This window comes from Filicampus tigris, chromosome 6 (genome assembly GCF_054856515.1).
Source record: "Filicampus tigris isolate MCC_2025a chromosome 6, RoL_Ftig_1.0, whole genome shotgun sequence".
NCBI lineage: Eukaryota > Metazoa > Chordata > Actinopteri > Syngnathiformes > Syngnathidae > Filicampus > Filicampus tigris.
Genome location: NC_141222.1, coordinates 15996580 through 16118475, shown reverse-complemented (window position 1 = coordinate 16118475; position 121896 = coordinate 15996580). Strand labels below are relative to the sequence as shown.

The window sequence follows — 121896 nt, the reverse complement described above, 5'->3', positions numbered from 1 at the left end:
TCAGCTGGTTGAGTAGGCTTTTCCTGACATGTTTTTGCTTTCTGTCAGAAGTCTAAATGTTTTGTGCCAATACTGACGGCTATTTCAAACTGTTCATAATTACTTCCACCTTGTCTTGGGCCCCAGTTCCAGCTAAAGATTAACAGCCCCAAAGCAGAATGCTGCTGCTTCTGTTGGCAGAATGGTTTTGAATGGTTTATCCTTTGAGCACACTTTTGCTTTCCCTCTCCAAAAGGTAGAGCAAAATATAGTAATGTAAATTGTTCACAGTAATAGTGGAAAAAGTTTAGAAATGATTGGTATGTATTTTTTTTTTTTCGCAAAAACATGGCATTTGAACAGGGGTGTGGATACTTTTTATATCCACTGTGTGGCAATTAGAGAGTGGGGAGGAGTCTTGACTGATTTTGCTTCCGGAGCAGCGTTCCCTGGTTCCCTCTGACTGGAGACCGGAGGAAAAAAGCAAGACACGGAGGGGAGGAGAGCAGAGAGCTGGATCCTGAGAGCAGCGAGAGGACGTAAACGCACCGGAGAAGAGGTGAGTGACGATTTGACGCTTTAACAGTTGCCGACCGGTGTCGTTCTCTTCTGTTTTGGATACATTTTGCTCTGAAAATTGTAGAAGCGATAGGGGTGGGATATTCGCCCGTGGGCAGGTCGTGTTTCGTCTCTGAAGGGCCCGCAGTGCTGCGGACGCGGACGGAAGGGTCGCGGCCGAGAGTCGGGAAGCTGGAGCCTCAAGATGGGGCGTTCACGGACCCCGTTCTTGGGTTTTGTCTCATTGTCAACTCTGATTGAGTTTTCCCCCTTGAAAACAAGCGTTGAACATACCCGAACTCTTTCCTTGTATGCACGCAAAAATGTTGCTTAAATGACCATTAACCTGTTATATTTGATAAGCGCACGTTAAGCATTTATCTGACACATCATAATCAACTAGCGGGTGATGCTAGCTGTGAGTGAAGTTTACAGTTCACGTGAGCGAAATCCCAATGACTTTACACTACGCGTGGGGTCATAGATACTGGATGTCTATAATTTTTATATTATGATTGCTCTATCATCCATGCCATGAAGACAAAAATAAACGAGGCTATGTGACTTAATCCTTTCCAAGCATGTGACATTAGTTGTGAATATTTGTATTGTGTGCTTTAATATTCATCACGCCCAGTTTCAAATATTTTTTTGAGTCAGTTTATTTCAACACTATACGTGTAATTCATATTCACAGCAAATACAAGTCTTCTTTCTCATAAAAAATAGTAGACTGTACAATAATTTTAGTTTCAAATATTGTTTTGAGTCAGTTTATTTGGTTTATATATATATATATATATATATATATATATATATATATATATATATAACAGAATCTTCTATGTCACAAGAGTTGTTTAGTATTATTATTATTTTTTAGAATTATTGACCAATCTAAAATGTTGAAAGTGGCTCGCTCTCTTTGGCGATGCAGTGTCAATAATTGAACACACATGGTGTTTTTAGGCTCTCCTAAAAAGTGATAATTTTGGAGGTACAAGGATTCTGCCCGATGCTCGCAATATAAAATATAAATATATGGGATGGTGGTGGTGGCACAGTGGACGACTTGTTAGTGGTTAGCACACCCATCTCACAGCTCAGAGGGTGTAGGTTCAAATCCGGCCTCCAGCATACCTGTGTGTAGTTTCCATGTTCTTGTTTCTCCGGGTATTCACTTTCCTCCCATGTTCCAAAACATGCACGCAGGTTAATTGAAGACTGTAAAGTGTGCATAGGTTTGGATTTGAATGTGATTATGGCTGATTGTTTGTCTGGTGTACCCTGCCTCTCACCCATAGTCAGCTGGGATGGGCTCCAGCTCACCCGCGGCTGTGTCCGTGTTGTATTCAAAACAATACATTACACACTAACATTTCAACACATCTTGTGGTAGTCATCCAGACAGCGCGCAGCGGCCGTCTTGTCCCACGTACAACTCATGTGAGTCCAAACAAGGTCTTTGTGAAACAAACACAAAGTAGGACATTCTCTTGACTTTGCTCACATTGCTGTGTTCAGACTTCAGGCGTTTGTATTGGTGCTCAGTGCTGGCTAGATTGGACATTGCAAGCAATAATTGTTCTCAGCCTATCTCTGGCAAGCTTGACCCTTGAGAGAATACATAGTATTATGCTTCTTTGATTTGTCCACACATGGAGCCATTTACTTGTTTGCGTAATAGGAAAGGCTCCCCACAGTGCCATACTGCTTCTGACCCATGGGCCATAGGGATTGCCACTCCAGTTGTCGTAGGAGAAGGACGCTGACTTTGTTGACAATAACAAATATTGCCAAAGGACCTTATATTTATATAATTTTTTGGGAGAGTTCCGCTGAGGTTTTTCCTTTCCGTTCCCTCCTTGCGACATCAGTCTTGTGGTCTTGTTTTGCATCCAGCACTCATTTTTTTCAGCTTGCTCCAGACCTGCCTGCAATGTTTATGTGTGTGTGTGTTTGTTTGTTTGTATGTTTCCAAATATGCTATTACTAAATGCTCCGTGTTTACATCCCGTCCTTCTCCCTTTTTTTTTTTTTAACATCATCATAAAATATACACGCACAATGGCTCTGTAACATTTCTCTGCATCAAGACTTTTGCGGAAACAAAGTGCCTCAGGCGTTTACAAGCACTGCACACAGCTCTTTGCTGTCGTCTGATAAAAGTGCCTTTGTTTAATATAAAAAACATTTTAGTGTCCGACCTATATTGTGAAACAAAAATAGCAGTTTACCTCATGCCAGCTGCCACCCCATGAAACCTAAAGCATGTGAATGTATCTGCTCCTGCAATTTGGATGTAATTATGTTGACCATACTTTAAATGTGTGCATCTGTGTGGGTGGTTACGCTTGTGCACAGCAGCTGATGAGAAAGGAGTGTGTGTTTGCGCGCGCGTGTGTGAGTGTGTGTGTGTGTGTGAGTAATCAGATAACGAACGGAGATCTGTTATCGCTGCCCCGCTTCCCTTGTGAAACAATACGGCTTGTCCGCCCTTGACCAAACAAGTGTGTAGACGTGTAGCATGAGCATGTGAAGTCCCTGACCGGACTGGACAAATGAATGACAAATTAAAGACAGAAGATTGTAGATTCCTTGCAGGCTGTCAGCTTGGCAAAATGACCACATTGCAGTTTGTTGGTGCAGTGTGTTTCATTGACTCTCAATAGGCGTACTGTGTTAGCCACTGTTAGCCAGGCAGCAATATATGTGTGTCTGCATTGTTATTGCAGGGAGCAGACACCCGTGAGGTGTGTTTGAACAGAGAAGGAGCACAGAGGCCCCCCTTCATCCTGCAGGGTGGGACACTAAATGACAAGGGGGACCATTTTATGCTTCCATCTGCCTAATAGTCTTGTCCATTCTGGTAGTTTTCATCCTCATGCTCCTAATCGGTGCATTTTGCCCATCGGCTGCCTTCTGTTGTTGAGTTTTTCTTGTGAGTTGTTCACTCTGTCAGGTGGTGTTATTAAATAACTCATTCACTGCCAGACATTATCAGATCCTCTTTTACCCTAAGGTTTGAAACAAATTCCTGGGATTGAATGACTGGAATGTGAAAAGACTTATAAATTTGTCTTTGGCAATGAATGAGATGATAACTGGTGTTTGATAAAACCCCTTTTTTTTTTTTTTTAAATTAAACCACAAAGGAAATTGGACAAGACATTTGAATATACTGTAGTTTCACATATAATCAGGTCTATAAATAATGGGACATCAACTAATTAGTCATGTTTTTGGTTCTATACACCACCGCCATGGATTGAAAATAAAACAAACATTTTGTGGTTCAACTGCAGACTATCAGCTTTAATAAGAGGTGTCAAGTGTTCAGATTTGTCCGTATTTTGTTCCAGGCAGTTGCCATGCGTTGACAAGCTAGCGTGGCTAAACACGGTGCGCAGCCGCTCCTCTAAAAGTCAATCATCATCAGCGTCATGGCTGCGAGTAAACTACAATTCTGACAAATGTCATTATCACGATCATAAATCAAACTTGCACTTTTTAATATTTGGTTGCAAATCCTTTGCAGTCAATTACAGCTTGAATTCTAGAATGTATCGATATCACCAGATGCTGGATTTCATCAGTGATGATGCTTTGCCGGACCATTTGATCTCATGTGTCCATAGGATGTTGTTCCAGAACTGGAAAGGCTTTTTTTGGATGTTGTTTGGCAAACTTTAATCAGGCCTTCCTGTTTTTGAGTCTCACTAATTGTTTACATCTTGTACAGAACCCTCTATATTCACTCTGGTGAAGTCTTCTCTTGATTGTTGTTTTTGACACACTCACATTTACCTCCTGGAGGATGGTCTCGATATGGCCAACTCTTGTGAAGATGTTTTTTTTCTTCATCCTCCACAATTGTTTTCTGTCATCCTACAGGTCTTTAGGTGTTGCTAAACTCACCGGTACATTATTTATTTTTAAGAATGCTTCAAACTGTTGGGTAATGTTTTGAATGTGATTGAGCACATTGACAAACACACTGATGCGTTTGTTTTGCATTTCAGCCTACGGGTGGATTGATTCACAGATGGTGGCTGCTTTTTGGATCTCATATTGAGAGTTGATAGCAACAGTTTCCACGTGCAAACAGCACAATTGTAGACCTTTTATCTGCTCCTTGTAAATGGGATAATGAGGGAATAACACACACCTGGCCATTGAACAGCTGAGCAGCCAATGGTCCAATTACCTTTGGTCCCTTAAAAAGTTTGAGGCACATATACAAACTGTTGTAATTCCTACACCTGATTGCATGTACTTACTCTCAAATTAAAGCGGAACATCTGTAGTTAAATCACATCTGGTTGGTTTCAATTCAAATCCATTGTGGTGGTGTTTAGTCAAGGCAATTTGATGCGCATTTCATACACATGAAACACATGATGAGAATTTTGCCAATGTCCCAAATATTTGTGGACCCGAACATATTGTAGAACCTCCCCAAAAAAACCTAACCCTTTCACCTGCATACAATAATCTGACTTCAGATCAGTGGATTTTTAAAAGTTTAATTTGGTGTCTTCTTTTTTCTCTCTGGCTTTTTTTGTGTGGTACCACCAAACATAAGTGATAGAAAGGAGTAAAAGTGTCATTGATGACTAAGTAATGGAGGCATTGTGACGAAAAGTGTCTCTGTCCTGGCTGTTCATTACATTAAAGCAGTTGCGTTGACATTGATAATTGTGGGGCCAAGACTGCGAAAACAATAACTTCACGTTTAAGGGCACTTAGCACAAGAAGGTGACTCTTTTTGCTGTTATTTTTGTTAATCATTATATTCGATGGCCATAATAATCTACTGTTGAAAAATGGGTTTGATTGTGTGTTTTTTTTTATGTTACGCTCTCCATCACTCCCCATTCAGGCGCATATTTTTTGCCTCTTTGTGACCTTGCTCTCTAGTGATCCTACCACATGAAAGTGATGAAAGAATGTGTAAAGGCCTCAGGTTTGTCTGCAAATTGGCACTCCGCTGCATGTTGTTGGGTTTCTTCAACAAGGAGCTCCTCCTTCTCCCTCCTGTCTGTGAACTCCAGGAACATTTAAGCTGACTGGCAAATGTGCAGCTATTAATGGGCACCTCTAATGCATACAGAATCAGCAGGACTTTGGAAGTCGACCTTGCCAAATGATTTTCAGTACCCTGCTAATTAGAAAGTATGCAGGAGGCTATTTACTGTGTAGAATAGTGCATGGCATTTTGGCCTCCTGGCATCTTTTGTTGCTGTCTGGATGTTGTTTTGGTAAGCTCTGCATTAACGTGTGGGATCGAAGCGCTCGAAATATTTTTAAGTCGGTTTGATCGTTTGGACCACTCAATGCCACACAGTTGCACCGATGTTGCAAAGCCGCCTTTTTGGCATATTTTCACCTAGTTGATTTTGGTTTGCAAGGATAAACCCTGATCTGGCTTGTGTTTCCACTTTCCACTTGTGGGTTGGCAAAACTACAATTACAATACATAACATTACTTAGGGTCAACACAGTGTCATTCATCAATGAATTTGAATGTCCGCTAAGGGACGTGTGCAATATCACTCGCTAGACCTCAGTCCAGACTCCAACACGTCCAAGGATTAATTGTAGCCGTTTGATTTGAATGTGTTATCATGTAAATGTGTTTTGAAAAAACTTCACTTCGCGACCTATATTCAGACGTTTGTATTTTCATCTTCAAAAGTGGCATCATAAAGGAGTCCTCAATACATCTGTTATTCCATTAAGACTGACCTAAGTTTTAATTGTTTGTATGTCTTAACGTTGAGAGGGGAACTTAGTGATACATTAGCTTGACAGTTAAGAATGTTCAAATGTTACTCATAGTTAATTAAGGTCTTAAGACGGACACAGTTTAACTATGGATTATTTTGTATTTCCATTATTTACTGTGGGAAAAACAGTTTCTAAATCTAAACAAACAACAAAAACAAAGAAGGCCTCAATCGTGAGTGAGAGAACATTCTTGTTGGTAGAATGAACACAATAGGACTGAGAAATTATGATCGTAGTCATTTGGGTTTCTCACCACATTCATTTGTTGACTTGTCATATCCTGTGGTGGCGCAAATAAGTAGACTACCTCTGCCAAGGAGACGGTTTCATCAGTTTGTTTGTTAGTTACTCTGACTCAAAACCAGTTCACCCGATTGGCATGAAACTTTGTCAAGCGGTGTCCCAAGAGCCAAGTAAGAGCCTAAAACATTAGTTTTGTCCCCTTTCCCCTTGATTTCCGAGTGAACAACTCATGACTCAAAAGGTATTTGCAGAAGGTGAGCATCTGTGACTGTACAAACTGGTCATCATCCAAGTAGAGGTTGCTCAGCCGTGGCGGAGTTTTACGCTCTGCCGAGTTCCTTTCTGATAATTAGTCATACACCCTATTTTTTTATTTTACATGGATTTGTGTTAAAGCTACAGTAATTGGAATTTGACTTTCCACTGACAGGGCATCATATATGGGAAAAAGTCTTGAAGAATGCTTTGCTAGCAGTGATCGGATAAAAAAAAAGACGATGGTGGAAAAAGGAAAAACAAGAGCTGGGGGACTGGATGACTGAAAGCACTGGAGGGGGGGTGGGGGGGGGACCATTGCAGTGGTGTCTGTGGCTCCTCTGGCAACGACAGGACATTCCAATTCTGATGAGTCACCCTAGCGCTCTGATCCACTTTCTTCCCTCCTCACGTCTCGTTTTTAGTGTGGTACCCATTTTGATCGCCTCTCGTATCAGGACCTCCTTTGCCTTCTGTTCACGGTCGTGTCCATGCCGCAGCCGATCACATGAGACAAGTTTGCGCGAACGATAAAGCATTGTGACATTTCACACTTTCTGGTGAAATGTTGAAGGAAGGCAACATTGGGGACGCATAAATAAACGCAAACAAACACACAGTCTCAGATGTGCGTTGTTCATGCCCAGACTTCCTTGTCCCTTCGGACATCCTGTCACATTTCAGCTATATATAGGATATGACGATTCTTTGCTCTGCTTCCTCCCTCGCCTGCAATTTTATTCATGGACATGTTGGGTCGAACTGACCATTAGGTTTTCTTTTTTCAATCAAATTGTGCTTTTCCACGTGGAGTGAATGGATGTTAAAATTATCTTTTTCTTGAGAGAGAAACAGTCTGTTTGGCAAGATCACGGTGTGTGATCTTTTCAAGTTTGCACACTGGGGAGAGCCTGTGCTCATTTTTGTCACAGTTACATGCACGTTTGCATGTTACTATTTGTCATTAGAATGTTGGCTGTACAATATGTTGAACTTTGAGAACATGTGTGCAAAAAATGTGTGGCGTCTTTATTTGTGGAGGAAAAAACATTATTTGTAGTTGCTGTCAGATGGTGAACTACTGCCACCTGTTGGTCCGGAGACTTACTTACACCGACAAGTTAATGTTATTTTTTTTTACCTACTCCATGATTTTTTAAATTAGGGGAACAGTTTTGGGGAAGACACATTTCTGTTCTTGGCCTAATGATGCTATCACCTTATGTGCGCTGATGCCATTTCATGCAATGACAAAGACAAGGGTGACTTTTAAGACCTTGTACCTCCCCAGCTACATCTACTAGAGGAGCGCTGATTTTAAGGTTTTATCTAGGAGTGGAGGTGTCCGAATGTCAATTTAGTCAGGTGTGTTACGTTTTCAGGATTCTGATTTAACAAAATGCGCTTGATTCCCGACATGTGTTCTTGTCTGAACAGAAAATGTATTAAAAGCTTTTGGGTGGTTGTAGATTTCTCTTTACCCCAAAGGTAGGAAAACACGTTTTTAAAAACGTGGGCATGATCCCAAACTGTGACTTCTTCCTGTATGACTTTTTACACTGTTTCGCTTCTGTTTTTAATGACGGCTCTCATAAAGTAGCCGACTTAAATGGCTGGAGTCGGGACATCCTGTATAGCCGAATGTTTAGCTTGGTGTCAATGTGTTCATGGTGTACTTTTTCCTCAGCTTCCTTGACTTCCCCCCACCCTCCGGAAAGAGAGCTTGGCTAAAGCGTGGAGGAGGCCTGGAAAGGGTGTTTGGAGTTGGGGGGTTGGGGGTGGGGGGTTACAGCATACTCAAACCCTTTCTCACTTGCTCCCGAAGTTCCAAAATGCTGTAGAGTCTTGGCTTGTGTTTCACAAATGTCTCCTCCAGATGACCCGTTTGAAAATCTGGGAATGTGTGTTCTTTTAAGCCAGCCCGTTTGTGATCGAAGGACTTATCAGGGTCTCTCTGAAAGTAGCTCAACAACTTCCTGTGCCACAGGAAGGGAAGTGTTGAGACTACGGTACAATCCACAGTGACACATCATCATGCACTGATACAGTACCATTGCGCGTGCTCACAGTTAAATGCTCACAAATGGTCAGCCTCACCACTAATTCCCAGGACTGTATGTTAAACAATTATTTTCATGCCCTCCAGTCATCCCAAAAAAAAGGCATGCCATAGATTCTTTGGCACGCCCTGAAAATTCCCGCTTTTCTTTTTCTTTGTGGTCATTTTTTTCGCCAGCCTTCCCACCCACAGAGAAACCGCACCAGTGGAAGTGTAATGTATATAATACACACGCACGACGGTACATTCATGCAAACAAAGTCCTTGAGTGTTACTTTGAAGGTTGGTTATACAAGTCTATCCCTATTTTTGTGTTTTCATCACACTCGATATATCATATCGTGTAGCCAAGGCAGCATTCTTAACTGTGCGTGTGTACACGTGTGGTGGAAGTGCAGTTACACAAAATTACTTGTTTAGGCTTCAGTCTCAATCACAGTGCCATGTTGTCTCTTATTATTTCCTGTGATAGAAACAACAAGGATACACACATGCACACACATTTGTTGTGTAGTTGCTTTGTTGTATTGTCAACATTCAGCACTTTGGGAACATTTTTTTTCGTAAAAGGTTAGCTGTTTCCAAACTCAAGACGGTCCTGTTTTCTGATATGCGAAATTCTAATGACCATACTTAATGAATAATGTTAAACATATTGAGCAGTGTACCTCCCAAGATGTAATTTCTGTCAGTAGTCGTATCTGAATGTAGGACTGCACAATATATCATAAAAATATCGATATCGCGATATTGACTCATGCTATATGCATATCGCATGCAATTATTTTCTGATGGAATTGTAAGCTTTTATCTCTTTTTGACCAGTCAGACGCAAACTTAAATGTGCATTGCCACCAAATAGTTGAACATTATCTTGGTTAATTACTAGGGATGTCACAATATCGGCAATATCGCGATATTAAAATTGCCACGATATATCGTTGTCGTCATGTCACGATAGTAATAGCAGCAAATTTGTTTAAAAGCCCAATTTGTTTTCCATTTGTGCAGCTCCAGCACCCTCTGGTGGTTAGGTTATTAGTGCAGTTTAATTTGTTGCCACCTATGATTAAGACCCACGCTAATCGCCAATAGGAGCGCATGACTGGCCAAGTCTATTTCTTTGCGAATGCTGCTATTATGTACAAAAACAGAATATTGTTATTATATTTTTTAATATGAGCTTTTTTCACAATATCACGAGCGTGACATCCCTAGTAATTACAATTAATTAGCTAATAATACATTGAGCTTGTTTTTTTTGCTGCATGAAAATAATATATTTCTTTCATAAGATAATAAAAATGTAATTTCTTTAGGAACATGTTAAATATCGCAAAATATCGACATCGCTATATTCAGCAACCATATTGCATATCGCATGTTTTTCCAATCTCGTGCAGCCCTATCTGAATGACAGTGACAAATGAAAGTCTGTAAAAGAGGACATTATATACATGCGTGTTAAGTGTTTAAGTAGGCATGTAGAGTCGTCATATGTCAAAACAGTACTACTAGAAATGAAGGCTGTCATCGCATTTGTGCGTAACGCTCCTCCGTCAAAGTGTGCATTCCTGTCTTTTCACCTCTTCTGTATTCGGCTTGATTCATATATCACATAAAATAAATAATGGCCGCAAAAATGTTTTCATCTTAGCTTTATTTCCCCATCTTGTAGAGGATGTGGCATCCATCTAAATGTAGAGGAACCGGCCTTCGCTTCAGCCAATAAATACAAAGCCAAGAGTGATCTGGGAAGGTTGCCTGCTGTTGTGTAACTGCCTTTACACGTTAACATCCTAACTCAAAAGATAGAAAAACACCCCGCTGCATTTTTGTCAGCTGCATGCATGCCTTGCCTGCACACAGAAATTTCTCAGTTTGGACGTTTATGTCCTGGCCCGCTTCCTGCTCAGTTTTGCTTTCTTGTCCATCTTTCTGCGAGCAGATGGGCTTTGTCACGAGTTGCAAGGGGGAGCGGTGGGGGGGGGGGACTGGCAGCAACGAGACTGTAAATTAGGGTTGTAGAAAGAAATGGGTGGTTTTATGATAGTTTACAGACCTTCACTTTTAATGAGAAAGGAAAGCAATTCTCTTGTAGACAAAGGGAAGAGTTTATAGTCTGTTGGGATCAGCGGGAGAACTGGAATGACGAGAAACCTTGAGAGGGAAGGGCAGGAAGGAAGGATGGATGAGAGGCCGATCAAACTGCTGGCAGGGATCCACAAGCTCTTTGGATCTAAAAGCTCAGTTTACCATCTGATAAACGTCAGTGGCTACACTCTGCGCACATGTAAAATGAAACAAGAGGGAGGGGGGGGGGCGGCCATGTTGCAGCTGTTCCCTTCATTCGTGCGTGAGACGGACCCCCCAATTTACCAGCGACATTTGCACACGCACAAACAACAGCAGACACTTGCAGGCTTGGCGGAGGGGTCCAGAAGTCAGTCTTTGCTGTGACACAACCTGGCTCTGATTACCACCCCTCCCCCACGTGGCTGCCTTGCCTGCACATATAACTGTTTGGAAGTGTGCTTACGCGTCACCCTCATATTTGCAACGCTTGTTTGTGTTTGAACGCCAGACTGCCAGTGAGTCCATGCCCACAGCGGGGCCCTGTAATTTCAGCAAGACCCCCTTCATCCGCAGTAGAAACTACTAAGAAGGGGACTCAAATGGTTTTTAGAGCATAAATGCTGTTCTCCTGATGCGCCACTGTCACTCCACCCGGTTGCGGAAAGTTCTTTTCAGATTTTCTGTTTTTAAAAGCTGCAGTCATGATGTGGAAAATAGAGAGGAATCTGCAAGTGTTTAGTTGGTTTCACTTCACCTCTCAGTACTCTGGATTTGGACTTTCACCACAAACTACAAACTTTTAGCCTTAAATTTAAAGTGTTTACCCGCATTGGTTGAAATTGAAAATGTTTTATGCGTAGAAGCAAAGCCTCCAATTAGTCCCATAAAGATATGAGTTTAAATGTCTGCAAGGACGCATGGTACATAGAAGTGCAGCTTTTTAAAATGACATGCGTCCCGAGTCATTCCATCACTATTAGCACATAAGTTGCACTGATTTAGGATTCGGTGAAGCGTTTCACTGATCTTTAAAGATCTTTTTTCAAGAATATATTCTATGCAGGCCCACAAGTTGAAACAAGGCAATATAATTAATATGAAATATGAGTTAAGCAGAAAAATCCACTCGTTTTTAGCCATCTCAGGGGGCGGCCATTTTGTCACTTCACAGACCCTCAGGGCTCAGATATCGACCAATCCCGACTCACCGGTTTTCTGAATCTGAGCCATGATTGGAACTGTTCAACTTGAATGAAAATTTGCTCTCTATCAGTGCCTTTCTTTATTTCTTTTGAAACAAAAATTAGAGTTAATCTTAGCTTTTCTGGCAGATCCAGTATAAGTGCTCCAAGCTTCACTGTTGAATTTTGTTAGTAAAAGTCTGCCAAGTTTGCACTGTTTTGATTCCCTCCTTTTAGTTTCTCGCTACAGGAAGCACATGACTGCCTCCGGTCATGTTTATTTGTATAAAGGGCTGGAGTGTCACATCAGAGCCGCAACCTCGGGTCAGGAGCAATGTTTGCTTGGAAATGTTTAATGCTTATTGTTGTGTAGACGTGCCTATAAAACATGCTGTATGTTCTCACACACTTATGGTATGCAGACTTGTTGCAGCAGGATCCAAGGGACCACACGTGCCTTGTAATTTCAGTCCCAGAATGCAACTTTGGTTTGAATGCCAATATTTCAATTTTGTTTGCCTTGTGCGTTACACCAATGGGCTAGCGGTACAGCTGTGCACTCTAATGAGATCCAGTACAAGAGTTGGACTAATAGTGATGTCATCAAATCCATGAGGTGCAGGAGGTGTATAACTGACTAATTCGCTGTTGCTTGTTAAAAATACATTTAAATACAAGCTTGGCATTATAGTGTTGCATTAGTCTATCGACAGTTATTTTTCACCTGTGTGAACACTGAAAAAAAAAAAACCCCAGATGTTCCTCGTTTGTTGTTGTGTCAGGAGAAAGTGTCGACTATGTGCTTTGCTCACCCACACTTGAATCTATGATCAAATAGCCCTAAATACCATTGACAAACAAGAGTCCAGTGTCATAGTAGTAAGCACGGTTCTGATGTTTGTGTGTAAGAATGTTATGTAATCCTTGAAAATCATCATTCAGTCTTTGTAACTCCTTTTTAAGGGTCACATCTGGGTAATTTGAAACTGCTGCATTGGAATTTGTGGTTGGGAAATGGTTTCTGCCTGTGGCTTGATGTGGAAAAACAAAGCAAAAGTTTATTCCATGACACTCTATTATATTGGAATGACATGCAGCCAAATGCATTTTTCTTGCATATGCTCGGTGGGTATCGTAGTGAATGAAAATATAGTTTGGAACTAGACTATAAAAACAAAATAGAACTGTTGCAAATGTGCAGTGACACTGAAAAGTTTGTGCTCCACTGCTCGTGCTCGCCTCTTTGTCCAATCAGACGCGACAATATTCGATCACACCGTCGTTCACTTGTCGTTACTCGACATGAAACCCGGCCCGGTCGTCGCTTTGCGATGAGGGCACCGCCAGCTCGACCGGAGCAGAGCATTTGAAGAGCATAATTTGCTGTCGCCCAATAGTAGGGCTGCTCGATTATGAAACAAATATTAATCGCGATTATTTTGGTAATAATTGAAATCACGATTATTTAAACACTCATTTATTTTTTTGGATAGAAAACAAGAAAATGTTTAAAAGTAAAAAAAAAAAAAATGTATATAAAGACAAATCCATTTCTTTGAAACACTAAAATCCTGCAAGTTCCTTTTGCACCAAACTAAATTGATCAAATTTGTTTTAAAATAGAAAAAGGTGCAAATGTTTGATTTCCTTGTGTAAACAAACAGTGTATTGGATATAAATGCATATTAACAATTGTTTTTTATGATTATGCCAATTTTGTCATCGTGAAGTGTAATAATCATAATTGTAGTTGAATTTTGATTCATTGCACAGTGTTGTCATCTGTGCTTACCTTAAGTATCTCCACACTGCTGACAAGGCTCACACCTGGAAAATATGTCAGGCTGGTCATGTGGTATCAGTGTTTAGTATAGGAGCATTTATATGACCACCGGGTAATGCACAGACGTACAGTATCACATACGACGCAGTACCTGCTATCCCTAATTTCCTTGATTGATTATTGGCCAATTAACAATCTTGTAGAGATTATGAAAATGAGGTGAGTTGAATTAACAGATAATGCCTAACCCTAGTTTCGGCTTTGTATCAAACAGAGCATTTTTTCCCCTCATCCTTAGGTCAGTTAATGACATTTTTAAGAATGAATCGAACCCTGGGATTGTAAAACAGAGATTTTTAAAAAGTGAGTGCAGAGAAGAAAAAAATGACATCACAGCTCACCGTCTGCGAGTCTTCATGCTGAGAATCGGCATTTTGGTTTGTTGTTGGACTGAAGTTGGAAAAATGTGCAAGCAGTTACTAAACTTACTATAAGTAAACTCTTGTAATTTGTATGTTTCCTGCTATACTACATAACCTTTAGATGTGGTCAAACATCTTGTTGCCCTTCTGTACAGTTATTATTATTTTTTAGCTTCCATTACTTTTTACATCAACCCCAGCTTTTCATGTGGACATTTTTACAGTCCAACCAAACAGTAGGGTGTTGTTGTTCGAAATGTGTGTAAGTATAGTCTGCACTATGCGGTGTTGATTGTTAGGAAGCATTGCGGTGGAGAGGTGGTGGTGGGAGGGGCTGAGGTCACAATCCTCCTGTAACATCAAGTTTATGATAGTTCCAGTCAGTGAAGGCTCTGCAGCAAAGAAAGACACACTGAGCTTTATACATAAATGAGCCTTGTTTTCCCTTCACGCGGCCGCACGCAAACACACACATATTAATGTTTGATCGCGGCTGTGAATAATTAATGTATCTTTATTTGTCCCTCCGGTGTCCTGCAGTCCTTTCTGTCTCTCCTTTTCAGTCACCTCCCTCTTTCTTGCTTGCTCGTAAATCCCCTTTTTATGTTTGTCCCTCCCTCAGGACGCCACTGCCTCGCTTAGGCCGTCGTGATTGGATGAAGAGAGAAACGCAGACTAACCGGCATGGACGTGCTCCATTTATATTTCGCATAATGCCCGGCCACTGGTAAGTAGAGCAAATGTGGGAATGTTTTTAACGTGCAGTAGAAGTATTTCCTTGGGAACCATCAGTCACTGAAAATAAATATATACCTGAAGAATCCCACAACAGACAATCGGCAGACATTGGGCTCCTTACTCTGTTCAACAGCCTCATTGAAGAAGCAAATACATGTATCGATACCGATTCCAGTTTCTTTGCCGATACTGCACATCTGTACTTATACTCAGAAAGATTTTCTCTTACTACAACAATTAACACTGTATACCAGCCATACTCTTGGCAAGGGCTCAAATGTAAGTTCTTGTACTCCTACCCAGTCTGAAAAAAGTGGTATCGGTACATTCCTACAGCAGACACTCAATCTCCTCCATTGTCAGTTGTTTGTTAACACTTGTACAAACTTTGCCGAACACTATAATGATTGTAAAATGTTTATTTTGAAACAAGCTTTGTGGATGTTGATCATATACAGTACTGGGGAAAGGTTTTAGGCCATCTCCAGCTTTTATTTTAACTCATTCACTGCCAATGACGTATTTATTTGTCTTTTCACAGTCCAGACATTAAATCCCAGGGACTTATTTATATTTTTTTCAAATTTTTACAAACGTTAGGGTAAAAGAGGGTCTAAAAATATCTGGGAGTGAATGAGTTAATGACTTTTTTTCCACAGCAGTCATTTTAGGACAATTACTGGTAATGCATTACAGATTTCCATGAAAATTTGTTGGGATGATGCATATAGAGAGAATGAATAAGACATTCAATTTACGGTTTAGGTTAGGATAAAGATACAGGAAATTATTCATTTTCAATCGGTGTGCAGAATCATAATTGCACCACGCTTTTGTTCATCATCCTCCATTAAGACGAACGCAGCAGAGTGACGAACAAACAGAAAAACAATGCTCTGGGAGAGTGTTGTTTTCGTCAACGATGACGAAAATATTTTGTTAACGCCCCTATTTTCTTGACGATAATGAGACGGTGACGAGCTAAACGTGGCTCTATGATGACGAGAACATGACGTGACGTACAATCGTACATGCATTTTCGGTGACGAGACGAGACAGTACGAAATTGTTAGCGTGTGGTCTGTCAGACGTTCAAAATTCATGACATCCCTTCCTATTGTACACGTAATCTGTCTTTCAAAAAATTGCAATGCTGGTGCAACCTATCCTCGTTTGGGTACGCCCACCGCCGGGAGAGCACGCAGAGCGCACGCGTCGCACACAACATCACACACACCGTTGCACACACCGGCACAACAAAACACGAACAGGTCGCGGTCATTGGTCTCGGCTCCCGCACACTGACACGCTTTCTTTTGACGGACCATGGTGACAGTGACAGCAATGGGCTTGGTGGTCGGAAACAAAGGAAAGATATGGACATACTTTCTGTACAACCCAGCAGAAAGAACAACACAATGCATTGTAGACAGTGGTAACGGTGAATGTGGTCACAAACTAAGTGGAAAGAATGGCAAATCTCAAGCGACATCTGAGGGCTCACCACGCTGATATTTTGTCCCAACTCGTCCCGTTAACATATGCTGTATACATTTACTTGCACTCTGTTATTCAACAATCGGCTTGTGATCAATTTCATTGTGGTTAAAGTTTTCCACTTAACTTGTGGCGCAAATGGGTTGATTTTGAAGTTATTTTGGTTGAGCTAACGTCAAGGTTAATGTCAATTCATTCACTTGTTGTGTGTAAAGTCAAATATTAAAAGTAGATTAAGGCAGTGGTTCCCAACCATTTTTCTACCACGGTCCAGTTGGTCCGTGCTGGGGTGTGTGTGTACAATAATAAACGCGAATCCACAGGTTTTTTATTTCACCAATATTGAGTGAGTTTTTAGCCTTCGCAATGGCAGTTAGCCGCCAAAGTACTTACATTTTTTGACGAATTATTTAAAAATCTATGCCTGTATGTACGAAACCGAGTATGCCTGTTTTTAACTAAAACGGACAAAAACCTTTTTGAATTTTCGTAGACCAAATTTACGAAAAATAGACTAAAACATTTTTTGGGAGTTTCTGTCGACTAAAACTAGACTAAAACCTTTTTGAGTTTTCGTTGACTAAAGCTAGACTTAAACTATCACTAATAGGACTGACTAAATGTGATGAAAACTAATAAGCATTTTCGTCCAAAAGACTAAGACTAAGACTAAATCCCAAAAGCTGCAACAACACTGCTCTGGAACCAACACATCTAATCACAGGAAAAAAATGACATATAAGACTTTCACTACTCTGTGAATTCTTATTGAAAAGAGCCCTGATATTTGAAGGTGATTAAGCGTTGTGCCCTCTGCGGCGATTGAAAATAATTTCATTCCATCGCTCACAAAACATCTTTTTCTAAATAAGGCTTTTTATTACTTCCCGCGAGGAAAATGTTTAATTCATGCCAGAGAAATACACATGCAATACATGTTCAAATTGTAGGGAAAGGACAGAACGAGGAGGTTGTGCAGCTCTGTTGTTAGCATGAACGTTTGGGGGCTTGGGTGGTGCTCAGAAAACATTTGCGATTCAACCATGTCATGGTATGTAAGTGAGGTGGTCCACATGTCTGTGTTGCAAAGAAGTATCAAAACCAGTCTTCTGGTCCCAAAGTTATGTAATACCTCCATCCTTAGCCAATGTATGGCTAATAGTTACTAATGATAACAAATTAACTAATCTCACTCAACATGCCCACAAATGCACATTTACAGCTATTGATTTGTATTTACAAAGTGGCTCAAATGACCATTATACCACACAATGGTAGGAATGTCCTTGAAGGAACAAAATGAAAAGAATCCTCACTGTGTCAAAGTGGAAGTCAACACAAACATATTTTTTTCAAGAATATGTTCTGTGCAGGCCCACTAGTTGAAACACAGGATTCTGATTAATATTGCGTTTGTGGAATATGTGTTAAGCAGCAAAATCCACCCGTTCTTGGGCATCTCAGGGGACGGCCATTTTGTCAATTCTGTCGACTGAAAATGACATCACAGATGCTCAGGGCTCAGGTAATGACCAATCACGGCTCACCTGTTTTCTGAAGCTGAGCCATGATTGGTCATTATCTTAGCCCTGAGCAACTATGATGTCATTTTCAGTCCACTGAAGTGACAAAATGGCCGCACCCTGAGATGGCTAAAAACGGGTGGATTAACTCTTATCCCACAAACACAATATTTATCAGAATGCCTTGTTTAGTGGGCCTGCATAGGAACATACACTTAAAAAATATGTTTCGGTTGATTTCCCCTTTAAATAACATGTTCTTATATTATGAATTGTCTGCCTAGCAGCCTCCACTTTTGTCTTTGAATACAATGCACACTTTTGCCATATTGTGAGTGGAAGTGAGAAACTTTGCATTCAGTCACGCACCAGAAGTTGTTGTTGTGCACAATATGCAGAACAACGATGCAAAGAGGTCACCTTGGATTTATTGGTACTTTATCCTCTACATTTTTTAATGTGGTTTTAAGAGCGGCGGTGTCTTCTCCATAGAAACCTGCTGTCGTTGAGGTTTTAGCACAGATGAATTTGGTCTCTGAGGGATCCCTGAGACTTAAGGAGATTCTTCACATTCTTTTGCTGATCATTCCTTCTTTGCTTTTTTTTCACCCCCCCCTTGGCGGTGTTCAGACGCGCAGCTGAGTGTGCTGAACCCTGAACCGTGACCAGCGCATGCTCTATGACTGACCTCCTGTCAGGTACACAAGACAGGCACACACACACAGATGCATACTTGGCATACATGGTTTCACACATGCTGTGTTTGTGTTAGGGATTTAAATGAAATGAAAGCCTCCAGGCTCCCCCCCCCCCCCCCCCCCCCAACTGCTCAATGTTTAAGTATCCAGATAACGATTCAGCTCCAGGGTGCAGGGTGGCAGTACATCAACAGTTACTGGTACAAAAAGAGTCAATGATTTTGAAAAAAAAAAAAGACTTTCGCTATTACCTATATAATCTTAGACAAGTAAATCTCAACCTTTCAATGCATCTCTGGCTGACACTAATCATTCCTGCCACATATTGAACGCAATACACATGATTTTTTTTTACTCAAATTAGGGTTTTATGCAAAACTTAAAGTAACAAATACAATCATGTTTTCTTTTAATGTGTAAAATATTTAGCACACTGCATGGTTTGTATAAGAAATATGCACAATTCTGCGTAGTTTTGTCAGCACAGAGGCACACTTTAATACAACATTTGGGGGGGGCCAAATGCCAACATAAACCAAGTATGTGTTGCACAATGAAAAATATCAATATTGATTTAACAGGAGACAATAGTAATCATGTTCCTTTCGCAGTGTAATGCAATGCATCTGAAAGTAATTCGTGGTGTGTCAGAAAAGTTCCAGGACTAAATTATACTTTTAACACCAACTACAAATGACAAGTTTTCCCCTTCATTGTTGGTCAGAAGATCAGCCAGCGCATCTACAAACAAACACATCCTGCAGCGATTGCTTTATTCATTGAGAGCAAAGAGACAAGAGTTGTGGCAGGGCATCTCGTGGACGTTTCTCCAGGATGACGATCCTGCTTGCATTGCTCTGAGCCTCCGACAGTTCCCGACCAAGAAGATCTTTGCCATGCTGGAGCAACCTCCCCTACTTTCCCGATCTGGCTCCACGTGATTTGTCCATCTTTCCCATCATCAAGAAAGTCATCTGGTGGACCTGTTTGGAAGAACTGGATGACATCAAGATGGCCGTGATGACGGAGCTGCGGAGAATCCTTCCAGGGGTGCATAAAGATGTGGCAGAGGGAAAATTGACCTAACAGGAGGATTACTTTAAGAGGAAAACTTTTAGTTTGTAGTTGATATTTAAAATCTTATTTCGTGTGGAACCAGTCCTGGAGCTTTTGTGACACACCTCATATTACAATATTCCTGTCTCTGAACTGTAACGTGTTGCACTATGTCTGCATTACTTTGGAGTTTCTACAAAAAGACACGCTGTATTTATGTAAGGATGTTACTTTTGTTGTGCATTACTCCCCTAACTGCTTATTTTGTTGCAGAGTCTCAACTATTTATGGGTTTTAAAACACCTACTGGTGCACATTACTCGTCCCAGCAGGTTTACGAACTTGGCGACCCCTTAAATTTGATCGGCAACACCTAGTGCAAGAGATTTCTACACTCTTCCCCGCAGTACCTGGTGGATTTATTACCTCTGCCAAGGAGGTTATGTTTCCATTGAGGTTATTTATTAGTTAATGTGCAACTTCTTGCCTAGAGTTTTTGATACAATATATCAACATGGATTGTTTTAATGAATAAGTAATCTTCCAGTTATAAGAAGACTTTAGATATAGAGATGTAGTTTGGATGAAAATGAGAGGGTCTCGCACACAAGCCGTAATGAACCCCCCAAGTTGTTTTTATACTCCTTATAATCCGTGGGGATTGGGAAACACAACTCATGCTCTGTCTGCTGTGTATTTGTGTATCATATCAGGCAGGGAAACCAGATTACAAGAATACACACACTCTGTTTCTCTTTATCCAAGATGAGGCGTTTTAAAGTTGACGTTTACGTTGAGCATCTGGGGGAAGTCAAGAGTTGAAGAAGTTTCCCACCGCTGCTTCGTGACCTTTGTCCTTTTTATGATGAAAAACTCGGGAGGAAAAATAAAGTACCCCAGATAAAAATGAAGTGAATATTAAAAAGAATACCAATTGTAGATCTTGATTTGACCAAAATTTTGACATAAGTCAACCACATTTCCCATGAGCGCCAGCACGTAGTGTCGTGAAATCCTGAGCTCTCGCTGGCCTGCAAGTTGGACTGAATTACATTTCTATTTCCAGTGACTGTGTGAAAGATGAATAGCGATTAGGCAATGAATCTAATTTTGTTCAAACAATACTTTTGTTTTTTTGTTTGTTTTGGGGCTTCTGCCATGACACCAGTAGTAGCGCGTAGACGTTCCAATCGACTTCCGTCCTAGCGAAAGGAGGAAGTGAGTATGCCGTAAAGCAATTAAGGACATTTGTATTTTTTTTTTGTGCCAGGGTTGCTCCCATCCTCTTCAAAGTTGTTTAGTTCCAGTAAAAACGATACAGACCCCCCAGGGCATGATAAAATTCCCATTCAACTACTTGTAAGTCAATGTTTCATCGAAAGAGTTGTGAAAATGTTTTATTAAGGTCGAAATTTTGCTCAGTGCTGCTTTAATAGATAAATGAAGGTAACGCTCCATCCACCTTCAAGGGAACAACTATAAATGATTCCAGTGCAAAGTATCATTTTGAAAGTAGCAAATGTTTCAGCCATGGCGGGTGTTTTCTTCGAGTGCGTTCACTTTTGGCGTCCTTTCTCTTTCAGTGGATCTCTCTGACTGCCATGATGATGTCAGTAGACGTGACCAATCGCAATGGCCCCTCTGCCAAGCCTCCAACTTCACTCAGCCTGCGCTCCTCCCACAACCAGCTCCTCAGCAGTGATGTCATCAAACAGGGCTCATCCACACCGCCCAAGTGTCGCAAAAAGTACGCGCTCACAAATATCCAGACTGCCATGGGCCTCGGGGAGGCGGTGCCACCTTCATCATCACCCGCGTCATCGCCTTCCCAACTGTTGACCCCCAACAATCCCAAACTGGCCAAGAACGGGGTCAACCAGCTCCGTAAAGCTGGACAGGATCACAATAAAAATACTACAGACCTCAATGTAACCGACCTTGATGGTAATTCCGAAATCTTAACGGAGGATCTGAGCGTTAACACACCTGAGGAGCCTGAAGGTCACGTGGGGGATGTTGCCGAGCTGCAGCCAAACGGTAACGCTGACTCCGAGTCGGATCATAGGTCAGAATCAGAGAGCGGCTGTAACGTCAACGCGGCCGTTGACCTCAAACTCAACGGCAACTCGGGAGACATTGTTTACGACTTGAACATTGAGGCGGAGCAAAGCGACGACATCAACATCCTGTCTGAGAAGGAGCTAGAGTCCCTGATGAAGGCTGAGGACGACGAGGCAGCAGAGGAGCATCAAGATGACGAGAAGAAACCGTTATTGTTGATTAAGAGCGAGTCTCCGGTGAATACATCATCCAGTGTGGAGCTCATCTCAGACCTCCACTCTAAGGGCTCCCCTGTGCCCCCTCCACCTTTCCCACCCAGACGAGCCAGCCCAGAGGACACACCCCTACTCTCGGTGGCTTCCTGCTCCTCCTCTTCCTCATCCTCTCCGGAGACTAAGAAAGACAGACGGACCGGTGCAAAGACGGACTGCGCTCTGAACCGTATCCAGAATTTGAACCCCAGCGATGAAGAGCTGAGTTGGACCACTTTGTCCCAGGAGAGCAACTCCCCTGAGGAGACAGGTACACACGCCTTTTAATGTCGATTTCTGTCTTTGCGTTGCTTTAACTATCCCTTGTGCCCTTCATCCATTCATGGTGACTATTTGTGTATGTATGGCCAACTTGGGACATTGCTGAAACAGAATAACAAACACTCCAGTCTGCAGTAAATCCCCCACAATCCCTCTGGGACAGCAAGTTCTTCCATAGCCTCATGGGTGGCTAACCATTTGGGCTGCCTGCTGTTTCAGTCTATGTCCTGTTCCCTGCGTGTGTGTCTGCATGCACAACAGTCATGAGTTAAATCTGTTGCAAGCTTAATCTTTTTTTTTTTTATCTCAAGTGCCGCATGTCTTTTGTCTTATATTCCTGAGAGATGGGCTATTTTAGATCCTATAATCCTCATATCTTAATTCATTAATTTATTTTTTTTATATCGCTTATTTATATCCTTATTAGGGTCACAGGTGAGCTATCCCATCTGACTTTGGGCGAGAGTCTGTAAATCACATACCTTTATTCTTAACTTCTAATTATTCCTCAACTTTTTTTTTTTTTTTAAGAAATAAATTGCTGAGGCCCAATTTCTTGCTGCAATTTGGCTTTATATGCAGTTTTATCCCCCTGTAGGAATTAATTTCAAAAGTTGTTCTCTCTTGCCCATCTTGGTAAGGATTTAACCAGAGGTGGAATATCAACAGACTTCTTTTGTCAGTTCACTCCACTTTCTTCAAACTTTCGGGAATTAATTGTTCTTGGTATAGATAACGAAGACTTTCTGACCCAAGTGACAGCAGTAATTCAGGTCAATGGTCAGATTATTAGCTTCACGTTCCTTGTCAACTTCCTCTAACTTTTCTTTACTTTTCTTTCAAGGAAAGCAAGCAATTTTGACATTGAACTCTACTTTGAATGGTAGTTGATTAAGGAGGCCTGATATAGGTCAGGTCAGATTGACTTAGCAGCTCTCCTCTGATAATGAACCTTCTTGAATTTTGATTAATCAGATAATCAGATAAGTTTTTAATTGTCAGGTCTTGATGGATGGCTGTCTGACAAAGTTTCCTAAGTGTTGTTAATCAATTAATTATTATTATTATTCATTTGGTTTTAAATTATTTTTTTAATTCCTCTGAATGTTCTGACACCCTGTTTACATGAGTGTTGTTTTGAGCACAACAATATAATGCGGCCCTGGGGCGTGCCATTGTGAAGTTCTGCTTGGACCTCGCTCAATTGAACAATACAACAATAGCACAATAGTGAAAATGTAGCGGATATCAACACGAGCAAACCGAGACTGAATCCACAGAGCCACTGCTGGTTACAGCTAAACAGTGCACTCCATTTTTCCTTACAATTAACCCCAATCAATTACACAACATTCTTAATGATCAATTTATTGACTAACTGATTAGGATGCCTACCCCTAGTGGCCATTTAATCTATGAAATTAATGTGGATGACTGTAATTGAAAATGTTGACTGATTCATGTTTAGCTGCTTAAAGCTTTACTGCTTTCCTCTTCCAAAGGTCCGTCCATTCACGTTTGTCAGCGTTGTGTAAAAATCTTGCCGTTCATGTCATTTGGGCCTTTAAAAGCCTCTTATTGTTGTCGATCTCATCCATCTACTTCGGAGTGGCCTGTGACATGAGTGCAGCAGTACACCAAGCTTTCAGCCTTTCTGAGTTATGAGGCCAACTAGCTGTTTAATTTCCCCCAGAATACCTCTCATATTACCCTCTGGTGCCTCAGTGGGTTATTTTTCATCCAAGTGAATCACAAAATTTTGTGATGCCATGCAGTGGTGGGTAACTGGGTAACAGGATCATATTTGCTATGTCGTGCACATTAAAATGCTATCATGAATGGTGAATTGGACAAAAGTGGTCATTTTGTACGTATTGTTGTCGTTACGGTACTTAAATTAACCTAAAGTCAATGTAAAGTCTAAATAAATGTCTTCTAAATTTGACACACCACAGAGAAGAGTGTTGTTAACAACCCTGCAAAATTTGAATGTTTAAAAAAAAAATTAGTTCTGTGTATAAATTCTCTCCGCTGTCAAACGCTGTGAGCGTGTTGAAACCACAATGCTCAACTGTCAAATGTCAGTCAAATAACCTAGAAAACAGATTGTACTTCATGTCGGATCATTTTATGCTCACACCAAGTGTGCCCAAGTGTGAATGTTTTTAAATCCGGTTAAAAACGATGCTTTTTTTCCCCCACATACCAATGATTGAGGTCTTTTAAAAATCCCAAACTTTTTTCTTTCATTGTATGGTCTTTCAGTAATCTTAGTAAGATACTTTTTCTTTCTTTACTTTTTTTTTTAAATGTCAGAGCAGCTCAGAGAATGGATGGATGGATGTTTTGTCAATGCTTTTAATTTTAACTATGTGAAGCACATCGAGTTACCATGTGTATGAAATGCGCTAAATAATTAAATCTGCTTTGCCTTACATCGCCTACACATAACTACATATTTGAGCCACGAAATGGGCGTTTTGACTGTTGGTCAGTAATGCCACCATTTCAGCACAGACATAATACATTGTTCAATTATTCAGTATTTTCCTTTTAATCTGCATTTAATATTGTTGCTGTTTGTATGTATGAGCTTTTTCCTTTGTTTTTTGGAGCACAAACTAAGCGATGTGTTTAGTAGTGGGAAGGAGTCGTGTTGATATTGCTTTGGCTTTCTTCTATGTCTACTTTAGGGTAAATAAGACTGTGTCCTACCTCTCTTAACAAAAAGCGGCCAACTTTATTACTTTGTCGGTACTGATACGCCTCAGAGCTTTTGAGATTGTTCATTGCCTCAACAGCTGAAGTGAAAGAGTTCCGAAAAATGCAATACATTGTCATCCTCCTACTCCGCTAGCAGTAGCGGAGTAGGATTTAGGGATTGTAATGTTTTCTCTTTGAAGCTAGGACAACCGGTGTTCCCATGTGGTTTAAGTTTTTAATGCTCGTAGAAAGTGGCCAACAGTTACAATAACTCACAGCTCACCTGTTTTCTGAAGCTGAGCCGTGATTGGTTGTTACCTGAGCCCTGAGTAGTTGTGATGTCATTTTCAGCCGACAGAAGTGGCAAAATCTACGCCCCCAGAGATGGCTAAAAACAGGCGGATTAACTCTCATTCCTCAAAACGCAATATTAATCAGAATGCCGTGTTTCAACTAGTGGGCCTGCTGAGAACATATTCTTGAAAAAAAATGTTTGGGTTGATTTCTCTTTAAGAAGAAAATTACCTCCAATAGCTAAATTACCTAAACAACTAAACAAACAGCATTGTCCAGGCAGCTGAGATGAAAACTGAACTGAGCGGTTAAAAAGTAATATCTTTTCCTTCTGGGTTTCTTATGCAATCCCTAACGTTAAACGAAAACATCTTGGAACAAACTGACGATCCTGCCCCTCATGACTTGGAAACATCTGCAAATTGAATATCTTTCAAGTATACTTACCATCAACTTGGTTTGCTGCCTTGTTTTTGAAACAAACTAAATTGCTTCATTCTTCTTTCATTTTTCTCTGATGATAGTTTCTGGGGTCGGCTTATATGAGATCAATATGTGTCGTGCTGATGGAGTTGAAAGCAATGGGTAAACAGCGTTTTATTCTCCAAAATTCATCAGCCTCTGGATTGTTTTCTGAAGAAAATCTTTCTCAAATGTATGGACATTTAACTCACAATTGTCCGTACATCCCATCTGCCTGTCTGTAACGCTGACAAAGCAGTGCTGTTTTGGCAGGTGTGTGTCAGATTCCTCCCGGGATGTTGCGGTTTCGAGGGCCTGTATGACAGCGCTTTCGCACTAGGGAGCCAAAACACACAAGCACGCAAGCACAAACATGCGCACGCACACACGCGCACACAATCGTGCATGGCTTAACAAGAAGAAGAAAAAAAAAAAACCTACCAAGAGAACTCGAGTTCAGCATTTACGTTTACTGCTGTAAAACATGATTACATAAACAGAGTTTTTAATCTTCATCTCTGCTCCTCGACCTTGATTAGCATGAAAGATGACCTGAGGGTTGCTGGGGCAACCATGTGAGGTGAAGACTTTTGCAATCAACATTTCATGAGGATGAGTAAGAGTTTGTGAGTGCACGCAGGGCAAACTGACACATACAATAAGATGCGTCTTTTGCCATCTCTCTCGTTGGCTTCTCTCCCCCCTTCGTCGTGTCCTCCCTCCCTCGCCTCTCCAGTCCTCGTCACCCCCCTCTCTTGCATTGCGCCCCCCCCCTCACCGTCCTCTCTCCTCTCTGTCTGGGGTTGTGTGTGTTTGGCAACAGCTCTGGGTTTTCATGCCGTACAAGGCAGCTGGCAAACCACAGTATGATGCTGGGGAAAGACTACATGCTTGCCATTGTCATTGTCAATTACGAGGGTAGGTGTGTTTCTCGGTCTCTCCGTGACTGTGGGCTAGTTTGAGCTGCGCATGTGTGTGAGTGATTCGAAGTTTTATTACCAAGGCAGTTTTCTGAATGTCTGCCATTTGTGTGCGTGCTTTTGGTGTAAGTATGTCTTTGATGGGGTTAATGCAGTTTGTGTGTGCACGTGTTTGCATTTACCAAACATAACGTGTGTGTGTATATATATATATATATATATATATATATATGTATATCACATTTTTTTTCAGTTTTGCGACACAAGCTCTCCCCTCCCCCTTCCACTCAACTCGCCACAGAGCTGGCTGCATGCTAATGTGGCTAAATGGAAAGGAGCTCATATTTTTATGAGCAACACAGGTGCATGCTCACGGTTAGTCTCGGCGGCGTCATGCCAAGACTTCTAATCCTGTGACGACCCACATGGGGTGATGCTGCCCGAGGGTGACGGTGCAAACTTTGAAGCACGATGCAGCCTTCAACCAAGGCTGCCGGAGCTTTCTGTCTCTGACATTCTCTCTCTATCTCTCTCTCTCCTGAGTGTTTATGTGCCTAATCCACATCCACTTGTCTCCTCATGTCACACCAGTACCCTCTCTGCAGACACTTGTAGTTTGATGCTCTGACCTATTTTTCGCTTTAGATAGACTAATGCCAGAAGCTATTACTTTTACTCTGGCCGCTTTTCATGAATCCAAATCAACACAAGGTTGATATAGCCTCTTTTGATAGAGGATTTAAAGTCAAGAACCATGTTTTTGTGGCTGGAATTGATGTCCGGTAATCACGTCTGAGCATCCTTAGTTTCTACTAGGCTCGTGCTTGTAAAAATCTGTAAGAGCATTCGAGCGGGATTGGAGAAGACCTTGATGAACTTATGGCGAGACATTGTGGAGTGAATAATTTAATATGAAAGACATTTCAAGGTCTGCTCTGTCATTGATGTCCCTCATTTTTTGGGGGAACTGTTGAGTACTCCTGAGTGTTGCTACCAGGGTTCAAGTTATAACCAAAGCTTTGTGAGGGTCTCTGCAATATTAGTTGTAGTGCATGAAAGGACGTACTTGCATTTGTGCATGTCCGCATGTACGCAAATAAGACCATAACATCAGGAAGAAAGTATGACTGCATGGCGTAGTACATCATAACACTAAAGGGAAAAAATTCAAATCCACTTACCGTATTTTCCGGACTATAAGCCGCAACTTTTTTTCCTAGATTGTGAGCCATGCGGTTTATAGTCCGGTGCGGCTATTCTGTGGATTTTTCTTCCACCACTCGGGGCGCTCTAACCGGAATGACAGTACAATTCAATACAGTACATTTCCCATTGACTGGATGTGACTGCAGGTGGAGGAGTTCAACAGGCGAGGGCGCCATAGACTAGGTTATTGCATTAGGTGCTGTAATGCTTTGATTTGATGTTTTCCTAGAGGTGCCTGAAATGCACATGAATGCGATTGGCTGATGTGACGTCTGTTCTGTTGTTTCGATGTGAAATGCTATTGTTGATTTAGCACGTCGTGTGTTGGATTGGCTGACTTTATTAACATAAAACAAGACAGGTGCATATGTAGAATGTAGTAGAACAATAGATGGTGGAGTCAGGTACACACATGTACATTTACAGCTCATAATCGTTCTGTAAATGCAGTAAATATAAACGTTTTCAACATAGATAGGTGCGGCTTATATAAAGGTGTGGCTTATTTAAGTTTTTTTCTTCAAAATGTTCTAAAAATAGAGTGAGTGCGGCTTGTATAACGGTGCGGCGTGTAGCCCGGAAAATACGGTACTGGAAACAGTGTAGATTAAAGTTGTGGGTTAGTTGCAGTTCAGGAAATCATGGTGTAGTAAGTAGGGAATATGCTACTTTATAATCTTATATTTTACCTTATTGGTGATGGTGAGCGTACTTTACAGCAGCTGGTAGTTGGTGAAGAACTGTTAGCAATGCTGTCATACTTGAGTGAAAATATGCCTCATTAACATGAATAGTTCCTACATGGAAAATGCATTGCAATATTTTTGAACTTTGACCACTGAATTTCACAGATCAATTAATTTACTCTCATGGGAGCTGACTCCCACTTAACTCAAACCCTATAGTTTTTTCTTTGTGTTAGCATGTAAATGAGTTATTTATACACAAAGTAACATGAACATTGAGTCATGCTCAGTCAATTACCGTAATTACTGAATTAATGAGGGGCGAGACTAGACTTAATAGTTTCCCCTGAATATGAATTCTTTATCTTCCCAAGATATTGTAGACCACGGATGGGCAAGTGGTGGCCTGCACCCACACTTGGAGTGGCTCCTCAATTGATTTATGAACTATATGAATGTTTGTGATATGTTTCCTACCGCTTCAGTTCTGGATGACAGACATCACTTTGTAGCGCTCCTGGCACTCTATCTCTCTTAGTGAAGGAGAACACACTGATTCTGTATATCATAATGAAATGCTATGTAATGTTTGCTTTAACTAGGTTTGACTGTATTGCACACAAGTCACGGTTTTGTGTTTACAACGCGCAACTTGCATTTAACAGAACAGTTAAAGCGGAAGGCAACCCAAACATATATTTTTTAAGAATATGTTCTATGCAGTCCCACTAGTTGAAACACAGCATTCTGATTAATATAGCGTTTGTGGAATATGAGTTAAGCAACAAAATCCACCCGTTTTTAGCCATCTCAGGGGGCGGCCATTTTGTCACTTCTGTCGACTGAAAATGACATCAAAGTTGCTCAGGGCTCAGATAACGACCAATCATTGCTCATTTCCAGAAAACAGGTGAGCCCTGATTGTTTGTTATCTTATCCCTGAGGGTCTGTGATGTCATTTTCAGTCGACAGAAGTGACAAAAGGGCACCATCTTTTATTATTTTTGCTCCTTTCCACTTCCGAGTGACCTGCTCAATATTGTCCTGTATCATACAGGTGAGTGAGTCTCCCTCTTCATTTGGGGATATTGAACAACGTGCAGGACGAACAGTGTAATATTAAAATCATTGTGTGAGTTGATTTTTTGTGGGGGGGAAAATGCGCAAAATGAGTTGTTGCACTTAATGTTGGTTTGTTTAGCAGTTTTGTGCCGCCTTTGAATTTTAGTTTTTATGCCTGAGAGCCCTCTTCACTGGGAAAAAAAAATCACTGTGTCTTATTTTGTTATTGGCTTCAAACCCTGCACGGTCTTATGTGCCCCGTACAGATGAAAAATTGTGCCCCCCTCCATCATTTAATTTGCCTATCCGTGTGTAAGACAATTCTATGCTTCCCTTTTAAGACCCTTTTTTTTCCCAGTATGAATGTTACAATAGATAGCCAGAAAGAGGATAAATAGAATGAATGTCTTTAAACGCACCCAAATGCAATATCTAGAGCGCCAGGAGATGGTGTCGAGATCACGCGTACAATTGTTCATACCTCCAAGTGATTTCTTTGGTGAAACAACACTGAGTTAACTGACCACACTGGTTTGTGTGCAAGCAAGTGCCAACATTTCATTCGAGCCCAAGACCATTAAGGCCATCACTATGACATATCACCTGCTGTCGTGGACACGGCCCTTCAGGCTGCGTTTCATCAGCATGGTCAGCACATTAAAGTCTCTCTCCCTCACCCCCCCCTCCATCTCTCTCTCTCCCGCTCTTGCTCTCTCCCCCCTTTATAAAAACATTTGATAGAAGTTGTGTTGGATCTTATTTGATTGGTGTAACCAATAAAGTCTTGGATGAGTGTATCACTTGAGTGATTTGCCACCTTTTGGAGTTTTTACCCTCTTCTCGAAGTTCACTTGCACCAAAATCCTATAAACGGCTATGAGTGTGTAAATGTTGTCTGCTACTTTCAGACGAGGATACCTTTTTACTAGAGACGCGAGTGATTTAAAGTTTGCATTTCATCTCCACACTACATCAGTGTGTGCGTTTGTGTCATCTTGCTACCTGCTGTATTTCCTCCAAATGTGTCACTGTCAAATAAATTACATCAGCCATCTGCTCCGCGTTGTGTAGATGTGCTCTTTATGCTACTGAGATGTTTAAGTCTCAGTGTAAATTCTCAGCCTGCTCTGACATCTGCAATGAATCAAGCAAACTTTTTTGGCCATCCGAAAAAAGAAACAAATCAAAAAATAAAAATAACAGATGTCCTCTGCCATCACATGCGCCGCATTCAGGCTGCGGTTTGCAATAATGATGTCATTTCCTTTTTGCTTATTCTGGCAACTTTCACCGATGGAAAGAAATGCCGCACAAGTGAGAGCCCATGAGCGCGTAAAGAAATGTTTTCAAGCAGCGACCTTCAGTAAAACAAGCTTACGTCTGCTTTCTGCTTTTATTAGAAGTATATACAAATGACGTCTTGAAAGCATCACCGTGTTAGTTTGTTTTGCCATTAAATCAGTCTCAGCCTGGCAATTGCTAGCAATACAAACAGCTAATTTTCCATTTCCCCAAAATAAATGTTAGCCATAACTTTTAATATCGTCAGGCAAAATCCAACCCCTATAATATGATACAATAAATGTGTTTACACATATTTTTACAAAAATGACTTACAGGGGAAGTCAACCCAAACATATTTTTTACTAGTTGACCACAAGGCATTCTGATAAATTGTTTGTGGAATAAGAGTTAATCCACCCGTTTTTAGCCATCACTGGGGGCGGCCATTTTGTCACTTCTGTCGACTGAAAATGACATCACAACTAAACAGGGCTCAGGTAACGACCAATCACGGCTGACCTGTTTTCTGAAGCTGAGCCATGATTGGTCGTTACCTGAGCCCTGAGCAGTTATGATGTCATTTTCAGTCGACAGAAATGGCAAAATGGCCGCCCCCTGAGATGGGTGGATTTTGCTGCTTAACTCATATTCCACAAACGCAATATTAATCAGAATGCTGTGTTGCAACTAGTGGGCCTGCTGGGAACATATACTTGAAAAAGATATCTTTGGGTTGATTTCCTTTTTAAGCGTTACATGACAAGCCTGCTCAGTTGTTGCTAGCGCTTGTTAAGTAGTCAATTGCTGTCCCCCGCTATATTGAATTTCATTATTCGTGCCCCTGCCACACTTTTTAAAGTGATTGTTGTTTGTTTTTACAGTATACTTACTGACTGTAAAGCCCTCTCATGTAGGAGAACCACAGTCCCTGATACACTTTTTAGCTTTTTATTGACAGCAAGCAGAACAGCAAAGCTGCTGTTGGCCACATCTCCTCTCCCAACACACGGATGTTGCTAACCCCCACCCAACCCCACCCACCACTCTGCCTCTTAGAGGCACCTGCATGTACACATACACTATAATGCGTACAGTATTTTCTAAACATTTTATACATGCAATTAGTATTTTTCTCTTCAAAACCATTTACAATGCTTTAATACATGTAAATGTGTTTGAAACAATTAGCTTTCATATGGTCTCTCTTTATCACCTATTTTCACCAATCCACCATTTTGCTTATTCACTTGTTTGCCCTAATTGCTGTTAGGTAACGACGTTCCTTTTCTTAGCAGATATCTGGAATGAGCAGTCGTTCCAAACGGACCCGGACCTGCCGCCTGGATGGAAAAAGATCACCGACATGGCGGGTATCTACTACTGGCACATTCCCACGGGCGCTACCCAGTGGGAGAGACCCGCCACCCACCCTGCAGCCCCTGGACAGACGCAGCCCGAGACTCTGGGTGACCAAAAATGCTCGACGTCACGTAAACAGTCGCTGGGCTCACTCAGCCCCTCGCCGACTCCTGACCAAGAGGTGAGAGACTGCGGAATCCAAACATGTATGCCGAGTTAACCTTGTTTTCGACAATCCTTTCGTTTACCTCTCCTTTGTGCTTGAAATAATTATAATAACATCTGGTCTGAGGAAACATGACAAATGGAGCTTAAAGCTTACTTCAAACTAATGAGGACAGAAAATGGATCAGCCTTTGAGGAATATTAAAAGAAATGAGACAAATGATTGTCTTGTAGTTTTAGCTTCTGAATGTGATTAGTCAACATTGCATGCAATGAATTGAAAGTAGTTTCCAATATTCAGCATTCTTCCACCGCATAAAAAAAGAATATGTTCATCAGTCATAACATTAGGTACCCCTGCACAATCTAAGCTACAATGCAAGACCTCTATTAATCATGCTCCTATAAAGATGAGACGGTTGGTTGTAGGTTGCTCCACTTCATGTTACTGTCTTATATTTCGGTTTCCTTATTTAATTAATGACAGTGAACCCCCACCTTTTAGCGGTTTGCTATTCACGGATTCACCGTTTTTTCCCCCCTGTCACCTCTCCTCAACACTCCGTTAAAAAACGTACATATTTTCAGTTTTTGTCCTCTTTCTATTATTCCGCAAGAGGCCAGACTGTGACTACCGTATTTTCCGGACAATAAGCCGCACCTTTATATAAGCCACACCCACTCTGTTTTTTAAAAATAATGAAAAAAAACATAGGTGTGGCTTATATATGTTGAAAAATTTGACATTTACTGCATTTACAGTCCGATTTTGAACTGGAACTTTTAGCACAGCAGCAACTGCTGATTAAAACGAAACAGAACCAAGAGAAAATAAAGTACTTATCTTCATTTCACTGCCCGCTGCCACTCCAGTTTGTCAGTTTACGTCCACCTTTTATTGCTGTACTTCCGCATACCACCTAATTCATAACCTAGTGCATAGAGCTTGCGCCTGTTCAACTCCTCCACGATTCCGATTCCTTCCGATTAGACCGCCCCTAACGTTGGAAGAAAAATCCACAGAATAGCCGCACCTTTGTATAAGCCGCACGGTTCAAAACCGAGGAAAAAAGTAGCGGTTTATAGACCGGAAAATACGGTAATAGGAAAGTTAGTCATTTGTGTTAAGGAAATATGTTGATGTGGTACATCTTGGCTGATGATTTTTGTAGGTTGTGTAGGAACTATATTTAGCTCGGCTTCTTAGCGGAAATTGTGGAGAGTCTTTGCCGCATTCTGAGTGGCCATTAAAAAAGCTCAAGCTAACAAATGACAAAGGTCTTGTTAGTACTTCTAATTTTGAAGCGGTGACTTCCGGTGATTTTTCTCGGAATCAAATAATCTATAGACTTTGTATTTTTTACGGTTACTTTAAACTATCAATATAGACAATGACATTTTTTTTTGTTTTTAGGGGGCTTCAACCACTTGCGCAGGTCAGCCCCTACGCCCCACAAATAGCGACGATAGATTAGAGAGGCAACATATTCAAAACGATTTCTCAGTACTATTTCTGATACAGCCCTTCCATGTGATCCCTTCGGATCGTCCGGTTTTACTTAATAATTTGGTGAGCGTGTTTGAAGGCTTGACGGCAGCTATCCGCTCACATCTCACCACTTTTGCTTTTGCTTGTTCCCCCCTTTTGTCTATGTGCATCTGTAGTCATGTCAAGCTGAGGTCTTCTTCAGGGGCTCCACCCGCTCTGGGAGCACCACCTCCGACAGCTCAGTGGAGCCTCTCCACGAGCACATCCTGCCCACGTGCGGATTTGTCAACAGCTGCTATTTTGTAAGTTTCCCGCCCTCGAGAGACACACTCCGAGCACGCGGTGACAATTAGTCTTAACGACGTGATCTATAGTTCCCTGTATGCCCGACAACAAGAAACAACCTGACAAGACAGGCGAGCGATGAGAGCAAGGCGGAGAGAAGACTGTCAATAATCCAGTGGCGTAGTAGAATACAAGAAGAGTGAGACAATCAATCAGTCAGTCATGCAGAATGATGGATCGCCACGGAGGGGAGAGGAGATTGATAGAGAGGCGCGTCTGGTAGATCAAACATTGACTTGGACGCGATTGACTGATGTCGGCGGGTAGATGGGCCACGATCCGTCCGAGCACATCCATCTGGTGGAGGTGTCAATGTTTACTGCCTTGCATTTCCACTGTGCGTGCTACATGAAGCTGCTTCTTTTCACGTCGTTAGCATACAAACGTAATTCCGAAAGAAAGCGATTCAAAGGTTGTTGGTTTTTTTTTTTTTTACGATCGAGCTAATGCAATGGCTCGTTCGGTATAATCAGTATAATTCCACATCCCCGCTCTGTTTATGATATGCTTGACTAGCACGGGACAGAGCAGATAAATAGCGTATCTCGTTTGTATGCCTTGTTTTCTGTTCAGCCCCGATCTACGTCGCTACAGGGGATGTCAGATCAGGAGTGCACGCCCCAGCATCAAGAAGACAAAGACAAGGTGGGAAACTGCTGGAGTTCTCCTTTCAGCCCTTCTGCTCCAGCAAATGAAATTCTTGCCGATTGTCATGTATGTTCATGTTTTACTAATTCTAAATGGAAAGGTGAATGTTCAATAGGAGCAAGGAAGCCTCGCAGTTTTTCCTCGAGTTGCTCCTCATTGTAACAAACACCAGTGTGCAGTGAGCAAGTTAGTTAACAGCTTTGTTCTGTCTCTCTCTCTCTCTCTCTCTCTCTCTCTCTCTCTCTCTCTCTCTCTCTCCTCCCTCTCAACCTTGACCCAACTATATGTGCACTTGTGTTTTAAACGCCATTTGTAGAAACACATGTGGGGTGATTTTGGCGGAAAGATTGATAGTGAGGTGTGGAAGGCAAGTATCATGCATTCAATGAGCCTTATCGCCACCCCGAACTGTGAATGTGTGGATTAATTATCATTAGATGCTCCCCATTAACTGCCCGGACAAGCATGTGCGAGCTGAAGCTCTAACATCAACCAGCCGAGCACAGTAGTGTGTCATGTGCTTGATGAGCAGAACCATCTCGTGGCTGCAGCAACACGCCGAACTTCTTGTGTGTCAACTCAACCTTCCTGTTGTATATGAATGTGTTCTTTGCACAGACTGTTTTTACATACTGCGCGAACTTTCTTTGCTTGATGTCTGAGCATGTCCTGTTGCACATAAGCGCACCGTTGCCATCGCTCCATCCAGCCAGAGCACTTTGCTATGCACTTTGGATGCATGCTGGAATTTAGTGTTTAATGGTTTGTGACAAATTTGTGTCCTTGTAGCCCTTCCCCCACATGCGCACCGTGGCCTGTTGGTCAAAAGGGTTTTTTTTGCTGAAAATTCACTATTCAGCACATCGACTCAAGCACTCCGAAATGTCGTCATTGAATTAAAAAGTACCTCCCCTCAAATAAAGGCCTCCATTTTTCACTTCAGGAATATCGGTGCCACTAAGTGATGACAAGAGCAACATTTTTCACCATATGGTACAGTTATACTACACTCTTTGTTTACTGTAGTGTATCAACTGCAGTGGTGGATGCCAAAGAAGAGAAAAAGAAAGCACGACCTACAGACAATGCACTTCACCAAGGCCTTACATTTGTGCGACCAGTGCAAATTTTTAAGTCATGCACTCTGGCCTTGGTGACCAGGCAAGTGCGCATTTATCGATGAACAAAAAATGTAAGTAACTGCTAATGTGGGGCACATTTAAATACTCTGTCAATTAAGAGCAGTGAGTGTCGTTTACTACCGTCATTGGTTAATTATGCTGCTTCTATTATGGGTTATTGTAAGATGCATTTGTACAAAATTTAGGGATGTAACGATTAATCGAAAATCGACTTAAAATTGGTCCGCCCCGATTAATCGATTCGATTAATCGAAAATCAAGTTGAAAATGATGTCTTGAAACATCGTCATTCGAGATGCATAGCGGATTTTGAATGTGTAGATCAAATTATGCTTTTGCGCCAAACATCATTGCGTATTGTGTTTGTGGATGGCTACAGAACCACACTAGTGCACAGATACAAGCATGGTAGCAATTTTTAAAAAATGGAATAGAATCGAAAATCGGGAACTGAAAATCAAGAATCGAATCGGGTCTTGAGTGAATCATTACATCCCTAACAAAATATAACTCAAGTCCTCCTCAAATAGACACCTTATTTCTTGGTACTAACTGCAGTTGAGTAAATAAATCCGCCTGGCCACTGTTTGTGGGAATACCTTAAATACCACTGTTTTCATATACTACTTAAATTACAAACCAAATCCAAACACAATGATAGTGTGTGTCGTGCATAATAGGAATTTGACTTTGTTTTTGACATGCACTGACGAAATAGAACCACTCTTTTACATTATTTTGGTGGAAACCAGACTGAACAATAATTTTGGAAAGTATCTTTAAAAGCCTAAATGTTCTGTTGAACATCATGTTTGAGTTGTTGCGCAACAAAGTCCAGGAACATACAGGCCCGTTTTACACATCTAAGATGTTAACATAGAACCTGCCTGGCAGGCCCGCACTGAAGCCTGTAAGCATTCATGAAAAGTCCAAATCAATGACTTTGATGGAGACTTTCTCCCCTTTTCTAGGAAACTGCAAATTGAATTGAGGGAAGAAAACCATTCTTCCATTTTCTTTCTGCTTTTGTTTCTCAGAGATCTCATTGATAAAGTCTACTGTCCATAAAACGATACATACCAAAAAAAGCCTTTAGAAACCCTGGGGAGTGTAAGTGTGGGCGAAAGCAGAGAGTAGACCGCTGGCTATGTGTAAAAGTTTGACATGTACTATCCTACCAGAGCTTTTTTAATGGGGCTCGCATCAGTGGTTTGGGAACAGCCAGAGATGTAGTGGTGCGCCTTTGTGATGACAGATTTCAGCGCTTTAATGCTTTGCTAACTTTCATACACTCTCGGGATGGACGGGACTACCGGTAAATTATGCAGTACATAGGTTTATTAGCTCGGAGCCCCTTCCTCTTCTTCTTCCTCTGGAAAGGAGAGGAACGAAGATTAGCCGCATTAAAACAGAAAATAAATGCCTGAACGAGAGGGGTCGAGGAGTAGGCCGGAGGATAAAGGGGAGAGGAGTTAGCGAGGGCGGGGCACTTTATATCTTCACTTCACTCAGCTGTCCAGAGTAATGCTGAGTGTTCTAAGAAGGTAAAAGAATGGATCCAAGCAGGTTGGAATGGGTGGATGAAAGTTTCTGGTGTATGTGAGAGAAGAGTCTCTGCTAGCATGGCGGCGAAAAGACAGTGAGGCCCGTCCTTGATGTACAGCTTCCAGACAATGGCAGTGAAGAGACGACTGGAAGCAGAGCTGGAGGTGACGGAAATGAAGACGTTGAGGTTTTTCTTTCGGAGTGACCAGGTTGGCTAGGCTTACAAATGAGCTCATCAAAGGGACAGCCAAGGTTACATGCTTTGGAGACAAAAGCTAGCGAGAGCGGACTTTGATGCTTCGGACACATCCGGAGGAAGGATAGTGAGCGTATTGATAGAATGGTGATGAGGATGCAGCTGAGAGATGGTTGATGGATGAGGTGAGACGTGAGGGCAGTTCGCGTTAGCGAGGAGGACGAAGGAGGTAGGCGGAGAGGGAAAAGGATGAGCGACCTGTAACGAAACCAGCTCAAAGCAAAAGGTGATAAGAAAAAAACAATAACAGGCTGTTGCGTGATGCAGATGTTGGGAGATTGTCAGTTGTTGTTGCTGAAATGATGATCTCGCTTGGTGATGCCAGTCATGCACACTTGAAGAAGTCTGGGGACTCAGCGTTGTTCTTTTTGGAGATGTTTTGAAACATTGAGTTACTGTAACTTAGAGGAACGCCTCACTGTTTGTAGCGCTGTTTGCTTTCTTCCTTCGGACCAATAAGGTCTTAAAAAGATGAAATGCGCAAAAGTATGCCCCAATGTTTTTCAGAACTTAAAAAGCAATGTTTGTTCATGGCTTTTTCATTCAAGTAAATGTCGTTCATTCTTACATTTGGTTGCTACTGGTTTACATTGAGTGCTAACGTGCACGAAGCCCACATTCTGTCGTCTCTAACATCCTGAAAAAAATAAAAATAAATATATATTTTGAGGGAAAAAAAACCAAATGAAACGTCACACTCAAAGTGAAAATCTTGACTCAGGCTTTCTCAATTCGTGCACCCGAGCGCGAGGGGTGATAATGAAACCCGCTGACCTCACCACACAATATTACTGGTTCCATGTGTGAAGGGGGCTTTAAGGTATTATGTGTGTTTCGGTTGTTTTCCTCCATTTTCACTTCATTGTCGACACACACCAGGACTTGCAGGCGGCCACGGTGAACCCTGACCCCAGCTTAAAGGAATTTGAGGGCGCAACGCTTCGCTACGCATCACTAAAGCTAAGGTAAAATAACACATTACTTTTGCAAAGCCTCCCATCGTTTCAAATTCCCTCTTTGCTCTTGTGACTCGATTATCCGACGCTCCGCCTGCATCTGGTTAGTTTCCCCTATCTAGTGTTTAATCGCTGTTAAATAACTTCCGACGAAGCAGGAAATTGACCCTCCAAATCAGGAAATGGATGTCTGTTAGTTTGGTAATGACCGCTCTGGTAGATTTGCGCTCGGTGGAGCTATTGGTCGCCACAGCAACACTCCATCGCTAATCTTATAACGGCATCACTGTATTCCTTTTGATGTTTATTCCAGGAACCGTCCAGCGGTGGAAGAAGAGGACTCGAGCAGTGGCAACAGTGATCCACAATCAAAGGTGAACATTTTGTAATTGAACTGAGACTCAAATGTCGCGTTTGTGTTGGTTGGCAATAGATGTTTGATAGCACCGCCTAGTGGTGACAAAGAATTTTAGCCCGACTTGCTTCCTGTCTGCATTTATTTGCTCTTTCTGATTGTCCAACCTGTGCGGGACATGCAATCCACCTCTTAACGCTGCCACTATATTATCTGGTGCAGTTTAGACTCAATATCTTATCAAATATATTTGTCGGAGATGCTGATTATGATTATTAAATGTAATAATGTGTGCAGAGAAAGAAAAAATACTGGAGATGTCTTCTCAGATTTGAAATCTGCTTAGTTGAACAAACAGTCTCATTGATAATATTGTCCAGCATTGCTGATTCTGAAGGCCGCGAGTATAGATTGACATGGCAACACATGCAGGCTGAACACAGAGTGTGGGGAAAAAAAAAATCCACTTACACGTACTGGAAACAGTACAGACAAAATGCGATGATAGAATTGTTGGGAGTACATTAATAACATTTCATAGAATAATAAATATTACAATTTTGATTGTAAATCAATGTCAGTGCATCTGATAGTGTTGAAAGCTCATTATTGAGTATATTTAATATGTAATCTGTACTGCAATTAATTCCGCTATTTTATTTTATTTTTTAAACCATGAGGTACATATATGCGGTGAACTAAATCCGAGGATTGCGGTTTGGATCCAACAACTCCTCTTGATCTCCTGTCACCGTTTAGAACCGAGCCTTCCAATGAAAAAATAACCAATATCCAAGTCATTATACAACTTTATGACGGTCGAACAAGTTTAATTGAGCGAGTTGATGGACACTTACTAATAGTCAGAATTCACTGGGCTCGATCATAACAACCCAGAAGGCAAATGAGTGAGCAGAGAGCCAGCAAGAGCAGGCGCAGGAAGTCAAGGCAGGCCGACTCGAAGAAGGTTACTAGAAAAGCACGATCGGGATCATAAAGCAGGTTTATTTATTTACGCACCTTAACTCCTACTCTGGTGTCTATGAAATGCTTATTGGAAAGAAAGGCAAGTAGCGCCATCTGCTGGATACGGTGCTACACTGCCTCTTCCTGCTCCAAATGCAGAATCACCATGCAGCGACGTTCAACCGTCATTATATCTGTCAAGGTGGATTTTTTTTTTTGATGCGGTTCTTGTCCCGGATCTCATTATGAGTATATGTGCATTCCAAGGCTCGTCTTCGCCTTTTTGGCGTATTTGTGCAAGTCTACATCGCATACCTGCAATGATGTTTGAGTGAAGAGCGAGCCAGACACTCAACAGCCCCACTCGCCCAAACATCCCTGCATAGAAAATGTGGAGTGGACTTTGTGTTCCATAAATAAAACACATTGCTCTACTTTGGAAACTGGGTCAACCAGTGCACACTTTGCACAAGGTTCATATGGTCCATCCGTTGTGTTTGCATTTTCATCTTGTCGCTCTCCCGTCTGCAGTGATGTTTGCACTCGTCGCTTGATTGCTGTCAGGCTCATTTGAAGTGTTGATGACTGAAAATAATCCAGAGAAACGATGAGAAATTGCAAATTGATAATCTCTCTCGTTTGGGAACGTGGCTATTTGTTGGAGTGGGTTGGACAAGGTGACAGAGCCCTGTCGGAATAGGCAATAAATATTTGATGGAGACACGGCTCGCTCTGTTTGCTGTGTCCTGTCGGTATCAACCAAGATGAACATTTTTCTCCCGCTGATTACATTGTGGAATGGACACAAAATTTACAGGCTATAAAACACACCTGATTAAAAAATGCAACAGCAAAACTTTGTACATTTTTTTTTGGGCCGCTTTGTATTAATAGGTGTCCATGTTATAACATTGGATATTTGCAAAGAAAGAGGTCACAAAGATGGATTTGCAAAAACTTGTACTGACCATAAATACCGGTAGACGCTTTTTTTTTTTCCCCAAACAATGCAGAACGCAGTTAGTCACACAGCGGCATCCCGGAACCTTACTCAGTCACTCTTGTTGTCACACAAGGCCAATTTGTCGACGAGCTTCATCAGCTTTTATCAGACGGCAGCGCACATAAGTCCGTGGCAGTGCTGTCTTTGGAAAGCCGTTTGTTACGAGACGCGAGGGATGTCACTCCATGGTCAGAAATGCTGTCATCCGTAGCTAGCCGTTAGCACCTTTCGTCAGTTGCCAGCGATGGTGGGAGTCGGTCGCCTAATAAACAACAGCGAGACGGGGGTTGCACCGCAGAGATGGCTGTATTTATGGCACTCGTTCCCTATGCTCATTAAACTCAAATCATGATGCTTATTTTCGCTCTACTGTAGTCTATATATCTTCTATATTCGCTCCTACACAGCCACGTAAGCATACAGACTAGGGATGCTCCGATTGATCGGGCACCGATAATGATCGGCCGATTTTCGGGAAAAATGTTGCTGACCAACTCAAACCCATATCAGCGCGACAGAGAAAAGGCAACGCAAATAACCAGGAAAATAATGACATTTATCGGACTTGATGACCAACCATTCTCGGTGGTGGAAGACGCCGGATTCCGCCGTCTGCTCGCCCACTTCCAGCCTCGCTAGCTACGTGCTACCGGGATGCAAATACTTCACGGACGTAGCTCCACCATTCAGTGTATTGTCACATCGAAAGTTTCCTGAAAAAAGGCCTATTATCCTGTTTAAGTTTTACAAGTGTTAAATGGAGTTCGGATGTCAGTCCTGTGTCGATGTTGAGTCTAACAAGGGAGTTTTTCGCTCGCGTACTGCTTTTAATGACAATGTCCGAACGAGGCATATGTATTCCAAAATGTGTTATGCATGATGCGTTATTTTTTTCTCGTTGACAAATGCACAAGATAGTTTGTCTATGCACAAGACAAGAAACCAAGTTCCTGAGTCGTTTCAATTTAGGAACCTATTGAATAGTGTATTCGAGTGAAGCTTGCATGTGACTATTTTTTCTACTTTGATTATATTCTGAACCATGCAATGTTTAGGTGGCATGTCATTTATTTGACTTTTTGCATAATGAAGTATTTTGAGACTGCTGATTCTTTTGATCTGTTAAAAACTGTGTTACTAAAAGCTGGTTCTTCAATTATCTTTGTGACTGAGTAATTGTTGTATTGTGTCAGCAACAGTTTTGTATTTATTCATGCTTTTGAAAATATATAGAGATTTTCAGATAATATTGCATAATGGCAGTCACCATAAATAAATGTAAAAATATACAGGTATTTAGTGTGATTGGTATCTTGTATTGGCCGATCTCACTCATGCATGATCGTATCGGTGTCATAAAACCTGATGGAACATCCCTAATACAGACCTCTGCATTTCTTAGGCAGCCTGCGTGCGCACTCCAACCGCAAATGGCTGATGAGTATTTAGTGTGAGGGTGGACTCGGGACAGTTTCATTGGTCCACTGTGATGTGTTACGTAATTTCATCGGTCAGATGTGACGAGACTTTGGGTCATCTATTGACGCCTTGAAATTCGGCAGTAAAAATATGTGAATACACAAGCTTTCACATTATGTACCGGTGTATATTAAAAGTATCTTATTTTTGCTTGTGTGTGTGTGTGTGCCTCAGTGTTTTGCAGTCCGCTCTTTGGGATGGGTGGAGATGGCCGAGGAGGACTTGGCACCTGGCAAGAGCAGCGTGGCTGTAAACAACTGCATACGGCAGCTGTCCTACTCCAAAAACGACATCCGAGACACAGTCGGCATCTGGGGCGAGGTGAGGGCGAGAGAGGGAGAGAGAGAGAGTGTTTTTTTTGTGGCAGTGTTGCATTCACATTGAGAGCCGGAAGCCAACCAAACTAAGTGATGAAAAATAGGAGCAATATTATGAAGCCTTTTTATTCTCCGGGGTGCTTCCGCTTACAGGTAATTTGAAAGGACAGTCTTCTTCCATCAATTTCCTACTTTTTTTTTTTTTTTTCCTGAAGCTTGAGTATTTATTTTGAGGCCTTTAATAAAGGACCACGCTGACTGCATTACACCAAAAGGAACTGACAAGAAATGGTGCCTGTCAGAGAAAGAACCTTATTAATATGATTGAGCGGTTCAGAGAATGGATGGATTTTCCCATGCAGTTGTTAGTGTTCTGTCTCTATGTGGACAAAAGTATTGGGACACACGGCTTTTCAATGGAGTTGCTTCCCACTTTGTTTCTATTCCATTTTGGAGTACATCTATGGGCACATTCGAATTGCATCCATCTAACATGACTGATTAATTCGTAAGAGGCATTACGCAATAACTCCATATACTGTAGCTGTTACCCTTTGTGAACGTTTCTACTGCATGCTTATTAAATGTGTGTTTGTTCGTATTCATGTGCGTAGGGGAAGGACATGTACCTGTTGCTGGAGAATAATATGTTGAACCTGGTTGACCCGATGGACCGCAGTGTCCTTCACTCCCAGCCAATCGCCAGTATCCGCGTTTGGGGCGTTGGCCGCGACAATGGCAGGTAGGTTACCGTGGCAACATAAAGTGAACCTACTGTATGTTAGACTTAGGCTCTAATATATCCTACCACTGTGTTATCTTAATTGTGTCCTTTGTTGAACTTTTTTTGTCGACAATCGAGTACTTGAAGGTGTAAACTCAAGCCGGGTGACGTGACTCCAGGCAGACAGAGCTCATGAAATGATTGATGACAAAGGGATTTTATGAAAGCTTAATCCATCGTGACAAGCACTGCATGAAAGGAAAGGGGCAATTACCAGTTTAATTAATCACCGGTACTTATTCACCACACACCACAGACTAGCTGCCCTTCACTTCCGCCTGCTTTTGTTCTTTGCTGACCATCCTCCTTATTGTTAGAAGGAAAAGGAAAATCCAAACACTAACAAGGCCTGTAGCCAATCATGAGTAATCGACTCACCTGACACTGTGGCGGTGAACCAGTAGAGGGTGTTATGTCCCACAGGAAGAGACTGAATAGCTGTTTTTGAGCACAGTGAGCAGTAAATTTATGTCAATCTGCCAATTAATTCAATAACGTCGTTATGTGACGTAGTAGACGTAGGACAACAGCAGAGGGCGGGTTTGTGCAAAGAAGGGACATTCAATTAAAATTCTGAGGGGCTGGTTTCAAGGGATTTCCCAGGGAAAAGGTTCCGACCTTGAAATGTTTCGATTAACATAGCTGACCCATCAAATGATATCGAAATGGCACATTTCCTTTTCAGAGCATTTATTTGTGGATTTGCAAATACTGTACAATGTTTTGTTTTTCATGATAAAGCTAATATCTGTGTCCCAAAAATATTTTGATCATACTAAAAAGGAACAATGCATGAACATGAATAATGTCCAGTATTCCTGGAAGCAAAAAATACAAAGTGATTTTAAACACATATTTAACTCTTAACCCATTAAGGCTTAAAGCGCCTCGCTCAACATCTCCCCAAAACTTAAGGGCGCTTAAACCTGAGACTCTCCCAGAAATTGAACATCTACAAAATAATTGATACCTCTATTTTGCATGAACCTCTTTTGTAATCGAATTACTCAAGATATTTGAATAATTGATGAATGAAACCCTACATTCGAGTATGTGCCAGTTATCAAAACACCGCGGCTGTACTTAGATTTTGGCGTGGACATAATCGTGCTTCTGAATAGTCCGGCAGCAAGACCCTGGCCGTCACTTGAAAATGCCAGTTCTTACCCCAGCATGTCTGCCAAGTCATGGGTGGAGAAACTCAATGTGAGTGCAGTATAATACTAATTATAATGTAAATTTGTTAAAATGCAGAATGGCTCGCTTGCAGACGTTTTGGGGAAATAAACGGCTAAGAAATGGCTGCCTTGGTTGTTAAATTGTACACTTCACACAGACAACTATTTTCCATAACACATGGCCCCTTTAAGACAGGAGTAATCACCAATCGGTTCCACAAAATTGTCAGAATTCCTAATCAAAGAATCAATTCCATCATTTGAGTCGACTTTAAACTTGTGTGTTTAAAACTGTTAAAACAATGCAAAATGATCTCCTCCTCCTCCTTCATTGTACAGTTCCTGACAGTTTTTAGAAAACTAAAGCACTCTCACTCAGGGAAAAAAAAAAAAAAATCCACCTCAGATACTCATAGCAAGACATTCCATTTACAAATTTTGCCAGCCAGCTGTTTTTTCCCCCTATTTAGAACTAATTAAGCTTTGTTATGCAGTTATAGTATAAAAAAAACCCTGATGAGTTTTGATGTTGCCATGGCAACATTGCCACAACACTCAGATGCAAGACTCCGGATTTAGAACACACACACACATCAATACATGCTGTATTTAAAGGTGAGACGAATGGACCTTGTGCTCCTCAAGTACTTAACCTTTATTCGTAGCATTCTTTTTGGAGAGTTGATAACATCTCAGTCGGCTGCTTGCGGGAGGAGGAAGAGGCGTCTCACAGGCGAAGGATAGGGGAGGGGGTTGGCTGAAGAAGGGGAGACGGGGGGGATGAGGCTGAGAAGGGGGAGGTGGGCTTACTACTCGCTGGATCTGCAGCATGCAGCTTGGGGAGTGTGCGCTCACATGCAGAGCGTCTCAAAGATTTCTTCCTAAATCGGGGGAACAAAACCGCCGTGAGTATTTGCTCCACATTGTTTTTTTTTGTAATAGTAGCGGTAAGGGCCAAAATGATCCGCCCAGATAGAGTTTCTGTGCATGGAGGTCTTTTTGTTCTTCTTTTACAGGAATTTCTATGGGAATCATTGTGTTTGTTTGTTGTTCTGACAAATAGAAGATGCAAGTGATTTCTGTTGTAAATATTGCATTCGCAATGTGTGTGTGTGTGTGTGTGGCGCTGCCGCTCCTCCCTTGAGCCGCTAAATTCATTATCGCAATAGAAATGACTGACTCCCACATCAACCCTGACATTTTCGGGAGCATTGGCATGAGATGGTGAGATTGGATTGCAAATGAGATGCTGTACCCCACTGGCCCAGCACACATGCGCACGCACACTTCACTTTTATCTTTACTGCTCATCATTACACTTCACATCACTTTCAAAGGCGCTATAATCATATTTTGTCCCCTCTTGACTCACTTGTTCTGCGGCAGTAGTTCCCTTTGGAACCTTTTTCTTTTTCACTGCACAACTTTATTCCGGAGGATTTTTTTTTGTTTTGCCAATAAATTGCTCGGAGTGAGCTTGAGTTTTCCTTTGAGGGTGTTGTGTTATCGCAGGCATGTATTTATTTATTTGTTGTTCTTTGGTTTGCTTGTTCCCAACTTCTTTGAAATGTTCCTGTCGTTTCTTGGGTGCTACCACGCATGGATATCACATGGAAAAATGCGTTTAAAGGGAACATATTATGGAAAATGTACTTTTTACTCTTTTTTTTCCACACAAATAGTTGTTTGTTTGGAGTGTCCGCTGACCCAAAGTGTCAAATTAAACAACCAAGTGAATATGTTGTCCTTTTGACTATTTCTAAAAATGTCTACTGTGAGCGAGCTGTTCAGAATTTTATGAATTGTGCCATTGGATGGCTTTACACAAGCATGATTGATTTTTTTTAATCTGGGCGCAGATGGGTAAACATCTCTGAGTATCCCTGGCCCTAACTCAACCCGAGTTGTCATGGTAACATGGGCCATACTCCACATTTGCTTGAGAAAAAACTGCCCCCCAAAGCCGAGCAGTTTGAAGCAGAGTTTGACAAGTGTCGTTATGTATTTGGTGTAGTATTTTTGTGTGTGTGTTTGATGGAAGAATGACTGAGACCTTTTATTAAGATATTGGGATAAAAACTCATATGAAATAAGAGTATCCTCTATAAAAGTTGGTTTCAATAAAAAGTGCCAAAGTTTAATTCATTTGAACAAAATGTGATCAGGGTCAGAAGATGCATTTCTAAAGCGAGTTGCATGTTGTGAGTCAAACTGTCGTTGGCAGCAACTATTTTAAGATTGTAATTACCATCCAGATGCTTTTTCTTCTGTCAGATGACTCATTTTATGATTTGATTAGCTTAATATTTGATCATACAGTACGTTTTGGGCCTTTGGTTATTCCCATGATAAATGTTTGCCGCTCCTTTACTGCTTGAGAATGTAGTTTTTTGTTTTTCTATAAATTTGCTATGAAAATTCATGCCTGTTTGACAATCAATACATCATTTTACCCTGACAATTGGTCATTTAAAAACTCTTTACTTTCGACTAACCTTTTTCGCTCTCCCTCCTGGCTTCCGTGGATGCAGAGAGAGGTAAACGCATTCCTCTCCTCTTCTTTTGCCTCTCGATATCATCGTCGTCATTGCTTATTTTTTCATTTCCTCTCCGTCTCTTTCTGTCTACCCTCTTCAAAGCCACTGTGTATGAAATGAACACATCGTAGACATCTAGGAAATGAGGGTCTCCCCCCCCCCCCCCTCCCCCCCCCGTCCTTTTCTGCCTACAAGCATGTTTGAATAGTATGCACACAGACACTGAGAGAGAAATGAGAAGATTATCCCAGAGAAGCCAGACTTGTACACATTGGGAATTTAAAAAAAAAAAAAAAAAACAGCTCCCGGGAGGTTATTGTAATGCACCTTTGTTGTTGGCATGTTTGTGTGTTGGTCCAATTCCTTGCTCCCTCCTTTCTTTGACCTTATGATCATTTTCAGTGCTGCTGCCTGCTGTCTCTCTATTCATCTCGCTCTCGCGTCCCGCTGCGCTATTGATCTCTCGGCTCTATCGACCTGGCCAGTGTGTGTTCATACGAGTGTGTGAGTGAGTTAGTGGAATTTTCAGACCAATAAAGGTCAGCTCATCTCTCATCTGGCTCGAAGTGCCGTCAGTCCCACATGTTATGTTTAATATATTTGTATTTAATCTTTTATAACTTTTTTTTTTTACAAGCATTTCTTTGATACAGTTTTTAACTCTTCCTGTATGTACATTACATTTATTAAATCATTATTTAAAAATTGCTTTTTGTTTTATAAGCAAGAGTATTAAAGTTCAAACTTTAGAGATTTATAATAACAACATACTTTATACAAAAAATACATTTTAACAATAAAAAAAACCCTTTTTGAGGAACACATAGGCCTACTATGCAATTGCATTTTAATGTTGATCATGATGGCGGTACTTGTGGAGTGCCAAGTATTTTTTTTTGAGGCGATGTAAAGGTTTGAAAAGCACTAAAGTAGAACAGAGATTTTGACCCAAATGCCCGCCCTCAGATCAGTTGACGTCAATGATCTTGAAGCTCTCCCAACTGCGAATAAGAGATTCCATTTTATCTTCCATGTTTACCTCCTGTACGTGTGATGTTTCTTGTTTGACTGTTTCCACAAAAATACATTTTGTATTCTTCTTTTCTTCACAGGGATTTTGCATACGTGGCACGGGATAAAAATACAAGGATCCTAAAATGTCATGTGTTCCGCTGTGACACGCCAGCCAAAGCCATTGCCACCAGCCTCCATGAGATTTGCTCCCGGGTAAGGCATCGCATAGAACTCCAATTTCAATACAGAGTTTGGGATAATGTGCATTTTTATTTGATGAATGGCTATCTTTTAGCTGGAAATAACACATTATATTTGGAGTGTGAAGAGAAAGCATTTTTCATTTTATTTAAAATCTTTCAATTAATCAATCAATACCCTTGAATGAAAATTGTCAATACTGGTATATCCTGTTCAAAATGTATAGTTATTTACATTGTTCTATATTATGGGAGTTATCATAATCCAAACGAATGGTGCAAACAATGTATTTTCTCAAAATGATCCAACACAATCAGGGATATGAATATATATATATTTTTGAATGTAACAAATCAACCCATCCATTTTTTCTTTGTAGTGCATCCTTATGTAGTTATCCTAACATGCAAGTCTTGAGAATCTGTGGGGAAGCCACAAACCAATGAAGGTTAAATGTTTTTTCACTAATGTCTGTAACACTCTCTTCAAATCAGTTTTTTTTTTTTTTACATCCAATATGGCATTTAACCTATAAAAGGTATACTGTATGTATTATTTACCGGAGTAGTGCACTATATAAATTTACTAGGTATAAAAATAGTACCCACAACAACTCGAATCCACCCCTATGTTTATTGGATAATCAAATTCAAAAGTCATGTGAGGATAAGCGGTATGGATAATGGATGGATTTGCACTTATGTCCACGTCTTATTCCATATTGATATCAAATGTTTTTATTCACTGTAGAACACCAGCTAAACATTTAAATGGAAAATTTGTTATATAATAAAATTAGATACATAATAAAGATATATATTTTTTTAAAAGTACTGCATATACATTCCTGTTGAACACTCTGCTCCTTCACCATACCTCTGTTTCACCCTCCTCACCCTTTGTTCCCTCCCGACATCACCCCATCCCTCACCCACATTCAGATTATGACGGAGCGAAAGAATGCCAAAGCGATGGCAGGAGGTTCTCTCCAGGACAGGATTCAGGCAGGGCTGGATTTGCCTTTACAAGGTTGGTACTTGGTCAACATCCTCGCCACTCAGCAACGAACCATTTCCTCCAATTACCATTCAAAGCATTTAAATACCATTTAATTATCATTTTGGCAGAATTCCCTACACCAAAGACTGAGTTGGTTCAAAAGTTTCAGGTGCTCTACCTCGGAATGATGCCCGTTGCCAGACCGATAGGTAGGTGTTTCTCCCACCCGCAATTGCTATAGTTGAAGTTAGTTGAATGGTTCAAGTTTACTGTCAAACTGGCACATAAAACAAGAGAATTCAAATGTGTTTTTTTAAACACCAACACGTTTCACCAAACTATATGATTTCATCTAATATACAATACAATACAATACAATTTTGTTTATATAGTGCATTTCATAACAGCTAGAGCTCTAACAAAGCACTTTACAAACAATACAATAAATAGAACAAAAACAATAAAAGGCTATGATGCATGTATTCATAAATATAGACATAAATAATATATAATAAATTGACATAAAACACTATATACAATTGACACCGGAAAAGAGCCGAAAATTTCAGGTCTGATCAAAAGCCCGAGAAAAGAAATGTGTCTTCACCCGGGTTTTAAAAATGGACAGAGAGGGGGTTTGCCGAACAACCAAAGGCTCGATCCCCTCTGAGGCTCCGCCTGGTCCTCGGCACCTCGAGCAGCGCCTTGTCCGCAGACCCCTGCCTCTTCTTCTTGCTCTTAATTGCGCTGCATGTCTTCCAATACAGCTCAGTTTTGCCAAGCATATTGCAGCACAACGTCGCACTACACTGAAGGCCCACAATTTTAAATTCAGACTTACGGAAGTATTCCAAAATGTTTTAACCAAGACAGAAAAGTTTGTATGTCTAAAGTGTTTGTAAGGCTGAATGTTTGTAAGTAGTATTAAAACTGCAATATAGCAGGGTTCCAATGATGAACTGCGATATGGCGGTGGAGTACTGTTCTTAAAATGCGACCGTTATCCGTCTCGTTGTAGGCATGGACATACTGAATGGCGCCATAGGTAGTTTAGTAAGTTCTTCCAGCAAAGAAGACTGGACTCCAGTGGCCCTCAACGTGGCCGATGCCACAGTCACCATCAGCAAAGACAAGGTCAGTCACTCGTCTGACGTTCAAATATCCGACAAATTGCAGCGTTGCGCAATGAACCGCGCCGCTCACAAGAAACGACCGTATTCATTAAAAAATGACGGATTATGGATTTAAGCTGTATCACCAAAAAGCTCATTTGCTCCAGTGGTCCGATTTATTGAGAGGCCGCATTTTGTTTTACGTGACTCTTGACAACGTGTCACGCGTGTTCCCAAGCAGGATGAAGAGGAAGTGCTGGTGGAGTGCCGCGTACGTTTCTTGTCGTTTATGGGCGTGGGACACGACGTGCGTACGTTCGCCTTCATCATGGACGCCGGCAGCCATCGCTACGACTGTCACGTGTTCTGGTGCGAGCCCAACGCCGGCAGTGTGTCTGAGGCTGTTCAGGCTGCCTGTATGGTGAGTTGTTGGAGGAAATGATCACCTTGATCGTTCCGGATCAAAGCAGAGTTGGCGGAATCTGCAGCCCGTGGACGTTGCGCGGACCGTCAGCGCATTTTGTCCTGCTCACCAAGCAATTGTAAGGATAAATTAGCGGCGATGATTTCTTTTCCAAGGCAAAACTTTGAAATGATCAGCGAACTTGCTCCACCCACCTTGGATGGCATAGGCAAAAATAATTCATTCATTCAATGGCCTCGATAAAAACTGAAATGGCCTCTGGGAGAAAAACGTTTCAGAATGCTGCGAATGATCCTCTTGTTGATTCACGTAGTATTGCGTGGGAAATTTGTGGCTCTCATGATGGTGAACAATAAACTGCCCTTAGATTTTGTGGGTTCTTCCCTGATCTGGGTACCACCCCAACCAGCAGTGCAGTAGCTGTTCCTTAATTCTGCAAACAAACAATACAAACACCAATGAAAAAGCTAGCTGCTTCGTCTCTGGGCATATTTGATCTTTTTGCCAACTTTCTGCCCTGTGTGTAATGTACGGATGCGGAATGTGGGAGTTGACGTCAAATTGCAAATTTTCTGGCTTCCAATGTAGTATCGGGCAAGTTTAACAGTTTTGCGCCCCTTGGTGTACTTGAGACACGGCAAAGTCCCACTTTCTGTGAGTTGTTCGAAAGGGACAGGCGTTATTCCTCTCATGCGCCAATTTGCCGTAAAGGCAGTGTGAAAGTGGCTCATGCTGAAATTAAGAAGTTAAAAAGTTATCTTCCTTGTAGGGCTTTACCACATTCAGTTTATTGAAAGTAAAGGGAAGAACTGCATTCAAGTCAGGGGTGATGAATCACTTTAGATGCAAGGCGCGGATACAAGCAGCTGCCCTTGAAATAAGTGACAGACGGTTTTGTTGATTGGTAATTAAAAAGACCTTTAGAATCTTCTTCTCTCCAAGTTTCATGTATGTTGTTACAAAGTAAAAATTGTCTTAAATGTCAACATTCAGTGAGGAACTGAGGGATCTCAAGTAATGGATGGATTTGCATTTGAGGTCTTATCCCAAAACAGTTGACATATAGATGAGTGCTCACGACATCTGAGCCAGGGATGTCAAACTCATTTTTGTCTCGGGCCACATTGTAGTTGTAGATTCCCTTCGAGGGCCGTTATGACAATGAAACTATATGAATGTTAATTAAATCTTCATTTTATTACATATCCAGTACAAAACAAATTGATGGGTCACTAGTTTTGAAGTTGGAAGTCAAGAATAATGGTTTGTTCAAGTTACTGTTACTGTTACTGTTCGCAGTATCTCTTATTTATGACATTTTGAAATTTTGGGGCAGATTTCAGCAAGCATTTTGGAAGTTGACATGCTTAATTTGCTTTCACGGGCCACATAAAATGCGGGCCATTGAGTTTGACACGGGTGATCTAGGCGATCTTCAAGTCCTTTTCATTATTTTGATTATGACTTTCTAAGTGATTAAGTTAGGTGGTGCTTTGAGTAAATGTTGCTTAGAAGTGGCAGGCTTTGATTCATACTGCTTTAAAATGTCTTTTAGCATTATCCCACAGTGTGCGTGTGCTGCACCCAGTGGCATTGTCTCCCGCAATGTTATTTCCCGACTTTATACGGTGGGAACTTTATAGTCAAACTGAAACAAAGAAGCCATACTTTGCTATATTTAGTGACCTTTCTGAGCCCTTCATAAAAAAATAATGCTACTAGCAACAACTCGAGCACCTTCTTGTGGTGTTACTAGGGACCCCAAAACAGGAGTTCTTCACCCCTCAAAAGCAGGATTTGTTCAGCCCTCAGCATTTAGGCTTCAAATGTATGGTTCATAGTTGTGTACTCAAAGCCACCCCTGGCTAATTTATAGGGCTGGCCAAAAGTAACTAGTAAGTAAGTAATATACTATTTAAATTGACTAACTCATTTTTTACCAGGTACCATGAAGAATGGTAAATCTTTTGAGTCAATAACAAACAAAGTGGATTCTAAAACTTTATTGGACAGGTACTGAAGGAAGGAGAGAAGTGAAGTATTCAAGCAAAGGAAAAAAGACGGCAAAATAAATGGCTCTGAGGGAAGGAAGAAAGGAAGGCAGAAAAGAATATAGGAGGGACGAAAGGTAGAAAACAGCAGGTTTAAGACAGGTAGGAGAGATGTAAACATGCATGGAAAAAGAGGTGTAGTGTGGAGTAAGAAGGAACCATCATAAGGAAATAGGGCTGCACAATATATCGAAAAAATATTGATATCGCGAAAACGGCCTACGCAATATGCATATCGCAAAGACGTGCAATCATTTTCTTGTGTGCATTCCCTCCTCTTTCTCTCAGCTGCGGTACCAGAAGTGCTTGGTGGCGCGGCCGCTCTCCCAGAAAGCCTGCGGCTCGTCACCGCCGGGCGACTCCGTGTCCCGCCGGGTCTCGACCAGCGTCAAGCGAGGCGTCCTCTCCCTCATCGACACCCTCAAACAGAAGCGCCCCGTCACAGAGTCACCGCAGTGACCGGCAAAGCACCAGGCACTACCGATTTCCCCCCGGCCGTACCCTGCACCCCGTCGCCATGGTAACTACCCGCATCGCTGCAGAAAGTACCATAGACTCTTGTAACCATGGTAACAGCGAAGACCCTCCAGCGTTTGGTCTTGTTTTTCCCCCGCCTTGCCTAAAGCAAACCACAAGACTCAATCAAGCTCGCGAGCATCAGTGTGAGCGCGTTTTTCAATGTGAGACGGCTAATTGTGAACAGTGTACATAGAAGCGTCTCGCATCCCCCTCAGGGCGGGGCAACAAAGACAGCGCGCCGTCGATTAGTCGGCGTTATTGCACGCGCTGCAGCATGACCTCGCTCACTCGGCCAACCCCGTTTACGCCCACCTTGTCAGCGTTTAATGGCACCTCCCTAACATCAGTTTGACATAGACACCACCTTGAGCGCGGACTCGTACGTCGCCGCCCAATTGGATGTGGAAAGAGCGGCGGGACTGTGTGGTTCACTCATGAGGCACCTGGAAAAATAGTTTTCAAACACTGCTCAGGCGCACCGTTAATCCCGTCAATGCTGTCACGTCGTTAGAGCAGCAGCTGGTGGACCTTCCGTAATAAGTATTGAACAAACATAATAACATGAAGCACTTTATGTCCACCATGTTGTGACGTGTAGTTGATCCGCTCCTAGAAAATATTTTTTCGTTATTGATACTTTTCAAAATGCATGGCAGGGTCCATTGAGGCGCTTTAAAGGTAGGGGATCACCTACTCATAGCACTACAAAATGGCAGACTCGCTATATTGGGCGCTACAGTGAACCCCTGCCCATTCGTGGATTTCTTTTTTTTTTTCTCTGTTATTTACTGAAAAGTTCAACTATTTGCCGTTTTGGTGCTCAGCCCAAAGCTGTTGCTTTGGCACCATCTGGTGGCATTGCGGTGCCAAGGCACTATGTTGATGTGAGTTGAGAAATCCACATGACGCATCTAAATATCACAATCTTGGTCAATATATACTCAGACTAATTAATCAATATTATTATTTCAATATGTACCATAATCACAGCGAATGTGTTGCATTTACTGTATTGTTAGCTGCAAACACTCATGAAAACACACACAAGTTGGTTTGGTGCTTACATCCTAATTAAGTGAAAATGTATCATTATCAGATAAAAAAGTTATATTGTTCGATTTCTGAAATATGTTAGCTTGTGTGTAAATGACAGGCATTAACTTCATTAATTTATAGGTTGTTGCTTTTTGTTGCTTGCTAGCTAGTCTACGGGTCGATCTGCCACATCCAATATGGCCGAAGCGAAGACTTATTGTAGCAGCGGGACAACCCGCTCAAGGTGGTGTCTATGTACGTATGTCTACGGTCTCCCCCATTGCTCTCACACTTAACACGCAGGGGGCGGTAAAATGCTCTGGGAAAGGAAGAATGACCATAATGACTTCACTAACGAGGACATGAAAGAAAAAAAAAAAAAGTCTCTCGCTCACATGATCCCGCATGAAAGTTCCTTTCCGTAAACAAATAATACACTAGAGACACTATCAGTACACCACTGCTGCTTTTACATACTGAAGGAGTGAGGAAAGACAGATGCTGGGCCCGGATGGTCCAAAAAAAAAAAAAGCAAATAAAAAAACGAGCGGTGACCCTTCACCCGAAGCATCCCCTCACATACTCGCCATTTTGGCACCACTCGGATGATGACAGATGATAGCCATAACGGTGGAGGAATGAGTGGGGTGATGTTTAGCTCCCCCAGGCAGAAGAGAGACTGCTGCTTTCACACCCCGCAGATGTGGGCATGCTGCTGCTCTGTGATCCACAAGCCGGAGGAAGTGCTGCTGCTCAGCGTCAGGGCCCCAGCTATGTGCTTTTATACTTGTTGCTGTCATTTTATTCACATTGTGAGAAGGAAAAAAAAAATAATTCCGCCTTTTTTATTTTTTGTCTTTATTAGATTTAACTTTATTTATACCAACAAAAAATCTAAAAGCAACACACACGATGAGAAACGAGCACATTCTTACCATTGACAGGCAACAGTAAGTAGCCCTTCTCGCCACCTTTTGTCTGATTGAAATGTGAACGGGTTGACAAATGTATGTACATAGTCTCCATGTAAGGTAACATTTGCCATTTATTGTTGTCATAAGCTATTCCTTTCATTTTGAATGTTTTTACTTTTCTATTATTTTATTGAAATGCCTTTTTTTAAATTTTATTTTAGAACTCACCAAATGGCCAAAGTGTAACATACAACTTGTAGATACGAAAACGACAAAAAGCAAATAATGACTTCTTTTTTTTTTTTTTTCTCACAGTTGTCAATTAAGTTGACGCCTGATAAGTGATTATCTATGCATTCTTTTCATGGCAAGAGTCGTCACAATGCCTTGCATGCCCGAGGACGATCGAGAGGAAGACTGTATGTACTGAACAGAAATATTTTTATTTTATTTATTCTATTTTATAAAGGTATATACTGATTTTATTCATGGGGGCTGGTGAAGTCTCACTTTGAGTCATTGTTTCAGTGCTCGCAATGCTACAACAGGCTCCGCTTTGCAGAAAAAAAAAAGTGCAACTATACACCAAGAACTGGGAGTTCTCTGCTGGAGGAGGAAGAGGAGTGGCTGCAGAGGACTCCCAGTGTCTAATAAACAACAACAACACACACTCCATTTCCTGCCAATGGATGTGTAGGCTCCTGTTTGCTGCTCACTGATTTGTACACGTTATCAATGTAACCAATTGTGAGAATAAACAGCATCTTAAAACGGACTCATCTGTCTGCATCAGATCTGCAATTTGTGCGTAAACCACACTTGACTAGCAGTTTCACAAACCACACTTGACTAGCAGTTTCATTTTAAGATAATATTAAATCCCTCTCTTGAAAATGAAACTTCAGTTTGATTTATTCATTTATTTGGTTTTTTTGGGCAGTGGGGGGCTTAAGTATGTAGTGAAAGTGTTTGGTGCTGTATTTAATATGAAAATGGTAAGTGGTTTGTCATTTTTAAAATTCTCTCTATTTTAGAACGCCTTGAAACTCAAAGCCTGGAGGCTAAATCTGACCAACCATATCTGTTTGTGGCCGCTAAAGTAAAAGTATGTTTATACCGTGTTTCTTGCTAAATGTTTTTTCTTTTTTTCATTTTGGCAGAAAATCTGTACCCAAATTGTAATCATAACACATTACAAGCATGGTTTTGCACCAAATCACCTCTTTCAAAATCATATCCTGATCTAAAATCATTTTTTACTTTTCTAAATGAATGGAAATGTCAGTCAGTACCACGCCCACATTGTGCTCCTTCTATTATGCTTAGCAGGGCCACCAGGGGGCAGTATAATACAGAAGAATTTCATAACTGAATCAGTAAGATGCGGTAATATTGGTTATTTTACACAGAGGATAAAGAATATATGCCTGTGGGTGTTGCTATATTGTCTGACTACATGTGGGGCTGCACGGTTTGCATTTAAATATCCGTTGCTTAAGGCAACATCAATGCTAAGAATGCCGTTAATTCAATCACCCTTGTATGCCGTTTTGCGTTAGCTAGTTCCCGAATTGAGGAAAAATGCCAACTGCAAATGTACACCCACTCCAAAACATTGAATGGCCTTGCTTCTATCCATCAGTATTTGTTGAAATTGTCAAGCAGAGTCATGTTCTGCTCTGGTGGCAATGTGTGATTCTGTGTGTGAGAAATTACAATATGAGCAGTGTAATTGATGTTTTTCCTTTAAAATTTACATTTTAACGTGATTGGCCTTGAAATACAGTGTGGGTGAAAAAGTGGACAAAATACATTTCTTGACATTTAAAATGTATTTTTCTTTGCGATTACACTGTGAAAACATTGGACGTACTCAACATTTCAAGGCAACAAACTTTGATAACATTTTAAATTGGGCAGTTCAACGAAAAGTTTTGCTGTTGTGAAAATTGGCTTTCCTGCAGAAAGAAACTCGAGTTTCGAGGACGGTTGTACCTTGTATTGAACAGGAACTTGTATAACCCACGGCAAAATGATGGAAACAGCAGTCCAGGAAATGTTCATACAGTTTTGTGTCATGTCTGCGATCAGCTTTTTTCCCTACAAATTTAATCAACTGAAAATTCTATGAGGCTGGTGATTCCATAATCTGTGCCAGTCGTACAAGTAAAAACAACTTGCTTGCTTTGAAAGTCAGTCATTTATATTTAAAACGTTTTTCCCAAGGCCAAAAAAATACAAATGTTGCTTTTTACATGGTGGAATGTTTAATACAGTATTTAATAGATGCAGTTTAAACGTGACGAAGAGGAGGCTGATGATGATGACGACGAATGAGCCGTCTGCTTGAGGTACGTCTGACTCTGGCTGTTCCGGGAGCTGCAGGTGAGCGAGAGGACCGAATGTGACTTGATTGCCCCGTTGGTGGCCATCTCCTCCATGTAGCTCCTCATCGTACCTCCTGCTTTCCTCGTAGCCATCTGTAGTTTGCTTGCCTTTTTGGCCTTTGTGTTTTGTCCTGTTGGTCCGGCAGGGGAAGGGTCAGAGGCCGCCGCAAACACGTGGTTGAAAGGTTTGGTGGAGGATATCAGCGTGAGCGTCAAACGAGGGATCTTTCTTGCTTTATTCTTGACCACGCGCCTCTTGTGATGCGTCTGTGTTGTTACGCTCTTCTTCCTCTTCTTCTTGTGGCCTGTTGAATGTTGCTTGGAGACAACCTTGCCGTGTTTTGGCTTGATCTTACGTTTCCGTCTTTTCTTCAACCCTCTCCTCTTGCGTCCTACTCCCTTCCCGTCCTCGTCACCCTTCTCCTCTCCTTCACCTTTGTCCTCTTCCTGGTCTGAACGTTCCACCGTATTTTTTGGGGTTTTCTCCTTCTTCGCCTTCACTTGTCTAGGGAAAAGTGCGTCTAGAAGGCCTTTGGCCGCTGCCCTCGCCAGCACTTCCTGGACTGTTTCGACCTTAGTTGGATCCGCCTGGAAAGCCGTTGAGGATTAGATGTGAAGGTACAACTTTTTACTACACACAGGGGGGCGACAGAGAAACGAGATGTATACAAGCAAACGTGACACCGAACAAATGAAGCAGAGCTTTAAAGAAGCTTTAGAGGAAGAGGAGGGACAATAACTTTTGCTCCAGTCAGCATTTTTAACCCACACAGTGGAAAAAGTTAACATGGGGATGTTGAAACATCTTTAGTCAGCACAAAAATAAAGTGGTTTGATGGCAATTATTTTTCTTTCAGTCCACAATCCATCAAGATGCTTTCTATATTTTCATTATTGTGCTTTTGTTGATGCTTATTAAAACTTCCAGGCTCAGTTAGTAGAACTGCCATGTGTACAGTTTAAATTTTAAATTATAGTGTCAGTTTAATTAGTGAGCAGGCGTGCATGTTTTTTGAGTCGGATTATGCACTACATCAGGTTGTCAGAACGTTTTCCTCCGAGGGCCACGTGCAGAAAAATCAAAGGAGGAGAGTGCTACTCCGACTGTTTTTACCTTGAATTTATTAAATCTGCCCAAACCAATCAACCGAGCGATTACAGTATATCGTCGCTGTCATGTGAAAAACACTTATCTCCATTTTTTTTTCATTTTCTTATTTTTACATGAATCATGTTTCCGCGTTTTACACATTTCACATTTCCGCGTTACAGACATCGCATTAAAGTGAAAATTTTAAAAGTTTCCAAAATTGGAGATAAGTATTTTAAACAGGACAGCGACGATATATTGTTTGTATGTATATTATAGTTATGCATGTCTCTGACTAGAACAGATCCACTGCTGCTGTGATCAAATCTCCACATTGCAGAACCAAAACAAGACCAATCTGTATGACAATCTTTAAAATGGAAGTCAACCCAAACATTTTAGAACAAGAATATGTTCTATGCAGGCCCACAAGTTGGAACACAGCATTCTGATGAAAATTGTGTTTGTGGAATATGAGTTACTGTAAGCAACAAAATCCACCCATTTTTAGCCATCTCCGGGGGCGGCCATTTTGTCACTTCTGTCGACTGAAAATGACATGACACACCTTCAGGGCTCAAATAACGACCAATTATAGCTCAGCTTCAGAAAACAGGTGAGCCGTGATTGGTCGTTATCTGAGCCCTGAGAGTCGATGTCATTTTCAGTCGACAGAAGTGACAAAATGGCCGCCCCCGTAGATGGCTAAAAACGAGTGGATTTTGCTGCTTAACTCATATTTCATATTACCTTGTTTCAACTACTGGGTCTGCATAGAACATATTCTTAAAAAAAATAGTTTGGCTTGACTTCCCCTTTAAAGCAGTGTTTATTTGAGGATCACAAATGTGATATGTTCACAAATTGGACCTCGACACCAACCTTGAAACCATTTCTGCTTCTTTATTGACCGGACATTGTGAAGAGAAAAGTAGCTGCAAGGGTGGGTCGGTACCCCCATCTTTTTAAACACCCACACTTTTTATGCTAGCACCACCTGCGGTCTTGACTTCGGACAGCATGTACAGCACTACTGTTTAAATGGTGTATTTCCTTCGGTATTCAGCATTGTTTCATGTGTGTGTGTGCTGTAGAGACATCCGACCACCTAGCAGACTGACGGTAAAAAAGTGTCGCCTCAGCATCTCGCTCCCATCACCAAATACACACTCATGCACATGCTTCAGCTCAAGTCTACTCTGCTTGTTTCTCACACACACACACGCACACAAGCTCCACTGTTTACCTGTCGAGACAAACGGGCCAAAAAGCAGCCGTTGGTGAGCGCAGAGGGCTCTAGCCTGAAGAACTTGCTTGCTGTTGGGTCTCCCGACTGAGTGTCTTCAGGGAAAATGGGGCCATTCACTCTGAGGGAGCAACACAGTGACCGGCAGTCACGTGAAAGGTGAAAATACGTACATTCATCAGTGCCATAGAAGGATCCTGCTAAGGCTGTATTCCACACAAACCAATCATTTAAATCACAGAATGATTTAGATTTGGGGAAAAGCTGGTTTAAAAAGTGGTGACGAAAGAACATGTCGTCGCTCCCACATTCCAAAAAACATACTTGGTAGGTTATTTGCACTCTAAATTGTCCCTAGGTGTGATTGTGAGTGCGAATGGTTGTTTGTCTTTGTTTGCCCTGTGATTGGCCGGTGACCAGTTCAGGGTGTACTGCCCGAAGACAGCCGAGATAGGCTCCGGCACGCCCGTGACCCTCGTGAGGTCAAACAGTTCCGATAATGGACGGATAGAAAAATTTACTTTAGTAATATGTAGAAGGGCAATTCATACCTCATCTCTGTATTTATAAATTATTTCTTATGTCTTTTTTTTAAGCTCTGCTATAATCGTGATTTTTTTTTCCCCAATCATTGTACTGAATCTATGTAATATATTGGTACACTAATAGCGTATTTGCCTGAGACATTTTCGGACATTTTCAGCAAATGAGAAAAAAACCCCACAACCAATTAAAAAAAAAAAGAGGTGTGGATTCGCCCTGAATAAACGTTTGTAATTTACCATGACCTGGATGAGTGAAATCTACACAGACAAGAAAACATATTTTAGCAAGCCCACTGCTATTTTGTTTGATATCATGACAAAGTTAAAAATGACTACGGTAATAATTATCTTTGGCTATGAGCCTCACTTTGCAAGTTGAACTACTGAATAAAAAAGTGTTGCCCTATATTCCAAATTATTGATATGCGCCTACAGTATACTGTATGGTTACTACAGCATTGCTAAAAAAAAACAAAAGCAAACAACAATAACATGGTGACCAAAGACTTACTCAGCATTGTTGATCTGTCCACAGAATTGCATGGATTTATATACGGAAGCCACAGCATGTTTTCCCAGCATCTTGACATTAGACTTGTGTGCAATAAAGAAGAGAAAGCCCATCCTGCTCACTCTGACTATGTCTTTGGCAACATGGGGCACACGTTTTGGCTGCTTCACATATGTAGCGCAGGATGGGAAGAGTTGGCAGGAATTCAATCCAGCCAGACACACACTAAGGAGATTACTATAATGAATTTACTAGTAGTTAGTACGTCTGCCTCGCACTCAAGAGCACCCGGGTTCAAATCTTGCATTTGGAATTTGTTCTCCTGGTGCTTGTGTGGAGTTTCTCCAACCTCCTCCCACATTTCAGAAATATTCATGCTATGTTAATTGAAGACTTGAATTCGCAAGTATCAAACATCGAGTGCCGTGTTAGTTATGGTTGCCCTCAGGGGGCTGATCAAACTACGAGAATATACAGCATAGTACTTCCTCCTGTAATGCAATCTCACCATTAAATATGCCTCACGCAGTGGATCAGAGCCTTCACTCTCATGATGCTTTGGGGCACTGCCAGCTGTCACTGCTAGTTGCATTAGCAAGAACATCTGGCGACATGAATGCGCTTTGTAAATGTTTTGGTGCTCACAGCACTTTGGTTTCAAGTCAATGAAGTGCAGTGCACTTTTTAATACGACTACAACTATCACTTCATTTGGAAACACATTCCAAAAATGCGGTTTAACATCATGCACTGTGCCACATCAGTTGGAGCAGTTTAGAATTAATATTAACTATCAAGAACATGACCCAAAAAAAAAAATAAATAAATAAAAAAAAAACATACATCTGATGCTGATTGTTAAATTAGTTTTGCTCTGATCAACCAATTAGAGGATGGAAAAATGAGGACGTTAACTAGCGCCAGTGTCCTGTGAGGACAAATTTGAAATCAAATTTGTTAAAGAATCAGCCCCATTACTAATATATTATAGAACTACTGATTCTGAAAGGCAAATAAGATTCCCATGCCAGCACACAGCACACACTGATTGGACAAAAAAAAAATCATCGACTCGAAGCTGGCCAAGAGAAATGTTATGAAATGAAGAGAATAGTCTGTTGGTAATAGGAACAAATATTAGAATTGACCATCGTTTGTAGGTCAGTGCTTCTGATAATGTTTTGGCCAGCAGAGAAGACTTTCTTTTTACATTTGAATTATTAATGAAAAGCAGACATTTAGTCAATGCCACTTTAGACCACCAATAAATTATGCCTAGCGAGCAAAAGAAAAATTCAACAGTGTCCTCATCTCAACCACATTTGCTTCCTTGCCTTGGAGAAAGTCCATTAAGGTGACCGCCCCATCACTTTCAGTTGAACTACGTGGCCAATAGTTTTCTATTGAAGGCAAATTCATTGTGAGTGACAGAATCCAACTGGCCGTGAAATCACAATTACGCTGCTTGAACCAAATGAGAGGAAGCCAAAGGCAGAAGAGCCTCCCTGTCACATACTCACTTCAGTCAGTGAAGGAGGGAAAGCACATCTGCATTCAAACTGTGCTCGCTGCCTTTGGCCTTGACTTCAATTGTCTTTCTTCTACTAAATGCAACTTTTTCTTTGACCATTTTAGCTTTCAGCTCAAGCTGCAGCGTCTCTAGCACTCATACCAGGCGAGTGCCTACCACTGAACAAAAAGGCATTTTGTTGCCTTTGACAAAAGAAATGTTAAAGGTTTACTGACAGAACCACATGAGCGTGCGTATACCTGAATGGCAGCAGTTTGGAGGGAGGGAGTGTTTTTTCCAACACTCTATTCACCAGCTGCTCATTTTCCTCAACATACACTGAGCGTGTGCAGTAGAGCACAGTCTGAACCTGTGGGACTTATAGAGGGATTTCGTTCAATGGAGTTTATACCATTTGAAATAGAAGTCTAAACTTGCCAGTCACATGAAGAACAAATGAGGTGTTTTGTGCAAATGTCGCAAGCAGATCCTTTACAAATTAAAAAGTGTACGACGGCATATTTCTATGCGTATGAATGCTCGGAGAGAGGTTCTTTTCTCTTAAAATGTCCCATGCTATGTCAAACTGAGATGTTTATTTGGTGTGTGTGTGCGTACACACTCACAGGTTAAGGCGCGGGCCAGTAGTCTTGCTTGCTGAGTCGTTAGTTTGTTTATGTTGCTCTGGGACACTAAACCACGAGACAAGTCCTGCAGCAAATTCCAGTCTGTCGAGAAAAGGGAAATGTTCTTTTTTTTTTTTTTTTTTTTTAAATCACCAATGTACTGTATGCATTTGTGGTTCAAATTCCCCGTCTGCCAACAAAACTGAGCAAATATAATTAAGCGCATGGACATTTCTATCATCTAAGAAAGCCAAGCGTGGCGGCTAATTAGTTTTCCTTATCTCCGATTTTTAAAAAAAATAATCTTTATGATATCATCTCAGGTTAGGGTTATTCACGCTATAATGCTAAGTCTAGTTTAGTTACAGTTGTCTTATTTTATATTACACTAGCTGAGCTGAGGCAATCCTAGCTTTGCTTACCTTAGTTTAGCTCATTTTAGCATTATTTAGCTTAGCTCTGTGAGTTCCACTCATCACATTTTGTTGCTTCTATCCCTCCAATTTCTTTCCTCTATATTGTCAAGAGCTTCTAAATGAGAATCATTGCACACCTCCATGTTCACGGTGGATGTTGTCCACCGGATCACAGAGGGCAGACGAAGAGCACTGAGGAAAAACCATGATGACCTTTAAACGCTCGATTGCAGAGTCCCACTCATCCAGAGCGAAGAACGCTTCAGGCAGGATGCGCACATCTGTGGGGTTTGAAAGTCACATCAATGATAAGTTCATATTTATTTACACGTTCTGCCTCATTTGTTGCTCACTTTTCACATCCATTTGTTTCAGTAGCTCCTGTATGTCCTTAAGTTGTGATGTGCTGTGATCGCCGGCACACACCAGCACGCCGCCTGAAAAGGCAGCCGCCACGGTGGCCGCATGGGCCACAGTCAGCGCTGAGAAGGAGCCCGCCACCAGGACGTTGGCGCTTTCGAATAAGAGAGGGCGTAACGCACTTGCCGCCAAGCACGCGCTCCTGTCCTGCACGGTCACACAACAGTGTGGTGAGTACCGCTACAAACATGATAGCATTTACTTTTTTCACATTCCTCACCTAATCTCAAAATTCACCAGTAGCAATTGTCAAAACATGCTACTCATGATAAATGCCATCATGTCATAGTTTGCAGTGGAGTACAAATGTATTGTGAAAATGGATAATACTAACTCACTAATATCTGGTTACCTTAGCTACGGTAGATATGCAGTGCCCACCCTAATTATAGGCACCCCTGGTTAAGATTTTCTTTTGCTTCCAATCAATTCCGTTTTTTTGTTTCTCTAAATAATAGGCTATAGGACCAAAATAAAAATAAAAAGAGGAAAAATCCAACTCTAGAAGAAATATTCAGCAGCACTTCAAACTACAAAAAACAATAAGCATGTTATGTAAATAATTATTTTCTGCCATTGTCAATCAAAAGTGACCATGAACACTGGTGTCATTTTAAAGGTGCAATTTGGAGATTTTATTAAATGAAGCGGGTTCTTTTATTCTGATCAAAGTCAGCAAAGGTCTCAAATTTCTCCGAAAGATTATGCTGAGGGATTATCCTGTGGTGTAGGGCGTGTTATTTTTCTTCCCTGTTCTCCTGGTAAAAAAAGTCAGACAAACGTAAATGTTAAACCTGTTCAATATTTTCACTCATAAAATCCCTTTGTGTGTGGTCAACAGCGAGTAGGGCAGGGTAACAGACCCTGTGATTGTGGCATGAAACGGAATGATAGCCAAGTAGAAAGCGACCTGAGACACGCTTTGTTGCCTGACACAAATAATAAGCAGGTGGTCGGGTTGAGTTTTTGGAAACATATCTCCCATGTCATTCACCACAATAAAAATGACAGGAAGAGTTTGCCACCTCAGGTAGTTCTCACATAAGCTAACAGTTAGCTTAGCTACTTACAGTATATTTCTTATTCTTCTATACTTCTAAAACAAACTCGTTCTCTTTCTTTGTATTTCTAGCAGTCTGAAAGCCTTATGACACCATGCCGCTTCTTGTAGGTCCGATTTTTTTACTGCAAAGCATCTGGTTTTGGCAAGCAGGCTTAGTTAGGCTAGTAGCTATGAAAAGGGCAGTAAGCATACACTTGCTAATTTTGTTCTCATCGTGTGTGGGGTCTCTCATGTAAAAAACTGGTTAAAAAGTTCAAAATTGCAGCGTGTGTACCTCGCCTTAGGGTAACTTTGAGCTCTCCGTTACAAATTTGTAGCATATATTAACTCATATTTTTCAGTATTCCAATACACACACAATACCTGTATGTTAAGTGTGTATGTAGCAGTGAGGTGGCTGACTTGCAAGGAGGCAAGCAGCTTTTGGGGTAGGATGAATGTGTTGAGACAGAGGGGGTCTCTGCTGAATGCGGATTCACCGACTTCAGTCACGTGGTCCACCTCGGACATCCCGCTGAGCTGCAACTCCTCGCACACTTCCTCCATACTGTTAACGATCAAAAGGGATGATTGGGGCCATACATTTCTTTATGGTTCAACTCGATACGCAAATCTGATATCAAAGTCAAGTTGGACCTGGATTTGAGAGTGTTGACCCATGCATAAAGTGGAAGACGTCTCGCTTGCTGTTGTCTGCTCCTCACAGGCTCAGACAGGACGTGAGAAGCACTCCGCAGGCCGTGTTTGACCCTGCAGCGAGCCAGAGACGCTGCCAGCTTGGTTTTACACCTGGCATGCCCGCACGCACGCACACGTTAGACCCATTGTTGATTGTCAGATGTGAACGCTTCATTGCACACATACTTGTGTAGCCTGCTTTCCAGATCCCTCACTTCTTTCTGAGGTTCCTCCCCTTCCTCTGTTGAGCGCTCACGCGGCGTAAAGTTCCGATCACGGAAGTCGCACAGCATCACCATTGCTAGTGGCAGTAGGTCATTGGGCTGAAAATAGATTCAGTTTTAGTTGGACTCACCTTTGCATTCTCTGGACACAGAACGCTTATGCATAGTAAAGTTGGATAAAAATAAACAGATTTTTACCTTTTCATTTCTCATTTTTAAAAATGTGAGACCCCACATATGATGACTCATAGTGTGCGGTGGATGGGACGAAATCGGCCCACTTATCTGTATTTGCTAATCTTCTGCTTAATGAGAATAAAACAAAGCACTATTATCTTTTGTGAATATTTGTTCAAGAATATGTTCCCAGCAGGCCCACTAGTTGAAACATGGCATTCTGACTAATATTGCCTTTGTTGAATATGAGTTAAGCAGCAAAAGCCTCCTGTTTTTAGCCATCTCAGGGGGCGGCCATTTTGTCACTTTTCTGTCAACTGAAAATGACATCACAACTGCTCAAGGCTCAGGTAACAACCAATCACGGCTCAGCTTCAGAAAGCAGGTCATCCGCGATTGGTCGTTACCTGAGCCCTGAGCAGTTGTGATGTCATTTTCAGTCGACAGAAGTGACAAAATGGCCACCCCCAGAGATGGCTAAAAAATGGTGGATTCACTCTTATTCCGCAAACGGAATATTTATCAGAATGCCTAGTGGGCTTGCATAGAACATATTCTTGAAAAAAACATGTTTGGGTTTACTTCCACTTTAATGATACTATTTAATGAATACATCCACTCGGGTACATCGAGTACGTCAAGCCCAAAAAAATCCCCTTTGTTTTCTTTTCCGTGGTTCTGTGAAGAGTCACAATTTTTCTCTACTTTTACCTGCCTGGTGTGCTTGGTTGCCACTTTTATGCCACCAGACTAACGACCTGTCAGCTTGTTAGGTGTGTTTCACTACCCCCAGCACCCCCCCCCCTCCCACATTGCAGTCATTTGCACTAACACACATGCACGTTGTCTGTGTATGTGTCATCACAAATGTTTTATTGTGTCATTTACAGACTCCCAGTTGCCTCAGTTACCAATGCATCATTTGACAACCGTAACTGGGCTGACTATATGCACAGACGTGACTACAAATGGCCTCTTAAATCCACCCTTCTTCTCCCGCCATTCACCCATTTTCCGATAGAGCACAAGCATATGGCGGAGAACGCCGACACATGGCTACCTTACGAGACAGTTTAATGGTCAGTGAAAGAATCGTTAAAATTGTATTTGGACTCAGACAGGACTTTTTTGTCACACGGGATGGGACTCACAATATGCTGCGACATGTGGAAGCGGCTGTCCATCATCATCTCCTCCAGTAAATCTTGGTCTGGTAGCAAAAACAACATGTAAGTCTTTATTCATTAAAGTGCAGACACATACTGGACACAGCATTAGGTACAAATTTCAGATGCATTGCGCTCCAAATACAATAAAAGAGCTGAAGCAAGAATTCTGCCTTTACAAAGATAATGCTTTTGTTCTCAGATACTGAATTTTGGGTTAAGACCTATGTATGCTGTATCATAGCAACTGTACATCCCCTATAGCTCTTAACCCATCCCCCTCTCCCCACCCACAGTTATACTGTATTTACTGATAGAATATTGCGATGATCCTAATTTGCCGTACATTTGAGCGTGTTGAAGGCCAGCCGGAAGGCTTGTTGCTCACTTCTCCTGTCTCCGCTCTCGGGCAGAGACAGCGCGTCGGTCTTCTTCTCGTAGTGCAGAAACTGATGCCTTAGCGGTTTCTCCGAACGTAGATGTTGGAAGATGGCGGCTGCCTGCAGGAAAGCTTGATCTGATGGAGGAGGGATGTTGGAGGGATGGACAGAGAGAAAATCAAGAGAAAGATGAAGTGGTAGAAGAAAAGAGGATTGATGAGATGACAGGACAAGTACTTTTAGAGTCTTCACTGAACATGCATGTCTTTAGAATGTGGGAGGACAATGGAGAATTGGGTCAATTGGATCCTTGCTCTTTTTGATAGCAGATGTATGCTAATTAAATTATTTACTAATGCCATCTAGGCCTAAGTAAACTAAACCTTTTTTTGGTGCATTTTTTATACAATACAACAATATTGATCATATATAGCCATCCGTTTTCCATACTGCTTTTTCGATTCAGGGTCACGGTGAGCTGGAACCTTTCCCAGGTGACTTTTGGCGGAAGGGTTGCACTACACTCTGGATTGGTTGCCAGCCATGCTGTCAATCACTGGGCACATACAGTATATAACGGATAACCATTCACACTCTCATTCTCATAAATAAAACAAATGAAAAATAAATATTTCTATCGAGCACTTTATCATTGATCGTCACTGGATTTATGAGCGCCACCGCACTTCTCCACTTGCATATTTGATAAATGCTATCCATCAATAGCCATAGATCACATGTTGGTAGATTATACCGATAATTGGAGCGACAGTAAATATGAATTACTCTCAGCTAGATCTCACCAGTTGGAAGAGAGGTGAGTGCCTCCTTGTCCTCCATTATCCCTTGTCACGACTTGACTATTCCTCTACTTTCGCATCCTTGCTGCAGCCTTGTAGATGACAAAGAAACAACGTGGAAGGTGACTGCGAGATGTAGAACACTTCACTTTTACTAATCCCGGCCTTATTGAGCCGACTGAGCAATTACGACTATTGTTTGTTAAGTGAGCGAAACCCGAGGACTCCGATGATCATGGTTCAAATAATCCACCTTTAGTTGTTTGGAAGCGTGAGACTCAGGCTGCCGAAGGTAATAGGGCTCTTACTGTTGCAATTAAACACCCTCTCGGTTTGGAGCGGCATCAATAAGTAATGGGCAGCGGGTCCACCTCTTTGTGACCTGCTTCACTCATGACACACAATATTGATGACAGGGACTTGACAATGAGGATTAAATTCCAAAGACGACTCAATTCTGATTAAAGTGGATTAATATTAATACAGAGAAACATTGTGGGTCTAATCAGCTTTTACAGCTGGCAAGAATGGTTGGACTAGACCAAAAAACGTCCATAAAAGAGTCTGCATGTGCAAAAAGGAAACTGAATGAATATCAAACAGTTTTTTTTTTGTTGTGAATATTTCCAATGCTGCAGGAGAAGCTTTCGTTCTGGAAGAAAAGGCTACAGGAGATTAGTGTAATTTGCATAAATGATGATGGGCTATTTAAAATTCTATAGCAGGCTTTTTACCTTTGTCATCCACAGTCTTCTTCTCCTCCATTCAGCTGTTCTCTATAGAAGTTACCTTCGACATTTGTCGCAAAAAGTAGTTGAAAGTAGTTCCTTCGCCGCACTGTGCTGTTTCATTCTCTTTCTTTCCTCTGCTATATGCATGGTTGAGTGCTGCAACATGCTGGCGTTTATAATGCCATGGCAACAATATGATAACGAGCAGGTGACCCACCATCTCGGACAGAGACAACACAATACGTGATGAGCTTTATTTGTTTATTTTAGCAGGTAGAGCTTGGAAGCTTGAATTTATAAACACATACACACTCTTAATTTGTATTCCATTAAAAGGAAATATTGAGAATTCTGACTGATCTGTCATACTGTGGGACACACAAATCGATTGCATTTTTGGTTCGGAAAATACATTGATATGCCACATTGGATATTATTATAAAATCTTATGAGATAATACAGTAGAAAATCCATTAGGGTTTTCTGACATATTAAACATATGTCAACTTTTTTTTTTATGCTTATGTTGAGTTTTCAACTGTTACCCCGAATGTCAATCTACTGCAGTGTCCTTGGTTCTAGTTGTTTACAAATACGTCCAGATTTTACAGACATGTCTTGCCGCATTACACAATGCCACACACACACACATACGCAAAAACTTGCAGATTCATTTTGAAAATTATCCAGGACTCTCGCACGCCAACATTGACGTATTATGTGCGTATAAGCCTGCGTAGCCTATACCAAACATTATTTTCGGTGAGGCCGTGATTGGTTGTTGCAGATAAGACTGGCCATCAATCAAACAAAACTCCCACTACTGTTTCTTTATATTTTTAATGTCTAAATGATAAGCATTAAGCAACTCAACATTAGTACTGTATTTCACAGCACAATCACAGTATGATAAAACAAATAATATAATGATAATAATAATAATAATGTTTATTTTTTTAGAAATCCTCAAGCATCTTGGAGGGGAGGGGCGGGGGGGATGTGGGGTCGCAGCCCCCTATGGCCAATGGCATGTCACTCTCTTAATATTTTAACCATCCTAATTTTGCTGAAGTAAGACATGCTATTAGACCACACACCATATCCTGCTGTACAGTTCAGATAGTGTAACACCAAAAATTGTAAAAAATATTTTTGGATTACTGCATCACTGTTGGTGTAGATTATCTTTGTAAAGATCAAATTTTGTAGACAGCGTCTGTGTTGAAACTCTGCATGCAGACTTTGACAATCGCTCATTGAAGTGAGATGCTGCCACCTGTTGCCCATAGTCCCACAGCACACGTCATATATTTTTCCTGCACATACTTTTACATCAGCAAAATCTTACACAAAGTTCATCTACCTATATGGAAAGATCTTAACTAAATTTTATCACAAATTTACTTACACAGTGTTAAATCTTGGCATGTTTAGTTGAACGCAAAGCTATAACTGTGTTCTAGTGTATGGATGGCAACAGAGGGATACACAAGTTAATTGTACTTTCTACCTTCTACTGTATAAAGTTACTTCTTCTGCCTATCATTCTATGTAACTGGCATGGATTAAAGAGAGTTAGTTAAAACAAAAAATATCCAGTATATGTAGTAAACACTGTACAATACCATTTATTCAGTATCATGAGTATCATATTTCACAACTTTGACTTTTTCCATTTAATTCATTGCAGTAGAACATGCCTGGGAGGCAAAGCCTCCCTGAGGGGAAATTCAATTTACAATCGCATACAGTACAAAGGTCAGGCTACATTTGGCAACAACAACATCATGGTGACACAATTGCTTTTCGTAGTTCCTTCCAGCGTGGAGTTTTACATTAAAAAAAGGTCTACACACCCCTGTTCAAATACCTTATTTTTGTGACATAAAAAATTGAGCAAGATAAATCATTCCAAAGCCTCTTTCACCATTAATGTGACCTGCAATCTGTATAACTCAATTGGGATTTTTTCTTTTGGGGGGGGACTAAATAAAAATAAACAACTGAAATAATGAGCTTGCACAGGTGCACGCATTCACCCTCTAATGGTGGATCTTGGAATTGTGGCCAAAGAGTTTAACCTTGGTTTCAATATTGAGCAAAAACTCACGTGAACATTCACAAGGAAAAATGTGTTATTAACATGAGTTTGACTCTGGTTAATTCTGAACACAGCCACATCCCCTCTAAAGAGGGTGTGCACACCTCTGCAACTATATTTTCTATGTTTTTTTTTTTTTACATCACAAAAGCCTTGCAATTGAACAGGGGTGAGTAGACTTTTTTTTATCCATTAAGAAGCACCAGTAAACTTGTCACCATGATACCAGCAGGGAGAGACATTTTTCACTAGTGCTCCCTCACACATGAGCAACCACTAAGAATAGGCTACATAAGCAGTGATTTTTTTTTTTTTTTTTTTTTTGAGATGACATTTTAAATCAGTTTTTGCTATTTGCTGTAGTTTGGTTTAAAATAAGCTACAGTTACTCTATTGAAAACAAACAGCTTAATCAGTAAGTGGAAAAAACATGGCATGGTTTTCATCCAAATGAGCCTCATTTGTCCACGGGTGGGAGTCCAGCTGGAGAGATTATCCCTTCCAACACGCGTCATCAATGTCGCCTCACAACAGGACTCTGCTTGCTTTGTACAGTACGTGTTGTGTTTGTGTGTGGCCACTGGCCACATTTGTGTGTGTGCGTGTGTGTGTGTGCATGTATAACACCATATTCAATAATCGGCCCAGCTGGAGACGGCAGGTCGTGCGAGCTTAAGCCGACCTGGAATTTTCTCAATAAAAGTTTAATCTTTACAGGAAGCTGCTTTAATGCCTTCTTGCTTTACTTGGTGTACTTGTGCATCGTTCAACTGTTCACACTCTCGGGTTATATACTCACCTTATCTGTTATTCAATGAGTCAATTTTATGACCTTGATTTGTCTTGGAGTGCTACATGCAAAATCAAGGTCTCGACAAGATGTTGAATTTGATTTTCTAGAATACAGTAACTCCCAAACGCTGTGCCAATGTGCCACAGAAAAAGTAAATAAAATGTCTACTTTTTAGTACAAATAATGTATCTGTGTTCATCTATCTATGCCAGCAATGTAGAGTGACAGGTAGAACTGTTCAACACTCTTCCACTAGATGGCAGATGATACAATTAACCAATGCACACACCTGTTGCCATGCATGCATCGGAAATATTTGAAGAAATCCATTTATGAGTAAAATGAGATGAGATCTCTATTATTCCAGGATACGTATACCGGCATATGTTGTGTGACATTTTTGTTTGGTGCTGTGCTGTGAGATTTTTCGGATATAAAATACATTATGTGAACACTGAAGGACGAATCTGTAAGATTTTGCTCCATTTCAATAACAAGGGCAAACCTCATGTGTGTGCGTGTGCGTGCACGTGCGTGTGTTGGCGATATTAATCAGTTTGGATTTGATCTGTCTCACTCGTCAAAAGCCAATTACAATACATGAGACACTATACCAACACACACACACACATGCTCAGTGTGCCCTTCAAATGACTTTACATGGAGCCACACACTTAGTTACAGTTGATTAAGTGGAAAAGTACCAGGTAAGAACGTTGGCCTTATTCATGCATCACAGCTCATTTGTTGATTCTTCCTTGTATATTCATTTGTTTTACAAGAAATGGTGCATGACGTAGCAGAACAATTTTCAAACAAGGCCACAAACATTGATAAGAGTTATGACAATGATCATGTACACTGTGCACTTTTGCTCTTATCCTACCCCATCTGGTGGCTTGGTTGATTCCACTTGTTGCAAGTTGATGTGTCCACTAGCGCAGCACAACTGTTGGTACTCTGGAGCCTATATTTTCATGTTATACCCACTTTTATGTAAGTCAAGTTTGAAACTGTATGGTTTAAAAAAGAACCTTTTCAAACATGAACATGTATATAATTTTTTACGCTGCTGTGCTTATATGTTCAAAGTGCCTTTCAAAGAATGCTTTTTCAAGAAAGCCAGGAGTAACATAATAACTTTATGTTAAAGTACAGTAAAATGAAATATCAAAATTGCATATAGTACGGCTTCAAAGTACAGCCTGGACTGGTCGCCAGCCAATTGCATGGTACGTATAGCCGAACAATCATTCACATTCACATTCATACCTATTCAAATTGATCCTCTTCAATTAACCGTGGAAGTATGTGGCAGAAAGTCAGAGTATCACGAGCCCACTCAATCACAGCGAGAATACGCTAACTACACGGGAAAGATAAAGCCATACCTGTCAATTTGTACGTTTTCCCCGTATTTTATACGTTTTTTGATCATTTCAAATTGTGTACGCCGTATAACAATTTTTGTACGGGGAAAAAAAATATCAAAAACTCGTTTTTTGTTAGACCGATCTCATTTTGCCCGTTTCGGCTCTAATCCGGAGCGTCCGTTAGCGATTCCGACAGCAAACCTCGGCCGACTTTCACAAGCAAAGTTTCCCCCCCGTTGAGCGATAAACACTGTGTAAAATTAGAAATATCAGTTCCGTTTCCCCCACCTCTCCCGCTGAGCGACAAATACGGTGTAAGATTATATATAGATACTGTGTAAGATTATATACAGAAATGTACGGGCGAATTACAACTTTTGTAAGATTCAACACAGCCCGGGGTTGACAGGTATGTAAAGCCGAAATTTGAACCCAGAAACTCTGAACTGTGAGTCAGGCATGCAAACCATTAGCTCACTGTGCTAATTCGACACTACTAGTCTGACTCAATTGACGCTAGGTGGAGAGATAGCTAATACGAAATGCTACAATACAGGATGTATGAAATAGCCCATGGATCTTACAATTTCCAGTCAAAATCAACCAACAAAACCTGGCACCTGAGTAATCACATTGTTGGCAGTTTATTATTGTGGTTGATGCTAAAAATACAGTTAATATTCTGACACGAGAGGGTTTTTACTTCTCATTCCTTTTTTTGTACATTTCCCAAATACTGTAACTCCAGACAGAGAAGACAAAGTGACACATTTTCCACCAGACTTTCCATGCAAAACTACTTGTGAAAATAACAACAAAAAAACACTTTCTTAACCACTGTATTATAAAAGTCAGATTGAAGTCAGACTGTAATGCTATATGCTTTAGCGCCAAGCACTGTATACATATTGACTAACTAGCTAACGAAGTTTGTGTGCGTGCGTCAAGATGCTGATGTACTTAATAGCCCTGTACTCAGGTTAATTGCACCAATTGTAGTTCGACACTTGGCACCTTTGTTACTCTGTGAGCTTGGAGGCAAAGAGAAAACCAATAAAGTCATCATGATTCTCCTCAATAATCCTGCCCCTCCCATGAACTAAAACTACCTTTACCTCCTTTACTGTGACTACTGCGTTGTGTATAATCCTCTGTTATTCGAGACATGTTCTTTTAACAAAATTATATACTCTTCATACTAAATAATACATTAATGAAATGCACATGCCCACTAGTTGAAACACGGCATTCTGATTAATATTGCGTTTGTGGAATATGAGTTAAACAGCAAAATCCACCCCTTTTTAGCCATCTCAGAGGGCGGCCATTTTGTCACTTCTGTCGACTGAAAATGACATCACAACGGCTCAGGGCTCAGGTAATGACCAATCACGGCTCAGCTAAAAAAAAAAAGGTCAGCCGTGATTGGTCATTACCTGAGCCCTGAGCCGTTGTGATGTCATTTTCAATCGACTGAAGGGACAAAATGGCCGCCCCCGGAGATGGCTAAAAACGGGTGGATTAACTCTTATTCCACAAACGCAATATTAATCAGAATGCCTTGTTTCAACTAGTGGGCTTGCATTGAACATATTCTTGCAAAAAAAAAAAAAAAGAAAGAGATGTTTGGGTGGACTTCCCTCTTTGAATGGAATATGAAGCACAGTAATATCAAAATGTTGTGAAAGTACTGTATGAATGTATGACACTGACACTCTTTTATTAGTTTAATGATTACATTGTCTTGATGACAACTTGGGAGGGGCTGTTGTTTACTGGTCATGGTGTAAATTTAGTGTCATTACTCACATGCTTGTGCACACTTTTTGTATGGCCCGATAGATGTTTTGAGTAAATAAATATGTGTTAAGTAAGCATTTGTGCATTGAGCAACACATCCAACGGCCTCCTCCCAGCACAGAGTTCAGCCACTCTGTTGAAACGTTACTTCTCTGTGTGAGCACATCTGACTCAATCTCAGTTTCCTATTCACACAAGTTCCCTACTGCGTGCGCGCAATGTGTGTGTGTGTGTGTGTGTGTGTGCGCGCGCACGCTAACCTATGAATGTGTATGTGTGTTGCTGCTCCAAACAGAAATCCAGCTTCCTCTCTTTTATCTTCAGCATTGGCGGTTGCCTTAGTGCTCGGAGAGGCTCTGGCTGGCCTCATCTCCATGACGACAAGGTGTTTGCGAAGAGCTTGAGAGAAGGAAGAAGGAAGTGCGTGGTCCCGCCCCGCTTTAATTCCTGCGAGATCTTCAGGTAAGTAAGCACACACACACACACACACACACAGTTGAATGAAAGGGGAATGCTCTTGTGCAGTGAGTTGAAACTACTCTGCATGATCAAACACGCGCTATGACAAGATTAAATAGTGGGTGCGGAAGTGATGAAGAAAATACATATAAACGACAAGCATGGATGAACTCACCAATGGAGCCGGTAGTAGGATACAGTCAGAGCTGCCGCCAGCAATTTAGGCAATATTTGACCATCAGGGCCAGCAAGGCCTTCTCTGCTGGCCGAATCGCTATCAGATGGAATGGTCTACTTTTACAAACTAATTTCTAAAATTCGTTCCATGAAATTGTATTAATTTACTTCAACATCTCTTTGTTTCGTAGCATTTCTTTTGACGGCAGCGCATCCAGTATGTGTATGTGGATCTTCTATTTTTTCTGTTCTGATTTCAGCCTCTATGTGCTACCATGTCAAGCTAATCAACCCGGAGTCCTCACCATGTAACCTAAACTTTTTTTTTTTTTTGGGCAATGTGACACTCACTTTAACCAATGAGATTTGAAAATCGCCAGATTGCTGGCACCACAATAATGTCAGCATTTTTCTGTCTCCTGGTTGGTTAGTCAAAGCAAAACCTGTAACTTCGACTTGCAAAACACGTCTGCAAGGATCTGCAGGCATGAATCCATTTAATTAATAATTAGCATCTCTGTGGAGTATGTTGATTGATTTTTAGTTGATAAAAGTATAATGTACGTGACACAGTTGAGTACTGTCATTTTGTGTTTTTGTATTTTATTAATGGTTGCTATGATTGACTTGATAGTGGTGATGTAAAGAGATGTAATTAAGTCAAGTAAGTCGCTACTGAAGGGCCAGGTACCAAATACAGATACATGGTCCGCCACTTGATTTGGGGTCCCGTGGAAACAATTTTACTTATACTGCACAGGCACAAAGTCCTCAATATGGTTTACATCAAACATTTGGAACATCTGGCCGTAAAACCTCCAGGAAGTGAAAATTGATCAAAATACAGCCCCTCTTCTTTCGTATTGGCGGCTAAATGGGGGTTGGCGTGTGGCCATCATGCGCTGAAAAGTTGTCATGGACGGGCCGTCACGCGCCGAAACGTACGTCGGCGACTGGATGCGGCTGCTGACGGGCGTGACTTCAAGACCGGCCCAGAAATACACTGGCCGACATTCCCGATGGCCACCCCGCCCCTGGTTATACCGCATTTGCACAGTGCACCTTTTGTTGTTAGCTGGGATAGGCTCCAGTATAAGTACGGAAAATGGATGGCATTAAAGCGGAAGTCAACCCCCAAAAATTCTTTGCAATAATATGTTTTATGTGCCTTCACTTGTCAAAACACGGCATTCTGATTAATGTTGCATTTGTGGAATGTGAGTTCGGCAGCAAAATCCACCTGTTTTTACTCATCTCAGGGGGAGGCCATTTTGTCACATTTGTCGACTAGAAATGACATTGCAGTTTCTCATGGCTCAGATAACAACCAATCATGACTTAGCTTCAGAAAACAGGTAAGCCGTAATTGGTGGTTGCATGAGCCCTGAGCAGTTGTGATGTCATTTCCAGTCAACAGAAGTGCCAAAATGGCCGCCTCCTGAGATGGCTAAAACGGGTGGATTTTACTGCTCAAAGTGGAAGTCAACAAACATATTTTTTTCAAGAATATGTTCCCAGCAAGCCCACTAGTTGAAACACGGCATTCTGATTAATTTTGCGTTTGTGGAATTTAAGTTAAGCAGCAAAATGCACTCTTTTTTAGCCATCTCTGGGGGCGGCCACTTTGTCTTCTGCCGACTGAAAATGACATCACAACTGCTCACAACGACCAATCACGGCTGACCCGTTTTCTGAATCTGAGCCGTGATTGGTCGTTGTGAGCAGTTGTGATGTCATTTTCAGTCAACAGAAGACAAAATGGCCGCCCCCAGAAATGGCTAAAAACGAGTGGATTAACTCTTATTCCACAAACACAATATTTATCAGATTGCCTTGTTTCAACTAGTGGGCTTGCATAGAACATATTCTTGAAAAAAACATGTTTGGGTTGACTTCCACTTTAATGATACTATTTAATCAATACATCCACTCGGGTACATATTTGACGTCAAGCCCAAAAAAATCCTCTTTGCTTTCTTTTCCGTGGTTCTGTGAAGAGTCACCATTTTTCTCTACTTTTTCTCTACTTTTACCTGCCTTTGCGTTGACTTCCACTTTAACTCATATTCCACAAACACAATATTAATCAGAATGCCATGTTTCGACTAGTGGCATGCATAGAAAACTTTCTTCTTGAAAAAGAAAATTTGGGGTTGACTTCTGTAAAAAAAAAAAAAAAAAATGACCAACAATCAATCAAGATCATTTAATTGAGTCATAATCAATTAATTAAAGAATAATAACCATGTCATCTCTCATCTCAAGACTTTTTTTTGGGCCCGTTGCAGCTTTACTTGCTTGAAAATGTGCAGCAACCCTAAAGAAGGACTGAGAAACTGCCCATGTGAGAGTTTTCCCATCCCACCCCCCGACAGTCGTCGGCAGCCATCTTCTCCCTGGGATCACAACAGGGAGAGAGAAATACGAGAGTATGTGAGCTGTTATTCCTGAAAGTTGTCATTACAGCGGGAACTACGTCATGGGAGGGAACCCTGTAGTATGAAGGCATCGTGCGGTGCTGATCTCGGCGGTGTAACTATTAGTGAGTGTGTAAAACTCACCTGTAGACAAAAGCATTATGGGCATTGCGGTGGATGTGCTCCTTAGTGACGGCTTGTACTAAGGTGTGCTGCCCTTGGGTGGAATGTTGCTCTGGCGGCTACGATTCAGGTTTTGGCCGTTAAGCACGCACACAAACACACGCGCACACACCCCGCACACACTAGGACAAAGATTGGCTAGAGCCACACACACACACAAGGATAGCATTTCCCATCCGGAGCGATAGCAGAGAAGGGAGGGAGGGAGGGAGGGAGCGAGTCGTGTTGGGGGTTTGGGCCGTCCCAATTCTGGTTTGGTGAGTTTTGTGAAGGAGCTAGTGTGTACACCGTACACAGGTGCAAAGAGAAAGAAAGAGAAAGGAGGATCGAGGGGAGAAGCAGAAAACCGATGGACGGAGAGGAGTGAGAGCGGTGACGTGTGTCTATCTGACATCCACCTGAAAGCTGGAGTGACAAGTCAGCGATGGTGTGCTGTAAGGAAGGTTTTCTCCTCCCTGCGAGTGTTGGTGCTGCTGCTGCTGGTGTGTGTGTGTGTGTGTGTGTGTGTGGAAGGGTCCTCTGGTGGGTTCCTGGGGTTCATTAAGTGTGCTGGAACTTTCCCCCTCTTTTTTCCTCACCCTCCTTCTCTCTTCGGTTCCGAGGAATGCGGGGCTTATGTCAGTGAGAGTCAGGTACAAATTCACTAATTACCGCTGCCCTTACTCCCTCCATCCCTCCCACCGTCACCTTCTGTACTCCCTCTCTCCTCCATTCGGAAACCTGTGGGCTGTAATGCCCCCCTGTCAAAAAAAAAAAAAAATCTTCTGTTCTTGTCTCCTGCTGTTGCGTCTACAAGAAGTGCTGTCGTGACTGGAGCAGAGGCAAACAGAGGATCTGAGTCAGAATCCCCAAAAAACACCAAAAGAGGAACAGAAATTCTATCTTGTCCTCTTTTTCAGCGCGCGTGTGTTTGATAGCTCGCATGTTGACAGTGTCGGAGAACATTTCTGACTGTGGTCCTGGTGGCGGCGGGGGGGCCTCTCATTGAAGACAGGAGGCGGATTGGCAGCGCACGAGAGACCACGCAGAACCTGACGGACAACACCAAGGAGAAAACCACGAGGGAGTGGAGATGAGAACGTGAACCCTGGACTGTTGGTCCAAAAACCTCGGCAGAAGAACCGAAGCACGCGAGACAACGCCCTCCGTCATCCTCCAGGTTGGTGTCATGGCGAGATGTTCCGTTGAGCTTATTTAGAGTCGTGTCTGTTTCCTCACCGGGTTGATAGAGAGACACTCAGTGGGTATCTGGAAGGACATTTCTTCAGCTGGTCCAGTGTTCACACTGACCCAGCGGACGGCTCTAACCTTCACTCCAAGGTTATGGAACAGAGACTGTGTTTATTTGTGCAGAGGTGTGTGTGTGTGTGTGTGTGTGTGTGTGTGTGTGTGTGTGTGTGTGTGTGTGCGTGCGTGCGTGCGCGCGCGCGCGTGATTCGGTGTTGTCTTGTCTAGTCATCTTGTGTGTGCGTTTTCCCAAAACTGGTTACGCAGGGCGCCACTTTAGCCTTGGCCATCTTGTTGATGTACAAACGAGATTGGCTCGTTCTGTATGCGATGCCGCACACTTGAGGGTCACGGGGACATTGGATGTGGAAGGTGAAAGCAAAATATGTGACTTTCATGAAATGGCTGTCGATTTGGAGAAGTTTGTGTATCATAACGCAAGCTGCTCCATGCTGTCAGTTTTACATTGTGAAAATCATTTGTGTTCCTCATTTGATCAGACAATTTGATACACTTGCAAACACTCGCTCGTTAGTGCAGCAGCGCATGGACACGGAGTTTTTTGGGGTTGAAATATTAAATGGAGTCCTGAAAACAACATTTCTCCGCTTTAATTTCTCGTAACGCCAAGCGTTATAGTCTCTCTACTTCCTTGTATCACTCCCTTTTGTGAATTGTCTGTTATCCTTCATCCCAGCCAGCGTCATTGTGAATACTGTAAATAGTTCCAAAAGTTTAAGGTGTGTGCGCGTGTGCGTGTGTGTGCACGTCGGTTGTGCCGAAGTACTGGTCAGACCTGATGACAGATTATTTCATATGGAAACACAAACAGACTTAGTATCTCATCTCACAGGATCGCTAGTCTATTGCAAAATGGACACGGCCGTTCAAGACAGGAATTCATATCTCGTGTTTTTTCACCTTAGCGCCGTATCAGCAATTGCCTTCTAGCCATACCAAGTTTCACCACAAAAAAAAAAAAAAAAAAAGATCAGTTGGTATTAAAAGAAACTTGAGCGTGAAAGTGAGCGTATATACATTTTAAAGAGTTGTTATCATTCAACGCAGAGAAACAGCATAGCAGCTATATGTCACATGACTGTCACATGACCATCTCATGTTCACGGTGGGAAACGGAACACTAAGCCTGGTGTGTGCGTGTGTTTGAATGTGTGTGTGCATGCGTGTGTACGTGTGCGCCATAAAGCTAATCCGCTAAGAGTGCGGCAAAAGTTGCCCAGTAAAAGAAGAGCGTGACTACAAGGAAGGAACCTGTTGGTACTATTGTGCTGTTTATGAAATAGCTGTAAGAAGATCTGATGTCTGCTCACCACCACTCTCTCTTCTTGTCACAAACACACACATACCTGAAAAGCACAATGGCGGCATTCTCTCCCCTCTATTGGCCTCCCTTAGGAGCTCCTCTAATGTTCTACCGAGTATTAGACACTGGCGTGATGTGATACAAGAAATAACGTCGACTAGATAGGTCATTTTCCCCGTAGGAACATTTGGAAATGGCATTAAGCCGATCCAAATGAAACTGTTTTAAACATAAATTAACTGTGCAGGAAATGTCTCATGTCACATTTTCAAATTCTTAATTTTAAAGATGCAACAAATGAAAAATCCAATTTGATCAACTTGGTAAATGGAGTGCACTTATAATAGCGCTTTATCTACACCATACCGTGGCCAAAGTGCTTTTTAAAGCCTCACATTGTCTGATTTGAAACCATCTATTGAACCCAAGAGCACCGCGACGCATTTTGACAGCGGCTTCTAACTGTGGAAAAGTTATTGTTGTTTTATTCATTTATAATGACTTACTTTCACCACGATTACTCGCCGTACCGTGGCCAAAGTTAGAGCCCGGTTTGTTTTTTACCCCAGTTGGTGCTGTGAATAAATCCTTGTTGGTTCGGACAAGCTGCAAGGTAGCTAGCTAGCGAGGTAGCTAGCGAGCTAGCTATCTGGGGAGGCGTCTGTCTGAGGTTGAACTTGGCTAACTCCCTTTGCTTGTTAACGTGTGTGACGGAGTGAGTGAGAAGCCGGCAGGCCAACTAATGACAGAGTGGCAAATACCATTTTTTTGAGTCCAACATGCTTGAAATACAGAGGGACTAACATTTTTATTAAGGAGGAAATCAACCCAAACATATTTTTTTCAAGAATATGTTCTCTGCATGCCCACTAGTTGAAACACGCCATTCTGATTAATAATGCGTTTGTGGAATATGAGTTGAGCAGCAAAATCCAACCCTTTTCAATCCATCTCTGGGAGCGGCCATCTTGTCACTCCCGTTGACCAAAAATGACATCACAGATGCTCAGGGCTCAGATAACAGCAATCATGGTCCAGCTTCAGAAATCAGGTGAGCTGTGATTGGTCGTTACCTGAGCCCTGAGCAACTGTGATGTCATTTTCAGTCGACAGAAGTGACAGAGATGGCTAAAAACGAGTGGATTAACTCTTATTCCACAAATACAATATTTCATAACATTGCGTATGTCAATATCATCATTCATCCAGGTCATAATGAGAATCATGTTCTTTTACTTTTCTATGATGTCCTTGTAAATTCTGCTGTTATTGCACAACCTCCGGCCTGCATGCGATGCAGCATGCGCGTGTGTAAACAGGTGACATCCAACCCATTGCGAAGGCTGCATCAACAGTCCTTCTCTGCACGTGCCCCTGTCTTGCATCGTGCCACCTTTGACCCCCATGCAACCTGGGCCACCTACTGTGTGGTGACACAGCTGAACCCCCTTCTTCTCTCTGCTCTTAGCGCTACCTCTGTTATCATGCTTCATTTCACTGTGTGTTTCTTTCGTCCTCCTCCTTTTGCCCCCTTTGGATGGGGAGGGATTTTTTTCCCAATAGTTTTAGAGCAAGAGAAGACATATTAGCTTGCTCGTTTGTGCACACGCGCATGCTTGATGCACCTGATTGAACAATCTCTTTGCCGCATACCTGTTACTACACACAATGGGATAGTTGTCCGAATTGCAGGTGTGGGAATGTGTGATGGTCAAGATACTACTCATACAGTACATACTGGTAATGTTCATCCTGGTACAAACGTGTGCTAACTTCATTAAAAGCGCTCCAAATCCATTAGGTTGCCAAGTTTGTACTTGTCAGCAGAGTGTGACTTCTGAGCAAATGTTTGCCCATACAACACCAGGAACACATATCAGACGACCAATTTAGTAAACCCGTTTATCACTGAAATCCTTCATGGGTCTAACAATCGTGATATCTATCTATTTCTATTGAATTGTTTGCCCGAGAGCATTTATAGAGGACTACTGAGACCAAAGGGAAACAGTGCAGTGGACTTTTCCGTATTGGGTTTCACTAAAGACTCGAATCGCTACGTTATGTTACCGTTCATGATTGTTATCCTCAGTCATCCTGGCTGCTAGGCGACAGAGGTGTGCTTTGTGACGCAAAGGTTGGGTGGTGGAAAGAGTCTCTGGAAGAAGTTGTCTGTCGACTTGATCGTCTTGTTTAACAGCTCAGTTTGGTCTGAGAAAACACAAGTTATTTTATGCCTTAAAGCAATAGTCTTACTCCTTAATGCAACAATAGGTAATAATTAAAGTATGCATTAAAATCGTTTTGGCCGTGGGTTGTAATTTAGTGTTGGACCCGCCAGGACACCTCTCAAACACATAATAAAACAATAACAAAATGACAGCAAATTAAAAAAATAATAATAATAAACTTAAAATTTACACAGTAAACAGAGTTAAATGTGGGAGTAGAATATTCAGCGCAAAATTTATTCTGAGGAAGAGTAAAATATTCAATGCAAAATTCTCAGAGTAAATTTTATTACAATAGGTAATAATGGCGGAGAGTAAAATATTCAGCGTAACATTTACTCTGAGAATTTTACACTGAATATTTAACTCTTTCTCAGAATAAACTATTCTACTCTCACATCTTACTCTGTTTACTGGGAACCAATATAGTCTTTTTAGAGTAAAATGTACTCTACAAAATTTACTGTGTACCATTGCCCAAACTGAGTTTCTTTGGAAAACCACACAAACATAAACCATCACCCACATTCTTGCTCCTGCTTTCTGAACAGTTTCAGTCCAGCCTTCACAAGCTGGAGAACAGGTGGAGCTGTTTTTCATCTTTTTGTTTCTTGTCATAAAATCCCTGTTTCGTGACACCGCTCAGCAGCTTAGTCATTGTGTGTTTAGGAATCTGTATTTGGACGGTGTTAATACCGCAATCCAACCGGCTTATTTTTATCCTTCTCGCTTTGCCAGAGTGTGTTTGTGGGTGCGACTTTGTGTGAAAAGAACAAATCGTCTCTCAAATAAATAAAATATTTAAAGTTGAAGATTGGTTGCCACCTTACATCACATCACAGAGCTTACTTTCACAGGGGATTAAAAAAAAGTGGCATTCTACTGACGGGGAACACTTAATGATCTTAACCTGGAACATTTTATGGGCCAAATACAAATTTACTAAATTAGATGAAGCCAAAAGCAAGGTCATAAGGTCACTACATTGAATAGAATTGAAATAATATATCATTAAACTAAAATATTGTAATCGTACTTGAAGCACCATACAGTACAAGTACTTCAATATACATATGTAGGGTTAATTATAAACGTCCCAATACCCCAAGTGCTCTGTAGAACACAACCAATCACGGCTCAGCTTCTGAAAACAGTGAGCCGTGATTGGTTGTTACCTGAGCCCTGAGCAACTGTGATGTCATTTTCAGTCGGCAGCAATTGACAAAATGACCGCCCCCTGAGATGGCTAAACACGGGTAGATTTTGCTTCTTAACTCATATTCCACAAATGCAATTTTAATCAAAATGCTGTGTTTAGATGAGTAAAGGGTGCATAGAACATATTGTTATTATTATTATTATTATTATTATTATTTATTAATTTATTTATTTCTTAAAGAATATGTTCTATGCAGGCACACTAGTTGAAACATGGCATTCAGATTAATATTGTTTTTGTAGAATATGAGTTTAGCAGCAAAATCCACCCGTTTTTAGCCATCTCCGGGGGCGGCCATTTTGTCACTTCTCTCGACTGAAAATGACATCACACACCCTCAGGGCTCAGCTAACAACCTATCATAGCCCAGCTTCAGAAAACAGGTCAGCTGTGATTGGTCGTTATAATAGCCCTGAGCAGTTGTGATATCATTTTCACAACAGAAGTGACAAACTGGCCGCCCCCAAAGATGGCTAAAAATGGGTGGATTTAGCTGCTTAACTCATATTTTATAGTAATCATATTACCTTGTTTCAACTAGTGGGCCTGCTGCATTGACCATATTCTTGAAAAAAAAAAAGTTGGAGTTGACTTCCGCTTTAAACCTTAAAATATCCCTCTGCCATACTGTAATAACTTTGAGACTTGTTTAAAAACAATAAAGTGGAGGATTACTGTTTCCGTAATAATATGATGAGGTGATTATACATTTGTGTAATTTTCACCGTGAATAGGGCTCTGTGTGAAATCATATGGCTCATGATCAAAAGAAGTTGACGTCCTTACTATGGAGGGTTTAAAAGACTTCATTAAAGTTGTCTCGAGTGTATAAAATGTCCCATCTTATTTTACACATGCGCTGCTCGCTTGAATGTTTGTCCCAGCGTTACACAATTTGTCCTCCAGTGCAGTTTAGAGTGTGTTGTGCAAATAGTGACGCCACTGTTTCGTGTCGAAACTGTTAGAATATGTGGTACAACCGCCATGTCGCGTCAGCTCAGCTTTTCATTGTCTCAAAGCTCGCAGACTCTCACATGACTGTCCTCCGTATTGACGCCGCAGCGGTTAACTGGTCGGTGGTCAGACGAGTCATATGCGTTTATTTGAGTTTATGCTTTGTCTGAGTCATTTCGCTAGCTCCCCCAACTTGTTATTTTTTTCTCTCTCCTTCCTTGTCCTTGACCTTGCATTGATTGTGCTATTGGTTAGCTGCAAACCACATGACTGGAGTGTCAGCTGACAAAGGAGTAGGCAAAAGAGGACTCGACTCACATCAGGACGAAAAAAAAAAAAGTTAGATCCTGTGTGTGTAGGCTGATCAGAGAGAGAGAGAGAGAAAGAGAGAAAGAGAGAGAGTGTGGGGCAGAAAGGCACTATGATTGTGCTGAGTCCTTTTTGTTAATGATAAGCGGGACATTGCGATTGGCTGACTCTCGTTTCAGGATGTGAGGTGAAACCTTTGAATGAGGAAGTGTTACAACTGAACACACGTTTCCCTTTTGGGAAATGTTGTTTTACTGACAATGGCTTTTGGGCATCAGCAGATTTTTTTTTTTTTTTTAATCTCTGTGTAAACGTGTATGTATATGGAGCTGCTTGAGCGTAATGAGAATCTTGCAAAATCACATTGCCGTTTAAATGCAACAAAATGCTCAAAAGCCAATACACGTGAAGTACACATGAACATGGAAAAGACTATTTGGAGTTCTTCTTTTCACACACACACACCACTGGATTTCGCCTGCTGTGTGGGTCCACAGCAGACCTGTATGGCCAGTTCCCCCATGTATGATAACCATCACCTCCATACCTGTGTCTCATCCACCTGTTTGCATATGAACTTCTTACATTTGCTGCTCAGGAGGAATTTGCCACTTCTCTTGCTCTCCTAAAAAAAAATAATGTTTTTTTTAAAGTGTGTGGTGTTACTCTACACATGAGCTTGTCTTCTGATGTGTATTCCTGCTATTTAGCATGTCTGAATTGGGCTCTCGTCCGCCTCTTAAATGGCTTTATGGCTTTGCTTGGCCTTCACTCCCGATTCCACCATGTTGACGGGACCACAGATTTTGTCCGTTTGCAAACTTTGCTCTGTCTATCTGTGTGTGCGTGCGTGCGTGTGTGTGTGTTTGTGTGCCAACCAAAAATGGAGAATCAGTCATGGCTTGTCCTTCATTAACAGAGCCATTGGTTAATGTATCACTTGTACAATGACAATTGCACCGCACGTGATAACAGTGTTGGGCTTGTTGTGCACTACAGATTTTTTTTTTAAGTTTGCGTTTAAGCTTCCACACATCCCTTGTGTGTGTCTGACAAAAATGTCCGGAATGCCTTGTGTTTAGTCTATATCGCAGACTGTTTTGTTTCATTGCGTGTATAAGTGTGGCAAAGTCTAGTTAGCGCTGAAAGTGAATCGTCAAAATCACTTTGGCTATCTAGCCCGTTTATGTGTGATCATTGTGGTCTAGCAATGATCCACATCTGAAAAGTGGATTTAAGGACAAGCCTGGTGGTGCATTGACAGATTTTAACTTGAGAAAGAAAATAATTGACGGTATTGCTCATAACTTATAGTGGACACTAGTTTGAAATGGTCAAAACTGGGATTTGAAAAAATGCTTGTTGACAAGCTCCAGAGCTTTTGAGAGCATGTCCTTTGGACTGGAGCTTTTTGTTTGTATGTGTCGAAATAAAGAACACAAAGAAAACAACACTGTACCCACTACAAAGAAAAATGTTGCTCATGTTCTATATCGGGCTATTTTGTGTCGTGAATCTGTGCAGGGTGCAGCGAAATCTCGAGATTCTGAAGGCATTCTAGAGAGAAATGTCAGAAAGCTCGTCCTTAGCCACTAGTCGTAGGTCCTCGTACAGAATGAAGGGCCAATGCACACTGATCTGAATTCTGTTCAACATCTGTGGAAGAAGCCAAAACATGCAAGTCTGTAGAAGGCACTCTCGTAACATGAGGCATCTGGAGCTGGGAAATACTGTTGCTGTCTGAATGAGAGTTACAGAAATGATTTCCTCGGATGTATGCAACATGATCTTAAGGGTACCATCACTTTTGTCACTTTTTTAATTTATTTATTTATTTATTTATTTATTTATTTTGAATGATTCTGTTAGAACGCAAAAAAACAATCACTGATGATTTTTGTGTGTGTGAATTATCAGTAATTGTTGAACGTAACTTTTGTCAATTTCTAGTTATTTCAGTGGCCATTGTGGGTTTTTCTGTCTTTAGCATGAGGACAGCAATTACATTAGTCAACAGCTCATTTTAATCTGAAATGGTAAGCGTATTTTTTTTTTGCATGCTAATTAAAAAAAATGGCTTTACATTTTTTCTAGCACATCATGGTTTAGAGAGATATTTTTATTTTTTGTTTATCTTACCATGTGTTGTAATTTATAACTATGAAGCTTCAGAAAAAAAATTCCAACTGTTGCTGAACCTAACCCTTAATTCATAAATATTCCTAAATATTACCGGAGCTGGGTATCATTCCTACAGTATGTGACGTACCAGTCTGTCTATCCGCCTATGACGGATGCCCATTTTGTAGGCTTCTATTTTTGCGGTGAGGCTTCAATGGCCAAGGCGCAGTTTCCGTTTCCCGTTGGCCGCAGCCGAGGCTTCGGGGTCCTAAAAGGAGTCGAATTTAGTCCGGCAGGGGTTGAGGCTTCCATGTCATGGTGAGTCTTTCATTTCAAATATCGCTGGGGTGGGGCGGTGCGAGTGGAAGTTGGTTGAAGTTTGTAGACGGAAACGCAAACGGAAGCCCATTTAAAATGATAGGTGGGCCAGCCTATAGGCGATTACTATTTGGTCCAGCTGGACAAAATGGCGGATAGACGGAGAGTGGAAGGGTAGCCCGGCTGTAGGCGGAAGGCGATATACGGACTGGAAAATTTTAGTAAAATGCCCAGCTCTGATTATTACATATTATATTATTGTTACATTACACTCTAAAAATACTTGGTTTAAAAAGAATACAATTTTGGGTCAAAAATGGACCAATCCACAAATGTCCTTTTTGCGTTGTTATGTACAAAAAAAAAGGTGGGTATTGTTGTACAAAACTACCAAAATTTGGGGTTGTTTTCTGCAACAACAACCCAGATCGGATCCATTTTTGACCCCAAATTGTGTTATTTTGAACCCAACTGTTTTTTTTTTAGAATGTGTTATTATTAAAACATGATACGCAAGAGAAAACATGAGGGCGGATTCGGAATCAGAGCAAACAAATAATCGAGTAAAGTTTCATACATTTTTGTTGACCTGTGATATTTAGCCTACATATTTAATCATTTTACATGATACTATTGACCTTGTGAAAGGTTTGTCTTTACTATCTATTTAAAAATGTTTACCATTTGGTTCAGATTTTGTCCAATGTATGATTGCTTTCCAATGAAAATGTCTTGTTACCTGAAAAATGATAAACAAGGTTACCATTCATGGGTTCGCTGGCTGAAGGGAAAACTTTTAAATGTAATGAACGCATTGAATGAATTCAGCGTATAAAAAAATGAAAACATGTAAGATTACCTGGAGATAGCACAATGGCCACTGTAATCTCATCACATGTCTTTTGTCCTGCAAAATTTCCAGAAGCAAAACCTTTATTCAGTTCTAACTACGGAGCATCCGAGTGCTACCACTGTTATTTCAAACCTGTTTATGATGGGGATGTCAACCCCCCAAAATTCTTTGCAATAATATGTTCCATGCGCCGTCACTTTCTGTCGACTGAAAATGACATCACGGTTGCTCAGTGCTCAGGTAAGGACCAATCACGGCTCACCTGTTTGTGTTGTTATTTATTCCATATCAACATTTTGGTTCAGATTTTACCATGCATCATGGAAGTCGACATACTTGATTTACTTTTGCAAACGATGTAGGGGGGGGGGGGGGGGGGTGTCAGAACTAGCCCCCGGGCCTTGCGTTTGACACCTGTGCTCCAGCGGTTGGCCCAATCCCAGTACTGGCCTTGGCAATGCGCGTTATCTTGCGTTTGGTTTTGTCCATGTGAGAAGAAATAATCATGAAAACCATAGAATTGTATTTGAAATATTTCCAAATCACAAGGAACGCCCCTTTATCTTTTTTACTTGATCATTTTCGGGAAAGCTTTCCTGAAGAGGTCACGTGTGCCAGATAGCGCTGTAAACACATTTCCACGCTGTCTGACAAGCTTTACCCTGATTGCTTCCACTCATCATTTCTTGTCACACCCTTTGCCCTTTTCTGCCTTGCCCTCCCCTTTGTCTTATTCCTTATCAGCTGAGATAGAGGTTAAAGAGAATAAATAGGTGGTGCGTGTGTGTATGTGTGTGTGTGTGTGTGTTTCTGTGTGTGTGTGTGGGGGTTACCTGCGGTGAACGGCCCCACCTCTCTTTTCTGTCCATTGAGAATGAGTAAACACAAAAGCACCTTTACTTACCTCCACACTCGCAGTTGCCAGAAGCAAGCAGGCAGGGAGCTGCTCTGCTTCGCTGCATCTTTCTCTCTATCGTCGCCAAAATCAGGAAGAAGAACTCCAAACGCAGAAGTTGTATCCCCGACCACCTGTTTGTTGACTGCCCCTCGGTGTGGCCCACAGGTACAGCGGTGACTTTCACCTTCTAGTCTTCCGTCTTTCTCAGCAGCAAAATTCGAACGTCCGGGAGCACTTTTTTGCAACTGCCTGAAACATAGTGACAAGCGTATCATTTCTACTAGCCATGAATGGTTTAAAGGCACATTTATGAACTTTTGACTGCTTTTTAATTTGGACGTGTATTTAGTTCCTGAATGTAGAATGTTTTGCTGTATCGAGAGGAGTGTTGATCGTTGGACTTCCTCATTTCGCCAGTCAGTCGGTGCAAAATGATTGTTAACGTGGAGCAATGATGAATTGGACTGGAGATCATTACGTCCTACAATGAAACCAGTGGAACCAGTGGAGTGGCATGAGCAGACTGTGTAATGTGTGTGCGTGTGGGTGTGCGAGTGTGTGTTCAGGGTATATAATTTATCATCTTTGGACTTTTACCCCACTAAAGGCCTGTTTGTTGTGTCCACACGCGTGTGTGTGTGTGTGTTGTGAAACAGCGTGATCTAAATCTAATGCAAACTCAAACATGCCACCAAAACACGTTTGATGTGATGTTCATTGTGAGAAAGGCTATAAACATTGTGTTGATTGGAATTGGCGGTTTCCACACGCAGATACTGACACCCACATTTCAAGATGTGTTTGTCGAATGGGCGGGCCAATGTTTGATGATGGAGGGCGAGGAGTCATGTTGGAGGACAATGAAAAAATTGCCAAAATGAAGTTGTTCATATTTCCTTGTTGAAGTCATCCAACAAAGTTGCAAAGTGTTGAATTCAAGTGTTTCGCCCCAGCGAGCATTTGGGGAGTGAGCGATGATGTCGCCGTCAGCTGTAATAATTGCTTTAAAGTTGTTGTCCCTGCCTTGGTTAGGCCAGCTGATTAAGTAGAGGAATGTGTTTGGCCAAGAAGGCAAATCTCCTTTTGGCTCAAGCCAAAGCAAAATCAGCTCTTATTATTAGTGATGTGTGTTTGTAGAGGACCCAAAAAGCGCAGGTCATAACTTTATTCTGCAATCTCTTATTAAGGTTTGAATCGGGGGTTCAAGTGATGGCTCAATCGGACAATCCGAATGCTCTGTTTTGAGTTTAAAGTGTACAGTTTCATTGCAGTGTTTTTGAAACGCTCCTAAAGGCAGGGGGGCTCTTAGGGTAAATGAGCCGGAATCATCCCTCCGCGGTGAAGTGGGGAACGGGCTGCGGGCAGTCGCACACACACTCCATCTGACCTGAAATTCTTCAGGTCACCTTCACTTTTGAAGGGCTCTCGAGCTCCGAGGGAGGCCTGACGAGATCATGGGGGGAGGGGGGGGGGGGATACAGTCAGTTCCCTCTCTGCTCTGTTCGTTGGTCTTCCTGCATACATCACGCCCCGCACCCGATGGTCACACGTCATCATAGTTTTGTACGTTAGCGCGCCGTCAACCCCGCCCCACTATTTGAGCTCGAGTGAGCCACAGGAATGATGGTGCCAGCTACGACACTTCATTAGGTACACTTGCGCAATCCGATAAGATTCAATACGAGAGCGGTGTTAAATAGCAACCTAGCAGTCAATACAGTATGTGATGCAGTGGAGTTCTCAACTCTTGCGGGCGACAATCAGAATCAGCATCAAAATGAACAGTTGTTACCTTTTATTATCAAAATGTTACACTACTTGTACAGGAAGTCTTTACAATGTGCTGATCTTCTAATGTTATAGCCTATGTAAAGCATGGGAATGTAAGACTCTCAGTCCGATTGTTGATTTAACCACTCAATTTTAAATGCTGATGTAATGTGGAAACATGCTAGACGTTAGTATGAATTATCAGCTGAAATTATTCGTCCATTCATGTTCGAGAGTGCTTATCCTTATGGCTGATGGGTGAGCTAGCGCCAATCCCAGCCGACTAACGGACACACAGTCCGTACACCCTGGATTGGTTACTAGCCAATCGCAGGCTGTCTGCAGACAAACAACCGTTCAAACTCACAGTTACCTCAATGGACACTTTAGAGCAAATGTGTCAAACATACGGCTCATGGGCCACAACTGGCCCGCTAGGAGCTTCAATCCAGCCCACAGAATGACTTTGAAACATAAAAAATACATTTAGGGTGGGCAAAAATATTGATAACTATTATGCTCCTGTTGAAAATATACTGAATATACTTTATTTAGTTAAAAAAGTGTTGTACTATATTTTCAAGTTCCAAATACCCATGACTTAAAGTTTTGGGCTTTAAATTCAATCACATTTTTCTCAGACGTTTAAAATAGAGGTCCATAAAATGATATCCCTAATATACGTCTATAGCTTTGCACTAAAACCAAGGGAAAAGTATGCTGTGTTTTACTTGGCTGGTCCCCTTGACATCAAATTATTCTTTGAGTGAGTGGGCCCTGAAATACAGCCACATCCCTGATATAGTTTTCACTGAACCTAACATGCATATTTAGGTGGGAGAAAACCCACACGAGCACACAGAGAACAAACTCCACAAAGATAAGCTGGAGTCGAGATTCAAATGTCAATCCTCAGAGCTGTGACACAGATGTTTAACTAGTCCACCGTGCTGCCCACCGCAATTCATCAATTTATTATTTTGTTATATTTACTACATGTCTGTAAAATGCCCAGTCCCCGAGATACACACTCCATCTTTCACCCAAACATACGCACAGCAACATAAGCATACGAAAGTCTTGTCGGATTGTCACATGACCAAATGATCAGTGTGACTGTGTGAACTTCCGCTGTGAGGACATCATGTGTCCCGATGAATGGTTAGCCCCAGTTGTCACTTCTCCTTCATCGAGCTCATTGTTTCACTTGTTCACTCGTTCACTTGGATAACGAGACGCAAAATATCGAATCTCTTTGGGTGTTTAGGGGACTTCATCATCACTTTGTACGAATACATCGAAATCTGTAGGAGATGTGCTGGAAATCACAACAGGAAATTGTCTTTTTGGAATGTGTTGAAGCTGTTTCTCGGTGTCTGCATCTGACTGGGAGGAAGTGCTTCCTGGAAAGTCCAGTGTGAGCCTCAACGCAGCACTCCCGCAGGTCACATCGCTCTCTGCGACCCTTTGCGCACGTGACATGCTACTTATTTACTTTCATGGATGACTTGCAGAACCAAACTGGCTCACAGGCCAAGATACTGATTACCAGCACTGTTTTATTGCTGACTTTATTCCTGCCTTTTTGTCTGCTTGGCAGATTTCAGTGTGTGTGTGTGTGTGTGTGTGCGTGTGCGTGTGCGTGTATGCGGCCCTGGCCTCAACAGAGAACAAAGTCATACAGTGACAACTTTAACTCAGTTCAACCTGTTGTTCCATTAGCGTTTTTAGGTGTCTTTCTCATAAAGAGATGCGCTCAAAATATATCATATTTGCAATACCATTCTGCCTAAGCTGGTACCAGATTTTGGGGATTTAACTAAGATACTTTGCTAAACCATTAAAAATAAATAAATAAATAAAATAAATAAAAAAGAAAATATTTTTTAATTAAAAAAAAAAACATATATATATATATATATATATATATATATATATATATGAATATATGACATCTTACAAACATTAACATAACAGTCATTGAATGTCTATAAAATTCACATTGAACTATGCTTAAACCGTAACAACTTTAAAAACAAATATTGCTATCTTTTTAAAACCTCATTTCAACAAACTCGGATCAACTTGTGTTTGATGTTTAAATGCACTAAATTTAAACTTTTCAACGATTGGTAACATAATATTCAATCAGAAAAAGAGAACAACTGTGATGTATTGTGCTTCTCTTGCAGTTGATCGATTGAGAAATCATCAAATTGGCCGAGCTCTACTTTCAACTCTCGTCCTATTGTTATACAAGGGAATAATGGCGCATAATTTAAAGAGTCGTAAAAGATTTTCAGGTCAGGTCTCCCTGTGGGGCCACACAGTTAACCATTGATTGTTCTGAAATTCAGCCCACCCCCCCCCCCTCACCTCAGAACACCTGATGCATGTCTTAACTGGCTGGCCTGTGCTAATACAAGTGTTTGATTTTTTTTTTTAATATCAATTCATCTTTGCTCACATGCCCCTCTCAAAAAGAGATTTTAAAAAAGTGGGCAGTGGGCACAACGAAGAGGAGGGGATATTTTTATTTTTAAAGATTTAAAGCCATGCTAAAGAATTTTTTCATCTTTTCTCTTTGTTCTTGGTGCTGTTTAGACTTTCTTATCAGTTGTTTTCCCGGTCGTTAAGGAGTGGAGCCAGTTTCAATAGCAGCTGATACTCAAGCAAACTGTTGGCCACACACTGAGACTTTAATCTCACCCACTTGATTTCACCGCATCTGCTCTCGTTTGTCCTTCACTCCCTCTTTTCCTGCTCTTGAGGGCACTTTTTGTAGACAGAAACTACAAGAGCTAGTCAAGCCCTCTCATATGGGACTTTGCACCCTTCTTCCTCTCTCCTTCTGCTCTCTTAGCTGCCCAGGAAGGTGTGTGTTGTTTGCTTAAGTTAAGCCACTGACAGAAAAAAAAAAGAAAAAGAAAACCTACATGCTCAGAGATGCTCACATCTTGTGCAGACAGGACAGAAATCATCCTGCAAAATCCCCCCAAACACCCAGAGGATGTTTCTAAAAGCTTCCATAAGCTTCCTGTTATTTTCCACCTTTCCTTTTCTGCATCTCTAAGCAGAAAAGACAACTTCATTTCCCATCAGCCATCTCTCCTTCCCTTTTTCTCTCCCTCTCTCTCTCTCTCTCTCTCTCTCTCTCTCTCACACACACACACACACATCATACACAGATTTGTACCTGTTCAAGCTCCACCCTGATCAGCGCTCATGCTTGCAGTGTTTGTGTAGAGGAGGCCGGCCCGTGTGCGTTCAGTGCCCCGCTGAACCTGTCTCTCATGGAGGTGGACCGGCACTCCTGAGAGCAGACGGCCCAGCGGTGGAGTGCTGTCAAGCAACTTTGGTAGCTATCCCCAAGCTTTTTCAGCATGATCCGCTTCGCTTGCCTCTCCTCTCTTTGCATCCATCTCCTTCTTTGTTCGGACTTGACCTTGCCTCTCTCTTGCTTCAGTCACAATGACATTCGCTCAACCCAGGAAGGGTAATTTGAACTCTTTTGACCTGAGGCTGTGTGAAAATGCATCTGTGCATGTTAAAGTAGTAGTACAGTGTTTGGTTTGTGGTCCCTTCAAGCGTAGCGTGGCGACTTATTATTAGCGGTGTCAATTTAGGATAGAAACTGAGAGATGCACTTTTCTTCCACAGACGCTTTAGATTTCTTCAATTTGACTACCACAAATTTTGCTGTAGACACCTCAGCTGAAGGTTTACCTGCACAATATGTACAGATCCAGTACATCATGTTTAGCCTGCCTTATTATTATTATTATTACTATTATTAAACTTTGCCCCTCAAATGGAGCTTAAATAGGCTATCTTATATAATTTGAAACATCTCAGTGTGATGCATTGCACCTCTGCACCACTGTGAACGACAATAATACAATAAATATAATGAATAGCGCTGAATTTACTGTAGTGATTTACTTGCAAAATACAAAGGACAAAATATTGCTTTGTTCAATGGATACCTAGGCAACATTTGTAAAGGCAGAATTACTGATATAGCTGTTCAATTGGAATGCAGCCTTAATATATTGTAGCTCAGAGAGAGTCATTATAGGCCTACAGTATCTTCTTATTCTTTATTCTTCCTACTGTGTGGAATTATGAGCCCATTTTACAGCGTCCAACTTTATGGCTTAGCCCAGAAGGATGCTTGTAAAAGCCTTTTCTGCGCTCGTAAAACAACGTGGTCCTCTGTAAGACATTGTTAATACACAAGGAATCAGGTGCTTCTATCAATTATAAACACGTGGCTGATCTCTCAAAGCCTTTACAGCGACTCATAACCTGGCAGATTAGCCACTCAAGCCTTCGCAGCTTTAACTTCTCCTCTGGTTCATTCACAACCTTTAGCCGGGGGAGCTGCTGAATGACCCCTCAGTTGACGTGATCCTGTTGTCGCAAAGTCAGTGTAGATGAGATAGGAGATAGCGTGCGTTCTTTACTGTTGTTGTTGTTGTCTCGCTCCGAAAATGAGATTTTGGTGCTGAGAGTAAAGCTCACTTTTGAGCAAAAGCTCCAATTTGTGGTGGTGGGTTAATCATCTACCTGTTGCTGCTCTTACCCAACACACACGCACACGCAAACACACAGTGAGTCGTGATTGGATTAGACTAATGTCAACGGTCCACAGTCTGAGAGGTGGTCCTTCCTTGCGTTTTAATAATCCTTTTGACTATTGTTTTGGGCTTATGAAGCTCACTTATATACTTAATCATCAAGAATAGCAAGAATAGCAAGTGGAACAGGTCCATGAAATGCTCTAATATATCATCTTGACCTCGTCACGCTCAGCTAATGACTGAAGATAGCAAATAAGCGACATGCGGTTTCATCACTCTTGGCTCCTGCACTTTTGCATGAATAAAGAATCTGATATGTTCATCATTTACAATCCAGGGTATTTGTAGCATGAGCAGGTGTGTGTGCGTGTGTATGTGTGCGTGTTGGGTGGGGGTGATGAGATATTGGTTCAGGTCAAATGAACGCTCGCGTTACCATGGTTGCTTGGCTTTGTAGAGTTTTTTTTTTTTTTTTTTTTTTCAACCTTTGTGGACTGCCTCACGCTCACCATCAAATGTCCAAACAATCGAAAGAAGCAAAACACCCACACACCCACGCATAGTCCGAGATGATTGGTTGCCTCACATTGTGGTGATTAGGGATTTAATGCTGTGGGTTTTTGCTTTCTGAATGCTGCCAGTGTTGAGGAATAAGAGGTTTAACGCTTAGGAAGCTGATTGTTCTCTGTTCTTTTTATGGAGGTACGGTATTAATAAAGAGAATGCACATGCACGTGCACACGCAAACACACAGTGTGCAGTGTTACATTCATATTGAGCATGGGGTTGAATATCCGACACCCTCATGCAGCTACAGTCTGCTAAACAGTTAAATGTGCATAGAGGTAGAGTGCATGTACCTACCAGTGGCGCCTCCGCCCCTCAGTCGTAGTGAACATGTGACCGAGCCGACCTCGGTGAACCTTGAACGAAAGTTTAAGGGTTTATGACTTATGACAATCTCCCTTATGGGGGTCAGAGATCAGAAAAGAGTCTTAGGAAGCGAACAAAACAGGGTTGTAAAACTACTGATAGCATGAGGCAGCTTGCGCGTTTATTGCTGATTGTCATGTTAAGCCTACCAAACGACCTCACGTATCGGTTTCTAATCGTTTTTGACATATTGAGTTTTATTCAGGAATTACATACAAGATATGATCGAATGTCGTTCAAGTATTTTACAATAACCAAAGAATGATTTCTCCCAATCTCTTTGCCTTCCTTAGGCCACAGATCTAATTGGATGTTTTTATCAGAATGACAGCCGAAGATCCTGCTTCCTCTTCAACCATGAGCAACAATACTGCCCCCTCCAAGCTTTGCAAATCCACCGGCGCCTCCCACCACGCTCTCCTTGGACAGATCAACATTCCGGAGGGTGTTGCAGGCACTCCCAATGAGGCTGCGCTGGTGGCCTTGATGGAGCGCACTGGCTACGGTATGGTCCAGGAAAATGGCCAACGTAAATACGGGCCCCCTCCCGGTTGGAACGGCCCGTCTCCACCGAGGGGATGTGAGATCTTTGTGGGCAAGATCCCAAGAGATGTTTATGAGGATGAGCTTGTCCCCGTGTTCGAGTCTGTGGGCCGCATCTACGAGATGCGCCTGATGATGGACTTTGATGGGAAGAATCGGGGCTACGCTTTTGTGATGTACACTGAGAAACACGAGGCCAAGCGGGCCGTGCGGGAGCTCAACAACTACGAGGTGCGGCCCGGACGGCTCCTCGGGGTCTGCTCCTCCGTAGACAACTGCCGTCTTTTCATTGGTGGTATCCCCAAGACCAAAAAGCGTGAGGAGATTCTGGAGGAGGTCTCCAAGGTGACCGAGGGCGTGCTAGATGTGATTGTTTACGCCAGCGCTGCAGACAAGATGAAGAACCGTGGCTTTGCCTTTGTAGAATACGAGTCGCACCGTGCGGCTGCCATGGCCCGCAGGAAACTGATGCCTGGACGCATTCAGCTGTGGGGTCACCAGATTGCAGTGGACTGGGCAGAGCCAGAAATTGATGTGGATGAAGATGTCATGGAGACTGTGAAAATACTCTACGTCAGGAATCTTATGATGGAGACCAGCGAGGATACAATTAAACAGGTAGGTTGCCCTGACAATAGTAATGGGACACTTTAGTTGAGCTAATCACCAGAGGTGGGTAATCCAGATCCAGACAGGAAAAACACTGCCACAGTTCGGTTTTAGCCACAGGTGCTTCTAATCAACTGAGCTCGTTTACCTGCCGGTTGAGTAGAAGCACCTGTGGCTAAAGCCGAACTGTGGCAGGGTTTTTACTTTCTGGACCTGGATTAGCCACCTCTGCTAATCACATTGACTGTGTTTCAAGAAACAACAATCGTATTTTCTTTATCAACCAGGTGTTTAGTCAGTGGAATCCAGGTTGTGTTGAGCGAGTGAAGAAAATCCGTGACTATGCCTTTGTTCACTTCACATCCCGTGATGATGCCGTGCTGGCCATGGACCACCTCAATGGAACAGAGGTGGAGGGCTCCTGCATTGAGGTCACACTTGCCAAGCCAGTTGACAAAGAGCAGTACTCACGCCAGAAGGCATCAAAGGGGGTTTCTGCTGCTCCAGAAGCTCCACAGCAAAACTATGTCTACCAGTGTGACCCTTACACATTGGCCTACTACGGTTATCCCTACAATACACTCATCGGACCCAACAGGGACTACTTTGTGAAAGGTTAGAACAATTTCTCTTCTTCATCTTTTCGTAAATGCTGGTAGTTGCAGGATTTGGGGAATCCCATCGCTAAAATCGTATAATTACGTCAAGTTGCGTATAATGCAATGAACACTTTAAATTGAAAGGAAACTCAATCTTGATCAAGATAAACTTGAATTGATGAAGGTCTGTCCTTCAAATCATAAAAGACAACAACAGAGTGATGACGTCATGAATGTTAATCCCGTTATCTTGGATGATTGATTGAATATGGTGGAAGCAGGAAAATCGATCTGACTATCAACAATCATTGTGTTTTGGTTTTCTCTCCAAAGGAACCTCATTGATACAGAACAATGGTAATCGCTCATTTCTACTTATTCTCTCAATGAACAATTAGCCTTCTTGCTATGTGGAAAAACTATACATTTTCTAACACCATCCCTTTCCTGCTACGCTATCTCCTTCCGCCATCTCATGGATGTATATCCACAACATGGCAGAGAACATCATGGAGCCCAGATACAATTCAGGAGTCAGAACATTGAAACAGAATAACGTGGCCCTTAAATAGCTACCAATTGAACTCAAACCAACATTGCTCATATCAACACTGCCATTTCATCTTATCCTTGCCCGTTAGCATGTTGTCCATAACACAAATTTCAAGAAAAAGTCCCAAACCATTACCCCAGTAATCCAATGACCCGTTGTATTCAAGCAGGTACTGTGCGAGGTCGTGGTCGCGCCGCCACAGGTAACCGTACCCCTGGTCCTCGGGGATCATACCTGGGGGGTTACTCTGCCGGTCGTGGCATCTACAGCCGCTACCATGAGGGTAAGACCAAGCTGCCCGAAAAGTCCTATGAACTGATGCCCAGTCTGGAGCTTGCTGCCTCCGTCAACCCAGTTGCCATCAAACCAGGCACAAGTCAGTGAGATAGACATAGCCATCCCTACCCTCACCCATCTCAAAAGCCTTTACTAAACCCTTCCGTCTGTTTCTTCTTCCCGCGCTGTTCTTGCATAGAATACAGGCAATGACACTGATGGTCGTTTCATGTATTTCTGTAAGAACTCATTGTTTCTGTCTCTGTCCTGTGTGCTGTGAATAACACTTTCCTAAATCAAAATGTTAGTTGTTGCTGGATGGACATGCTAAAGGACGGCCATTGTCAAATGATTCAAAGAATGAATATGTCCTTCCTTGCGTGATCAGATGGTAACTGCTATTTGCTCTTAACGCAAAAAGAAATGTGTCTTACGCAATGCTTGGACTGATAACAACACTGTGCTAATAACCTTGCAAGTTGGCTGCACTTTCAAGAACAGAGGTTTGAAATTTATCGCACCAAATCTAATCAAATCACCAATCAAGTGCGAGGAGGTGGGTTTCTTTTCAGTTTCGAGTTACTGAAAAGAGCAATGAATCAAAAAGATTAGCATTGACGTTGTCATAGCAGCAGTTTAATCAGAACTGGATAGGTAAGTTAGATAGTTTTAGATCCTAAAAGATATTTCTCCACTAAAGGAACTGCCAACTGAGTAATGGAACATTTACCTTATGGAAAGGATGCTTTCACTGTGCCTACCTGTCAAGCTAGCTTTTTCCCAGGTGGGTTTGCGAAGCTAAACTTTTGTAAAACAGGCCATCTGGAGTGTCAGGTTACAACAGTATGTTACTGGCTCACATGGTGGCTGCATTGTAACCAACATTGCCTGCTAACATGATAAAATAGGACCCAGGAAGTCCAGTAATAATTATTTGCTCTGTAATAAATTTAAATCCCTTCGAAAGGTGAACAGGAACATTTTGGTGACATTGCAAAATAAACAATGTTCAAAATAATAATTAATCACTCAGTGCTGTTGTCTGTCCGAACATTGAATTGTAAATAATGTGCATTGAGTCCTGAGTTTCTATAACCTTTTCTTTGTATAGTGGCAACTCCAGATTTTGACTGAATTGCCGTTTCATCTCATCAGCCTCTAAAAATACGACTGTATTTTTTTTCTTATGTAATTTAAAAAGAAAGTGAAAATTGTACTCCGTGGCAATCGCCCTACAGCAGTTTCAGTCAAGACTGGAATCAAAATTCTAACCTGTCTCCCAGGCTAAAGAAATGTTTTGTCACTTCATTCATTACTATGTGTCCACTCTTCCGATTTCTTATCGAAAACAGTAACACAAAATAGCAACACCAAATAGTAACACAACATTCGTGACCGAGTGCAATATGTTCACTTATTGTTTGCGGGAATGCCTGCTGGTTGAAATGAATGACTGATGACGTTGTTAGCAATTACAGATGAAAACGAAAGTATTAACATTCCGAACCTAATGTGAACCTAAGACAAACAGCTTTCATGTGTCGAGTTTCCTCGAACAGTGGCCAAGGGTGGGACTTTAGTCAACGGTAGACAGTGACTGTAAGTAGTCGTGTTGGTTTTACAACGGTAATGGAATGTGTAACTGCCGAGCAGTCCTTTTATTCTTGGCTTCTATCAATAATGCACTGCAGTAGGAGGTGGAACTAGGTTACGTGTCTCCATATTATCAGTCGACACAAAACCATGCAGATGTGTATTTTTTTTTGCCACGTGTTTTATTGATGAAGTTGTTCTCTTTCATTTCGATTCAGACTTGGTTTATATATTCAAAATAAAAACAATAATAAAGGCTTTTCTACCTGTAAGCACTTGGGGCTACTATAGAATTGGAGGAAAATCCCTGTTAAACAAATACTTTAACAACATTTGTGTTCCTTGTTTACAAATAATATCCACACAGAGCACAAAGCTGTGTTTCATTGATTATCTTGTCACTGATACAATTACACATTGTTCTTCTTCTATAAAGTCATCCTATCTACACATCCACAATGTAAAGGCTAACTTAATCCGGTTGTAGTGTACCGAACTGTAGTGCTTACATGGAAACAAGGCCTTTGTAAAAGCAATTATACTACTTCTTCTTTTCCCCCAGTGGGATAATATGGATACAGCAATTAGAGGAAAGGCTGAATGGTACATGTAGTTGAGTCGTCAAGTGTAAAATGTGAATGATAATTAATCCTGAAATATAACTGAGACATTGAACATCCATTACCACGAAGTAGGGCTGTGCAATTAATCGAAATTCAATTACAATTATGATTGTTACACTCCATGATTACAAAATTTTCATAATGTTAAAAAATGATTATTAATATATGTTTGTTTATTCAATTAAACCATACATGAATTCATGCATTTGCACCATTTTTTAATTTTTTTTTTATAACAACTGATTTTAGAAATTTTGTTTGGGCCAAAAGTAACTTCCATAATTAAAGTGTTAAACAATTTCTTGTTTTGTACCACAAAATAAATGATCGTTTGAATAATCGGGATTTCAATTATTACCAAAATAACCATGATTCATATTTTTTTCATAATCGAGCATCCCTACCATGAAGCAAGGCACAAACAATACTTCACCCACCACATACTGTACATTTGTTTGTTAATTGGAAGCTTTGTTAGTGACCGAAACTTTGAAGAGTTAAATATTTGTAGTTTAGTCGGTGTGGAATTAACAGGATTAGCCTGGGATTGAAAAGACTTTTGTCCATCTGAAACAATGATGACCTTGTGCTCATTCCGAAGGTGTGCATTTGTGTGTTGGAGCAATGGGATTAATTCCACAATTGAGCAGTATTCTATTCTAAATCACATTCAAACACTACCTGCTTATCTTATTCTTCCCTTCTAACATAACTTCTCTCCTTTAGCTTCTTCTTTTTTTGTAGCTTTTTTTTTTTTTTTTAATCAGTGTGTCTTTTTGAGCATGGGTGGATGTATCGAATGTGCTGGTCTTCTGCTGTTAGACAGATCCTTCTCTATTTCTGTCCGTGACCCAAACCGTCACTCACGTCTCTGTCCGTCTGCAGTGGCATTGCCGACTCTGGCCGGGCAGTACCCAGTGTTCAGCGCGGCCCCCGCGGCCAAGCTGATGGAGGAGGGCAAGGTGCACGCAGTGGAGCACCTTATTAACCCTCTGGCCATGCAACACCCCGAACACACCTCGGCTCCTGCCGCCGCCGCCACGGTTCTGCCGGTCTCCACTCCTCCACCTTTTCAGGTATGCGCGCCGCCTCCCGTCTCAAAAATATGTACAAATGAAGAATGTGCAGCCACATTTTACACACATACAATAGTTCCTCCTTATTACTGCATGTTTCCTTGGTAGCTTATTATTAGGCTTTCTTCTATTTGAGGGAGTTGTCGAGTGAATGGAAATAATGATGCTGAATTATAATTGACACTGTTAGAACGGACATCATTTCGCAATGGTTGTAGTTTGTTAGTGTTGTTGAACATGTTTGAATTCGGGTTGAAGAAGATTGAACACAGCATTGAAGAAGAAGATAGCATTCAGTGTAGCTTATTAGAGATTTGTTTAGCTCAAATCTTCTAAGCATTGACTCCTGACTTTATTAGAGTTTACTTTGTCCATTAGAGGGTTTAGAATGTTTTATTGTATTAATATTATGGTGGTTAACTTATTTTTACATGTGTATGACAGTTATAGGAAGTCAACCCAAACATATTTTTTTCAAAAATATGTTCTATGCAGGCCCACTAGGTGAAACAAGGCATTCTGGTTAATACTGGGTTTGTAGAATAAGAGTTAATCCACCCGTTTTTAGCCATCTCTGGGGGCGGCCATTTTGTCATTTCTGTCGACATTACATCACAGTTACTCAGGTAATGACCAAACACAGCTCACCTGTTTTTTGAAGCTGAGTCGTGATTGGTCGTTACCTGAGCCCTGAGCAACTGTGTCATCTTCAGTTGACAGAAGTGACAAAATGGCCGCCCCCTGAGATGGCTAAACGGGTGGATTTTGCTGCTTAACTCATGTTCCACAAGCACAATATTAATCAAAATGCTGTGTTTCAACTAGGGGGCCTGCTCGGAACATATACTTAAAAAATATATGTTTGGGTTGATTTCCCCTTCGAGGATGTTAAGCTGTAATTTAAAATATTGCTTGGACAGTTGATAACTGGGTTGGTTTAATCAGTTTTAGTTGTTCCTTATGGGAACATTGAAGTATAGTTCCCACTTAGTGTGACTGGTTGTCTTCCTCCATAAAGGAATGATCACATTTTACAACAGGGGTGTCTACTCGTTTTCGAGTCTCCCACAGAGGGCCGTTGTGAGTGAAAACCATAGGTACGTACCTTAGACCTTATGATTAGGGGTTGAACGACTAAAAATTGTTTATAGTTGGCCATGATGTGATGAAAGTGAAGTCGCAGTCAATTAATCAATGACGTCATAGATTTTTTTTTTTTCAGCCCAGTACAGTAGTCTACCAATTTGAAGCAAACAAACCTACAGTAGTTAGCAGGAAACGTTTGGTAGACAAACTATTTGCTTCAGTGGGAACCCTAAAATGATGTGATAGGCCAGATCTGACCCCCGGGGCCTTGAGTTTGCATTCATCTTCTTTCCCCTCCATTCTCCAGGGCCGTCCAATCACTCCCATCTATGCCATGGCCCACAATGTCCCACGCATCCAAGCAGCCGGCGGCCTGTATGGCGCCGGATATGTGCCCATCACAAACTATGCGGCCAACACAGCCGCCCTGGCCGCCCTGCAGAAGAACGCGGCAGTGGCGGCCGCGGCGTACGGGGGCTACGCCGGCTACGCCGTGCCGCAAGCCTTCCCGGCAACAGCATTCCAGCTGCCCATCCACGACGTCTACCAGTATTGATGCGTGGTGGCTCGGCCCGCGTGAAGTAAACACCAGCGTTATTCTGCCTGTGACTGATCCACCGCTGTAACGTCTCTACAGCGTGCATTCAAAGTAAATACCTGTGGACTCGGGGAACCTCTGAGCACACCCAAAATGCAAGTGACGCTTGAAGAAACGACTATGAGCACACATGGCGGAAGAGTGTGCAACACCTATCGGCCTGTGTTTAAACTTAAACAAAGGCAACTTCATGGCACACATATTGATGCAAATTAGATGAGGCGATCTGCTGTTGGAGGAATTTTACTTCTGTGCGGGGACAGCCTTGTCTCAACTGTGAGCAAAACTAACAAAACAACGCCATCTTGTCATTGACCCACGGCCTCATCATCAGGTTGCTATAGCGACAAAACCCTGAAGGTACATTCAAGTATTTATGAAGAGAAGACATATTTAAAGTTCCATTACTGTAGGTTTAGCTTTGTATTTTAGGGGGTAATGATAACCTTTTTAACTAAAAGTGGGGGAAGAAAAGTTCAGAACTACTGACATGAGAGGATACCACTGAAGCCAACTGTTTTGCATATACTAATGAATGTTTTAGTATTTTTTTTTTCCCACTAGTATATTTTAGTATTCTTTTCTTGCTGAGAGCTGTAGGTGATGCTGTCCGTCCATGCTGATTGAATGTTTATGCTTCAAACATACATGCCTGCTTGGTACTAATTTGGCTCATTTAGCTGTATTTTTGTTGTGGTTCTTTTCAAATGAAGGTTTTCAAGTGGTGTGTTCAATGGCCTAGAACTGGTTTGTTCGTTTCAGTGTCGCTGCTTCAACTATTTGAACACACTTCTTGGTTTATTTGAAGAAATGTCCCCAGTTGAAAGTGTGTGTGTGTGTGTGTGTGTTTTTTTTAGAACAGATAGAAAGCAAACATAACAGCATTTTTTAATATATGAAAAATGGCAACATCACATATGTTTTTTTTTTCTCGCTGGGGACTAAGACTGAATGTTTCTCATTTATATCGTCGTTTTCATGTTTGACTCATGAAAGGTGAACAAATATGCAGAAAAATTAGAGGCCTTTTCTCTATGGACATTAGTGGATCCATGCTAACTAAGCTTACAGTACATACACTGTCTGAGAATATTAAAAAGAGGCCTCGCCACAGTGCCTTACACGTACTTTTTATGCCACGCTGGTCTGTTGTTGTTTTTTTTTTTAATCTTCCACTGTGCCTTCCATAATAAAGTCTGAAGTGGAAAGATTCTTGAATGGTTCTGGACTTAGGATGACGCACAAGTCCGGTGAATTTGTGATGTTGCAGTATTGGGGTAACATGACAAGGCTACCTCCTCCATACAACAACATTCTATTCATTTCTTTACCCGCCTTCAAACTATGGCAACAGATGAAGAGATACTGTACATGCGGGCGACTTGACTGTTCCATCAATCAGTCACAAACTAAAAAATGCTGGGCCGTCTCACTCGCTAGGTAGCTGTGGATTTTGAGCAGATTGGGTTACTTTTAACAACGTTTGGGTTCACTATTTTGACCTATTGGTAGATTGAACTCATTAGTATGGATAGTTCCCGTGTTGGACCCAACATGTTGGGTCAAATCCTCAATCCAATACGCTGGACGTAAATAACCCACCATTGGCCCGGTCTCTTTTGGACCCAGCGCTGGGTTAGCTATTTCACCCATTTTGGGTTACTTTTGACAGTTTCAAGAGTGCGGAATCAGTCCTCCGTATGTTTTAATAGGCAATTTTAAAAAGAAACTCTGCACCTGGGACCTCAAAGTGGAAACAATTGGAGCAATACCTGACCTGGTGCTGATATAAAATACGAGTTGTCAGTCACACCAGCTCACAGTGGTCTCATGTGAGAGGAAAGTCATTTTTAAGGGAGTGCATTATCTCAACCGTTTATTATTTTTATTTTTGTTACTATGAAGGACAGACTATCAATCTAAATCAGGGTTTCCCACGCTTTTTCAGCTCACGACCCAAGTTATGAATTTAGCTCCATCTCGGGACCCAAGCATACCAAAATATGACCTGTATGCCAAAAATCAAAATCAATATAAACGCATTAAAGAACAGGAGACAGAGAAGAAAGAAATAGAAAAAAGTTTGAGTTTGGTCCAACCCACCATTTTAAATACCCACAACTGGTGACGACTGCTTTTATTATTTTTCATGTATGATGACAAAACATCAGGATATATTTAATTAATATATGCATTACATGTGTTGTGTATAACGTGAGAAGAAAAGGTATAATATATTTGATAACTTTTTCTTTATTAACATTGTTTAGAGATTTTTCAAAAGTCTGAGTAACAAAAGTAGTTTCTTTTCTGCCAAAGTGTCCAGTAGTTTAAAGCACTCAAGTTATTGTATTGAGTGTTCTTTTCTTCTTCTTTTTTAAATTTTTTTTTTTACTATTTTGAACTGGTTTAGGTGTTTTGAGTTGCTCTTTAACCTTCATTTTATCATAAGCAAGACAACAACTTTTGCAGTGGTCTTTAACTAAACTGGAGTTCAGTCTTGGCCAAGCTATAAAAACAAGTATGGTCCAATGGCCATTAAAAACATGTTTGTTTGACAAAAATCACTTCCTGGTTCTGCCTCACTCCGAACTGCTGCTTTACTTTCATTTTGCTTGCATTTCACCCACACGACAACACTGCTCATTGGTGTTAAGCAATACACAGAAGCCTAGTTTAACCATAGGTGTCACCATACAAACTCTTAGTATGTGCCTTATTGCCAACATGTGCTTTACCTTTGTAGACCTATGAAGACTGACTTCTATCTTAGGGGTTGTATTAAAAAGACTTTTTTTTTCTGCCTTGTTATATTTATAGTAAGAAATAGATAAATAAAAAGCATTGTCAAAAACAATCATGTGTCATTTCTTGGTCCATATGGTCCTCATCAGACATTTTTTCTTTCGCCAAAGAAAGGCAAAACGCAATTGCGGAGTTAATCCTTTTTGAATCACAGAGGTGAAATCTCAAGTGATATGTTGATGTCTTGTATAATTTAGGCCACAGTTTTCCCCAAAAGCTGTATAGGGAAAAAAACTATAAACTATGACTGCCACACTTTAACTTTTAACGTGATTGTGGAAAGTTTTTTTTTTTTTTAAATGGTGGGGTCGGGGGGAGGGCCGTCCATAAATGTGTTGCAAGGCAGAGGACTTTGGCACCAACCTTGGTGAATGGACACACATCCTTGGTAAATCAACTATTATCAAGCACTTAGACAAATGTTTCATAAACTCCATTGCTGTGGGTCAACTTTGCTCTACAAACATGCTGTACACACTAAAGGGTGCAGGGAAGATTTGAGAACAGAAATAAAGCAAATAATGCAAAACAAAAAGTGCAAGAGGGCATGGGTTCTTTAACCGCCACCTGTCAGCTGACACTACAGTCTTGTGTTAACATGGGAAGCCATAAGAAAACACACTGATTGTTGATTGTTAAGCCAGGAACACAATATAATTCCTGTTAAAACTTAAGACAGGAACATAACTTAATATATAACAAAATATATCCACTTAATTTTAGAAACTGTTGGACAGCAGGGGGAAGTATTAAAGTACAAATACTTTGTTACTCTACTTATTTGCCAGATTACTTTTTCCCTGTGCTCTCTTCATTTGAAAAAAGTTACAGATTCCACTGTCCTCCTTATTTTATCAAAGTAAGCACGTTATTATTTTTCCCCCGACCTGAATAGCTGCTGACACTGTATAAAATATGTTAATGAGGAGAGAAGTAGACCGCAGTAGACCGCAGTTGACATCTTTACATAGTGGAGATTTACTGATAATAAAGAAAAGATGATTGCTGTTAGTAAAAACTTAGGGCCCTATTTTGGTAGACTAGCGCCTGTGTGCTTGGTGTAAAAATGGGCACAACTTCATTTGTGCCGGCGATTTTAGTGTAGCTTTTTGATAAACGCACAGGCAGTCAAAGCTATGAGAACAGCATAAAAGTCCATATGCTAACTAGCTCGCAACAACATGTGACATGTAAAATATATATATATTTTTCAAATAAGGCCATGAAAGAGGAATTGCTTACTGCTCTGAATCTGTTGCTGCCATAACACACCCTGCTTATCTAACTTATCAATTCGGGCGTTGTATATAATGGACAGTTAAAGTTAATTTTTACTATTTACTCAGGCTTATGTACTTGAGAACATTTCAGGCACTGGTAGGTAGTGGCACATGTTTCTGCCTTTAACACGGAGTTCTTTTTTGCACGAGTATATGCAGCTTTACTTACTTACACAGGTGTCAGTATTTTTGCCACAGCTGCCGGTGGCATTTAACATAAACTTGGTTGAAGGTCACGTTAACAGACAGATTTTATAGTACGTAGCTCCATCTCGTGGCTATTAGTCAATACTGTAGTCAATTTTATTTTGATCGGCGCAGGTCAGCCATTTTGGCTCCACTGATATTAGTCGATAGTGCTGTGTGAAACAAATATTTTAAAGGCTAATTCAACACAAAATTGCTGGAAGAAATACAGCAATTTATACATAAGCAATAGCATACAGTATATATTTGGCAATTACAATGTAGGTATAGCTCTTTTTTATCTACTGCGCCTCGGGACCGTATTTCTAACATACATTGTTATTAAATATAGCATTTATATAAACCGTGAAAAAATAATTGCAACAAAAACATTGCACACCTTTAAAAAGCAGTGGAGAGTGAACTACTGACGCCACAATTTGGACTCCAATTCCCACAATGCTCTACGGCCCACACGGCTGCTGATGTTTTTCGCAGATCTACATTCAAGTCACTCAGACTGTGAGCTAGTGCTAAACAGAGAAACGGAATCCAGGTGATTTGTGTAGCTGCTAACGCATAGTGGCTCTCTTCAACGTTCACACTCAGCTTGTGTTTGGCTTAAAGGAGACGCAACAAAGCGCACAAAATGGTTGCGCTCCGGGGCCGCTCGAATAAGTAGGTTTACTATAGCTTTAAGAACGCGAAAACGGCGGCTGCTTCTTTAAGGTTATATCGGGTTATTTCTGAATAGATGATTAAGAAAAGTTTTCATTTTGTAATCAATAAATCGATGTATATAATTTGCGACGAACCTGGCGCATTTACAGAAAATGCCCCACAGTCTGATAAAGGCCTCTCGACATCAACATGTCTGTATGCTAGATGTGCGCTATTCCTCGTTTTACAAGTAATCCATCTGGACTTTCCGTGGAACTGAAGACGGGCTGAAGTGCGTTCTCGGTGATGGAACCGACCAGCGACCGAAATAATGATGTAAACGAAGGCAAAGAGCTGGTGGAGCACAAGGCCGCAGAGCAGACCCCGGCCCCCGGTGCGGCCGTCACCCCGCGGCGAGGGCTCAGGGAGCGGGGAGCCACCCGTACGAGAACCGGCGACCCCGCTTCACAAGCGGCCGTGAACGGAGGTACGCAGGGCTCTGGAAGGGTTTTACGGGACCGCTCCACAAGGGCTGTGCCGGCCTGGCTGAAGGACAACAAAAGTGAAGAGGACGAGGACGAGCACAGCGCTGACGCCGGGTCCAGCAAGCGCAGGAAAGTTTGCAACTCCCGTCGGAGGAAAAACGGTGATTCTTCGGGGTCGGTGGATGCTGGTGATGGCGTCGCAGGTGACAGCCCGCAAGGCATTGAGTAAGTTTTGAGCACCACTATTAATTAGGACATGTAGGGAATTACAAACGTACCCACTAACAACGTTCACGTCAGCACCGTGACTTCAACGTAGTGCGTCCCCTTCTCTGCATGGGGAGGGTGGGGCGGAACTTACCTGGTTTATCAAAACACTGTGGAGATGCGATAAATAATGAGACGAAGAAGCCTTGTGATTTACTCTCCGCACCAAGCTAACTGTTTACACAGCAAGCGACGACAGCATTTCATCCTTCCATATCAATAATACTTTTGAACCCAGAAATATGTCAACTCCCCTCCTTTAAAGGCACAGGTTTCTGATGGATGTCTCTCCTTGTGGGTCACCACACAAGCCCCTCCCCCCCCCCCCCCCCAAAAAAAATCACCGTATCCAAAATTCATTGCTTTAAACGATATTCACTTGAGTTGCGTGATCTAATTTTTGTGCAGAATTGCACAGATAACCATGAGCATTACCAAGAAAAACAGCAGGTGGAGGTGCACAGTATAATCATGAGCATTACCAAGAAAAACAGCAGGTGGAGGTGCGTCAAGTGTTCCTCTGCATCTGCGCTGGCCACCAGGATGTCATCCAAGTAGACAAACAACAATGGCATGTCACGCAGCACAGAGTCCATAAGGCGCTGAAACGTGTGTGTTGCCCCATTGACGCTGAAAGGTATCCTCTCAAATTCGAAAAGGCCAAAAGGTGTGGTGATACCCATATCAGGCACATCCTGCAGGTGTACCGGTACCTGATGGTGACCGTGCACTGGCCGGGTCCACCTTGGAAAAGATGGTGGCCCCTGCAAGGTGCGCGGCAAAGTCCTGAATGTGTGGGAGGGTATATTGATCTGGCCAAAATCTACAATATAATGACCAATAACATGTTTCCAAATTGCATTTGAAGCAATTTGAAACAAAAATGAACACAAAAAATGTGACTTAAGATTATAGACGACTCAAGAAATTTAACTTAAATCACAGTAGTAATGTTTAGCATGGTTTCTATTGTTGTGCTAGTAAAAGTAGTACATATTTGCATAAGCTATGTTTTTTAAAATAAATCCCACATGCTGATGGCTAAGTGGAGTCTGTGCCCGAAACATTTGGAATCCTTGTCCGGGCAATATATTCTGTTATGTTTTTGTGTCTCTTTTGTGTTTGTGTTTCAACACCTGAGATTTGCGTTTCAGACGACGCCAAATCTAACTCTGTGTTTTCTTGCTCTGGTGTATCATAACATCATCGTAAACCAAACGGTGGTTGAATAGGTCCGTTGTGTTGCCTGTGGATGCAGAGACAACTTGCACTTTATACGTCTTTGCTCGCCGTCTTCCACGGCAAACCCAAAATGTAACCAAATAAGTGATTTCGACTTGCCTTGCTTGTTTACAAGTCGTTCATGTGGCGGGTCTTATGCCATTTTTAGGTCTGTTACTCTGTTAAAACTTTGAGTAGGAGCGTGTGCAGTGTGACTTGCGGGGTGCAGGCTGGCTGCCTGGCTGGCTAGCTAGCTAGCTAGCTTGGAGAGGGCGGCGCGGCGGAGTAATTCGTGTGCGCATGTCTCAAAACAACTCAAAATTAGTATTAATATTTTATTTATATTTATATTTTATTAATTTTTTACGGTTATGCCAATTTTGTAATCGTGGAGTGTAATAATCGAAATTGTAATTGAATTTTGATTAATTGCACAGCCCTAAAATGCACTGTGCCCATTTTGCACAATAATCTTTTTCTTCAATTATTTAACAATTTAAAGGTAAAGGGAAGCCAAAATCAAAATCACAATTAAATTTTGATTAATCGTCCAACCCTAAGTCGACGGCAAGTGGCAAAATGGCCGCCCCCTGAGATGGAAAAAACGGGTGGATTTTTCTGCCGAATTCATATTCCTCAAACGCAATATTAATCAGAATGCCGTGTTTAGACTAGTGGGGGCGCATAGAACATATTGTAAAGAAAAAAAATTGACTTGATTTCTGCTTTTAAGGTACAGGTTACTGGTGAATGTCTCTCCCTTGTGGGTCACCACATCACTTTTAATTTGATGAATGACAACATCTTCTCCTCTCTATGTAGCTCTGCAGAGGAATCAAAGAAATCTGCCACAAACGCTGAAGGTAATTGGATTCTTTTTAAACTTTTGCATTCATGTGACATAAACCAGGTGTTTTAATTCTGATTTACTCACAACAAATTAGGGATATTCAACTTTCAGGTGGAATTTCAGGATCTACTTAAAATGCACTGTAATCTTTACAGGTGATCAGCAAGCTGATCATTTCAATTTGGTGTGGTGCAACAGGGTAACTTATAAAACAGGCTGCTTCGGGCTCTCGAGGACCAGACTTGGAGACCCTTGCCCTAGACCAGAATCTGGGCAAAGTATGGTACTTACCGGTACTATGTCAGACGCAGACGCAGGTGCGCCTGACACGCAGCCAAATGCAGAAAAAAATAGAACAGTGTTGTATACCTTTTGGTCCCACAGACTGCAATGACATTGTCCCATATTGATATTATTTCACCAATCACCACGCTGTGTGTGTCTGTTGTTTTTATTTTGTTTTCTGTATTTGGCTGCGTGTCTGCTTGTGCAGCGCCTGTGTGGGACGTGGAAATTCTCGACATGGATCCGCTGTCATTGGGACGGACTGGGCCCGCGTGGGCCGGCCCGAAATACTGCTCACTGATGGACAGACAATGCTCACCTCTGGATGTCATCTTGATGAAGAGGACTGTTTAAATACCACGTCTAATTGAACCAGCAGTATTAGTCCATTCACACCCGTTGTGAATTTTGCTGGCCAGTTCCTTGTTAGAAAACAGCAAATTGTGCTAAAAGTACCGAAACACTGAACAGTTGGTCATGTGGCTTCAAATGTTTAGACCAGGCCAAATTAAGTTTACCTGCAAAAGGTGTAGTGCATGTTAGATTCATCCTGAAATGTCATCTTAAAGCCAAAACTTTTGTGAGTATACAGTATGTGCCAAATTGTGACATGACAGTCATAATAATTCATGCTCATTGGTTCCGTCTCCTCCACGGCAGCTCCTCTCTCCAGGCTCTCTCCAGCCCAGAGTCGAGCCAAGCCTCCATCTGGCAGGGCCGTTCGCTGCTCTGGCAAGCCAGCGTGCAAAACTGAGCTCGGAATAGAGAATCAAGCTGGTGAGCAACCTGTTGACGGCAAGTAATAACAGTGCGAGCTTACGGCCGTGAAACTGGAACCTTAAGCTGACTGCCGCTCCAAATATGACACGGGTGTTAACAGACTCAACAAACGGATTTATCACTGGAAAATAATCAAACCCACTGGGCAAAGAATTTGTGTTTATTAACCACAGAGGATTTGGGTTGGACTGCAAGTTGTATTTACTGCTGCCTTCTCTTCTTGTTTCTTAGCCGCTTCAGGAGAGGTGAACGTTAAAGAAAAGTATGACATGTAAGTTTATTTTGCTGCTTGAATTAGTTCAGATTTATAGTGACCCAATCAGAATTGTGCACATGTACCATAAACAAAAGTGGGCTCCTTAAGTTGGTTTCGTTGGAAAAGCGTTTTTTTCGGATATGACGAATGACCGAAATTGAGTGGGACTTTAGAAGTATTCTGCGTTTTGCACAGATTTGCAACTTGCTTTCTATTACAAGATCTAGTTCTATATATTCTACGAAAATCTGTCACACCGGGTGCCAGAGCTGGGCATTCCGCCTATGTGACGGACCGTTCCGTCCATCCGCCTAGGACGGACGGATGCCCATTTTGTAGGCGATAAACGATGGCCGGAACCTGAAAAAAATAGACGGACTAAGCATAGTCGGAAGCCTTTTTTTTCCATCTATGTAATCGTCTATTTTTGCGGTGGGGCTTCCATGGCCACGGTGAGGCTCCTGTTTTCCGATGCCTGCGGCAAAGGCTTTTTGACAGCACCTGGGTCCTAAAAGGAGACGCATTTATCTCCGGCCGCGCTCAGGCTTCCATGCCACGGTGAGTCTTTCGTGTCAAATTTCTGCTGTGAAGTGGCGGTGGTGAAGGTATCGAAGTTGGTAGACGGAAACGACAGCGGAAGCCCGTTTAAAATGATGAGCGGACCGGCCTATAGGCGATTACTATTTGGTGCGGCCGGACAAAAAGGCGGATAGACGCACGGCGGAAGGGTTCAAAACCAAAACTCCTCAAGCATCATCTGTTCATTAAGGTGCGCATACACGCACAAACACAATTATCTATATAATTACAATGGTGACCCCCCTCGCCCCCCCCAAAAAAACGGGCCCCAAAAGAAGATTTGGATTTGATCTCATTCGATTGCGCAAGTGTATGTAATGTTGTGAGTGTATGAACAGTACGTGTTTGTGTTTTGTGATGAATACAGTAAATGTGGTTCCAGGCAACATGACATCGCTCATTATTGAGCTGTTGTGTTTGTCCCTTCTTAGTAAAAACGGAGAAGAGAAGAGTGAAGGTGTTGCTGGTCAGTTTGTGGATAAGGAGGACCCTCAATTTCTGGGTAACACAAATGACTTGAACGCAGCTTCAGCCTCACAGCCTCAGGGGTAAATTTGACTCAAGTGCATCACTTTGCTTATGACTGAAAGCTTACTATTGTTTTTCTCACTATGTTGCTTGTTTGTTTTTTCTTTTAGTGAAGCAGACGAGGAAGAGGTTATAAGCAGTGATGAGGATGTTCCCTTTAGAGATGATTTAAATGATCAGAGCTACGACCCCAAGGCGGAAAGATTTGCGTATGTGCTGCAATATGGTGCAACGGTTGTATTTGCTGTGTACGTTCAGCTTTGACTTTTTCCAATAACATGCGGTATATCATTGGTTTCAGGGAGGCACCCAAGCCAAAGCGCCGGATTCCTCTGAGGCAGAAGGACAAGAAAGAAAAAGAGAAAGCTCCCAAGAAAGAGGAGGTGGAAGAGATCAAAATGGAGGGCTCAGACAACTTGGAGGATGCAGAGATGGAAGTGAAGCTTGAAGAAGAATTAGCGGACGACCCTGACGGGCCGAGAAAGTAAGATAAAGGCAAACTTGTTTGTTATACTGCATTGATTCTTGGAAATGTAAGTTCCAAACTTTGTTCTACCTCTATGTAGGAGGGGTCGACGGAAAAAAGATGATAAAACGCCACGGCTGCCAAAAAGGAGGCAAGTCACCCCCTCATTAGTTTCACTATGTCCGTGCATATCAGTTAACACTAGGAGCAGTCATTTTGACTGTTTTCAAACTTTGATGTGTTATTACTCTGCGTATATACAAGATGCTCCTGGCCTCTTGACTTTTCCTAATTCTGTATATATTTCATTACCATGGGCCAATTTTATGATATTAAACAATATAAAAATAGTTATGAGTCATACTTTAACTACGGCTTCCAAGTCAGTGACGGTTCTACCTACTCTTAGGCACATTGTGCCGGGACGGCGCCGCTGGGTTTCTATAGCAACCAGCGGTTGCATTGACAAATGCTGCTGGTCACTACGATCACATTTTTTTTAAATTATATAGAGTAGAGGAGGCATTGCATCTGCTTCAAAATATGGACGAGTCTGAGGATGAATTGCTCTATTGACACACAGCGAGTCAGGAAAAAAAAGAGTTCCCCTGCAAGAGGAGCCATGTCCCGTGTAGCATAAGATAGTCATGACGTTGTGGGTAGTGCATGTCAGACAGTCGAAATAAATAAAGTAATGAGCTTATATGGTGCTTGTTGACATAATTCCCCCATGGGGAAAAAAAGGGTTGCGGGGTGCGATCGGGACGGTGTTGTTTTGTGTGAAGTGCTTTGGATTTGCTTCCTTCTCTTTGAAGTGAAGTGCAGTAAAGCTGTTTGTGTCTCCTTTCCTTCGGCTCCAAACCAGCTGCATTTTATAACAGCTGACACGCACGCAGCGCGAGAGCCGCACGAGACAATATACCCTCCACCAATTGTTTCTCATTCATTTATCTGACATAATTGACATTAAATTATACTCACAACAGAATTTTAATAAAGAAAATACCTTTATTGGACACCCAAGCAGTGACTAATAATCATTTTAGTCGATTATGTCATTGCCAGAGCACACTAGAGCACATTCCGTCAAATTGACGGGTCACGTACGTCAAAATCCTGGTACCCCTAGTGTTAATACTTGGAGTTAGCTTTTAGCATGCCCAGCCCTAATGACATTGATGACGTTTCCCATCCAGAAAGAAGCCCCCAGTGCAGTACGTCCGTTGTGAAATGGAAGGATGCGGCACTGTCCTGGCTCACCCTCGCTACCTGCAGGTAAGTGCAATTAAGATGTTGCTATACTCTTCTTCAGGGTTCCCACACTTCCTGGAAAACCTGGAAAATATTGACCAATTTTCCAGAAATGGAAAACACATAGGGCGGCACAGTGGTCGACTGGTTTGCACGTCCGCCTCACAGTTCAGAGGTCGTGGGTTCGATCCCGGCTCTGGCCTCCCTGTGTGGAGTTTGCATGTTCTCCCCGTGCCTGCGTGGGTTTTCTCCGGGTACTCCGGTTTCCTCCCACATTCCAAAAACGTGCATGGTAAGTTGATTGGATTCTCTAAATTGCCCCTAGGTGTGATTGTGAGTGCGGATGTTTGTCTGTGTGTGCCCTGCGATTGGCTGGCAACCAATTCAGGGTGTGCCCTGCCTACTGCCCGGAGACTGCTGGGATAGGCTGCAGCACGCCCGCAACCCTTGTGAGGATAGGCGGTATCAGTAATGGATGGATGGATGGATGGAAAACACATGGAAAATGAGAAAAAAACGTCAAATGTCCTGGAAAATGACGTTGCCTCCCTATGCTTCTCCCTGCCTTGTGGGTGAACGCAAACAGGTTAAACAGACATGTTTCTCCAAAGAAGCATCAAGACAAGCGACTTTTCAGTTCAAGAGTCTTGCTTTAGCGCCGTATGTCGAGTGTGAAGTTTTTCTCCCTTTCTCTGTCTCCTCTATTGTGTGACGACAACTGTTGCGGGCGTGCCGTCACTTTTGCGCTCTGAGATGAAATACATCTCCGGTTTCCGTAGAGACCATGACAACGGCCTTGAGATTGCGATGGGTAGAGCTGGGCGATATATCTTTATCGTATTAAAATTGAGATATGAACATTCAAGGTATTAACATCAGTGATATCAGTCACGTCACCTTGCCGCGCTTCTGTTGCATGGAAAGCTCAGTTCAAACAACCCCGTTCCTCCTTTCAAGTTGAACGTTGATCGGCATTAAAAATCAGCCAGTGGCAAGCATCTTGCGGGGGGGAGAGAAAAATACACGTACCTACTGCTGCCTAGACAGCACACCTGCAAGAAAACCACTCCCGCGGTCGCTGTCAAGTATATACGGACGGTACACATATACTGTTTTAGAACATTAGGTGACCATATTTATAATTTCAAAATTACCAGTAGATGAAATAGCAGCGCTTGTTGTAAAAATGCAGCCCGTGCCTCGCCGCTCCAATGGGAGTGAGTCTTGCCTTTCAATAACTCCACGCTTTACTCGTGATTATCGCCCAGTTCCAATTTCTGTCGCAACATGTATCTTGGTTACCTGCCACCATCTTTTTGTGGATTAATAAAAAGTCATACAATGCGACATATTGTACGGGGCGCTTCAAAACGTGATCCAGGCTGGCATAGTTCATATCGCTGGGAGTCCACACATCACATCGCCATGTAATGCATCAATGCATTAACAACCATCGTCATGTGCAGGAGTTAGCGGTTAACTTTTTCTCTTTTTTCCAAGCCAAACAATTCCATCCACATTCGGAACGACTTATCCTTACTAGAGTCACGTATGGACAAATTGGACAACGCACACGTTGATGCAGTTAGTGCACGCACACAAACGCTTCTGATGTAGCATACAATTATTTATCATTAAAGCACTATGCTATGGTGTCATGCAGCAGCAGAAGGCATGCTCAGTTACAGCTTTCCTACTGTTTTTTGTTTTGTTTTTATTGTTTCAGTTCATGACCTAAATGTGTTTTCCTGACAAATATTTACTGTAATTATGACTTTACTACTGCCTTAGTATACGTTAGTGGCAATGACTTGTGTTCCATTGAGATTTATACAAAGACGGGTTATGTCGCTCCTATCATGAACCAAGAGCCTCCTATATTGGTGTAAATGTGGACAACCTATTCAGCCTAACCTTCCAACAATTTGTTTGCCATTTTTCGCACACCAGCATCATATCAAATACCAGCACTTGCTCAAAAAGAAGTACGTGTGCCCTCATCCTTCTTGTGGGAGACTTTTCCGACTTCAGAAGCAGCTACTTCGGCATGCCAAACACCATACAGGTACTCATTTGGATGTAAAATGGACAGTACACCGTGTGGGTCTTGCAATTCACGTGTTTGTTTGTGATTTTTAGACCAGAGAGACTACATCTGTGAGTTCTGCGCCCGTGCCTTCAAAAGTTCCCACAATCTGGCTGTGCATCGCATGATCCACACAGGAGAGAAGCCCCTCCAGTTAGTGCCTCCATAATTTCCACGGACTTGAAATAACATCACCACAAGTCTGACGTGTGTTAACTAGAACATGTTCTTGTGCTAATAGGTGTGAGATCTGTGGCTTCACGTGTCGCCAGAAGGCATCCCTCAACTGGCACATGAAGAAGCACGACGCCGATGCTAGCTATCAGTTTTCCTGCTCCATTTGTGGCAAGAAGTTTGAGAAGAAGGACTGCGTGGTGGCCCATAAAGCCAAGAGTCACCCAGAGGTACTCATCGCCGAGGCGCTCGCGGCCAACGCCGGCGCCCTCATCACGGCTCCCGCGTCCTTGCTGGAGCTGCCGGTCAACCCCCTGCAAACAGAGGTGGGAAGCAGCGTCCAGGAAGGGCAGGTTCAGCCACTAAGCCAGGAAGAACATGTCGGGTCTCAAGTGGCTCAGGTCGCCCAGGTAGGTCACGTGACCCCGCAAGTGAGTCACCAGGTGGTTCTCCTGGGACAAGAGCAGGCACTCCACACCATGCAGGTGCCAGTGACAATTGCCCTTTCCCCCATCGACCCCCCATCCCCTGCCGACCAACAGCAGCAGACTCAACTCCAGCTGCAGATGCCCGTCCAGTTTGTTCAACAACCCCCACAACTTGCCCTGCACTCCCCGTCAGTGGTGGCTCAGCCCCAAGCCCAGTTACAGCCTCTTCAGCCCTACTCTTCCCAGCAACAGAGCCAAGGGCAAATCGTACAAATGACCTTCCAGCCAGTCAGCCAGTCCCAGACCCCCATGCAGCAGATCCCACTCCTAGCCACCTCTCAACAGCTTACCACCCGGCAGACGACCACCTCTGGCCCCCCGCTTTTGTCTCCATCCCAGCCCCAGGAGGCATCCAACAGGAACAATCCTGCGCTGGCAGCCTCCTCTCCACCAGCCAACTCCTTCCATCCAACCGAAGGGGTGGGGGCGAGCGGGGTAGCCTGGGAACAAATGGACCAAGCGGACGCCCTGTCCAACAGCACTGCAGCAGACGCACAGCGGATCATCATTTGAAATGAGAGAGGTGCACGCGGACTAAAGGAGCCACATGATGTCACCTACAATACTGTAATGCAAAGTTGAAATGTTAACGTAGGATCACTCATAGTCAGATTTGCTTTTTCAGAATAGCTTATCAGGGAACCATATTGTGCGTGTGTAACTTTGTACATAGTATTCCTGTAAACGTCATTAGCTTTTTATGTGAGTATGCTGATTGATTGTCGTAACGCTATTACTATTGATAAGCACTATGAAGGCATAATTTTAATTAATTGATGTCACAGCATTTAATGTCCAGTGTGTGTCCTCTCATATACAGGCCTGAAAATTGAAATACACCCCAAACACACTGTAGAAATCTAGCAACCAAACAGGTTAGAATAAGTGTTAATTAAGCCATGAGTTTATTTATTACGTCCACATTATATATAAAGACTATTGACATATAGGGCTGCCACTAACATGTATTTGCATTTAAGAGGAACTTTTCAGTTCACAGCTGAACTGTTAATTGTTAAACATCATGTTTTGTCGATAAAGTCTACTGTCAGGATTAAAAACAGAGTGTCTATTTATATTACATGAAAATGTACTGTTCTTGTACTCAGTAAGTAAATGAATCCGTCGTTCATTGTTTGTGGCTTTCAGCTAAAGTGATAACCTGTACAGATAATTGTTTACAGTTTGGGCTTTGAGGAAAATGTGCTGCAGGATTTGTGGTCGGCATGCTTTTGGAGAAGATATGCCAACTCTTCATTTATAGGATGTAAATAAATGTCTTAACAACAAACCCGTTGTTTAGTGGTAGTCCAGATGAGAATTGGGGGTAGAAAGCCACATTTTTTTTTACCAGCCATGGTCACACCTAATGTTTATATCAGTACGTATTGTGGCGTTCTTTGCTCCTCAGCATGTTGTACTGCTTCATGGCTTTCTTAGGAGGCATCAGCGTGTCGCTCACACCAACTCTGCGCTTCTTCACCCGCTGGCCTTCTGACTCATCCTGCTCGGCCTCTTTCGTGGGCTTCTGGGAGCTGCCTGTGCGTGACCCAACAGCCCCCTCGTTACTCAAACTTGCATGGGAGTCATTGGGAATAACCGCAGTCTGGAGATCACTGTCGTGCGCAAACTTGCACTTGATCCCAAATCTACATCTTCCACTTTTCCTGTAGGAGACACACATCCTCTTGCCTCCAATCTGAGAAGGCTTGGCCTGCATTGTGAGGGGTACATGTTTCTGCAAGGCACTGAGCTTTTGCTCGACCTGTGCCTTGAATGGGTTGGCGAACACGCTGCTTTCCGAGCAGCCATGTAGAC

General features: G+C 41.8%; 5 protein-coding genes and 1 long non-coding RNA gene across 23 annotated transcripts in view; 3 read left to right on the top strand and 3 right to left on the bottom strand.

Annotated features, from left to right (window-relative positions):
• The first annotated feature begins 394 nt into the window (after positions 1–394).
• apbb2b (amyloid beta (A4) precursor protein-binding, family B, member 2b) lies at positions 395–56637 on the top strand. Of its 4 annotated transcripts, none has more exons than XM_086033276.1 (18): positions 395–538; positions 14969–15073; positions 18735–18802; positions 21442–22441; positions 32365–32609; positions 34259–34384; positions 35001–35072; positions 35392–35442; positions 38898–38983; positions 39288–39348; positions 42952–43098; positions 43709–43836; positions 48706–48820; positions 49750–49837; positions 49936–50016; positions 50826–50941; positions 51161–51340; positions 53683–56637. In XM_086033276.1, exons 4-18 carry the CDS (start codon positions 21460–21462, stop codon positions 53851–53853), a joined length of 2649 nt encoding a protein of 882 aa, XP_085889402.1. In that variant the 5' UTR covers positions 395–538; positions 14969–15073; positions 18735–18802; positions 21442–21459; the 3' UTR covers positions 53854–56637. The 4 variants fall into 4 exon arrangements, with proteins under 4 accessions (XP_085889402.1, XP_085889400.1, XP_085889401.1 ...); XM_086033274.1 differs by having other exon boundaries at positions 32362–32609; XM_086033275.1 differs by lacking the exon at positions 18735–18802 and having other exon boundaries at positions 32362–32609.
• Positions 56638–58106: 1469 nt separating this feature from the next.
• Positions 58107–69141, bottom strand: LOC147145990 (protein NSUN7-like). The gene is made up of 12 exons (XM_086032811.1): positions 69105–69141; positions 68268–68552; positions 67907–67965; positions 66541–66677; positions 66313–66465; positions 66040–66223; positions 64547–64760; positions 64331–64474; positions 63778–63879; positions 63412–63529; positions 60586–60706; positions 58107–58837 (listed from the first exon to the last, which is right to left on the bottom strand). The coding sequence occupies exons 1-12, from the start codon at positions 69139–69141 to the stop codon at positions 58142–58144; spliced, it is 2250 nt and encodes a 749-aa protein (XP_085888937.1). The 3' UTR covers positions 58107–58141.
• Positions 69142–76188: 7047 nt separating this feature from the next.
• rbm47 (RNA binding motif protein 47) lies at positions 76189–108288 on the top strand. Of its 15 annotated transcripts, none has more exons than XM_086034065.1 (8): positions 76189–76361; positions 80126–80294; positions 98169–99036; positions 99315–99642; positions 99960–99983; positions 100346–100555; positions 103557–103747; positions 105141–108288. In XM_086034065.1, the coding sequence occupies exons 3-8, from the start codon at positions 98200–98202 to the stop codon at positions 105387–105389; spliced, it is 1839 nt and encodes a 612-aa protein (XP_085890191.1). In that variant the 5' UTR covers positions 76189–76361; positions 80126–80294; positions 98169–98199; the 3' UTR covers positions 105390–108288. The 15 variants fall into 15 exon arrangements, with proteins under 15 accessions (XP_085890191.1, XP_085890189.1, XP_085890199.1 ...); XM_086034063.1 differs by lacking the exon at positions 76189–76361 and adding an exon at positions 79375–79569 and having other exon boundaries at positions 80130–80294; XM_086034073.1 differs by lacking the exon at positions 76189–76361 and adding an exon at positions 79375–79569 and having other exon boundaries at positions 100349–100462.
• On the bottom strand, positions 78727–79568 carry LOC147145989 (uncharacterized). Its single transcript, XR_015087227.1, has 2 exons — positions 79097–79568; positions 78727–78931 (listed from the first exon to the last, which is right to left on the bottom strand). It is a non-coding gene; the product is annotated as an uncharacterized LOC147145989 (long non-coding RNA).
• Positions 108289–110146: 1858 nt separating the features above from the next.
• On the top strand, positions 110147–121369 carry zfp91 (ZFP91 zinc finger protein, atypical E3 ubiquitin ligase). Its single transcript, XM_086034061.1, has 12 exons — positions 110147–111072; positions 113158–113198; positions 114131–114247; positions 114482–114521; positions 115517–115633; positions 115724–115822; positions 115915–116097; positions 116180–116230; positions 117276–117354; positions 119281–119395; positions 119470–119569; positions 119658–121369. Exons 1-12 carry the CDS (start codon positions 110669–110671, stop codon positions 120589–120591), a joined length of 2280 nt encoding a protein of 759 aa, XP_085890187.1. The 5' UTR covers positions 110147–110668; the 3' UTR covers positions 120592–121369.
• Positions 120965–121896, bottom strand: part of LOC147145986 (uncharacterized) — a 1590-nt gene continuing 658 nt past the window's right edge. The window contains exon 2 of the mRNA XM_086034078.1: positions 120965–121896. This exon is cut by the window's right edge and continues 200 nt beyond it. Coding sequence (XP_085890204.1) covers positions 121457–121896 — 440 coding nt within the window. The 3' untranslated portion in view covers positions 120965–121456.

Bases quoted from the DNA above. Each gene is read 5' to 3' on its own strand.
- zfp91 (XM_086034061.1), top strand. From the start codon at position 110,669: ATGGAACCGACCAGCGACCGAAATAATGATGTAAACGAAGGCAAAGAG. The intron at 114,522-115,516 runs GTAAGTTTATTT...GTCCCTTCTTAG, and splicing joins GTTAAAGAAAAGTATGACAT to TAAAAACGGAGAAGAGAAGA. The intron at 119,396-119,469 runs GTACTCATTTGG...TGTGATTTTTAG, and splicing joins GCATGCCAAACACCATACAG to ACCAGAGAGACTACATCTGT.
- rbm47 (XM_086034065.1), top strand. From the start codon at position 98,200: ATGACAGCCGAAGATCCTGCTTCCTCTTCAACCATGAGCAACAATACT. The intron at 99,643-99,959 runs GTTAGAACAATT...TTCTCTCCAAAG, and splicing joins CAGGGACTACTTTGTGAAAG to GAACCTCATTGATACAGAAC. The intron at 103,748-105,140 runs GTATGCGCGCCG...TCCATTCTCCAG, and splicing joins CCACTCCTCCACCTTTTCAG to GGCCGTCCAATCACTCCCAT.
- LOC147145990 (XM_086032811.1), bottom strand. From the start codon at position 69,141: ATGGAGGACAAGGAGGCACTCACCTCTCTTCCAACTG. The intron at 64,761-66,039 runs GTATTGTGTGTG...GTGACCGTGCAG, and splicing joins CATACACACTTAACATACAG to GACAGGAGCGCGTGCTTGGC. The intron at 64,475-64,546 runs GTGAGCAACAAA...CAAACCCCACAG, and splicing joins GAAACAAATGGATGTGAAAA to ATGTGCGCATCCTGCCTGAA.
- apbb2b (XM_086033275.1), top strand. From the start codon at position 21,460: ATGATGATGTCAGTAGACGTGACCAATCGCAATGGCCCCTCTGCCAAG. The intron at 35,073-35,391 runs GTGGGAAACTGC...CGCCATTTGTAG, and splicing joins ATCAAGAAGACAAAGACAAG to AAACACATGTGGGGTGATTT. The intron at 35,443-38,897 runs GCAAGTATCATG...GACACACACCAG, and splicing joins TTGATAGTGAGGTGTGGAAG to GACTTGCAGGCGGCCACGGT.